Raw genomic sequence first — 106,186 nt, 5'->3', positions numbered from 1 at the left:
CCTATCCGAGCCTAACCCTAGCAATCCCTCCCCGTGATTCATACCGGAACCCGTTATTCCATATCTTTAATATCCTGTAAGCACTAAGTATAACAGCTGGCGTGTCCTGAATAATTTAGGATATGCAGTTATTTTGCTTCATAACGAATTCGAAGCCTTATTGACAGTCCGTCAATTGTGACCGTATTCGTCTTCGCGAAATAATCAAATCAATTTGAGTCCTTTGAAATTTTTTATGATCATTCCACTGATTGATCAATATTTTTTTCTCATTCGATTCATTAGTAAATATAGCATGTAATTTTTTTTCCCTTCATCGTATTTAATATTCATATGTAAAACAGATTAATTTTTAATCTATGTCTTCATTACGTTATCTTCTAAAGTTATTTTTACATTTTCGATAAAAAGCTTAGTAAATATTTTTTATAATTTGTGGATGGGCCTTTAGAATGTTTATTGAAGTCGAAGATTGCAGACAAAGGACAATGCAACATAAATATCATATCTTGATATTTTATATACGCTTTAACTGACTTTGTTCTTTTTTATATTTCAAGAAATTTCAACTAAATAATTTTTGCCTTTCTACTTTATATGGGTCAGACAATGTCTTTAAAATTTAAGTACCAATGCTTAAGTTAATTGTTACCAGTTATAAAGTCCAAAATTATAATACGATATTACTTTTTTCTGTGGACGCTATAGGTACGTCAAATGTTGGAATTAACCGAATATATATCTATTGTATAGGGTTTTCCATTAAGGGCGCTTGATCTTTGAAATGCAAAAAAAAAATACATGTAGGAAAGATATTTGCGAAATTTTTTTTTTATTTGGAAGGTCTATCGACCCCATTATGTATGGAATATGACATCATTCAAATGACCGCCACGGCTTCGGTTGGTGGCGCGCACACGAAAGGTCCAATTTTCGATGACTCTGGCGCACAAATCGGGCTGTATTTGATCGATGGCGTGGCGTATGTTGACTTTGAGGGCATCGGTGGTTTGCGGCTTGTTGGCATAGACCTGCGACTTAAGAAAACCCCACAAGAAAAAGTCCAGCGGGGTCAAATCGCACGATCTCGGTGGCCAGTTCACGTCGCCTCCGCGCGAGATGACCATGTCCAGAAATTGCTCGTGCAGAACTTCCATCGTAGCGTGTGCTGTGTGGCACGTAGCGCCGTCCTGTTGAAACCACATGTTGTCCAGATCCATATTCTCGATTTCAGGCCAAAAGAAGTTGGTTATCATCGACCGGTATCGCTCACCATTGACGGTGACGGCCACACCATTATCGTTTTCGAAAAAATACGGACCAATCACGCCTCCGGCCCAAAATCCGCACCAAACAGTCACTTTCTGCGGGTGCATTGCCACTTGGTGAACCTCGTGTGGATTGGTCTCGTCCCAAATACGGCAATTTTGCTTGTTGACATAGCCATTCATCCAAAAATGCGCCTCGTCGCTGAAGATGATTTTTTTGCCAAAATCGGCGTCAACTTCCAACTGCTCTAATGCCCAGTCAGCGAACACACGGCGCTGTCTATGGTCATTAACCTTGAGCTCTTGGGTCAGCTGGATCTTGTACGGGTGCAGGCTCAAGTCACAACGCAAAATTCGCCAAGTTGTCGTCTGCGAAAGGCCGAGTTCCTGTGCGCGACGCGGAATTGACTGCCGCGGGTTTTCGAGGACACTGTCGCGCACAGCGGCGATATTCTCGGCAGATCTCGCGTTACGTTGACGCACGGGAACCGGCTGATTGTTAACTGACCCGGTTGACTCGAATTTGTCCACCAATCGACGGATAGTCGACTCGGCAGGACGATCATCGCGACCGTAAAACGGGCGAAGTGCGCGGAACGTTGCTCGAACTGAAGACCCATTTTCATAAAACAATTTTATGATTTGCACGTGCTGCTCGACACTGTAACCTGCCATGGTGGTTTGGGAGGACGGAATGAATATAACACACTGCATTTGACAGCTGTCACTCAAACAACATGGCCGCAATCAGCTGTCAAAGTTCAAGCGTCCCTATTGGAAAACCCCATAGTTCCAGTTTGCAGTATTTTCGAATCAGAATTTCAGTATACCAATATTTTTATTACTTGCATGTTTGTTATTCCGATATAACTACTAATTTGTGTTTAAGCAGGAATGTGTCTGGGAAGGAAAGCTATGGAACAATCGAGAATTTTTTTAATTTCTTATCTTTAATCGTCGTATATGTAGAAAATAATTTTCTGTACATTAGCTACTAGACAGTTTTAATACAAATATAAGAATGTTTTAAAAGCACAGATATGTTTAACAGTACGTTGATTAACTAGATTGTACAGGCTGCTCCTGTGACATTTTCATAGTTTTTATTAAGACTCACTTATATATTTTTTTAATGAAATTAAAAAAAAAGTTAACAAACGATAACAAGTGTATATATAAATATATATTTGTTATCATTTGTTCAATATGCCAGTATATAAAATAAGCAGCTAATAAAGAGAAAAATGGGTGTTTTCTAAGACATTGTACCTCGTATTCATTATTCATATTCGATTATTTCTATAGACGTGACAGGTGACGCGAATGTTATTCTATTTTTCGACTTATATTTCTTAGAAAGATCCGTCGTGAGTTGACGAAGACAAAACATTAGCAGACATCCTTTGTCTTCAATAGTGATCCGAAATGTCGGATGACAGTTGTGACAAAAATAAAATGCTTTTTCTTATATCGGAAACTATCTAAAATTTTGTATAATATTGTAAAGTTGCAAATTCTAGGAGCGTAATGAAATTTATGTTACAGAAAATTCTAAATAATCGACGAATAACATCTTACAAGTGACAGTAATAATGAACAAATTTACCTTTATATCTAAGTGAACGGCGACAGATAAATTTAGAAATAGTGTTTTAAACACGACATGCTATAAAATTATTCTCTAAGCAAAATCGTTTGCAAGGTATAAATATATTTTTGCGAATGAGTTAGTCAATAAATAAAATGGAATAAAATAAATATAATAATAACATGCCGAGTAAATCTACGATAGTTTAGCAATGATTTTAAATTAAGGCTGTAGTTTAGAGTATTCTGAAGCGTTTCTAGGCCACTTCGATTATGAGATATGAAGACCTGACATTATCAGAACGGTCATTTTTATCGTTATTTGCAGTAGATATCCTAATATGAATCAGCTTTTATCTCTCTCCTAAATGCATGCTAATGTTTAAATTATACAGAAAAATGTAGCTCAAATACATTTCCTTGAGTATTTTGTTGTGTTGAATAATGGTATGTTAAAAATGTTATCGCTCTATGAGCGAACGATTTTGAAAGGCTCTATCTGCAGGGGAAGTAAGCTCCGTATTTTGACATTTATTAACTAATGCTCGTGTACAATATTACCATAATAAGGTCATAAGAATTACATCGCTACGTTTCTCAGTAGAAAATCACTGCCAAGAGATGTATAATTCAAAATTTAGAATTTTCACTATGGAGTGTGATGGCGAATTGACAGGAACACAAATCATTTTCAGTGTGGGAAGTGATAAAAACAGAATTTAAGTAAAAAAAAGATTGTATGATTTCTGTTAGTTTAAGTATTTTCTCGCTTAATACTTACCTATATGCGAATGTCACTCTTTAACTTTCTGAGCAAATTATCTCTCTCTTATAAATGAATAAACTAGTTGATATATTTATAGTTAAGTTTTGAGTAATATTAGTTTTTACTCATCTCAGACTTACATGAATAAATATTAAAGACGCTCGGTTTTTTAATATATAGGACAAATATTATCAACCCCTTATTATTTGAAACTAGCTGTTAAACCCCGACTACGTCTGCGTAAAATACAAAAACAATTAAAAAAAAGTCTCCCGCTAGATAACGCTTAATCTCGGGATCGCGAGAAAAAATAACGTAAGTTACTCCTTATTACATCATCTATCTGCCAATAAAAGTCCTTTCAAAACCGATGCAGCCATTGTAGAGATTAGCCGGAACAAACAGAAAGACAGAGTGACAAAAATTGCAACAAAATCTATTTTGGTGTATGTACCGTATATGTACTCATATGCAGGCAGTAAAGAACGGTTATTGCAATATCACAAACAGACACGCCATTTGTATTATATGTATATAAAGCGATGTAATGAGCTCTCAATTTCATTATTCGTAAATAAATATATATATATATATATATATATATATAAATATTGAATTTTACACAATTTTATAATTTATTTTGATGAAAAGGATAAAAAAAATTATATGCATACAAACAATATTAAGGGCGGAGATAAAATATTTATGATTGGCAAAGATCTTATTGCCGCGAGTGAACATGCCAAAAGTCTATATACAGAACGCATGACAGCATCCCATTGCGGAACTAATAAAAAATATCTGTGTGCTCTGTGTCTATTTCTGTAACTCTACCTGACTAATATAAAGTTATTATTACCTCCTATCTCTGCTGTAATGCAGATACTCCAAGAAACCTATAATCCTTAATTATTTAATTCTATTTTTCACGTTAAAAACTATATTTATAGAGAAGCTCACTAATAGTTTGGATTCAAACGACTTGGTTCAATAATTTTTTTTATTTTACCGCTAACTACAGGGGCTGTTTCAAAGGGTAAAAGTTTGGGAATCCCTGGACTTCGTTTGAGTTTTTATAAGACATTTTTTTAAATTTATTTTAATCAAATCTACCTGGCTAACTATTCTTTAAAATATACAAGTGATTAAGTTATTGGAAGCTGTTTGATAATAAGTCGGTATATAAAATCTATGTAAGTTATCAATAAACGGGTTCTATTAGCGGACTTAACAAATACCAAACAATCTATCGGAAAATTTGCTAAACATATTTTTTAATGATTATTTGCCATAAGGAATTAGAATATACAAGAATATGTATGTGCTTCGTGAGTGAAGTTTACACACAAGTTGTGATTATGTAATTTCCGTATAGACATTGTTTTAAACATAATCCTTTTCCATGAGCGTATGTTTTTTCTTTTTGGTAGTTTTTGATAATAAATCCTGTATTTTTTCTGTTCAAAGTGCATGTTTTATGAAAACGTGATTTTTTTTACTTGGATATTTCTGGTAAAGACTGTTCCGAGGTAAAACTGATTCATTAATAAGGTGTTATATTAGAATTTTTCTTTCAGAAAAATGTTGTAGAGTAGCCCCAAAACAAGCCAATTATATAGCTCGTAACACTAATATATGTACAAGGCCATTTTATTTGATCGATGTAGCCGGTAAAGTCTATTTTCATAGGTACTGGAATAGTTTGCTTAAATATAAACATAATTTTTATATATGGTAATGCTTCTAAGCTGCCAGTCCCCTCCGACGCGACGCTGTCAATTTTCCAAGCTAATAGGGATAACAGCTACAGTCACGTCTAAACTTAAAAATGTTATGTAGAGAAACAACACATATATATATATAACAACACACATAAGTGTTATTAAGTTAGAAAAATACTTATCTTTTTTTATATGTTCTTTAGACGAGGATTATTCCTTTAGATACTATGTTGTGTCTTAGTTACGTGTCTATCGGTAACATCAAGATACACATACATGAGTAATACACGTGAAAAGGTTTATTTTTCATTTTCTATAAATATTATTATTAATAAATACATATTTTTTATAATAAGATGGTTAAGTTATTGCCTCATTTGCTTATGATCCGCCATTATATATATGTATATATATATATATATATATATATATATGTATATATGTATATGTATATATATATGACATTCCATAGATAGAAATGCATCTAATATTATACACACTCACGACATATATTACAATGAAAGCTAAATCAAAATCGTTAGAACAAAAAAGAGAAATTTTCCAGGTGTTATATTATATTATATATATATGTATATAATTGCACATTATCCTAATTACTAATGATGTTTATATAAACAAAACTAAGTTATCGGTGCACGACATCATCATGAAGACGTGTGAATTGGACTGTGAGAGAATTAATGATAAAAACCATTACATGCTGAATGGATCGCCTGATTGCTCTATTAGAGTCTCGTACGCTTTATAATATATATTTATATTATATATTGTTTCATATTCTTACCGAGTTGTAAGTTTATATCAGTTATCAATGTGTGCGTGTTCTTTGTCCGTTTGTGCAGTATTTTTTGTTAAGGAGTTTATTTTAAGAAAATAATATACAATTAGTTAAATCAAAGATATTTAGTTAATGCCCTCTTAAAATTATTATAAAATTTAAAAGTACATATATTCATTATTCTATGTATGTGTGTATATGTGTATATATATATGTTGAATGCTTACGAATTCTGTGTTATTGGGTTATCTGTTTGAATAATGCCAGCTCGTGACGCACGTCGTTTTAGATTTATAATACGGTCCAAGCTTACTATCAAACCAATGAATCTTGATTACTAGAAGCACTGCTTTCATTGAACTTTACATATATCTGGTTTGTTATTTAGTTTATGTAATAAAGTCTGTAAGCAGTTAACAGTCTATAAAGATATGAAATCGCTCATAAGAGGATATCGTGGTAACGATTTTTGCTTTTGTTTTCTTGAATCTTAGAATCTAGTAGAGATTTATGTTTGTTATATATATATATATACTGTTTTTCTCCATAACATAAATCTATTTATGATGGTCGTGACATTATATGTAAATCGATTTGAATCATAAGTTTTCTATTCCATAGAGTTTGTGACACGAATAAGCTCCGACATTACAATGTATTATACAAATTTAGTCGAGGAATCTATTTTGTATTTTTATTTATACGGAATTTATATCAAATTATTTTTCATCGTTTTATGGAATAATAATAACGAGTAGGTATATTCTTATTTTTACTTTATAAGTTCCGATTTGTTATTTGAACTGCTTGATATTTTTGGTGTCAACGATACCTACCTTCCCGAGAAATATCATTTGAGATATAGCAGATAATGTTTATTTTCAATTTCTGTCATGAAAAACGAGGTCATTTATTTGGTACATCACTCAGTGTGATAAGATTATAATTCTATTTAGAATAAAAACATATTATTTTTTTTAGATATATTAAAGCTTATTGTTCTTTCTCTATTTTTTTATTATACAGACAGAATATACTTGTATGATCTAAGTTGTGTTCCACATTAACCTTTTTAATTCCCCACCATAAATGTCGCCCGACTGGTAGGTAATGCCTTGACATTTGCTATTATAAAGATTAATATTTATATCCTATTAAAAATTAACTTATATTTTATTAATCATTCATCAATAATATTTAATATAATCTCAAATTTTAGGTCATACGTAATTTAATTATATTGAACGCTTCGAAAGTCATGCTTCACGATAACTCTTCGAGGGTAAAATATCTGAAACCGGTTGCCATTTGTTAGACAAGGAAAAAATACAACTATATGGCATACAAAAGTAAATAGAGTTAGTTTAAATTTTTTATCAAAGTCACGTTAAGTTTCAAACTATTAATTTCTTACGAAATCTTAATTCTTGTTTTAATAAGTTAAAACACGTGACAATTACGACTTCATTCAGTTTTAGTCTCGTATTTATGTTATATATACATTATGTTATATGTATTTATCTTATATATATAATTATCTTGGTTGAATTAATAGAGGTATAGATTTTTTCAATATAAGTGTATTGAGTGTCAGTTCATACTTATTATTGTATTATAATCCTAAAGAACATAATATATATTTTTATTATATTGTTACATTGAGTATCAGGTTTCCCTATTCAATAGGGATTACTTTACTAAGCCATATTGCCGTCGAGATCGGATATACTGAAGTAGATTGGGGCTGAAAGACTGTTTTTTTAAGCGATGTGTTGTTATAATGTATCCGTCAATTTGAATACTTAGAAGTTATATTTTTTTTGTAGTAAATTTAAATTAAAATCATTTTATTTATATGATTTTATTTAACTTTTATGTTGCTAATGTTATATAAATTATATGGGGTCTATAGACAGTCACAATCAAAATGGTCTCGGAAAACATCTAAAATATACAAGTTTGTAATTGAACTTAAGTATCTACATAACACTGTGGTCTCAAAGAGATCATTCGACTTTTATAAAATATATGAGGAAATAACTTTAAGATTTATTGTATATGACTTTACTGAAAGAATTTTTCTAGACACTGTTGGAATAATAATTTTATTACTCTATGTAAACTAAATAGACAATTAACGTAGATGTTCGTTACATTTATCGCTGTCGTAAATTTTCCTCCCGACGCCTGCGAGTAAAAGCGTGCAACCTAGATGCATCTAATAAAATTGATAACGACTACAGAGGCGCAGCTCTCAATCATGCATATCGTAATATCTTGGGAGAGGGATTGTTTTTGATTAAACTGTTTATTTATGAAGATATCCTTGGAAAGTATCCGATGAATAAGTCAGTCTTCGCGTTCGCTGATATAAATAAATTAAATCTGCAAGTTATGAATATTAAGGATATTATTGGATTTTTACCAAAGCAATAAAATTCAATGAAATACCTTGTAACCGTTATTGGTATTTAGGAACGGAATAATCCAGATGTGACCTTAATTGAAATTGCAGATGATAATTGATAATAGTTAGTACTTATAGTACTTCAAGTCTCTCTTGCATGGAAATATTGTTAAATTTGCGAATCAAATGCTATAAATTTTCAATTATTTCTAAATGTCATACTTAGTTAAGGAAAATTAATATATTTTTAGGTTGAAAAAATTTTCATTTCAATGGATCGACTAACGACACATCAGTTTTATTTCGACAGTAAACATATATATATTTAGAACAAAGAATGTAAAGAAAAAGTATGTATTATTAAGCATTAACTCGGTTCATTTTAACGGCTCTGAAATTGCAAACTTATTAACTGGAACAAAAGGAAGTAAACCATTTCTTAAGTGTAACGCGTCTAATGACACGCGTAACAATAGTTCCCATACTTCACGGGATGAACTGCCAACAATGGAACAAAGCGCACACGCAATGCGATAACTCAAACAGCATTGTTTAAATCCGCGATTCATCGAAAGGTTCCCATATTGCACACGCGTGATGTCACATATATCTTATTTCACACGTGTAGATTGTAATACATTAAATGTATCGTTTCGTAATTGTTTTACAAAACTTATAGATTTAACGGTGATGACCATCTCATGTACTCCTGTCTAACTCTGTATTAAAAGCCACCGTTCTCGAATTCCAGATACCAATCGAGCCTTCAACACTTAACTCCGTTGTTAGCCTGTACTCATCACTGCCAATTATTCCGCCCTACGCGCTTAATGTCGCCATGCTAGACAAGATATTATCTAGATGTAAGAACGCTCAAACATACGGAGAGGCTGGTAACTGTCTTACGTGACAAATAACATTGGTGGCCGACATGAGCCAGTCAGCCGACGAGGCCCGGGCGGCCAGGATACAGAGGTACAAGGAGGAGAGAAGAAAGCAACTTACCGCTAGAACAGCTACACTTTTCTCCGCCAATGTCACCGAAAGGTTAGTACTTAGCGTTGATTGAATAAGCAGAAATTTTTTCAAGGATTCAAAAACATATATTTCCTTTTATTTCAGGCGTCCGAAAAGAGAAGCTGCTGGCCGATCACCGTTAGAAGATACAGCCACAAATCTGAAGTCTTCCTCTGAATTAAACATAAATATAGCCACAACATCAGTTCCTATAAGAACGACGCGAACGTCTCGTTTAAGAGCGGCCGCGGCTAACAACTCCGATACTTGTCAATCTCCGAAGAGATCGAATAGAAGGAGTTCTTCTGAACTATCACTTTTAGAAGACGACAAGACCAAAACGTCTAAAAATGCCAAAATTTTAGATAGAGATAAAACACGAATTAACTACAGAAGGCAGATAAACGAGAAGGAAAATTTTAAAAGCTCGTCGACCACGTGTTTTCCAGAAAGAGATAATGGTGCTATTAGATCGAAACTTAAACATTCCACTAACAAAAATATAATAGAAAAAGACAAAAATATTAGTTTAGCGAAAAGTCCTAGAGAGAGAAACGTCGATGGAACGGGAATGAAAACTATGACTGACGATTCTAAACTAGATAATAAGGACGACGGTAACGTTGACGTTGATGAAATTTTGAATGACATCCTCGCTGATGACAAAGAGAAGGACAGATACCAATATTTATATAATGACATAACCGTTGATAGTAATATTAAAGTTAATGTTAGCGTTAGTGACGAAGCCTCGTCTGAGAGTGAGCTCAAATATAGTCACAAGAACTCTTGCATTCCTGTTAAAGATAAATTAGTTGATAATGATAGTGTCAAATTAGTTGGTGTGCCAAATGTGAAGTCTGATGTGGGCTTGTTGGGTGCTGTGTGCGTTCGGAAAGTTGAGAGATTCAGTGAACTGCTGAGTAATCTGTGTTCACCTTGTGAGGCTGACATATTGTTTGAGGATGTTCTGGTCGAGAATGGCATCAATGGAAATAGTGGCTCGGTAAGTGGAATATTGATAACATATAAATGTTGCTCGTTTCGTATTTTAGTATTCCATATATATTTGTTATTATTTATTAGTAGTTTGGTGATTTTGCTAGGATATTATTTTAATTTAGATCTTTTTGTTGATATTGTATTAATTTATTTTGATAATTTTTAAATACGTATATAATTCACTAATTCCTTAAAAAGCGTTATGAGTGTTTTAAGAATTCTTGCAGATATATATTTTTTCCTAGAATAATTTAAATTTTCAGAAGTCTTGACTTACGTATTTGAAATATATATATATTGTTTATTCATTAGTTCTTCCAACGCCTTCAAGAATATTATTTACCAAATAAAATATCTCTCTGCATTTTTGCTATTTGAAAAGCCTTTGGATTATCATAAAAATAATGATCACTTATTGTTAATGTCGGTGAAAGGAGGGTTTTTATGAAAACCATGTCTCATAAACACCACGAATCATCTGTATAGGCTCTCTACGTATGACTTACTAGAACTTAAAGCTGAATGTGTTTATTTAAGAGGCAAATATTTTGTAAGTGCTGCTTAAAACAAATTTTAATGAAATATAAAAAAAAAAGTATCTCAATTACTACAAGAATGTACGTTTCACATGTCCCTCGTGCACATTTTCATAGCATCACCAAAAATAAATTGAGATCAACAAATTCACCTGCAAAATATTTATACACTTGATCCACAATTCGAAGGTCTACGTGAATAAAAAATAACTAGTTCTTATACTGAATTATAGTACGCATGATGCTGATAAACTTGAGTGTTCTGTGGCCATACCAAATAAGGTTTTCACGTGCTGCCTTCACCTCTTGCCTAGATATGAGACAACTAGATACCTTTACGTTTTTCATTATATAGTTATAATGGTCTCAGATATATAATTTTTTTCTATATCTCTTTCGTTTACGATTGACGCGACTAACATACTGTTCGTTGTAATTAATCGGGAAGGAATTTCTTAATGATTTTTATGAATTACGGCTTTATTTTTGTAACAAATGATTGAGGTCTTCTCTCGTCGTTTATTGAATAATAGCATCGAGCTTATGAGATGTATCCAGGTCAATTGACGACCGATATGGCTGTCATGAAATTGCATGTAAATTATTGAAGAATCATTTAAGTTCTGCATATGGTGTGGACCGGTGTAGCTTACGACTCGCTCGTAAACCAATTAAGACCGCGTCTAGTTTTTCAATACGCCATTAAAGGCTCTTCAAATTTACCATGAATGTTGAAGAATATTTCAGGGAAGTGCTCTTTAAGATCATATAAAATGATTTATTTTTTTGTCTATTCTTTTTCTTACTTTATAAAGAGTTTTCCCATTAGATTTAATTCTATCCTCAATAAAATGTCATTGAATTTAACTTCATGCCGGAACCGTTGGGTGTTTGAAGAGATGTCATAACATTTTGGCCATCAATAATCCTGATGTTCCGTGTCAACATTCTTGTTGTAATGCTGTTACGTTCAAATACAGCTTCTTTTTTGTGGAGATACGAAACATAATAAATACATTTTTTGTAAACGATTTACAATTAATTGCAAATATTTCATTATCTAACATAGATTTAGTCCTCCTTTATATTAATTTTTATTATGAACAAAATTTCCAACATTTTTTAATAAAGGGACTAAATGCGAGTTAGGTTAGAGATGAAAGATTCGTTTGAGATAGAATTAATCTTGATAGAATTTTTTTGTGTATATAATTAGTTATATATTTTCTTTAGTCATTAAATAAATGATGAGTGATGCATGACGTCACAGTATTTTTTTTTTAATTTATAAAATATTAATTTAAATTATTAAGGAAAATGAACATTAAAAATTAAAGAATTTTACGTAGTTTTTTTATAAATTTATGTATTTTCTTTATAAGAATATAACATTTGTATTTTTATTTGGTTAAAACCACTTGCGTGGAAACAATTTCGTTGTGTATTATATAATTTATAATAACTTATAAGATAATATTCTCAACTTTTTAAATTACAACAATATACTATATTTACTAAATATAGTGTAAAAATATATATACATATATATCTATTGTTATCGTGAGATTGAGTTAGTAAAAGCTTACTCCATAGCTAAAATTAATAATATATATTTATTATAAGTAAAATATTATAGACATGCTAACAATCTGTGATTTTAATGCGTAAAAATTTATTTTATTTCTTTAGTTATGATATTACAATATTGTAGTAAAATATTTTCTATTGTAGTAAAACTACTACAATAGATGTTGATATAGGAATGTTAAAATAACATTGAATTCTTTTGATATTACGAACGTTGAAAGTCGTGGATGGAAAGTGTAGTATATTATATTATAGCAATCAAATAATTGATTAAATTTAATAATTCAATATAAAAATATGGAAATGTATAAAATATTGAAAAGATTTAATCATAGTGTAGGCGAGGGTAGATGTCAATTATTTACTGATAGTTTACAAATGCTATTAGTCATTTTGTCTTCCTTAACTATAGCAGTTTTTAATTATTTTGCATTTATCAGTCCGTATGTTTGAGTGTTTTTAAAATACTTTTGTTCAGAGAACATTTTAAAGCTCTCCATACATTCTCACGAATAAAATATCACTATGCAGATGAACGTTTCATAAAATAATTACGTACAATTAATTATAATTCCACAAGATCTCGTTTTTATTGTCAATACTTATAATGAAAAGAATGTACAGTCTGTTAGAACACTCCAACTTTGGAAGAGATATATTTGTATACATAAGAGATAAGAGATATTTGGAAACAATTAAACTCCGAAGGAAATGTTTAAATATAGCCCAAATTAGTTGGTATATGTTGAGCAAATTAAATTGTCTGTTTCATAAATTATCAATAATCATTTGTACACAATATTTTTTATCGACAACTCCTTTCTTTCAACTTTGGTTCGTTAATTGTATTGTAGTAGCGGTGACATGTCGCTGACCTCGTACGAGAAACATCTATCTCCTTTTCGGTAACGATCGACCTACTTTTATTATTATGTATTGGAAGTATTATCGATACGTTTCATTGTATTCTGCGAGAGACGATATATATATATATATATATTATTATTAATTTTTTTCCTACATCTTTTATTGCTCGAGCCATTAAAGTCGGTGAACGCGTTATCGTGTTTGTAATTACTAATTACATTTTTACACGATGTACGTTGTACAATTATAATTTATGATATTTCTTTGTAAATGTACGACTATATAATTTTTATAAAGTAAGTACAAAAAGATATAAGTTATTTATTTTATGTAAACTTTGTTGTTCATTAACTTCTGTTATGTTCCGTGTTTTATATTTGGTGTACATTTAGGCCTATTCTAAAAAGTATATTGTAGGCTAAGTATTTCATTGATATAAATATGTATATATATATTATCTAACTTCAAATTAACCATATTGATGCTATGTTCACATAATAATAAATTTTAAATTTGATTAACATTACAATTTATATATACTGAATTATAATATAAAACTATAGTTCTGAAGACGTACAATATATTTAATATTAATAATATATAAATTAAAACATAATATACTATATTATGTTAAAAATATCAGTTCGACGACTGTAGTGTGGGCTCGCAGCAAGTTAAGTGAAAGACAACTCACCAGTTGCAATCGAAGCGCACGCGACGCGCATGTGCTGTTGAAACATTGTATCATTTATTTGACGGTTTTAACTTATTTACTTATTATTCCTTACATATATATATATATATTAGACATATCACATACACTAATGTGTCATATTATAAATCGATGTGAGAGTGTTGTATCGATTTTAAATTTGTATTTATCGTATATCGATTGATGCTTTCTAAATTCATTTTTATTAATGTGCAAAAATTTTTTTTTATATATTATGTTGCGAGTTTTGTATGATAGTGTATTAATGTTATATTTTTCATAAGTGAAAACGTTTCTGCATAACGAAGTCGGTACTTCCGTTTGTGTGTCACGTCATGCTTAGTTTTATAAGTGATTTATTGCTTTTACTTTATTATTATGTTTCATATGTTTGATGTATTTTGTATTGATGTCAGTTGACACTGAATAGTCCAATTATACGGCTATGGTTGGGTCGAAGATATGTGGGGGTAACCTCATTTGTTCTCACCATATATGGAGAACCGTTCATAGTTTATGGTGCCCTGGTAGATGGGGGTCGAGGAAGGATATCTATTGAAGCTATTATATATATGTGAATATTACTTCAAGTTATATATTCACATAATGTTTAGAGAATTTTATAGAATACAATTTTGTTTATTTATTATTTTGACCAGAAATTTTGTCTCTTATACCAAAATTTTTATAGGATTAATTTCGTTTAGACACCTGTCAAGGTATTTTTGAGATAATTATTTGACTGAATGCTTGTCTGTTTATATAAAACTAAACAATTAAATAGCCTTAGATAATATTCTTAATAGCGGCATTGTTTTGTTACCGACTTCAACAGAAGTGGTATTGAGTTGGGCTCTAAACATTTATAAAGTAGTTGTCAATCAATACTTATTAGAGTTATGTACTATAATGTTTGATATAAAATCAGTAATTTTTTATATGCATCTTTTGAGATGAAAATAATTTTTTTTTTATTAACTCGATCGTATATTTAAACTGTATTATCTATCAAAGTAACTTCTATTACTTTAAAATCTTTATTAATTTTAATTATTATGTATTTATAACAATTATTTTTCTTAGGTTTTTGATGTTTATTTGTTTTATTATTTCATGTCTAGTCGGACATTCTATGCGAAGGACGCTAGGTGCTTACGAAATGTTACTAGATACAGTCTTAGAATTTGATCCGAGGCTTGAATAGCATTTATGGATATCTTGAACCTTGTCTTACTATTTGTCGTGACGTCATTAGAACGTCTTTGTCATATTGTGTTTATAAAGTAAGGAACGATTGATTTGAATATTTTCGTCATCGTTATTTAATCTCAAATCCTGATTTGGGTTTCGTGTTACGCATCTCAAATCAAATTTCAATTTGTTGGTTATTTAAATTTCTTCAATCTCATTCTTCCATTTTATATCGCGAATGATATAAAAAACCAATCCTGTCGTCCGTATGATCTCGATCCTCGTGAAATTCAGCTCAGTAACCGAATCGACGAAGTGGGCTCTTGAATTTTATGTGAATCATAAATTTCATGAGACGATAATAATTGTGAGCGAACATAATGAGAATATATTTCAAGGAGAGCAAAGTTAAAACGGTAGGTTTGAATTATAACTAGAAGGTATATGTAAACTTATATTGTTCTGTTTTATAAATATTTTTTTAAGTATATTTTATAGAATAAAAATGTTATCCTCATTGGAATTAACAAAATGAAAACGCTTGGGTGTTAGTGACAAATGTAGAAAAGTCGTAATTTTTAACAATTTGTACACTGCGTACATTATTATGTATGTCTGTTTGTGTAACCGTAATCATTATTTCAGCGTGTCAAGGCGCCGGAATGCACGCCGCCCTGCCGTCGCTTGCAGCCCTCCCCGCGAGTCACCAGCACTCCGAAGAGGGCTCCCAACAACGATGCAGACGGTAAGTAACAATACAAACATACAAGCGAACACAAACAACGAAAAACTTCTCAGTATTCCATGGATTCACCGTGCGGGTGCCTGGTGCTATATGACTACACACACACACACACACACACACATATATATATATATATATATATATATATATATATATATATATATATATATATAAAGTTCTGTTTGTTACACTATTGATAACTGAAGAAGGGCTGTTAGGATATGATTGAAAATTGGTAGTGAGATAGCTTAGAACCAGGAGACATAGGATATTTAATTCTGTTCGATCGAACAAGAAAAAAAACCTAATAAATTCCAATATCTGGTCAGTTATATATATGACTAATACTGAAATTAACGCAGACAAAACTAGTTTATATTAAAATACGAATAGCAATTAATAAACTGTAAAATTCATGAGCTGGGAACGAGCCTGTGACCCTTAGAGTAGCTGATTTATTTGCACGATATCCTAATTGTTCCGAGCAAGTAACATATTCCGAGGGTGGGAGATTCGAATCCTATTCATGTCAAAAAAAAAATTCACTGGATATTTTCTATTATTAAATTTTTAAGTATAATTATATTAACTTGTATTATCTAAACAAGGCGAGAAAAATCACCCTTTATTTCAAATACTTAATGTAAATATTAATCAATACGAAATATTTTTATATTTCAAATAATGTAATAAATATAGTAAATAATAGAATACATAAATAGAGCTTTAGCTGATTGCGAATATGTTTGACTGAATTGTTTTGACTTTATGTCGCCGTCAGTAAGTTAAGTTAATACATTAAACAATAAACATGTACGGAAATATTGACTTTATTTAACAACGTGTAAGGTTAATGTATGCAACTAGTGTTGGAACGAAGATTTATTTAATAATTAATGTTACGAGTAATTGAAATTATATTATGACGTTGTTAAAATAAAATATATTTAGGTAGTTTTGTTTTTTAATTATTATTATTTCGTAATAAACTTTACTTGAATGCACTAGAAATGTTCCGGCCAGAAATATTTTTACCATATATGTGATAAAAATTATAAATACTTGCCATATATTAATATTACTTAACGTATATTCTAAAATTATAAATTATAAAAAAAATAAAAGTTAATTGCTTTTTATTTTGAACGTTACCAATGATATTTTGACATATGAAAATTCAAAAATCGAATTTAACGCCAATTTTAAATGAAGACCTCTTTTGTTTTTATGGTGCTATTTTTATCAGTTGCATGTTGAAAACTAATATTTTCGAAACATATACATTTTAAAATGGAACTTGCTCTAAGTGCTTAAATTATTAAAACAAGCCGCTAGTCTAGAAAGACAGAAAGTGCAGTAAAATATGAAAGTCTCTGTAGTTAGTCTCAGGTGCAACTATGTAAGCTAACTAGGTATATAATGTTCTAGTAACTTTACCCGTTCTGTTGACATTACGTCAATTGTTAGTTATTGAACGTCCATCATAGTAGTATATATTAGCTGATTAATTTCTACTGGTTTAAAAATTACGATTCAGTTACGATTCAATTGTTAACCGTCAAAAAAGGTTACGTCATTTTAATTTAAGTAAAATTAACGTTCGAATTTATCTGACGTTATCCATGCAACAGATCTACCTTTACCATTTGTTTTGCCGTTTTGTTTAAGGTAAGCGAATACTAAATAGCTTTTTTTTTCGTAAACCAATACATCTTATACTAACAAACTCTCTCGAAATAGTTTTCTAATAGCGGCTGTAAACAATCACGTTTAAAGTAAACACTATTAGAGTAAAAATTAATTACAATAGCACTCAAGCTTCAATACAGCTAAAAAATATTATAAAACACAATAGACTAGCGAAAATATTGTTATGAGTCACCTCCAGAAATTAAATAGGCACAATACAATAAGCCATTTAAATTTCGTAAAAGTAAAAAAAATATTGTTAAAACTGTTACCTAATAGGATTAAAACTAAAATAAGTCGTCTTTATTCAACATAACATACAGAACCGTAATGAAATTTGCATTTCGAATTGTTCAGAATTAGAATTTCGAACTATTTAAAATTCGAATTTCGAATAACATTGAATTTAATACCGTTTTTAATTCATCAAATGAAATATTCGGGTAGCTCGCTTTAATAACATTAGATACATTTTCATTTATTATTCTAGTCGGATAACACGGTTCGTGTTAGAGCATTTCAATCCTAGATTCATTTAACGGCTGCAGTTTTTCTAGGTTTTATTTTTGCTAACACTGTGAACTTAATAAAAAAAAATGCTGATAACATCAAAACTATGAACCGGGATTAATTAAATTAATGTTGTTAATGAATGTATTTTCAGACACGTCTGTATGAATGTTTGTTACACGTTTATATGAAACTTTGGTCTTGGTTAAAATTATATATGGGAATTCGATAACGGTACATTTATACGTATTCAGTACGTTTGTATGTAGTGTAATGCTAAAAACCTTTGAGTAATAGTCAGTCAGGGTAATGTATTGCATGCTTTATCTCATTTAAAACTATCTTTCCGCCCACGTGTCAGTCGCCAGCTGTTAGACCAGTACTGCTGTATTCAGATAAATAATAAACGAATTTTGTTATAAAATTCCAATAGAAGTAATATGGAAAAAAAAATATCGACACGACCAGGAATCGATTCTGTAATTTTTGGATTATATGGTTAGGATTTTTTTTTATATTATTTTTATCACTTATGTGCAGTGTATTGAAAAAATAATTATAAGAATTATATTACGAACAAAATCAATCTCGAGTGTGTAGTAGCTGTCAAGGTTTTTCAGAGAAAAAAAAATATATATTTTAATTAAAATATTCAATTATAAATTTAATTAAAATAAGATATTAAATATTGTAATAATATATTTTTTAATCTTTTAATAATAATAGTCATGGGAAAAAATAGTAAAGGTGTTTATTATGCGACTGCGACTGACATCAAGCATAACAACTTATTTTACGAAACACGTGCCTAACAATTTTTTTTAAATATTGAAATAGAAAAACTTAGTGAAAAATAGTTGTATTCATATATTTTTTTATATTTGATAAGTTATATTTGTATCAATACCCGGTGTAGCCCATGAATATTTAGATTTCCCTCGGGCTTACCGTTCAGAACTCGGTAAAGTTGGTGCACGGCCTGAATACGTGATGAAAAGTATCGATGCTCTCCTGAAAATTGCCAGTAACGGAATGCTATATATAAAACCTTTATTTAAACGCTTTTGGAAGGTGAAATTATAATTGGTATTTAAGTAGGCAATAATTTACTTGAAATCTTGAAACTATGTGTTATATATATATATATATATGTGCATGTATGTCGTCCAAGCTTCAAGCAGTCCTTTAACACATATAAGACATTAAATAAATTAACTGTGACGTCATTATGCCATTCATGTATTAATTTGATACCCCTTTATGCAGCTGTAGTACGTATATGAACCTTCTCAGGGTGGCGTATATCAATATGTACATGTGTGTGTCTAAAACATTGTAGTGTGTGTAATTTAGAGGTTTTAGGGTTCCATATCCCTAAAGGATATAATGTAAAAAGACCAGTTATATTATTATAAGATAAGATTAGATTGACTGTTTAAAATAAGAACTATATATCAGACCAGACAAAATAATCTACAGTTCATAGATACTGTTAAAATTTATCATCGTTCTTAAAAATCAACGCGAAAAATGTACATTACGACACACGAGGGAATCGAACCAATTGTAGGGTAGTTTACATTGACCTTGTATCATGAAATATGTCAAATAATGCTCTTTTTAAAATGTAGGTGAAGAAATCGGATTGGTGTACATTTGATATAACAGTATAATAAAGATATAGTCAATGAAAGTGAATTTGATTAATACCGCACTAATTAAGATATGAAATATTTCTTTATTTAATATTAAATTAAATGTTTTCTGTATTATAAATTACTACGGAACCTTTTGTGAATGAGTCCGAATCGTCTTCTATAATCGTTTTTATTTAATAATAATAGTTTATTGCCTTTACGAAAATTTACTATATGTCAAACGTATATATTTTTGAAAGTTGAAAAACATATCTTGTACAATACTGTTAATTATTTAATAAAAAATGTATACTGCAATGGAAACCTCAACAGAAACGTTCCTAACAGCTTTTGTAGAATAATTGGGTCATAAAGTACCCACCCATGTTTTATATACGCAAGTTTTAAATTTAATTTTATGATGTATATAAATTTAAACTGATATTTTACGATATTTTTTATTTTTATCTTAACTAACTGAACCGGTTAAATAACATTAAGCTTAACTGTCCTAAATAACAATGTTTTCAACCTAGTTTTGAGATTATAAATCTCAAATATCAATTTAAACTAAATAATGAATTGTGGATTTTTATATACAAATATATAAATTTCTAAGTCAAAGAATAAATATAAAATATTTCTTTTATTTTTTGTCAGATTCTAAGGTTTTGTTGTCATTTTACATAAAAAGTCTTCATTTAATCAATTAATACCCATGTTTAAGTTAACTATGAATAAATAATGACTAAGTAATGCATGAAAATTACGACATTCCTTAGAAAGAATTACTTAAACATCTTCGATTTTTTTGTTTACGACGGTTCGTTTTTATCTTTGACATTTCTCAGATTAAAAATTAATCAGATAATTATAATGAAAATAAAAGATCTGTACAATATTTGAACACATTTTGAGAATATAAAGCTAGTAGCTACCCATTTGTATAATGAGATCTAAGATTTTCGCGAGTATTCATTTAAATGAAACTAGTATTATTCGGATTTACTACGCGGATTTTATTATTTAAAAACTACATAATCTCGACGTTTCGGTTACTTTGCAGCAACCGTGATCACGGGCAGACGAGGTGTGAATGTCTGTCAGTTGTCACTAAACTACCCATTTGTAGTTTAGTATTGAATATAGTTTTTGTTTACTATCTCTATATATAAATAAAGTATTCAATGCATGCTTATTAAAAACCGAAATGTAATATTATCGAGCCCACGTGTGACTTCAACTAGTTTTCCAACTGTCAGCAGTGGACAGTATATTAAAAATTCTTTCCGTTGTGAACAAGTTCACATTTTTCTATGTTGAAACTACAGGCTGGTTACAATAGTTTGTTCTTAGTAAAACAAAAGTACTTATAAATCATTAATGTAAGAGTGAAATTCCGTGTTTCAGTTAATTTTATAGTAGGTAAGTTTCTTAGCATTCAACTTTTACCGACCTAACCAGTTCGACTTGATCAATATTACATATTATATATATATAAATGTACCGTTGAAATTATGTCTTTAAGATAACTGAACTCATGGCAACACTTAATTTATTTTTAATGTCAAACTTTTTTATTAGAATTTTTTCTTAATCACAAAAATAGGAAATACATAAAAAAAAACTTTTTGTTTTAATAATTCAATTTACATACATTTATTTTTAAAATATTTGAAAAGTTTATTTATAATTTTATTTATGGTTGAATTTTGTTGTTTAATATTTTTTATATATTTTTTTTTCTATCAGTAATTGTAATCAGTTTATCTTTCTTTTATATGTTATGTTATTTCGCCCCCTGGGAGGCGGTTTTATTTTAGTTATCATTCAAGTTTATTTCTCCGACACATGTTACCATCGACTGCGCTGGATCAGGTCAGTCTACTATTCGGGTTCGTTGTGCGCGCTTATAACGCTACAAATAAATCACGATCGCCGAAAATTATACCACAGATTAAAAAACTGATCAAATATAGTAAGAATATTTTAATTTCCGATTTTAACAATATATTTAATACGCGGTAGTGATAAAAAAAAAAACAAGTGTTTCGTTTTGTTTGAAATCGTAAAACAACCAAAAGTGTTTCTATGTAATACGTTTTTAAAACGTCAATATTCTTTTTCATGTCACTTTTTTTTAATGTTTTTTATAAAGCGGGTAATTGACTTTTCATACATCCAACTCCCGCGCGTGTGCCAAGCTGCGCATATCTTTAGTGTCAGCTGATGACATCGACCCGTCTACCCACAATATATAAGGAAACAAAGAACTATATAATTTTTAATATACCATTTTTCATCCCATTTAAATGCGGAATAGATTATTGTTTTGAAAGCATAGCAAAACATATATAGAAATGGATGTGTTGTTTGTACAAGACGGACCGATTGTGATATCTTGGATTGTTTTCTTGGTGTTGATATGCCGCTGTTACTATCAAATTGGTGAGTTATTTAAATTTGGAATAGGAATTGTTTAAATTTTAAATTTAAATTTGGAAGGCGTTTAAATTTCTTTAATATCTGTTTATGTTTCTGCGAGGAGACAGAATGTTTTATTTTTGATTCAAATTTGGAACTACTTTCTGTTTTGAAATTCGAATTGTGTAATTTATGATTTGTTTGAAATAGAAAGCCCTCGAGGGCATTATAAACAGTTGCGAACGTTTCATTTCTAAATAATATGTACATTTCAAATGTCTATTTAAAAATATGAACGGACGCCGTCATTATGCATTTTACGATTCAATTAAAGAGCACCACTTATTTTTACATTGCATTATTTAAATGAATGTTTAATGTGCAGCATGTATAAAAACGATTAAAATTAAATTATACTCTATTTGTTTGTTAATTAAGATGATAATACAGTGGTCCGTGTATTCATAGTAAACCAAGCGCGTCTTATTGAATATCGACAAATCTGTCGATATGTCACCCGGAATTGTATATTCAGCGCATGTTGGTTGTAAACCTGTATTGTTCTGATTTGATAATAAAAAAAACTATTAAGTACGTAATTAATACTAATAAAAAAAACTGAGTTACAATGTAGGACTATTTCAAGGATGTTGTTTATCTCCAATAATATTAGATTGTAATTCATGTTTTAGTTGACATACTAATAAGCAACGAGAAAAAATGGAGGTATCGGTTCAAGTTGAATAAAAATTACACAGAATCTGTCTTAGCCTCGCAGACGATGAGACATATTTTAATTTCGCGAATTTTAAAGCACGTTGTGATAGCAGGGCTCACAGTTCCTTAGGAAATCAACATCTCCAAAGACCATGCCATCAAGATCAACAAGTATTACGAGCTCACTAACGAATTCACTAAGAATAGGTTCGTTGTAAATTTGTACGCGGTAGAAGTGGGAGCGAGAGGTATAACAGCCAAATCTCTCTACAACCTACTAAAAGACTTGGGCTTGTAAAGAGTTAACATCAGTTCATTCTTGGAACGTGCGTCGAAGGCAGCCCTAGCAGGTTCGTTTCAAATTTGGTTAGGTAAAGAGAGGAGCTTGGAAGGTGGAGGTGAGCGTATAACGCACGTTAGATAGGGGCTCCTTAAACCTACACCTTGGTCGTAAGTACCATGCACTGTTGAAGCTCCTCTCCCTGCAACGCGATGGACCCGGCGCCCGCACGTTGAATCCATGGAATGCTGAGCGGTTTCGTCTCTCTGTTGTTTGCTATGGGAATTGGGAATGAAAATTTTGTTTCAAGTCTAATTATATTCATACTAGATTTAAAAAAAATAATCGAAAAAACCATGAATATTGATCAATAAAATTGAATATTTTAAGCAAATATTCAATTTATTTATGGAAAAATGTGTTACTTAATAGAAAATTCTCTCCCAACAGAATATTTGTAGACGTTATTTAAAAGCTTCGTTTCATTATTTTTGTTTATTTAGTTTTTCTAACCTCCATAATAATAATAGAACATTTAATATATTATACTTATAATTTAATTTCTTTATAAATTGGAGAAGGTCCAATCGTAAATGAGGTCAACTTAGAAGTGGCTAGTAAGTTTAATTTCTACCTCTTCCGTGAAGCAAACCGTAAGTATAAGCTCCCGCTTTCATTGAAGTTGTTCTTTAATATAAAGGGTTATGTGCCATGTGAATTTTTAACTTAATGATGTTTTAGTTATGATATATATTAAACTTGTATGTTTCATACTCGCCTTAATTAAAGAACCTACTTTGTTAGCGATATATAGATTTTATTATTATGTTAGTTGATCACTCAATTTATAGAAAATAGATTAAAATTAACTATGTATATTTTCATATAATGTATGAAAGTGTGAATTTCATTGCATAATCAAGTAATAATATAACTTTAAGCAGTACAATTACAAAAGTTTTAATCTAAGTTCAGGAAATGTTAGCGGAAATAATTATATTTCTGTGTATAAATCTAACATATAACCAACCAACACTCCATCCAGTCTTCCATATATCATCCAACTACCAACCACACCATAATCAAACCATCCATCAACCAACTTGAAAATATTTCTTATACAAACTTTTGCTCAATAAAATTTTATAACCTGTTTCATGTATATTTAATGGAATGTATCTTTAAAGTTATCAAAAACTTCAAAATTCATCTAGCGTGTGCCAATCTAGCTGTTTTTTTTTTAATATTTTATAATGTTTATGTATTGTTGTACATCGGATATGCACAGCTATTGTTTATGTTACATAAACTGGGTCGCCGCTGTCCGTACGGGCTATGAACATTAAAACGGGACGGTAAAACTACTGACGCTCTAAATATCGGTTAATGTCGCATGAATCTAAAAGTAATGTCATTTCTATAAATATAAAATACTAGCGTTGCACGCAGCGTCGTCGACCTACAACTTAACAATTAAGTATTAAAATGAATGTTGCTTAAGTTACTTGTTCTTGTATCAGTTATTTCATATTTCTTAAGAAAGTCCTGTTGAAAAGGTTCGGCGGTTTCAGAAATTAGTCGGAACAAACAGACAGACAAAAAATAGTTCTTTTGATATGCGTATCGTTTATACACATGTGCATATGCACTCAGTAAAAGGCGGTTATTTTAGAATGAGAAACAGCAACTTTAATTTTTGTGTATGGATCGATTAGTGCCGTATTTCTTGTTTCGGCGTTGTGTAAACAATGTGTGCGAGATTTATTTCACCGATGAAAATATTTGATTACAATTCGTGAAATCGAGTCCCGTACCAAAAAAAACCGCACGCATATGAACATTCTTTGAACGCTTGGAACCGGTGTATTTTGTATGTGATTCAGTAGTGCCTAGAGCTCGTCTTCATTTAGGTGACCTGGTTTCCAAGTTCCAACTGTCCGTGGCTGTTGGAATTGCTTTGTCATTTTAATCCTGGAGATTCAGTTTCATTGTGAGTAATGGGATACTTTTGTTTATAATTACCGTTATTTACTTTACTGGTGTTTACAAGAAAGCTTTATTGACTCATACACTTACTGTGCCCTTATTACTAGTTTGTATCGTACGACGATTTATGTTAGTAGATGTACGTGTGGTAAGATTTCCGATTGTAGTTTAGTTTTTAATTTTAATTTAAAATTATATTTCTGTGTAATATTCTTTCAAACAATAATAGAAAAGCTATTCAGATATCAAATGCTTTATTTCAGTACTTGAATAGAAATAAATTTTTAATGTGAATCGATCGAGAATATTTTCATTCGCTTCGTAGCTTTACTTAAATATTCTTTGTATTTTATATCTGTTACCTTATAATTATATTAATATTAGAATCGAACTTCATTATTAATCTGGATAGTCTTAAATGTTAATTACATTTCGTGAATTCTATTCTATTCTTTAAGTTATTTTGGTCTCGTTATTAAAGATTTCATCGTATAAATTTTTAAACGTAAATGTCTAACTCGTCTAAAAACTTTGTTGCCCATTAATCCATAATCCACTTAGTAATAAAGACTAATTTAATTATCGGTACCCAAAAAGGGTTCAGTCATACAAATGTATCAAAATGTGTTTCATTCATGTAACATAATATTCGATGATGTTGTTATTTTTATTTTGTTTCAAACTGTTATATAAGGATATAAATATGTTTCAGAATCGGGTCATTGTTCTCTATATTGACGTAAAATATAAAACCAGTCGTCTGTTTTCAAATAGAACGGATATATATGTGTATCACGGACAAGAGTTTAGACGTGATGTTAAAACTAACGAGATAGAACTATTGATAGACATTTAATTTCATTAAATTGACCTATTAAAATTAATGTTTTATAATAATTTGTTATTTAATAGGATTATTTTATTTTTGTATGAAAAATATGCATATATTTGTTCATATATGTTGATTATTCAATTCCTAAAATGAAGTCTTAAAAATCAATAAATAGCAAGGTATGCGAGTTGAATCAAAAATTATTTTAGTGTATGCGATTTTTGTATGTATTATTTTTTTGAATAATCAGGAATAATGAAAGGACTGTCGTAATGATTAAAATCTACAATTTCATGATCACATAAAATTGACGTAAAAATATTTATTTGTATGTAATGATGGTTTCACAAAGAACAGAAAATTCTATGTCGTCGCTAGACGGTATACGAATCGATACGAGAGATTTATCTTTTACGAAACATGCTCTGCTCCCAGACGTCGCTTATGTATTTTATTATTATAGCTACTTTTCAGAATAGATACAAAAGTTTCATTCATTAAAACGTACAAACCGGAGTGAAAACACTATGATGTTTGAAAAATTCATTTCTACATAAATGTTCCTCTTAGAAGTAAAGTGACTTTGTCTAGTCGCTATTATCGTTAAAAGTTAACAGCATTTTCAATTCAAAATTTTATCTTATATGATAACTATATAAAAGGTTTCTGAACTCGATCTTGTAATTAATTATTTGCAAAAATAGTTAAAAGAAGCCGGTTAATCGAACTGTCAATTAACGTTTAAATTTTGACTTTGGAGAAATTATAAATAAAACTTAATTATACAGGTTTATTTAATCATTTTTAATGTAAAATTGATTTAAAATTTCATTATAAAATAAATAAATTTCGCCACAAACAATATGAGTCATCCTGCCCTTAATAACGTTGTACAGGGAAAGTGACGCTGATTCTATGGTATTATTTCCTCCGTGACGTCATTTCCATGGCCTTCGCATAAGTACGATGACCCCTGGATGCCGTTACCAATGTAAACCTAATTTGTAGGTGATTCATTAATACTCGATTGTATACAATACATGTTAAACACACGTCATAAAAAATCATATTAACAAATACTGTGACTTAAATTTCTGATAATGATTTTGCTTCATATCATTGTGAATGATATTTTTTTGTCATACCTCTAGACTGACAGCAAATATTAATATTAAATAAGTAATATATAAAAATACATTAATTTATTTCTTTTAACAAACCAATCCATCAGCGAGTCAGACATCAATCACTATGTAATATTCTGATAGCATTTTATATTGAGCGTATTTTTTTTGCATACATTTTCGTTACAAAGGCCGCTAGGCAAAAAGTCACTAACTATTCGAAACTAGCCTCCGACGGCGGCTTTGTTTCGCGCAATTTAACATTAAATCGTTGTTTAAATTTTCTTGGTTAATCTTGACTTGACTATATATTTTTTATTATTCATATTTCACATTTGTACATAAGTGTTGTGTACATAGCTTTATTAATATTGCAGAACATTATTCTATAAATATAAAGCTAGTTTGAAACAATATCAAAATATGACGAAGGGAATTTTTTCTCAGCTATAAATTATTATACTTCACTCGAGTCAGTTGTATTCGTTCGAAGGGTTCCGAGTCAACAGACTGAAACTACTTTGACCGTTAAACTGTTATTAATTGAAATTTACTTACTTAGAATTTGTTTCATAACTCTGATTTGTTAAGATCTTTACTTATAGTTTTCTTGTATACAGTCTCAATATGTTCTGATTTAGATGAATACTTTCTTTGAACCGATCAGGTTTGTATATTTCAATCTTAACTTAGGTAACAAAATGTTTGGATTCGCGAAATTCTTTAATGAAAATATATTTTTCATAATATGCGAAATGTTAATGTCTCGATTATACAGTATGTAAATAGAATAAACTCGGACACACTCTAACTATGGAGGTTTCATAATCCGATTTTGATTGGTAAATTATTTTTAACCGGTTCTATTTTTGAAATAATAATAAATAGAGTTGTTTGCATCGATGCTATCAGTTAGCAGAATCTAAATAGCAAACACCTTGTTTAGTAAATAACAGCTCTGAGTTGGATTGAAGTATTGTCCTTGTCGGTATTGGAGAACCCCATCCGCCTCGGGGACTTGTTTATGCATTTAATTACTGGAATTAATTATATGAACAGTCAATAGTTTGATTGGATTAAATTATAACTTAAACCCCTGTAAAGTCACGTGGTGCATTTTTAGGTAAAAAGTTGGTATTATCATAGTTCGTGTTGTGTGTCTAATAATACAACCTGAGAAATCAGTGTTACGTCCCTGAAAACATATTTTTGTTTTAGATTATCTTATAAGTATGTAAAAATTTTGATTAGTATAAATATTATTTTTTCATGATTAAGACATTTTAATATGATCATTAAAATTAATGCGATCTTCATTTCATCTTCGAGTCTTATCTGCTTATAATAATGTGTGTGTTATCAAGTAGACAGAAATATATATAAGTTATATTAAGGAAAATCTTAAAGAAACAGATATTAGTTATATACAATAGAAACTAAACTTCTTAAGAAAAATACATTATAGCAATCTGCCAAGTATGTTTTTCGTACATGTAATTGTTATTGAGAATTCTTAGAACTCGTCCTACTGATAATATAAATACAGAAGTTTGTGTATTTGTGGGTGTTTGTTTCTTCATAACCCGAAAACTAGTTAACAGGTTTATGAAGTGTTTTAGGCAACTGTAACAACAACTGTTCGTCTTAAAATATCAAATTGGTGGAAATTATCCACAATAAATATTTCGAAAAGGCGAACGAAACTGCGGGGAAAATATATGAGGACTTACCATTTTTCAGAGTAATAGGACATCCTTGCGCTTACGTGCTTTATTGCCAGTAATAAAATGTATGAGGAAATGCGACCTTTATGTGGTCGACTTACTGTTGTAGCTTTACTTATTTCCTGGCTTAATTAAAACTTAACACTATTATATATTACATCTGTGCAGAAAATATAGATTTATTGTAATTTTGATAAAATTTTGTTCGTATTATTAGTATCACTTAGCTTTAGGTCAGATATTTGTTGTTATTTTTTAGAGGTTTTAGTTAATATTTTCACGCTTTTCCATCAATATGACGTTTGGAAGGCGACTGTAAGACGGTTTGATTCTACTTTTCGTACAGAACTCTAAATAAGCTATAAGTTAATTAAATTTAAAGAGTAACTTTCAATATAAGATAAATCATCCAAGAAATATACTGCGATATTTCTTTTACAAATAAAATTTTATTGTATTTGTTACGTAGAAAATTAAAGTTAAGATATTATTTCTGATTCGATTAATCGAAATGACGTTAATTTTTATTTCAAAAGAGTATAAATACTTTACATTTAGTAAACATTGTGAGTATGTAAACATTTGGAAGTGAAATAAGAAATTAAACATTATATTAGTTATTCATATATCACGTGTCATAATATATAATCCACAAGTGATTTGGCAATACCAAAGACGATGGCTCGTTTAATATTTAATTTGTATATTAATGTCACCTCATTTACTCTCGCTTCGAGATGAGGTTTAAGAAACTGATTTATACACGCCTACATCTCATCTGCCGCGAGGTTATTAGCCAAGGTAATGAAGGATCGGATAGAAATAATATCGATTTATATTTACAATAACTATATGATGAAAGTTTTAATGAAATTCTTTAAAGAAAATGGCAAAGTAAATCAGACACTGTTTTATTAACCTCGGTCTCGTAAATTTGATAATAGGAGAAATAATTTTAATTACTAAAATTTTGTTATTCCAATGTAAAGAGTTGGTCTGCTAAGCAATTTTGTCTCGGTCACTTTATGCATGGCTGATCACTGTGTCAATAAACGACTGTCGCTGAGCCACATTGAATTTTAAAATGTATTAAGATTATAATTATTGTATTTTTTTTTTGACAAAAATGTTTCATAGATATAATAGATATAACTATAGTTTTGGTCATATTTTGCAACCCTCTCAGTAAATAAGCTGTGCTATGTGAAATAAGTAGCATATTCTTGTTTGAAACTTTTTTAAATAGCTTAATTATATTTTCTTATTTTAGTATTATCTAGAACATATTCATAATTTTTAATGGAAAAAAACTAAAAATAAGTAACCATTCAAACTATCAATCCTCGATACAGCATATACAGCAGGACGATGTTAGGTATTTACTTCTCGCAATCTCCAAAGGGAACGTCAATACATATTTTATATATTGTAAATATTTTCTGTACACTTGATATCGAGTAAGGATGTTGTGATAAAAATGTTGTTACATTCCCACCTATAAAATAAACTCGACCGTTAAATTTTAATGACCCCTCGATGGATTCAAGTAGGTATGGACGCTATTATCTAAATTTGATGGTGCTGTAACATAAAACTACAAGCTTCTTCCTTTAACGGTTACTCTCAAGACGAGCAAATAATGTTTCAATTTTCTCCTGTTTGAACAACCATATTGTCTCCGGCACTAGCTAGGTTCTGTCTATTAAAATGAATTTGAAGTCGAAGTTTTATCACCATCGATACGTTTTTTTATCGATACACTTTGTCTGATACGTTTATCAAATGATCTTAAAGGTTCTAGCCTCTAGGTTTATAGTAAGAAGATCACAGATATAATGAGATCTAAGACTTTCGCGAGTTTTATTCATTCAAATGAAACTAATATATTTCGGATATACTACGCGCATTTTATTATTTTAAAACTGCATAATCCCGACGTTTCGGTTACTTTTCAGCAATCGTGATCACGGGCAGACATAACAGATATGGCAAAAATGTATTCAATCTTTCGACATTTAGTTTTCAATGTGACATTTTAAATTTGTACAGATTGTTATCGCAGACGGTAACAATATAGGTATGTACCTTTTTTAGGATCTATGCCAAAATGTACGGCCAAAGCAATTCCTTTATAAAGTATAATATTAGTATATTAAACCCTTTATAAGTACTCGGGGTATAATTTAAATTAAATCTTCTCTAAAGCTCTGACGATTAAGGCTTTAACGAGATTTTGTTTCACTGTTACAGTTATTTTATTTTAATTCAATATAATTCTGTTTAACTGATTTATGCATTATTCGCTTCTCTAGATAGATATAGATATAGATTATTATAATCTTATTTGGATTCTTTGTAAGTCGAAACGTATTGCAAATGCGAAGTAACGGCGGAAGTTGTTGATTTGTAAATTATAAGTATATGAAAAATATATCGTATTTCTTATTATTTATTTATAATGAGTATTCAAATTAATTTTTTTCAATTTGTTATCAGAAGTAAATTAAAAGTAGCTAAGTATATGAAAATAGAAACGAATGATACGTCCGATTCAATGCAACCAATTTACTAGTATGTATATAGTTTGAAAATGCTTTTCATTGAAGTAATTATTTGATATAATCTCTAACGAAACCGGCTGTAATTCAAATATAACTTCTTTCCCCAGCATAGAAATCTATATATAATTGCATATTTTTTGTACATTATGTGCAAGTAAATCGAAATACAAAGAGTACGCAGAATCTTTCCAAAACAGAAAAATAACAAAAATAACTTTATAACAAGTGATGATAGGTAGATCACCGATAAGTTTGTGTGTGTTTTTTATATGTATCAGATAAGTTGCGATACTTCATCTTTAAACAGCGTTATTCATTGTGTTGCTGAAATACCAAATAAGCCAGCGTCGTCGTCAGTCGTCAGTCTAACGGGCACTGCCGTCGGGGACGCACGTCATTACTCCGGCTATACTTTACGAACCTTTAATTATATCGGGAATACAAGACTTTTTTTAACCAGAACAGTTAGTGTTTCGTAGTGTTCGGAACTCGTTCAGTGTTAGTGTCTATATATCGTAAGTGTCATGTTTATATATGTATGAAGCAAGGTTTGTTTACACTCGAATCAGCTGTGATCCTTCCGGGGTGGATGTTTGACCGATTCGTGTCTGCTTTTGTTATGAACACATAAAACGAAGAAATACACTCCTTTGTTTAATAATAATTTTATATCATACCGATGTATATATTAAACTAAATCCTATACATTGCTGGCCACTTGTGGTAGGAGAATTGATTGCTGTTCATCAAACAGTTAATCATCGCGTAGATAGTGTATAAAATGTTTAATGTTGTTATAAGTACGGTTAATGACGTCGGCGACGGTGAAGCGTTTTTTGCACAGGTGTCTCTGATGATTACGTGTTTTTACATATAAAATTGTTTATATTTTATGTGTATAAAGCTTGGAGTCATGATCACTAGACTTGAATGTACACGAAGCAAAAATAATTGACGTATGAGACGTAAGATTTTGCTTAAAACTTGAAAGCATCAAAAATAATAGATATTCTTAAAACTAGAAACAGATTTATACAAATATTAAGATAAATGAATAATATTGTTACACAGTGCTAAGAATATTTTGTAAAAAGCTAAATGCTTTTTATAATAAAAATTTTATCGTATCAATTTATGCTATAACGCAGAATGAAAGTTACCTTAGATGTCTCTTGGTTGACGAGATTACGTGAAACAATTAGACGGACTAGCAGAATGATGTCCCAGAATCCTATGCTTTACATATGCTTGTATATAATAAGACATACCAAACATACATTTCAATTATATACATATGTATTATATTAATAGACTCGATGTATGTATATAATACGCGTGATAACTATTGTTTAACCGCACTAAGTGATGTTTATCATGTTCGCTATGCCGATGTCATAAAGATTTTACCTTTAATCTACATCGCCATAAAATATAATTGCTATATATTTTTTTATCACACGTACGTATTTATAATGTATCGGAGAGTAAATATATATAAAAAGAAAGTAATTTTATGCTGGAATGGTTTTTATAAAATAAAAAACAAAAAAAATTCTCTTTGTTATGTTATAGCTGTCTTTCTGTATAAGTTTTATGTTAATAGTGCATAAATTATTTTTAATATATTCTCTTTTATTTTTATAATCTCTTTATATTGATACAGATGTAACGTATTCAGTATAACATGACTTAATTATATGTTAAACTAACCGTGATATATATAGTATATAAATAGTCCACATCTTCCGTTTATCTTGATACCGAAATACGTTCTATCCGATAGCACAGACGGAAGGACATTTTTTTTATTGATTAGATACGGTCACATTTACAACCGCTAGTTTTTCTAGTATGTATTTCTTTAGAATTGTCACACCCGTTGCTCTCCGATCTTTTCAATACATTGTGTATGAGAAAAGACATGATTATATAATATAGCATTTAGGAGTTATAATCGAGTCTGATTTATGAAGTCTTAATAATGTCTGTGAATTTATTATATATTTGTTCCTTTGTGTGAATGTACAAGCCGGTCCTGTAAGTCATAAATAATATTGCACTCGTGTATATACTACGTGAGTTTTAACTCAGTACTCTGCCGTCTCCTAACTTATACATTCAAACGCTGCGTCAATACCGTCGGAATTTTTAAGAGTTTCATGAAATTAATTCCTATTCCGCTGATGGTTGTTCACTATGGCTCTGATTTTAAAATGTTTTTGATTTTTAGTTTTTATAAAAATTTGTAATGGCATCGTTATTGAAAATTTCGTTTTATATATTCATAACCATCGTCTGTATTTGTTTATTTTTTGTTTTAAAAAAACGTTTTTTTTATGTATTTTGAATGTCTCAATACTCTGTTTAATGTTACATAACAATAGTGCTCCTGAAGTTTCTTTGGCTTCAGCCTCTCCTTTCTATAAAACGATTCAATAATAAAGTATAAGATGAAAATTTTCCGTTCTTTGTTGTAAAGTTCAACTTCTCCGTTCAGTTGTATATTTTGTATGTGACGCGCTTTGTAGTTTGTGAACGATATTCTTGAAATGAGGTTGTCCTAACGTTATGTTTTGTTTTTGTAGTTTCGCCTTAGAATTGCTACTCATGTTATGAATTTAATATTTTAATAAATTACATAACGCAAAAAATATATTAAATGTGTGCTTTTTGAATTTGTCAAAATATATTGTGGAAAAATATTATTTGCTGTAGCCTACATTTCCGTTAAACACGTTGTTATTAATTAAATGAGAAAATAAATTTCATTCGCATCATAAATATATGAAAATGAAAAACCGTGTGTGTGAATAATGATTTGAAAGGACGAAACATTGTTATTGAAGTAACGACAATAATAATACTCTATCCAATAAGGAATGAGTCGAAGTCGTCGGGAGGTTAATTAAATAGCTATCGATTTAAAACATTGTTAAAATAATATGGCAAAGTAAGTTAAGTAAAGTGTAAGTAAAATTCTTTTGCCTCGATAGTTTTAAAAGTTTGTAAAAAAATTAACCTCGTTAAAGCGTATCAATGTCTCTTTAGTCATAGATACAAACAACACTAATCGATGATATCTCTTAAAATCTGTTCAGAGCACACATTTTTTAATCTGTTCTCACATTCACTAACATATATCTGTATCAAAACCAAAATATAACGCATAAATCGTTTGAAAATACCGAAATAAGATGTGTTGGAATGTCATCCTAAAGTGATATATATATTTTTATAACAAAATACATTTGTCCGTCGGGTCGCGATATACGTGTTCCAGATGTAACTTTTATTTAACTTAACAAGATTAATTAAAATACTTATTGAACATTTTTCTTTAGATGGAATTTTTAATTTACTTACTGTAACATGTTATTACATTCTTATAACAGTTATTTAATATTATTTTGATGTGTAATTTATAAGAGATATTATATTATTAAAACTACGAAGAAAATTGAACAAAGATTCTATGTACAACTATAAGATGGTACATATAATGTGCGTTTGTTCGTTTTTTCTTTCAGTTTATTTTAGGAATTGTTTATTAGTGGAAATATTACTTCCTATAGTTGGAAAAAATCTAGTTCATATTTCGTAATGAGATCTAAGACATCTCGTCTGCTCGCGATCACGGTTGCTGAAAAGTAACCGAAACGTCAGGATTATGTAGTTTTAAAATAATAAAATTAGCGTAGTATATCCGAAATACATTAGTTTCATTTATAATTAAATAGTTCATATTTAATTTGATACATAATTTTTAATAATGATTTATTTTTATATATTATGACTAAATGAAGGCATTCTAATTTTGTATCACGACTTTATTAGTAATTAGCAAAATTTTTGCCTAATATATTAAGTGCTTTGTCGTATTAAAATATTAAATGTTCATGTACTACAATTCTTTACGCTTTGTATACGTTATTATATAAAGTGTTATTTCTATATACCATCCTTTGTTTTTAGTGTTTTAATTTAATCATTATTACAATACAAATGTCGTTACTTCATTTGTATCGTTATATATTGTCATTGCATGTTAAATATATTTTGAACGTTTAAATATTATTGATAAATTTTATTGCATCACAGTTGGACATTCAGATAACCAGCTGAGATATAATGAGATATGATTGTAATTTTTACCACATCTTTTATTCACTTCATAGCATATAACAGACTACTTGACGATACTTTGTGTACTGCATCGTCGTTTGTGTAAACATATTTCATCCTGTCTTGACCGCTTATAAACAGGATTCCTAACTATAAACTAACATATTAATGTTAGGAGCTATTTACATAATGCAATTACAGTAACTGAATTCCTAGAAAGTTGAACATTCGTAGAAATACTTGTGGGGAAGCTATCGCTTTGTTCGGTTTAGGGAATAGGGTAAACTAATATAACTGCAACTTGGTAATGCATGCCTTTTGTTACGAGGAAATATCTTCTACTATAGTTTATTTTTATTGTAATATACACTTTATTGTTTTCAAAGTAAGGTATATATTTAATTGTGATTAACTACTCGTACCATGTCGAAACTGAATCATACTTGTTTAGTCTCCACAGGTTTTATAAGAATTTTTACCACTTTTATAGACGTAGTCATTATATTTATTCACTGACCGAGTTGCTGGAGTGCGCTTCTGTAGCGACCTTACGATTTAAATCAATGTTGCGTTATTGATATTTCAATTAAACGGACAAAAAATATATAATATTCTTTTTATATTCAAAGGAAGATAAGAAGTAGTAATGCATACCAAAAGAGTTATAAAGTTATCACTGCTACAACAAGAATGTCGTTAGCTTCCTTATTCCAATTCTTAGTTTTCTAGTCCCAAACTTGTATAGTTTGTTTGTAACAAATATCTTTTTGGGATATATTTTATAAAGTTCGTAAATAGAGAACTTGTGGCAAGGACACTAATCCGTTGTGAGTAGACTATAGTTTGTTTTATATTATATATTTGAATGCAAAATATTGAATGAGAATAACATTGGTGTTGTCAAAACTTAACATTTTTATTGCTTGAACTGTTATCTAATATTTCTATAAATACTTAATATTTTTTTAATTTAAGTTCAAACATATAATATGTTAATATAAATTCATTGACACGAGCAAGTTAAATTCGGAATATAAGATTGATCCTTATAGTAATATGATTATTTTTTAGTTAGAACTTTTACTTTTTATATCACAATAGTAGTTACTTTCGTCACTAAACCTTTATATTATATAATATTGATCAAGTGGTAGCGTCAATAAGCATTGCTTGCTGATATTGACATATGAACCGTCTCGGAGAATGGTTATGGCTTGAACTTTGAAGTTATAATACATGACTAGAAGTAAGTAATATATATACATATATAATTAACGTAATTGTACATTCGTTTCTTATACATTAAACAGTGAACACGTCGCCAGTGTTATCACCAACCATTTCAGTCTGAATACGTTTCCATTACGTCTCATTGCTAAAATAAATACACAATTAAGTTACGAGTGTATAACATTATATATGTGACAGAATCGTCTATTGTTTGATTATATGTAACTTTACGGCCGTATAATATTTATTATTACAGACACATGGTAAAAGTTAATTTTATCAAGTGAATATATTTTGATGGCGAATTTCGGGCAAAATTTTACGTTTAATCGAGAGATATAAAACGAATATAAACTACTAAATCATTGTATTAGCATTATTAGTGCATGTGTGTGTTACTTATAAATAAATATACAAACGAACGTACAAAGACTTAGATATAACATTAGCAGGATGCCTTTAGTAAAAGATACCTAGAAGATTACGTTAATTAATATGAACGTCTGTGTTTAATAGTGTAAGTGCACTTAGTACCGATGCAGCGCTTACCAATAGTTTGCATTGTCAGACTGCACACGTACATAATGATATTAATGTAGGTTATTTAGTGAGAAACGGGAAATGCTTCGTATGTAGAGTGATCATACCAACCTATAGTAAGCACACTGTTGTTTTTTTTTTCTATATGAAGTCTGAGAAGATATTTCTCCATTCGTTATATATGTATGTACACACAAAGAGTTAGAAAAAAACATCTAAGATGGTTTAATAAACTTTACCCTTAAGCCACAAACAAAAGATCCACCGTACCATATCATATCATATCGTCCTTTCATAATCTAGGACCGTTTTTAAATATTCATAACAATATTATGTCACATACTTTAGAAAGCACTTGAAAGGTCTGGTATTTAAATGAAAAATACGAACTTTTTATTAACGGTAACGAGTAACTGGTTGCCTTTGATAAAATATAAACAGAATATATATATTAAACTTATAAGAGATTTCACGTTAGCGACGTTATTAAATAATGTTTAAGTTGGCTTCATTAAGGTTGCGATACGTTAATTAACGAAAGTTTTGTTGATGACTGTACTAGCGTCACTATATACAAATACTTCTGTAATATATATTATATTAAAAGTAATATTTAATATTTAGAATAATATACCCTGTTATGGTCATTTACCACTTTCTTTCTATCCAAATTTATAAGAAGTGTTTTTAATACGTCAGCTTTATGTGCTCGTCTAAAGTCTTATAGGATTCATCTCACTCAAGGTGATTGAACCATAACTTCCCCAGGATCCATGGATTGTCGTTGACCCTTTGGTTTCATTGAACCCGAATTTATTTTCCCAAATTCATGGTTTAAACACCTCCGTATTTTATGTATTTTAATCCAGTAAAAACGTCCGATTTAGTTGGCCTGAGATATTATTTAATTTTTTGATTGCTTGAAATTTAAAATATTTTTTAATTATGATACATTACATTATAATTCTAAAATATAAACTCAAAAGCTATTGTTGCTGTAATTTTTAGACCCAAACGTGAGATAATGTATTACAATTTTATGAATCGTTTCGTTTTATAAGAGTTTTTTGTTTTGGAACTTTTTCCGTTTTCAAAGATAATTTCCTAACTCCAAGGATACGAACGAGTTGGTGCATTTTAATACAAAATTTGCGTATAATCAAGTTATTATGTCTTCTATTGGATTCATTAAATGAAACCGTAAGATGGCGCATAGCTTTAACCGAAAACAAGATTGTTCGGGGACTGTAACTTTCCATTAATTATTATTGATCGTGTTAAAAGAAGCGCCAATGAGACTGCTTCGTAATATTTCTCGGTTTTTTTTTCCAAATGTATTGTAAATAATTTACAGATTTAATGCTACTTTCTAATTATAACCTCTTATTTACAGCGCCTGATTGCTTCGCAATTGATTTAACCGATCCGATTACTAGGTCAAACACGATATCTTGTAACAAAGAAATGAGTTGATAAAAAAATCGAATTCAATTGTAAGCTTTATTTATAAACTTCTTTGTAATCATCCATTTTTTATTTTGTTCAATTGAAATCTATTGAGTAGTATTTATTTAAATATAGTTATTTATGTATGTTAAATACATAAGACATATCCAATGAATCATACATTATATGTGTTTTAATGAATGTACAAAGTTTGAACTATGTTCTTTTTTCTGTTAACGTCATTGAGATGAAATCAGACTGTGTTGATCTAAGAAATTTATTTTTGAATGTGATCTCAATATTTTTAATCTATCTGTGTTAATATTTTTTATAAAAAAAATATAAGATATGAATGTAATATTAATTATTATGTACCAAAACAGCTAGTTTTTCGTTTTACTAACATTTCTTTACGTTTCAATGCAGTTGATAGTTTTATTTACATTTTGTTCATATGAAAATAGTTCTGGTATGTGTTAACTAAGTAAAAGCATATTTGTTATATTCTTAGATTTCTAATCTTTGTTTTACAAGTTAAGGCAATGAAACTGTAACATAAACTGTCTCAATTATTGTATTACACATGCATAAACCGAATATGTAATGCAGGTGAATGCTTAGTACGGGAACAGCTGTCGTCGCAGTTAGTCATAAAATGTCCCCGTTTTATGAGCCTTAAATTTCATTTTTATAACTTCAAACTTCGTCTCATCCATTCTTGCGACACAAGTTTAATAGATAAATTTTAAGGCCATGTAAAAGTTTTGCACAGATTTTTCAAATATAATTTTTTCTATAAATTTATAAGGATCTTACGAGTTAAGATCATTATTAAATTGTGGCCGTGACATTTTCAATTTGATCAAAATCCTTTGATAAATAATGTTATGTTAGTAGATATACGTCTTTAGTTTATTTCATTGTAAAATACAAAAAAAAAATAGTTTTATGTAAGAAGTAAATATTCTTGTAGTTTTACTTATATTGAAATAATATCTCCAAGCGTTTCTAGATATACGTTTAAATTTAAAATCCATTAGCTTATTTCTCTTGTCCAGATTGTGTTCTCATCTATCATAGCGACCTAAATACGTTGATCGAAATTCTACCAGCGTAGTTAATTCACATGAGCCTAAAAGGAGTCATAAATATTTGTATTACATGCAAATTTTTCATCTATAGTAATCGACGTAAGACATTTTTGGTATTATCAATTTTGATATTAAGATAAATAATAAAAACACGGCACGAAAGGTACCAAGTACCGATAATATTAACGCTCTAAAGAATGATTCTTAATTAAACAAAGCGATGTCGTAACAATGAATGTAATGTGAAATGTAACAATTGACCTCTACTGAATATCAATAAAGCCTAGTCATTATATTAACACCTGCTCGAGGTTAATAAGAAATGTAAAACATACGATGACAAGTTCATAATTAATTGCGCCAGAATACCTATATGTTTGCAATCTTTGCCAGCTTCCTGTTTCTTACACGTTTGCTTGTTTTAAGATAACACAGCCCAGCTTAGAGTTGAAATGCATTAACGATTATTTATTCATTGTAACCTGACTATATTCTGAAATTTATCTCGTCTGCAACTAACATTTGCAAGTGTAATTCTGACTTAATGATAGCGGTCGGAATGCCAAGATTATTAGGATCGGGTTTCTCACTAATGGGGCGTCATAAGATAAAAAGTGTTTTCATATAGATTACGTAGTGTTGATTAATTATAATTAAAAAGTTTTATTTATATGTATTGAAAAATATTAAAAACACTAATAAAGTAAATGTCTAGATATTACGGTATGATGAATTTGACTCATTTCTATTCCTTTCTATTCCTATAAATTCTTGGTTATCTTAGGGTAAATAAAGTTGATTGAATAGTCAGTCTAATCAGCTAGTGTAAATTGGTAAAAAAAGGTAATTTTTATGGTTAAGGTCTGTTATCGCTCGTGCTCTGTGGTTAGTAGCCACTCAGACCACAACCTTCAATGTTTCCGCGTGATTGAAGATCATATTGCCAATGTCTGATTCTGTAGCCGGCTATCACTGTTGGGGGTTATTGGCTATTTTATCATATCTATTTTGATTTATTATACTTTCATGACCATTCAAATATCACGTAAACTTATTTTTAGGCGAGCCTAAAAATAGTATCTGAATATTTGCTATAAGTTTCAATATGTAGTCGAACAACGATTAAGTTAGTATATCCTGGTGAGCAAATTTTCGAAAATTCCTTTAAGATTATATAATATTCCGTGCGTTCGATGAGTTCGTTCAACAATAGCATCGGTCATCATATATCTTGAAACAGCACGATCGAAACTTGTGCAGCAGTCAGTGAACTCGTGTAGAACAATGGCCATGTAAAGTGTATACTTACAATTTCCTCTTCCTCTGTGTATCTTATATTATGGATTTATTTTTTAACAGCCTTTTTATTTTTGCAGGTACTATTACGAAGACAAGAAACCGTCGTTCCCTTGAATCATCTCTTCCTAAAGTCGAAACTCCGTTGCAGTCTTCCAAGGTGTCTCCCAAAGTTAATGCTTCCATACAATTTGGCTTTAAATCAAATTTGACTAAACCTAATCCAGTCAAAAGTACTGAAAAACGAAGAAGTTCTGAAAGTAGCGCTAAACCCAGTTGTATACCGTTATCCAAAAAGACCCCTGACAAAGTAAAACGTAATTCAAACTCACCTTCTAAATCGGAATCTCCGAAAGATACATCAAAAAGTGATAGTACAAGAATTAAACTGGAATCCTCTAGGGGAAGAAGTGTACGCAAAAGCCCTGATAAATCGAAGATAGCTCTTCCTCAAGAAAATTTTCGTAGCGATAAGAAACATCGAGCTCAAAAAGATAATGAAAGTCTTAACGAAAAATATCATAATTTTAAGAAAAGACTGACTAGTTTAGATAATTCTTCAAATGACGGTGCTGATACTAAGAATACAACTAGCAAAATTATTGTAAATGAACATTTGGTAACAAATCCTGACGTGGACCATAATTCGACGACAACAAATATGACTACCCTCCATGAACCAATAAGACCGCATGCAAGCTCTCGACTTTCTCAAGAAATGGATAGCTTAGCTGCTTTGACCAAACAAACTTTAGATAGAGTAAACAAATTAACAAATAACTTAAGTAATAGTAAATTACCTGTTTTAGATAGTACGGAAGAAAATAAATACAATCATACTTACAACTACGGTCTCATTAACGATGAACCCCAGACAAATAGGGGAGTGGCAGAGAGATTAAGAGATATAGATACGGCAGCTCAGAGATTGATTGATTTCGAAAAACAAAGTGCTGTGTTTTCTGATCTCAACAACGATTGCTCTAGTCAAAACCGTCGTCTTGATAACTCCTCGTTGTCTCAACACACGCCAGTGTCTATTTTGAAAAGAAAATCTATCCATGAGGAATGTAATATCACCAATCCCTCAAGCCAAGCCATTGCTTCCCCGCCTGTTACCTTCTCTCCAAGTGTTGTTGAACCACGAAATTGTCGTTCGGAGAATAGGCAGCGTCAAGGAATACTAAAGAAAAGACGTAGCTTAGATGAATCTCAAGTTGCTAGACGTAGGTCCTGTAGTCCAGAAGTATCATTTGCTGATGACGGATCACCTGATACGTGCAAACCAATTTTAAAAAATCGGAGATCATCCTTGGAAGACGTAGTACGAAATCGTTCTCCAGACGGACAAATACAAGGGATATTAAAAAGGAAAATGAGCAAGGAAGAGGAACATTTAGCTGATGATGTATCACATGGTTCACCTGAGCCTCATGGTATTTTAAAACGGAAATCTAATTCAAGTTCAAGTAGTAGTACAACCTCATCTCACGTGTCCATTGCCCAAGCGGTGTTATTGGCGGCTGCCGGTGGTGCTGAATTGGTTGATGAGGATAAAGATACGGTACGACCCATACTTAAAAAGAAAAGTTTCTCTGAAGAACGCCCCTCCCCGGATATACTTACTTCAGACACCCCAAAACCTATTTTGAAAAAAAAATTGACTGAGCACGATGATCATGACTTCGAACGTCCCAAGAAACCAATTCTAAAGTCGTCAAAAAAGATATCTGGTGATGACGGACATACTTCTAGTTTCGATTTGAGCGAAGACGACAGAAGTTCTCGTAGGCCTTCACTACTTAGGTCTCGGACGTCTGATCACTCGGGTTCAGAATGCGAAACGGCTGTTAAGCCAATTTTAAAGCAGAGATGCTCTAGTCTCACTAGGGAACGCAGCCAATCGCCCCGCCCACGTTTGTCATTCTGTGCAGACAACGATGTGAATATTAGTGCTTCAAATTTTAGTAGCGATGTGAACGACTTGTTAGCGGCTGGACCGCGGCGAATTGTGAATATCGGTACTGATCCTGAAGAAAATTACCCTAGTGCAGTAATACGGCGAAGAAACCAGAGACCTAAAACGAATATTCGTTCTATCAGCTTGGTGTGTGACGTCAATGATGAATTACTTTCTATTTTAAATAATCGTCGCCTGAAAGTGGAAGAGCAGTGTAACAACGGACAAAATAATATATTAGGAAGAGAGAAATTAAATGAAGGCAACGATCCTAAAACTTTTCCGTCGATCGCTTCGAGAATAAAGACGATGGAAGAGGCACTTACTAAGGATAATATACCGCAAGAACAAGCTTCAATGAAACAAAGAAATCGAGACAAGGAGCGTTTCAAAACGCAACCTATACAATCGATGAAATGAGATCAGTCGCATCCAGGTGCGTTATATTTTCATTTAAATAATGCATGTATAATATTAAATAAATGTAGAGTCTGTAACTTGAAAAGAATGTAAAGCATGTAATCAATTTTATGCATTTTAAAAACGGGCAATGGTTGAAAAGAAATTATTTGTTCCAATATTTCCGCGTCTCTAAATATTGGTTTTCATGTTCAAACTTAGACGATCGTACACAAGCACAACGACAACGATGTGTCGATAGTAATTGAAACTGGAGCAAATTTTGGCCAGTTGCCATTATTTTGATGACCAAACGCGTGGTGCGGGCGCGTATCAAATGTTTTGATGTTGTCGGTAAACTTTATTATTGGTTTGTGTTTTTATGAATTAAAAACAACACATGAAGCTGCACTATTTATATTACGGTAGGGAAATCAAATGTCTGTAAGCGTTTAATAGAAATAATGCGGCATTTTTATTATACCAGACGTAAGGGGATTTTAACTTATTTATAGTTGTTGTTTAAATAAAGTAATTATATTGTTGTATACGCACAAATCATGACCAATTTTTTCCCCTCCCATATAATTCACAAGTGCACTTTGATTAAAAAAAATATTTAGAGGACGTAGTTTCTTATCTTACAAATGTTTGGTAGTATCGACAAACAATGTGTGCTAATTTTACGTACCTTACTGACATCATCCTGCATCAGTTTTTTCTTTGAATCATTCGCAGTCGTGATAGCATAAGATTTAAATCTAGACAATATTCAACATTGCAGTTATATTTTGTTAAAAAAATATCAAAATGTATCGTTTTCTTAAAGAATGGCCTACATTTAATTGGTAAGTAATCAGAATATATTATATTGCATTTGGTCCATTGTAAATCTTTTCATAAAATTTTATTAACGCCCTTAAACTGGAAATAAGATAAGCCTTTATATGGTCGAAAAATATTTAATCAGCCGACTTTTATTCACACATCATTTATCAGATATAAATGTATAGTTTTGTACACCATCTTAAACGGGCGATCTATCTTCTTATCGTATTTTTATTGTTGTCTCATGCATTTAATTGGTCTCAGCTAATTTAAGACTATGTTCTATTTTGTTTTATATGTCTGCAATTGCATTTATCTCGTCAGTGATTAACTTCGGTCCTAATAGTTACTGGTACTGTAAATGCTTGGTCGAGACGGCAAGTTGATGACGGAAATAAGCGCTCCAGTCGTTACTGGGTCAACACTATTTCTAGCTCTGTTGTGCTTCACAGCACGCATCCAGAGTTTTATGACCACAACATCTGAAGCGGAACGTTCTAGCAACCCTTAATGCAGTCTTTGTAATGCAATGTTTTGGCTGACGGCTTATTTTAGATCCAGTTCGTATGTTGTTATATTCATACAATATGCAATATTCATATAACTTATCTATTAGCAACGCCTCATTTAAAGACGGTTATTAATTGATAACGTTTTGTTTCCGCCCCGTTCTTCTATAATATATCTATGGCCTGTCTTTTATCCCAGCCGTGTTTAGGGAAAGAAATCTGCATGATTTGAATGGTTTACTGATATTTTTTATAGAAACAATATTTTATTCAGCGTTTCAATAACTCGCTCTATATTTAGAACTCATAACCAACAGTGTCAATCTCCCTTATCCATGAACAAGGCTGTTCGTCCAGATCACTCAAGCTATAACTCATCGTAATGTACTAGGACGTACTAAAACACCCACCATCTCTTTCTTACCAACGAATATGTTTCACATTATCGCATTTCTTTTCTCATTTCGCAGTTTGGAGCCGGGCCAAGCGAATTTCCAAGCGTTCGGCATTGCGGGCTGTAGTTTTCCGACCCATTCCGTCGGGACTGGTGCGTCTCTCTCATCCAGGGGTCTCCTTTCAGAGGAGCCCGAAAGAGATCCTTACACAGAATTTGAATCAACTTCTTACGATTCTAGTCTGTCGAACGCTAAGTTACCAGTCACAGAGGACTACGGTGAAGCAACTTTCTTAGATTTGGAGAAGTTTAGTGCTAATGGTGAAATAAAACAGTCTACTCTGGATGAAATAGAGCAAGAAGTAAACAAAGTGCGTGTAGCTCTGGATGAGGATTGTCGCGCCTTGGACGAGGACGATAGTAACCAAGCCGAGGCTGACAATTGGAGTTTAAACGTTTCTTGTGATAGCGGCGTTTACAATCGCGCGTCTTCCCGCGACTCCGGGCCGCATTCTGGTGAGTATTATATTAAGCTTTCTGTTATACAGGATTAGCGGTATTATCAGTCAGTTTCAATAGTCATTAAATTTATTTTTAACGAGCTAATTGTTTCACGCGTTCGTCATGAACAAGTTATGACTCGTTAATGTACGTACAAATCAAATATATTTCTTCGTCATGGATGAAACATATGTAAGAATCGGTACAGTGTGCCTGCATATAACTGGATGTTTGTTTATGTTATTTAATATAATTAGATTTCAGAGCAACATACGTACTGGACGGTTTTTAAAATAAAGTTATGTTCAACCTTGTCAAAGTGTTTCTGTCCTTATATTTAGGTCAATGTGATATGTATAATATTTACTGTTAAAATTTATTCAAAAAAATGTGAACAATTATTCTTTAATTGAAATGTCTTTCTTTAGTCTCATATGACGGTCGTTATTATTTATTTTAGTACTTCAGTTATACTTATCGTTAAATTTCGTGCACGCCATAGCGTATTTAATGTATGGCTATTTTTGTTCCAGCTCGCGACTAATAACGAATTATCGATTTTCAGGCGAGGAGTTGGGCTTAATTGAGAGCCAAGAAATTAGTGAAAACCACGCCACCAACAGCACCAACGACTGGTCTTCGACATCTATGGAAGAAGGTCTATTCAAAATGGAACGCATACGAAAATCAACTGAAAACGAAGCGCTTCAAACTCCTGAAGATAATGGGAGTGATGACGAAAACAATGATCATTCTCATTTCGCACTCGGCTTAGTGAAAAGCAACAGTGTCGTTGCTCGAGCAAGCATGTGGCAACAGTTACAACAGCAAGCTAAAGGTCAGTTTTGTAATTTTCTGAAGCAATACAAATATAAAAAGTGGTTAGTATCGGTCACTAGAAACTTGATCGTTTATCTAAAGGAGTATATTGTCTCAATTTCAGGTACGCCAAAGCCGCTTCTTCGTCACAGTCGCTCCAAAGTGAAGGAGGGTCCTTCGATGACGGAGAGCTTTAAAGCCCAGGAAATTAACACCGTTCCGCAAGAAACCCCACTTGCCCCATCTAAAAGCACAGCAAATGTCTTAGACAGAGATGAAGATGGTAAGATTTCCATATAAACTATAGCATCAAACATAGAAAAATCGGTAAAAGTAATTGTTACCAAAATGTTCGTTAATTTTATTTTGTGGCCACGTGTAAATGGCATGTACATTGCATTACTTAAGGATCGCTTTCATTTGATTGTACGCTTTTGTTACATTTTTTTGCATGTCATCGTGTATGTCTTATCACTGCACAATGTAATTTACGCACTATCACGGTGGCAGCTAAGTTAGATGAGGATGATCCGGCGAAGATGTCGCTGGCTGACAAAATGAAAATGTTCAACACCAAATTGACACACAAGCCGCCGGTAGCCGGTCTGAGGCCGAAGGAAGATAGAGTGCCGAGAGCATCTAGACTCAGAACCATGCCGGTACTAGCGAGTCAGGTCCAAGAAGCTATGGAACAAAATGAAAGACTAACAAAGTCTCTAACCCACGAGGATGTCCCGAGGAATAATGACTTCCAACTGAAGATGGAACTTTTCCGATCGGCGAGTGCAAAAAACACGTCATTAGAGTATCTCATGAGGCAGAACTCGAAGTTTAGAAGCTTAGGTCTGATATTGTTCTATTTTGTTTGGTGTTTTTTTATTGTTTTCATTTCCGCTTGACGTCTCGCTTTATTTTTGGGTTAAGCACTAATTTTATATAAGTAGTAGTAAGTTGGCGTTTTACAAGCTTGTCGTTCACAGCACTGGATTTATTACTAACATTTTAACAGGTAAGCATGAGTTCTATTTAGATATTAAACATTGTTATGAGTCACAGGGAATTTGTTTATGACGCATGTACTAACGTCCATGAATAAGTAAACATAACAAAATTAATTTTTATACATTCAACCAGATTTTGTCTTTAGATAGAGCTTGATTCAATTGACTTTTATGAGAATTATAATTGAAAACCAAGCATTAATAACGTGGTAATGAAAATGGAAGTTGTTAATATCTTTATAAGTGTTCATGTGGTAGTTCTGATCATATAAATTGTAAGTATTTACTACAAATATACGCGTTTTTACCTTTAAATAATGATGAAAATAGGTTGCATGTAAAATGTACGTCACTGGAATCTTATATGCTATAACAATGTCTTTACAATGATAATTAATAGAATCGTAATATCTGTTTCGCCAGAACAAGTGTTAATTTTGGCGTCGGGTCAAACTGATAATGGATTGTTATTTATAAGTTAATGAAACGTTTTATTTACATTTTAGTATATTAATATGCTGAAGGTCTTAATTTGCATTTAATATCGCCCTACTTCTGAGTATAATGTTAATGTCGAATGAGTTAAAACCAGCTTACTGAAACCGTATGATGTAATTGTTTAGTTGTGTGTATTTCGCTTGATTAATACAGTAAAAACCTTGGCAGAAAAATTTTGATATTGTGTTGTTTGGATAACACAAATATTAGTATTTCTACGAGTGTTTTTGATTTGAATGCTCTTATATCTATATATGAAATTTATAGTATTTTAATTCATCAGACCTCGATGACGACTCGCCATTGGAGCGAGCTCAAAGAATGATAACACCAGAAGTGAGAGGTATACTGAAGTCGGGATCTACGGTTGTACCTTCGAAGCCGAAAATTTTGGCGAAAGGAGAAAGTTCTGAGGTATTTATGAATTTGTTATTTTCCTTATGAAGTTCCCGCTCATAAAATTATCTTAATTTGTCATGAATGTTATTTTTTTATTTTCAGGGTCTCAAGGACGAGGGAATAGACAGTTCCTCGGACGAAGAATCCGCATCAGCATCCAGTGTTTCATCTTCAGAGAAAAGCTGCTCATCATCAGGTAGTTCAGATGAGATGCCAGGACCGAAGAGGAGGTTCCAGCGAAAGAACAACAAGCTGAAGTCGTCGCGAACTGACTCAGATCTCACGAAACTCCAAGATCCATATCCTCGTAAGATCCAACTGCCGTGCGCCAGTGAATTAAAAGAACGTATAGCGCAAGCGAAAAACCCTGATGTCAAAATACCATTGCTGGGGAAGCTCGGCAAGAAACCATCAGAAGAAGCCAGCGGAGAGGACGATAAGCTGAGATACAAAAGATTCGTCAAGAAACTCGACGAGCCTCTGCAACTGGGGAAGTTGAGGCGGCCGATGGAAAAAACGTCGTCGCTGGAAGAAAAACCGCCCGTGCTGAAGATAACGGCATTAAATCAAGCTGCCAAAAACAAATTCTTTGGTGTCGAAGACAAGAAAGAAAAGAGCATCGATGAATTGACGGCTGTGGTCAGAAAATATATTCCGGTACGGATTCTAGAATATTCTATATCATATAGATATTAATATTTACCTAAAAGGATCATATTTATTTAACTGTCATTAAATAATTCTAATATTTTGAATTCCTCTCACTATTTTAATATACCATTCTTAGTTGTTTAATTAAAAATATTTTTGTTGTTCTCAGGTAAATTCAGTGTCACGTCACAGTATAGAGGGCGGTTCGGGTAGTGACGGGGAGAGCAGCGGCGGGCGGGAGGTGCGACACATCAACACTAGAAGACAAAGGTACTTTATATCATACCTATACTATACACGGGAGTTATTACACCTAAACTATAACTGAAGGGATTTTAATGAAGTTATAATGATACACTTAGTTTAAACATCAGAATAACTTAACGGCTATCCTGTATGTTTAGAGTCATGTGACACTAGATAGATGTCGCTGTTAGTTGATTCAGATATATTTTTTTTATTAAATGTTTTTTTTTCACCCAAAATCTATTTAATTTTTATTTAGTATGTCGATGCTGACGAACCTGTTGGCAAATACTAATACGTAATATATTTATAAAGAGTATAATTATAATATACACGCCATCTAGCGTATACCGTTCACTATGAAGAAACTAACTTGGAGATAGTTAACGCGTTATGTATGTGCTATCAAATAAATATTATTTAATAACTAATATATTTAATGAGGATTTTTATTATATATATACATACATACATACATACAGTTGTTATTTCCAAAGTTTTGTATATTAATATAAATTTCGGATATTATAATAATTTGTTGTGATTTAATTATTTCATAAATGAGGTATAAAATTTTAATTTAAAATATTAATTTTGTTACACTTTAACTTTTTTTTATTTTTATGTTGATTATATGATATTATATAAATTTATATAAAATCATTGTTCATTTATACTGATGTTGCTAGAGAATAACTTAATTCCCCACAGGCAACTCGTGGCATCAATACGGTACATGATGCGATATTTTCTATTGCATTTTTGTATGTTTACTTTCTTAAGAATTTAATATTTTCTGTTTTAAACTAATTCACATTTTATTATGAGCCTCATTTATAAATAAATTTTTCTTTCACATCTAATGTACTGCTATTGTTAATATTCTATTAATTCACTTTAAACGTAATATAACCTTGAAATTGAGCTTATTTCTCTTTCGACCTTAGTAATAATTTTCCTGTAATGACAATTTGATATTACACATACATATAATGTTTGTATTGAAATGTTGAATTTATTATGAACAATTATGGTATATATATATATATATAGGACATATAGTCCCTCGCCGCGTCTGTCTGTCTGTCTGTCTGTTCGCGATAAACGGAAAAATTACTACACCGATTATAATCAAATAGTTATCACCGCTCGATAGCGTGATTCTCGAGGAAGGTTTTAGTATATAATTTGTTAAGTTTTTGTATTTACTTGTGTGTACATTAACGATGTCGGGAAAACATGAGCCGTCTGAGAGCTTTTGACGAAAAGTGTAACAAAATAACATATGGTGGCATTGTGTATCTTATATAGGTCTACTGAAAAGTCCGGGTGGCATATGTCTATACCTTAAGGATAACATACTATACCCATTTACAACTTAAAAATTTGCATTTCTAAAGCGTTTATTGGAAAGCTATTTACATAACTACGGGACTAAGTCTTATCAGAATAAATTATTTCGTTTTCAAACCTACATCAGTGTCTGTAAATGACTTTTTAAATCATTCAAATCGGGCGTACCATTTGAAAGTTATCATAACATAAGATTAATTTATATTTTTGTAGAGCCCGTGCGAAGCCGGGGCTGGTACCTAGTGTACAGTATATATATATTAGTATTGAGATTAGTATCAACCGATATGTCCATTGTGGAACAAATATCTCAAATAACAATAGAAAATAAATTTACGTTTCGGTAAAAAATTTATATGTTTGGTACAGAAAAAAACTATAATACCTCATTCACCTTTAATAATTCCCAAAATTAAATAGCCGGGGCTGGTACCTAGTATAAACTGAAACTCAGTGACGCGTTGTATTAAAGTTTTCACTTGTTTATCGAGATTCGTTTTGTTTATTTTGTTGTCGACCCTAATGAAGCAAGCAATGAAAGGGTTATTTGCTCAGCGACATCAAAGTGAAAACGTTGAGAATTTGTATTTGCGGTTTCTCTAATACCGTCCTTAAATGCGGTTAGATATTTTATAAACATTAAGTTTTATTTAGACCGATTTCGTGAACCTCGCTTATCAAGTCAGCTATGCGAGCAGCTGTTTAGACTGGTGCGAATTATTTTTATTTATAGCAAACCTTTGTAGGCAACTTTAGAAATTGTATACACATGTAACTCAATCCTTTAGAAGCTCACATCATATCTGAGCTAGAATTTAATACTCAAGCTACACATTAATGTTAAAATAGAGAATTAGTATACTTAATACATAGTTAATTGATTTATATATTAATTACGGGTACATTTAGTTCTTGCGAGTTACAATATTTGTAATATTTATGTGACCGGTGTGATGGAAATCGCGTTGGTATTGCGGGGGTCTAGACCTTGGGGTGTGTTGTATTATATTGAAAGTGATAAGAAAATTTGGGTTACTGAATAAGACATCAATTTAATTATGCTAATTTTAAACAGAATTAAAACAGTTTTAACTCGCCTTTAACATATAGTTTATAATAACGAGAAAAAGAGTAAGAATATTAAATTAAAGTTATAAAATTCAAAATTATAAAAATGTCATCATAAAAATAGACCTTATTATAACGGGATTAAATATTAGAATACTATATCATTTTAAAGTTATGATCACGAAACGATGTTAATACACGATGTTTATTTAATTCTTTTTTTTTATTGTTAATAAGAAGCAACACATAACGTTGTAAATTTAACATTATATAACATTGAAAATACTTTAATTATGATGAGCTTTTAGGCGTTTCAATAGAAAATATGCGAGTCTGTGAAAATCGATACATGAATTATTCGAACATTAATCGTTAATATGTTATCTTTCTCATGTGTTACGTGCGACATAGAAAACGACAGTTACACCTCACACATCCACACAACGAAGTATATACGATTGTATTAAATCTGAATACATTGTGATTTTATTACAAACTATACCTAACGTTTTAGAGTTAGCACACTTGAAACGCTCCGTATGTAGTGTGATGGAAAACTCATAGTAATACCAACATACTGATGGAATAATAACTTTATTTTTTTTTATTTTTTTTCATCCGGGTATTGTATGTTATATGTAGAAACAATAATAATTTATTTTTTGTTTCTATTATATAGCACATAATACAAAATTTAAGATGCACGTATAATACTTATAAGTAAGTAATGTTGTTTAAATTAATATTTTAGTAAATATTATATCATTCGTAACACGCTCAAAGTACATCATCAACATTAAATTAGAAATTCCAATTAAATACGACACGGTTGAGAAGATATAAGAGGGGTTTTACACTGGGAGATTTTGCAAGTTAATAAGTGTACAGCTTTAGGTCAAGTACGAGGTAACGAAAAATATGTATAATTTATGACCATTATATATATGTATGAGTGTTTCACTTTTATACGTATATTTAAGTAATTTAATAGTAAATAAACAAATTATGAATATATAACTATGAGTTGATAAATATAACTAAATAAAACTAATGTTTTTCGTATTATACTACGCGGATTTTATTATTTTGAAACACTACATACTCCCGACGTTTCGGTTACTTTGCAGCAAACGTAGCGTATGTAGATTTTTAAAATAATAAATTACGTGTAGTATAATTCGAAAAATATTAGTTTTATATAAATGAATACTCGCGAAAATCTTGAAATCTCAAATATAACTATCAAGGCTTCAGGATACTAGGTTTCGTTTCCTTAGAGACCAAATAGTATTGATAGAAACAATATCGAAGTTTTTCGGTTTGAAAGAAACCTTCGTAATTTTTATATGAAATTAATTTTGAATAATCTTAAACACAAATACTCACATTGATATAAGTAAAAGTTAACACAGTTATCGGACAGCGTAACATAAGTAAGTGCTTAAAAACACAGTCAAAACGAACAAAATATTAATAACCTATTGATTTAAATGAAACAGTTATAAAAAGTAATGTCCATATAATTCTATTGTTATCTTAACGGAATGTTAGATGTCGTAAAATAAACAAACATCATATACATTTATTTTATCATCTAGATTAATCGCCTAAACCATCTTCTATATTTCGTCCAGGTTGCAACGAGCCATTTAGTTCGGCCTTTAAAGGGGGATATTTAGGATTCCTACGTGAACGTTCCAACAAGACAAAGGCTCTACGAATGTTGCAATGAAAATTTCGTTCCACACTAAAAACATGTTCATAATTTTCATCGCAATTCGTCGTAATATTATAACACAGTTATCGTGTTTTTTTTTAATTCCGCTATGTCCCAACGTTATTAGCAATAGTCAAAACCTACATATTTGAGTCACACGCGAACAATATCGTAATTACGTTACACAATACAAAACATCGACTGGCCCACAAACCCAGCTTTCGTTGTATGTAATCGCGGCCGCTATCGTCTCGTTTTTGATATCACTGCATCATAAATCACGATAACGCTAATTATAAAATGCTTTCATATAACATGCACGAAAAGCTAAACGAATAGTTTATACTTATTCAGGGCGAAGTTGCTTTATATAAATATTTTTGTATATAAGTTTCATATATGAGCGATACAAAGAGTCTCGAAGACATTGTAATAATTTTAAGTTGTATAAAGTGATTATAATGTGTATTAAATTATCACTTCATTGAATGTAAGGTTATATGATCCGATGTAAACACAAAGTTGAGGTCAGAAGATGTCGTGCGGTTAACAAGCAAGAGGTTATTGTCATTAGCGCTGCTGGCGATATTTAGATTAACAGACGTCTGATTGGACCGGATTTGTCATATAACTTTTTCCCTACTTATCATATATTAAGTAAATTGCTCTCTTAAGAAGATTAATTCTGTTATATTGACCGCAATTACGTCGTTGTCGTTTTTTTTTTTTTATAAAAATGACTTTGACTGACGGTGTGTATGCTTGTTAGACCAACAAGGAAAAGCTACTAAATTGATTTGCATTTTTTTTATTAACATATCTTAACATATAGACTACTTTTTAATCTGGAAGTCTTAAAATTAAGGAACTTCATAGTATAGAAAATTCAGTTTTAACGAAATCAACTTAGCAATAATAATATTTTTTTCTTCTCCTACATTGTAAATAATCCTTCGCGTGCGGTATTGTCTCTTTTTTTTTAACATCAAGACGTTTTTCTATACACATTTCCGATCGTATAATTGAATCCAATATTTCCGACATGTCCATATTCGTACAGGAAGCAATTATATTAACTTATATAAGACTAGACTGAGATGCAAGTCAAGTGCGTCTATTTCCGTATCCACCACCTTGAGAGTAACCCTACGTATCAGTGATTTTATATCTAAGTAATAGAAATTTACAAAGTTGATTGTATCGTTAAAATTCTATTGAAACATTTTTACTATAAAACTAACGGTAAGGATATTGTAAGATGTATAAAAATTTGTATCAACAATCCGACAATACTTAGGTATTTTTGATTCCTGAAGTTGTTAAAGACGGTTTTGACTAACTAAGATCGCAAACAATTTTTATATCTACTTATAATAATTTTTTACATTTATGTCTATAAGTTATATATGTCTATAATATGTACATAGCTTCAATAACATTTGATTGGATTCTTTCTCACCATTTAAGTGTTATTCCCATACCAATGCACGACTGTAGAAATGTAGATATTTTTTTCCATGGAATGATTTTTCCTATATATTAGTTAGTGGTGAATTAAATTATCATTTGTGTAAACAACCGGCTTTGTATTCATTGCTAGACGTTGCCTGCGACTTTGACTTGATCGTCAACAAAAACAGTAGGAGGTAGTAATAAGATATTTTCTTGCGGTTTAAGGAATATTACTTAATTGAGATATCTTTGAATACATCTTCAATTGCATTTATTTTATCGCATTAAGTTTTTCTAGACGTGTCAATTAAATAAATAATGCATAGACAAAGAATAAATTCTAAGATTTTTATTTTTTTACTTTTATCGACGTAATGAAGCGTTACATTTAAATTTTTATTCGAACATATCATTTTAAACTATACAGACGTTAAGACGTATATCAAATTTATAGGCGTGTCATAATCATATTATATATGTATCGTAATATTTTCACTTCCTCGGTTAATATAATCGATTCGACCCTGAGGTCATAAACACCGAACTGAATAAACCTCACCAGTCTAGACCGAGTCTAGACAGGACCATCTGAAATTTTAGACAATAGTACATATTGTGAATCAAATTGAAATATAAAATCGCACATACAATTCATAAAGTTTCGTACTTTTCATTGAATTTTTAACAAACTTGTAATTTGGTTTAATGCAATATTTTCGCTACCAGATCTAGATCTAGACTGCATGCATATTTATGTTTGAATGCATCTTAGACTGTCTTAAATTATTTGGCTTCCTGGTATTCGCGGAAGATACAATTGCGTCACGACACAGCGAGTGGTTCTGTAAATTATATCTTACGCCTATTACATTAAATATCATCTCATAAAGAACTTTCGGTTTCGAACCGCCTCACGGAGCTCTGGTTCCGTTAATACGCAATCTGTTATGACTTACAATTTGTATGTAGGTTAATGTATCTGAGATTGGCCACTGATGGAACAACTACCGCGCCTCTGATACGCATCCGACTGTTAATTCATTAATGCGTTAGTGATTTATTATTCATATTCATTAACGTTCGGTATTTTTTTTTCTTGTTCCAAAAGTTGTAATCTAATAGCCAGTCGTAAATATTGGGACATAGAGTTCTGTTTTTTTTTTATTGTCATGTAACCGATATAAAACCTGATTGGTCGCATTTCTCGTTTCCGTAACCCCAACTTGTTTTGGAATTGTCTTAGACTGTTGTGTTTTATGTTTTTTTTTTTCTATATTATCGGAGCTAGAAATATTTAAATCATTTTCATATTTATGGGAATATTTTGATGAAAGGATGAATATAATTTATACAAATTAATTTTGAGATTTAAAAGCGGTGGGAAGCATTTATATTCTTAAAAATATTAATATATTTGACACGAACAAATGCTACACGTTACAGACATCTTCATATTTAAAAAAAATTACAATCGCACGTGCTCTAAATAGATCGTCAGAGAGATATTGTGAGGTCTTACAATGAATGAAATATCGTGCAGATGCTTATCACACACACTAAGGGATGCGGCGTCCCAAACTTTGTATCGCCAGTGTAGAATAAAATACTAATAAAAACTTATCGATATTCAAAGGTAACTAGTCCCAGCCATGTGTTATTGCATAGCTATTGATCGAGATCCATCTCGCATCCTGTGTATTGGTGCCATTGTAACTAGATCAACTTTAATACGGACGCACTCATCACGGAGGTCATCATTGTTTATTTATACTCCACATATAACGTTATTGTAAAACTTATTATAAAATAGAGCTTTTGTCTCTATGAATGTACCATTGTATGTGAGATCTTGAGCTCTACGCGTGTGTTCTTCAACGTGGATTGTTTGATCAAGTGTTTTGTTTTTAAACGTTTCTATTATATTTGTTTGTTTATATAAACCTTACGTGTATAATCGTTTTTTGTTTTTGTGCTGTCAAATAATGTGTTCGGTATGGTCAAGGTCGTTACCATTTCATAGACATTCAGAATAACATGTAATATGATATCAATTTTTAAATAATAATATTATATTCGAATGCTTTAAGAAATACTATTTGTTTGTATACGTGTTCAGTGTAGTAGGACCTCGTGTAGTATGTGCCGTTAAGACGCGGGGAGCTCCAATGACGTTTGTGGCCAAGCCGGTAGTCCTCAGTCGGCTGGCGCAGCCATTCAGTCGCGAGCGGCACATTAGGCCGCACAGACCGCTTCACGCACAGCACAGCTGATTTACGTACATTATAATAAAAAACACACACAAAATACACATCAAACTGTATTCATGTGATGTATGAGATGAGATGTGAATCAGGGTACAGAGCGATCGATACAGCGGCACGCGCTTTGCTATTATTTCGGTGCAATTCATAGATTATTAATTGTTGGTGTAGTTTTAGTACTATGACTGTTGTTTTATCTTACTAGTGAAGTGTTACAATGGATTACCTCATCTGATCCTATGCTCCGGTACTAGGTTGTGTTAATTGAATCCCTGTGAGTATATTTACAAATTATAAATATTTTTATAGCGTCAATATTTACGCGTTCTTTATTACGTGCGTGTGCTGTTTATTTTATTTGTTATGCATTATGTTATTTGGAACATATATTTTTTATCTAGTAACAATTTTTGTCTAGTGACTCTGAGGATCAATCTTTCGTTCGCTATTATCTGTGTGAGAAAGTACTGTCGTGCCAACCCCGGCTGCGAATTCGAGGGGTGCGTACCCTTAAAAGCAGCAGAACAACTAATTTCAACTCTGTTGTGTCCCCTTAAACTATATAACTTTATAGATATTTACGTGAACACCTCAACAGTTTGAGATATTTATGATAATTGTTTTGTAATGTAAGTTCAAAGCATATTAATTGATAACTATAGTGATTTTGTAGTCTTATCTAATAAAGCACGCGACGTTTTCCGTCGCCCCATTATTTACTTTCACTATTGACATGTATTAGGAACAAGAATTGCACACATATCAGTATGCAACTTTCTACCCTTTATAGTTACTAGCAATTAACTATATAAATGCAATATAATCTGAACTTTTTCGAATTAATCCATTATTTATTAATGTTTTAGTGATGTATGTAAAAACATTTCTAAATAGGTATTCAGTGCATACATGACGGATCCGTAGTTGTTTAAAGGCGGTCAGATACCTTTGATTCGTTTAAATTTCACCTTCTTCTATATTCCAAGAGGACATTATCCTACTCAGTGAAAGTCCTTGTGTTGCTATTATACTCTCCATCATTCTCGATCATAAAAAAAAATATTAAATAAGACCTCTTTTTCCTTAACCCTTTTTGTTAATTTACATTTCAAATATTAAACACGAAAAAGTTGCTTGTCCTTAACATCAAACGAAGTTTTATCTTGCGACTAGAATTAAAATAATTGTATTAATTTTTTTTTATTGCCCGATTAAAATAAAGTAATTGAATAGTCCTTATATTAAAATGTATTCATATTTTGAGAAATCGTTTTCTTAATACAGGAAAATGTTTTTGCTGATGGATGGAAAGTAAGCTTAATTGATTTTTAATTCAGATATAGTAACACCGTGATAAATCTATTATACGGAAAGAATCGCAACACCTACTGGCAATGGTCGTGATAATTTAAGAAATACTAGCGAGCGTGCGAAGCACATCACACCAAAGTTTCACCGATTCGGATAAATGATGATACGGGAAAAACAACCTTACATATATGGCAACTAGCAACTAATTAGAGAAGTACACAGACAACGTAGTTTCAAAGTAAATAAAACACCATTTTCATATTGAATTCTCGTCTCGTGGTTTTTTGACCGTGTCACAAGCCCTTACCACAATCGTACACCATAAAGCGTGACTTTGATATTCTTCATCATTCTCTACTTCTCAGTGAAAATCAACCTTATAATTAACCAACAAAGCTCAATTTCAGTTGCTCAATATAACAGGTTATTGTTTGCATAATGAACATCAACATTGCTAATTAAATATCTCATGTCCTATTTAGTAATTGCTTATACAATGGCATTTGTTGTGAATTACACGTAATATTCAATGAAACTAATAATAAAGGAATGTAATAAATATAATTCCTAAAAATAATCAGGTAATTGCGAAGTGCCGTTAGTGTCTGTGGTTTTTTTAAAGTAAATTACGCGACGTAAATTTATTTTGTGGTTCATTTGAATCGTTGGTCACGTTCAACATTAGTTGTTTCATCTCTCGAATCATCGCCCTTAACCTTGATCTAAAGTATTTTCTCCCAACATTTTATATAATGATGGTTCGTTTGGAAACAAAATTAATTTTCTACCAAAAATAAGATGCCACATTCTTCACATCTAGGGAACATCTACGACGCTTAGACTTGTTTAACTAAATTTAACTTGGAGCAATTAAGACAACTTCGGCTTCCGGTTTAAGATATGGTTTGTCGATTGACGTTACTTATATTGTTGGCTATTTTTAATTTCGTTCTATAAATAAATATGTATGTACGTTGTCTGGTCCAACGTTTAACTGGTTATTTCATGAGTTTACGGTATCAAATACAGCCCCTTTTGAAATATATGCCGTTAACAATGGTACTTGGATCAATAATAGCTATTACTAGTTTATTATTATAAATTTATTTTAAGAAATCTTAATATATTTGCCCATTCATAAATAAGATAAATTATTTTTACAAAGATAATGAAAAAGTATCACTTAAATATTTATATGAAGTACGTTCAGTTAACTGATAACCAAATGCCGGCTACGTTAAACGCGGAGACCACGCCTCTCGTTCCGCACATGCGCCCGAAATATAACCCCCAACTCTCCTACCGCACTGCGAACAATACCGAAATACTGTGTGTTCACATACAGATCACTCGTTACCTACGGATGCAATTCACAAATGCGTTTTTCGACTTTACTTATTACTACTTTAAAATTTTATAAAGAATATTCACATAATTTTTTTATTAAAATTACTATTCTATGTCATTTTTATCTTTTATATGATACATATATATATTGTTTATGATATGTTCATCATAATATTAGTATGTGCTGGATCACGTATGTCATAGTGGCGACTGGCTTCGGTCAGTCACGTAGAGCTCAATATACTCGCTTTTATAACATATAATATAACGTGAATATATAGTTGTATATAACTATAACATTGACAATTACAATGAATGTAATGTTTATAAATCTATTCATTGCTATGATATGTTTAACACCGCAATTTTAATATTAGTTCTATAATGATTTAGTAAAAATATTTTGTCCGGTCTGTTTTGAAACTGGACCACATTTGAGTTACAACTATTAGAAACACTTCTTTTGATTCGTTACTGTTTTAAGCTCGCAGTTAGTACATTCGAGGTACGTTAAATGTACAAATGTAATGGGTTTTAGGGAAACATACCTTGCTTAAATAGATTTTTGATAAAAAAAAATTTACGTACAGGTACAAGTTCGTAGAACGCGTTATATTACTAAAAAGTAACTAAGAAGTTAATCCTTTTATCCTAGAAGGTTTTATCTAATATTCTTAACATTAATATTGCAAATATTACCTTTCAAATACTACATACATAATAAAGTTATTTTGTAATTTTTATTCCCTATATTATGTATTAATACACTAATATACTGTCCCAAAATATATATAAACAGATATATAATATAGTATACTACCTATATTATGTAATGTAATGTATTTTTAAAGACCACTCGTCCATTATTCATATTATTTGAGGTATAAATTATGATGATCGTTCTACGTAAAGCTGTTATTATGCAAGCGTGCTATTATCACTTGACATAAATTCGTAATCATTTATTTGCCTTTACCAAATATATAATCATTTACATTTCAGTAAAACATAATGACTAGGAAAATATCAGTCTCCTAAGAAAGTTTATATGTAATAAAATCTCGATTCCTGATAAATCTAACATAATTAATTATATTGTAACCTCTTCCACGGCTATTGTAACATAAATATTATTAGCTATCTTTGTACTAGTGACTAACTGAGACAGTTTTAGTTAGTAAAGGTTAAGATCATTTTTTTTTGCTGTACAAAAAACGTTTAGTTCACCCAAGCGTGCCGACTCCGTGGGAATATCACTCAGGTTGCAATACAGTTAGCTCTTCATTGTTTTTATTTGTAATACTCTACGGGAATGTTGCGATTATACCTTCCTTATGTAAACAGATATTTGGTAATGTGAACGTAATTAGCGTAGTATATCGTAATGCTACTCGACCCATATTCACCATTATATACTATATATTATGTGATTGTTATTATTTGTCTGGTCGCTTTCTCGTCCTCAAACATTGGTTTAGTTATTTTAAAGCAGTGATTTTTATTATTGGCACATTTATTATCTTTCGGATCAAATTTCTTTAATGTTTAAATGTTATTTTCGAGTTAATATGTTCCGTTTTGTGGTTGGGTATACATATATATATATATGTATACAGTTAATTTAGAAAATAATTCCGTCGTGTTTGTAAACAAGAGTTCTAAATCTGAAACGCCTAGCTAGTTTATCGCTGCGTTCAAGTACGAAAGCGACGTTCACCAACCGTAATGAGCAGTCGTACTTGAGATAGGTAAGCGGTATTTGTGGGCGGTGGATGTCCTCTAATAGATAATTGAGAATTAGATGTGCTGGTAGAAGAATACAATCGATTAAATTTGTAGTTAAACAGAAAATTGTTTTATAATTTGTTGTTTGTGAATAAACGTGAAGAGATACTTGTTTTTGCAAAGAATTTTTGCAATACGAGTTTCTTAATGCTCATTGCAACAACTCCGTTTCGCTTCCTTAAAATTCTTATTAAAATAGACACAATTACGGCAACATAGCGGGTTTTCAAAGACCAGTTAGTGTCAGTTGCTTAATTAGGTAAAATAGAACATTTACAGACCAAATATGGAATTTTATCCATATACTGAAGATTTTTTTTTTTTCTAAAAATATCTCGTGTCGTAATTATATTTTTATGGTATGTTTTAAAACAATGTATTGTGCTGTAAGTTTTTTAGTAAATTTTCCATTACAGGTCTGCCTACATACAAAAATTAAAAATTTGTTATTTAATTTTATTTACTTCATTTAGTTATACATTTTATTTGAAAATTAACTGAATCACTACTGACAATGTAGTTACCACCTCATTCACTTCTAACGCGAACTATTGAACTCTTACTAAGCAACATTGTTTAATGATGACTGCTTATTATTCCAGTAATCTTAATAACCTTGTAAGTTTTAGTTTGTAATATCTTACGTGATATAAATAAAACCATTAATCACATAATAAAATATAATACAGGTGGAATTTCAATTCATCTTGTCTAAAGGTTTATTGGAAAATGATAAAATGAGTAGCTCACGTAGAGAGCAATCACCAGTGTTATTATTTTACGAGATTAAGTACTTGTTTGAGGAAAAGGCTCGTCTAACATATATCAGCGCAATAATTCATGTCACAACATACATAACAATGTTATATGTAATATGAGGCCTATCTTATATATAGAGATCAGATTTATATATTCAATTGGTACACTAAAATTATAAATGTATTTACAAAATTAATCCTAAATTCCTACGTTATATATATTTTTTCACCTGCTTATGTATGTACGTATGTTATATAGAATGTCGCTATCTGAATTGTGTCGTTTGATGTTGCAAGTCCCTGCGACCGTTTACCTTTCTAAGCCAGCTTGATGTAGTTGGATTTCTTTGATCCATATTAGCGACAGTGGATTTAAAGTATGCAATAATTCAATTGCCTTCAACATGACTTAAAAGGTCATTGATATATTTTATTTATAAAAAATAATATGTTTTATTTTGTACTTATTCTAAAGTATAAGTAAATTTTCTTTATTAAAATGAAGCACTTTTAAAAGCATTAATTGTTCAGTTACAGTATGTATTAATTTGTTTTCCCAACATATATCAAGATGTGTCACACTCAGCAGGTCGACTTTCGATTTATCTGATATTTATATTATTTTACATTGTCTATGAAATCATCAGTGTGTTATTAGATATTACTAATGTTGATTTGAATTTTAATTCTTTATTTAATTTACATATTATTTTTTCTTATTTAAATTCAATACTTTGTTATAATCGTGTTCGTATAAACTAGAAGATGATTCAAACAAAGTCTTTGTTTCTTATTTGGTTTAAGGTCTCATTAGTGCCTTATGCACTTGACTAAAATCCGCCTAATATCGAAGTACAAAGGTATGACGTAAGTATATTGTTACGATTCATTAGTTACCTGTGACCTTTTAACTTGAAAGTTTACGAGTATTTCAAGGTGATTTGCAAACTTTAATACCGCAGGTGATGTATTTAAAGACGTTTTCAAACAATACGATAATACTTTAGTTTGTATATTCAAATGTATGAATGTGAAATTTATTTATGTCTAATACATAGTTACTTTAAGCCAATATAGAAAAATCTTGATGGTAAAATGTTTTGCTAGTTAGTTAGTAATTGAGTTACAAAAATTTGTTAAAATGAAAATGATCTGTGCAGCATTTACTTATTCCGTAATTCATTATATATATCTTTAACAAAGAACGTTTCTGGAAACGATTCTAAAAGGTTATTTTATAACGACTTAAATCTCTATTTGAGACAACGTCTGAGAGCGTCAGACGTTTAAAGTTTTTAAATCTTTTTAGAAATTCTTTCTTCCGTAGTTCTTTCATCAAATTTATAAGTTTTTTTCTAAGAAGTGACTATAACTGTAAGACTTATACAATAGAGTATTGCCATTTCAATCAATGTGATTTATATTCAGTTAAATTATTCTATATACCTCTGAGTTATTTAATATTCTAATATTAAAGGTAAATTCGTTTATAACTCAATGGAGTCGTCAGCGAATACGTGTTGGAGTACATATATCTATGAAATGTTTTTCATATCTAGGTCACCTTTTTGTATGTGAATGGGGCGAGTGCATTAAAAACCATTCACTTTAACTAAAATGATGAAAAAATAATTACATTCGAACGCGACACTATCAGGAATATTTTAATGAATCGAATCCTTTACCATTAAAACAAAAATATATATACTTTTAAGATATCTGAATTTATTTAGAGCCTATTAAAACTGTATTAAATCTGCCTTACTGTTAAAGTAAATTTCCCGTTAGCCTTTTAGTGCATCGAATGTTATTTAGTGTTATCAGCGTCTTGTTCAGTTACGTACCAAGTAATTGATTACAGACTTAACTATATATTCTTTGAACGTTTGATTTTCTTAAGCTTTCACACAGAATCTTTCGTTTGAGATATAATATATATAGATTTAATTTCCGCTATTCTAATGTGTGAATATTATACGTTTTAATTGGCATTTCGATAAACGGCATGGGATTTCTCTTCCTTTCGTCGTATCTCCTTGTAGTTTGCCTATCTATAGTAACTATGGACGTCGTTCGCGACCCTAGTTACATATTCAATTTTATTAATTATGAAAGCTTTTAATTAATTCTCTAATTAAAATTATTTTTTCTTATACGTAATTGATTCGTTTGATTATTATTTTTCTTTGTGTTATTAAAAAAATGAATGCATTTCGAGTTCATTCTATCTCGTTCAAAGTTTCGGTTTAAATGGTATTTTAATGGAATTACTCGTCAGCTAATTATTATGTTATAAACAGTTGATTTGTTTGTAATTGATATTAACGAGACATGCATACTTTCTTGCACTTTTAAGGCTTCTCCAAGAAGCCGTTCCAGAAAATGCCAGATGGTTATCTTATACACAATATTTTAGAACATGTAAAAATGCATGTAATTAAAAATTTTATTCGTCTCACACTATTGATGTTGACAAAATCTATATAGAATTTTATACAATAAATCAATGAACATATTTAAGAACAGATAGCAACATTCTAATGTTCCCGCTTTCCAGATCTCTAAGAAATGTCGTATAAAATTATAGATATGATTCTAATAACTTCTGCGTTATCTGTTATTGACTGCTGGTAATGAATAAGAAGAAGAATTTGTAAGAGAATACCCTCATAAGATTGCATTACAGTCTAATCAGCCTCTTTTTGATTGTTTTTTTATCGTCCGTTGAAAATTTTTGCTGCAAATTGAATTGCTTTCACGACAATTAAACCGGGCTCTGGGACCGGTTTTGAATTGGGTTAATGAGTCACTTGGCTCTGATTACAGCTGATGAGAAGGTGTCCGAAGGCCTTACATGACTTGTTTTAGATCCTATACTTATTTAGTTGAGCAATACGTACCCTGCTACATGATATTTTTGAAATAGTCATTTTGTTTGTTAAAACAATATCTTTAACATGAAATCTTTTTGTTACAGGTACGTATTATACCATAAATATAACATATAATAATGTCGGGTGGTAAGTATTAAGTGCAAAAAATATTTGCTTAAATATTTCATAGTTTTGGTTGTCAACTTAGCCCTAACCGGATGGTATTTCGTCTCAGTCCGAAGAGCTTAGTGAATCGGAGTAATAGTTTGTTTACTAAAGGTCAAAGACCCATTACGCCATAACATTACCATACAAGTTTATGTTAATGCTGGCTCGTTTTGCTATTTCCATGAAATGTTTTGTATATTTTTGATAATTGTATCATCTATATATAAACCTTTGAGACTACTGTCATAAAAAAATTACATCGTTAACGTAAAGGAGAGCAAGTTTGAAATTAAAAAACACTTACTCAAAAGGTTCTTTTGAAAGCTTTGTGTAGGCTTCATATTTTACTAAAAAGTCAAGGTTAGACGTATAAAAGGTTTATACTCCGTGCACCCAAACAACAATACGTTATATAATAGTCCGAACGTTACAAAGACGAGTTGTAAATAATGAGGTTTATTTGAAAAGGAATTTCACAAAAGGAATATAAAGTTTAAAACAAAAAAAAAAAACAAAAACAAGCTTTAGCAAGTAATATTATATATAGTTCATAAAAATAAATATCAATCATAGGATTGTTTTATATTCCCGGTTCGTATAAACACAGTAATTTGTCATTGCTGTAACTGGTCCCATCATCACATCCTCTTAGAGGTGGCCTTCTCGGTTTCTTTATGCATTTTGTAGTAACAAGCAATTACGTCGCTCCATAGACGTGGGATGTTAATTAACTGTTATATTCAGGTTTATCTCTTTTTGCACGGATGAAGAAATTAAATGATTCAGCTGAAGTTCAATTCAAAATGTATGTTTTAATATTACTTATAGTTATATCATATACAAGATATATATTAAATTAATATATATGGGTTTTGATAAAATATGAGTACTGTCCTACTTGACATAGCTGCTTTGGGATATTAAAATCTCAAAATTTTGTATGAATATATTTGAAATAAAGTACTTGAGGACTGATAAAGTGTACTTTTGGAATGTTACTTGTTAAAATCATTGTATATATTGATACCAGTACAAATATTTTCAGAAACTGTAATTGCCTCCAGCATTTACCAGTACATGATTATTCTCTGTAAATGTAATTATTGTTTAATTAAATTATAATAATAATGGTTTGTGATATTATCTTATTTGTAGTAACATAAAACTTTTAATGTCTCAATTTTAGAGGAAAAGACAGGTAGGATTATTATAGCATATTAATATGTATGTTGTATACAGTATATAATTTAAAAGTATCAGTGGTAAACTCAAGGCTTTTAATATAAATAACTATAAAAATTATATAATACTCTACATTGTATATAACTAACCGCAAAATTGCAACAGCGAGATGTGCATCCGTCCGTCCACTTCCGGTCTGGCGGAAAATCAACTTTACTGGCGGTTATGGTTTTGCGTTTATCTATAAATATATAACCTTTCCATAAATGTACATGAAGTCGTGATGTATCCCATGACGCGTGAATTAATGGAGATGTATTAATTATATGAAATACTTCATCTAAAGTAAATTATTTATTCAACATGATATGTAATCGGTGACATTTTTATATAGACACTATAGCTTTTTAACACTCTTCTGCTCTAAACCAAATCGTAAACTATGATGACGTATAAAGTGTTTTAAATTATGAGTATATAAAGGGTAACAGAGGTGAAATGACATTTTCTTTTTTTGTAATTTTCCATGAAATAATACGCTATGATAAATCTATATTCCATACTTTTCTGAACGAGCCGTCTCTACCCAATTAGCAGAAGGTAGTAAACTTGTTATGTTTTGGTCTCTTAAGAATTTTGTTACGATGATCCCTTCATTTATCACGTGTAAGTATTTCATGATCAGCTACAAGCTTTATATATAAAAGTTAACGACGGCACTCGTGAGATCGTTTAGATATTAAACGTTAAAAATTGTTAACCTAGACTCTAGAGTATGAAACTGTGGGCAAAACTGAATACAACTTGTTCTTCTCGTAATATGAAGGTCGACTTTGTAACCGGATTGACCGGATCAAATTATCCCAAAAAGAAATTAATATACCAATATTCATGAAAATGATTTTTTTTTATAAGTCTATATTAAAATGCCATCAATACACCTTTTAAAGTAGCCGAAATTTCTTTCGATATATTTTATTACACCTTTATTGTTTATATGTGATTTATCAAACTTAATGACAGGTTAATATTTTTTTTTTAATATAATTTCAATATTTTGACTTTGTTTCTCTATTACTTTGTCTTTCATTAACTTCTAAGTTCATTGAAGTTTCATGACAGCATACGCCTGTCAGTTATTAGAGGGCAATGCATCTTTTATATCATTGCTATTTTATTTATAAATTATGAGAACACTTTTATAAAACTCTGTCGTTCATTATATCGTTTTTTAAGTAAACATTTTACTATGGAACGTCGCATATATCTTTGCTGCAGTCTTCTTAATTTTTCTAGCAGGTTTAAAAAGAATTCATGTCTCATCTCGCAAGCATAAAGAACGTCAGCATGAAGAGGTTTTTAAAGAGTCTAGACTGGGGTGGGGGAGGCTTGGGTAGGAGGAGGGGGTAGTAAATTCTCGCTGACTTCACTGTTTAGCTCTTATTATTGTCCTTAGTGTTTTCTTTTCATTTTTTCCTACATTTTGCAAGCTCAGTGGATGTATAGTTTTGTTTATTTCTGTGAAAATTAAGGCTCTTTTTTCCAACTATAAGTTACTTTGCATATTTAGGTTGCTTTATTTTTTTATGATACTGCTTATAATAGATTGGTTTTTGGACATGACGTTTTTCACATCTGACTTAGCGGAAGCCTTATTTCATGTTATATGAGAAACAACCGAACATATAGATTTGTTAAAAGGGGAGCGAATTATTGACGGTGTAATTGTCTTGGGAAATCCTGAAACATGACGCATTATGGGGAATATTCTCTCAACCTCGCGGAAACAACGAAATGCATGTTTGATTTCTTCATAGCTACAGCAGTACTTCATAGCTATATCATCTGGGTTTCAAATGAAAAGAAAGTTTCAAATTGTATAGGTACTAAATAACAACCTAGCAGACGTGTAATATTGTGTTTGCTCAGTGGCATGTAAATGTAACACAATACAATTCTCATATAGGCACGAGTTCCACTTCCATTTCCTGTCGGACATGACTACCTGCAGAAAGCTATTGAATCAAGTAATGAAAATACCACAGTATTGATTTGATATTTTACAGTAACTATTCGAACTTTTTTTAGATTAATATGTAGATATATTCAGCTTCTTTATATAACTTGTATATGGTTTGTAATAAATTTGAAAGTGACGAGTGACAGAAGCATAAAATAAAATAAGGGTATCATTAAATCTATGTCGAACGCTCCAACCATTCGATATGGTAATGCGCGTATTTACATTTAACTTTCAAATGTACTGCTATATGTCTCGCCATCCACAAGGCTTTCAGGAGCTACGGATCTTTCTATATAAGGTACTAATAAGCATCTCCGTGGTATGGATTTATTAAATGTTTTAACCATCCGTGAGTAAACGAAAATTGTAGATTTTTTTTCTTTCATACATACTATGCCTTAACTTTTTTCCTCCCAATACTCTACAACTATTCATTAATTATTCATCGTTATGTTCGTCTTGATGATTTTCTTATATCATAAATGTATGCTTTATAAGATTTAGGTACTGAAATATTTCATGCAAAAAGTACTCGGATAATTTTTACTATGATGTACCTTATATCTTTAGTTTAGAATTTCTAGTTAAATTGACGAATGTTGTCGAGGAAGAACTTTGTATAATACAATTGTTAACAGAGTAGCAGCGTTAAAGACTGAATGTTGTTTTAGTATCGCAGACAGTTTTATCCTTTTACAGGAAACGTGAGGACGGAGAACATGAAGCCTATCAGTGTTATTGTGATGTCTTCCCCCTTGTCGTGTCGAGTGAGAGATTGTATACATTCCTTTGTTAGAGTTAGTCTCCTATATGAGAAAAGTGTATACGTATATATGTAGCGATCTATGAAGAGTTGTTTTTGTATCAGGTGTAAATCTTTTTGTTTAACGTATTCCATGCTTTAAATAAATAATGTTTAATAATTTAAGTCCTATATATTTTGGACATTTTTTCATATTCAAACTTGAATAGTTCAAAATCTTTCAACGATTTCTTTCACGAGAATGAATAAAAATTTAGAGTCACCTAGGTCTTGAATTATTTTCTTTTATTTTTTATTGTTTTACAAAACCATTATTTATTTTGAAATCTATTTATTATTTAGAATAAAACATCTATCTAAAGTCCTTTGAAAGTTTTCATAACTTGATTTCGTCTCTGATAAAAGAAATTTTCAAATAGCATCGTTTTCATTTAGTCGTACGATACGGCTAATGCGTTTAAATTGCCGATAAAATGTTGACTCGCATACACATACATGTATCGTGAGAGCTAACATCACAAACGTAGTTTTATTAAAACGATATCATATCAGTTAACATCGTCTATAAATTATGACAAAGTTAATTTGACCAGTGACGTGTGTTATGTGTGTAGTGCATTGGAAACTTTTTAAATTTGTTAATTTTTTTTTTTGTAATGACATTATTTAAATATTACATTTAAAAAAATGTGAATTTGTTTGCAGTGTAAAATCATGGGTCGTTTTAAATTTTTAATGTGACTTTTGCAACACGAAATCTGCGGCAACAGATGTTCGAATGTCATGTTTTAAGTTGACCAACATCTAGTCTAAATTAAAATCTGTATTTCAAACAGTAGGTACATTCTCTTTACACGTTTAAGGCGAATAATTTTTGTGTCAACGAACGTTTTAAATGCAGTACACACTTGAATCTCGGTATGGGAATTCTGAAATAAAACAGTTAGATTAACGATAACAAATTACTAACTTAGTGTTTGAATCGTAATAACTTTCAATATTAATGCCTGTAATATTTCAACTAACTATATTTGACTTCATGATTCGTAATGAAAAAAATCTTTGCTATCGAAGAAAAATTGTCCTTACGGATACTTGTATAGAGTTTAAATTACAATGATTTTTATTTCTTATCAGTATCGTCTTGATAAGTAGAATCTGTTTAGCGAATGTTTATTATTGTCCTTAGAGTTAATCTTTTTTTGGATATCTCCTGATAATATGCATATAATTTATTTCGTAAATTTATTCAACGTTTGTGCATATGTACTTTTATATGGAATTCGTTTTATTCGAAATACAGATGTTCCATAACAAAGTTTTGTGATACGTCATCCCTGACACTACTTAAAATCATCATCATACGGCATGCCAAAAAGATGATTTGCTTAATTTTCTTTAAAAGTACACCCCCTAGAAGAAGTCGGTTCGGTCAATAACTATAACTAATCCATAACATGAAAATAAACACATAATATTAAGCAACACTAAAGCAATGTAACTTTCTGTATCCTTAGTAAAAAAAAACTATCGTGTGAATAAAAATCGATTGTGAGCAGAATTTTCATTACTCGTAAATCACTGTTTGTGTTGTTGGCGACGAGGATTCACTCGTGAAAACGTCTAAGCCACCATTTGAATATGAAAACGAACACTATAGACGTAAACCAAACAAACTATTCATTCCAAGTTTCGTGACCACGCAAATTATTCATCGAAAATCCGTTTGCAGAAATGTCTATGGTTTCGCCAGAAATCGTCCGCATGTCCTAAAACGCAGCAGCACCGGCTCGTATTTCAAAGCCCTCGGTTCGTGCACACCATAAAATACGAATAATCGGGTTACATAGCCCTATTCCCATTATTGCTATCAGTTAAGATGCAGTGATAATACAATTAGCTCGGTAAAGTTTCACTCTGAATTAAATCGGCCTAAAAAGATAAGGTCACGGTTTTTCTGTTGTTCCATATATCCTTATTTATAAATTATAAAAATATAATTTTCTCTTATACTATATTCTAATTTATTTTTTAAGGAAGAAAAATAAGGAATCATGCTAGAGAGCGCCTTTGCCTAAATTTATTAAGTTTCAATCTCTTACCCAGTTTAAGCTCGGACAGGAATAACGTAATTTATGTGTCACACATACGCAAGCTATATACATATGTGTGCCTGTTGGATGTATGTGTGTCCGTGACGGAAAATCCACAGGAAACAGGCAGGTTATTGATAGCCCGTACATACTGTGCAGATATTTCAAAATAAATCAATGAACCACTCCCTTCATATGCGTTACGTTTGTTTTACACGAGTATATTTAGTTGTTGATGTTATTTACAACACTTTTATACAGTCAGATGACGATAATTTCGGAACATTTAATGAAAATATATTAAGTGTTTGTTTCTTTGTTATTCGGTTCTACATTGATGGTAGATGAACCATAAATAGATACAAATCTAAGATATTTACGTTTTTCTTACTAATTGGTTGGCATCCTCGCCACTAGATGTCGCCACGCCGGGTCAGACTGCCTAGTGCCAGCTCCTAATGAACGTCGTAAGCATCCTTTTGTTTTGCCTACAATGCAGTCTGAGGACACATCTTACTACTTAAAATGTAACAGCGTTGTAGTTCCCAATTGGTTGAATATTCAGTTTTTTGGTCATTCAAGTCATTTGGTTTTTGAAAGCTGTTTCCATATTAGTATTGGGCTGTACCTTAAGAGAAAGTTCTATTCCATTAAATCCTATCTAGCTTTGTATATAAATTCAATTACATATTATAATTCAGTCCTGAGAAAGTAATATACATTACACATCTCATTTAACTTGTGTTTTGATAATTACAATTATAAATTAAGTTGATATTAAATGTTAAGGGAGTTTTAGATGATATCTAACAAAATCTATGAATTTTTTTTATAACTCCACTTGTATCATAAATACATTTACATCTATTAATATTGCATATTAACAACATATCTACAAATTGATCATTTTAATTCATATAAATATAACTTGTAATAAATATTTTTTTTTTTTTGGAATTCGTAAAAGTACGGAAATTATTAATTTGACTCTATGTGACATGAATGCGTCTATTACTTAGGCTACAGATAAATATAATTGTTATATTTTACACAGGAGAAATCTTAGAACTCTCATTAAGGATGCAGAAGATCTAACCTCTTTACTTAACGTAACAGTTGACTTTATCGGCTATTTTCTCAATTAATTGCATTTACAGTGTCATAAACGGAGAAGGCGATAAAAGATTTCAATCAACTTCCTATATCTCTCGCCGACGATACTTACTATAGAAACTCGAAACGAACACACGTTTGATATAAATTTGAATTTTAGGCATAAAATATCATAGAAGGTTTCATTAAAGATAGATTGAGTTATGTATATTTAAATTTCTCTTATATTCGCGTATACAAACGTAAGTAGCAGTAATTAAAAAAAACTATTACATCTAATTTTCGCAGCATCTATTTAATTTTAACATATTATGTATATATGTATTACTATTTGTAAAAACTCTGAGTATTTTCATCATCTGGTACACGAAAAACGTTTTTAGAAATAAACATACATTCATTTCACGTTGTATACGTAAAACATTCATATAATCATTATGATGAAAGCCCTAGTAATACAGTACAGTACCCCTAACACAGGTTTCAATTTCATTCATAAATCTTTTCACGTGATAATATTAACCGATATTTTCAAAGGAAAACTGGATATTCTCTATGTGTAATGTGATAATTCAGTGGAATAAATACGCGTGGTAGGGGTACCGGTTGGAGGCTTTGCCCCCAGTCTCGTCAGGGCGAGCTTGTGCAGCATAATGACGTTACTAGTTATTACTCAAGTTTATTATAAAAACGAAATGACATCCTTCATTAGCAAAAGTAAAATTATATGACATAGAGATGAAATTTATTACAAAACATGCATACTTATAGTCTTGATATTTACACCAATTCATAGTTTGTAGCCGAAAAAAAGGTTACCATCTATTAAAAAAACAAGACATATAGTCATTAGTCAGTCATAACAGCGAAATTTATTAATTCTCTGTATAAAATCTGTTTAATATAAAAAAAATCTAAAGTCTCATTTTGATATATAAAGTTAATAAATAGATATTCTTATATATACTTTGATTTTGTTCTTAAAAAGTGATCTTTTATAACAATTCCTAATATTACCTCAAAATATACATACAATGTTTATATAAACAATGTGTTGTTGTCTAACGGGATTTCTTTAATTACAAGATTTATAATATTAATGTGTTAATTGATTGTAATAATATGAATTAAATTAACGATCTCGTAAAGAGATATGAAAATATATATCGTAAGAGATATTTTATGTTATCATTAAAATTAATAGTATATTAACATTGACTTGAAAGTTTGATTTATAAAAATAAGTCGATTGTTTTGTTTAAAATATCAATTACGATATATAATGGCTTGACTATGAAGCTCCTGCATTCTTTCATTTTTTATAGCTGTAGGTTCTACAATCTTAATATCCGATTAAATTATATGTAGATCTTTAAAAGATTTCACAGTATTTCTGTATATCTAGCAGCTAACTTCGTTCATATAGTGAGCTTTCGTAAATAGATCGAATCGTAAATACTTTAATAACTAGCTATAGAATATTAAACGTGGCCTGTACATGGCTTGTCATTATTTAATATTATCTATTCAGTCATTTGAAACATTTCCATTGTCGTCGAGAATCGATTTTTATATAGGTATTTATTCTCTTTCATCTATATCATATGTTATTTGTATATAAAATATGAATATATAAAATTTTATATTTAAAATACATCTCTTGAATGTTTTAAATCATTCTGAAATGATACTTATACTTGATGTGAACAAGTGTGTTTGTCCATCATTAGCGATGTAAACAACGGCATTATAGCATCGTTCAGGGTTGCCCCGGGGTGCCGGAGCCCGTGACGTCATAGGAACAATGTATACAAACTCATCGATCGCATTCAGTAACAGTTTGAACGCGACCGTTGTCATACGTCAAAACGGAACTTTTATAGAGAGACATTTACATATAATTTGTTAGTTTTATGGATTTTTTGTTATTGTTTTATATAATAGTATTGTAAGTGAACAAAAAAATGTTATCCGTACGACCGGTCGAAGATAGGCTCTACAGCTTCAAGAGCCTTAAAGAGAGGTTCGAAACATCAAGGTAAAGTTTATAAGGAGACTTCTATAATAAATTATTTTTGTTTATATGTATCAAACAGTATTCAATATTCAACTGTTGTATAGACCTGTTACTGTGTAATACTATACGTAGTATCTAACCGTGACTTCCTCCCAGTTCGTACAATATATGATGTTTCAAACCGCCCTATTTTTTTATCTCTTCCTAATGTTTTAAGTGATTAATAAAAATTGTCCATCGTCAGGTTCGCTGGCGGAGTACAACGTAGCGCCACACATGCAGACATGCCTAACCGAGGGGGCACCATCGCTGAGAGGTACGTAGATATACTTATATAAAGTAATTGTATTTCAAATGTTTTGATTGGGCTATAAGCTTTTAAAACACTTCAAATGCACGAATAATGGCTCTTTAGAATTTTAATATCTACCGATTTGATCAGTGTTTTTCAAAAATCAAGGATTAATATCAAGATAACAACCGCTGTCCTAAAATTTTATTGCTCCTTAATATTAACATCACCCATCACCTTAATAAGGGACTATAAGAAATAAAAAATATACGATCTCATACATTACAAATCAACTAACTTGTCATATTTTCTTAAATGGCTCACATAATATCGGTTAACTATTTATATGCTGTTGGAATTTGATCATAAGTAATAGTGATAACATGTAAAGTAATTATATAATTTTTGTACTCGGACCTTAAAAATATTAAATTTTATAATATTTTTCTAGTTTATTTTTTATACGAATAGAAAATCTGAAGGGATATGTGAAGGAAAAAAAATATTATTAAGTCATTATAAAATATATAACGTGTAGACTCTGCTAAACAAACAAACTATTAGTATCGTAACCTATATAACATGTTTAATTAATTAATTAATGTTTTGTATAAATAACGTTGTTACCGCAGGTTAAGGAAATATTCGTGTTGTGTTATACTCCTTTGTTCTTTGAATATTGAATCAAACAAACTTTTATTTATCAACTAACAATTATAATTCTTGTTAAAATATTATAGAAAATATTTTTTGTATCAAAAAGAAGTTTTTTAAACGAAAATAATCGCGAAAAACGTAATCATCAAATTGGCAGTCATGAGCAGACGAGAATAATTAATTTAAATCTGTATTTCCTTTAGGGCGGACTGCACTTGAGAGGCGATAATAGGGTCGTTGACACTATGGAGTCTATTCGATTGTGACACATCTTAATGTGTTTCTGATAGCCCCCATATGGCTTTCTATGCAACTCTTCTGAACATTACAAAAACGTCTTATCGATCCTCGTTCTTATTGAATTCTTAGAAAGATCGTTTAAAATTCCTTATCATATTTGGTCTTTTGCTTTATTAGTGTGATTACCTATATTTTTTGTTTTATGACCAAATTCTATGTAATTCCCTTTCATGAAACAAGTGCATTGATAAAATAGATTACGGACAATCGACTTTGACGTCCGGGTTGAATTCTTTTATGTTAAGTATTCACTGATATAAGCCGCTTCTGACCATTATGTATACATTTGCACCAAATCGTGTCTTTGTTTACAGATTATAGGATAAATATTTATTGTTCGCTAGCATAAAACTTAGTTCGTATTTCATGTGGCATAAGATTGAAAATCCTTAACCGTGTTGTTGCTTAAATAACTGGTCAAATATTGTAGCAATTAGTAGGCAGTGTATATAATGTAATCTATGTTATCTGTCAATCGTCTTGAGTGGTGATAATCAATATTAGTTGTGTCCAGTGCGTATTATCCTCAATACTGAAAACAAATAAAATTTACGATTTCTTCTTATATTTAAAGCTAGACTGTGCTTTATGGGTTATTTGCAACATCTTAAACATATTTCAGAGTATTTAAACTAAGTATAAAGCTAACGGTTTTTGGAAATGCATAACTCAAAGTTGGGGTAAGCTTTACGTATACATACATGTATGGTGTACCTAAAAAAGGTTTCAAATTAGATTTAAGTTCATAAAATATATAAAACAAAAACAGGGGGATAAGTTGAATCACTTAGCGACTCAGTTGCGCATTTTATTCTTAATCATGCGACGTGAAAATATCAAAGTTATCTTCGTATAGTTTAAGTTTTTTTAAAAAGGATTTTACTTTAGTTTCTGCTTTTCTAATAACCATCAGTAACTGACACTTTGTATTTCATAAAAATATATAATGTTTACTTAATGCGTGTATATATTGCTGTGGGGATGTTTTGTATCGGGATCAGAAACATCTATTTTATTTATTTTCATTTTTAATAATATATGTCTGTGAATCGTAATATTTTTAAAACTCTCACATATATCAGTATTATGACAGCGAGGAGTATATTTATTTATCGTTACGTTTGTTTTATATCAGTCAAGTATTAAATAGATATAAAGAAGCCGGAAACGTCAATATTTACTCCGAAACAAAAATATATAATTTTGAAACGTAGATGATTATATTAAATGATCTCAAAAATACAGCTGATCTCATTAAATACATTGAAAAGTATCCGAGTACCTGTCGCTTTTGTGTGAAAAGTGCTTTATAAATTGTACGTTTACGTGTAGATATGTATTTTTACCTTTTTTATTGTTATTTTATTAAAAATTATATAGTTTTTTAGTATACATGTAATAAGTAACAAAGCATCCATACATTTTTAGTACGTATTGTTGGAGTGGATTCTCTTTCTTTATAAATTATAAAAAAAAGTATTTCTCTCCTTCACGATAGCGAGAGTCTATTTATCACCACCAGCAATTTTAATTCCTACTATGTATGTTACTATATCATTTCAAGAAAAATCCTTTTCCATTGATCACGGTTAGATGATTTCGTTTGAAAGAAGTCTCTTTCTTAATAAATATATTCGTTACTTATATTAAAAAAAAAGCATAAAACTCGACTTTAAAAGTATAATAAATATAAAACAGAACTCTTACCACAAGTTTGCATGTCATACTACATACGAAAATTTGCTAGTTTCTCATCCATAAACCTTTATAGTTATACCATCATATGCGAAGTTTTTATAAATTAAAAGCTAAATAAATCTCCTAGTTTAACGATGAAAACTTATGGTTATTAAGCGGATATCGATATTATTATTGTAATACAAGTATTATTACTCGGTAGTATTATTAATAGTGATGTTATGTTTATAGATTGGCAGCTCTACAGGCGGCTGGGGCGAACGACTGGCGCTCCAGAGTTTGTCGATTGAGCCCCGAGCGAGACGACTCCAAGGCGATAGAACGCGTCAAGAACAAGATTAACGTATGTATTCATATAATACATATTTATTTTAACTACTTACTTGTACTTTGATCGTTCGGATAAAACAGTAAAAACACTCGTACTAAAATCATACTACTCATACAAGCTAGTCAGTCATCCTGAGTTCGGTCGACGACTCAGATCTTAAACTAAAATATATATTATATAAAGAAAGGTAATCTTTGTTATTTCGATACATGAGTTATAACTGTGGTTAAATAGAATACTTTTATGTAATATTCTTGTGAAAATTGAACGAATATTTATGACTAATAATTTAATGCAATCAATGTAACTGGATAAGAATATAGAAATGTACTAAAAAAATTTCTTCACACTTGTATGACTTACAAATAAGCCTGGCTTTTTTAACAATTAAAAACCTTAATAAGACATGCCCATTACAGTGACTGATAAATAAAACGAACGCACAATATCCACATATGAATGTCTTTACGCTTATTATAAGTTTGCATTCAAACTACATACGAAGATTTTGTCCGTTTCTCATGCAATAACCTACGTCATATAACATAATACTATAATATGCGGAGATTTGTTACTCACGAACTGTTAACGCTGCGTAAGGAGTGTGTGACGATGATAACTTGTAATAAGGAAACAGAATTGCATACAATACGGACTATCCATTATAGTTTTCAATGAGACAATGACAACAGCACAGTCCTATATGAATCGAGATATAATTGATATATTACTAATATACGATAAACATAGTTATTTACTTCCACTTATAATACTTGTATAATAATCATTACCTCCAACGCGGTTCGGTTACTGAATAAAATGTGTATATGGGAATTATGTTACGTGTTTATTAATATAATAATTACGTATACGGACGTGACGTGTATCCTGTCGTTGAACACGGAAATTCTGTTATGGTTATTAAATATTACTTATGTCATCAAAGTATAGGATAAAATAGTGTAGTACATATTATATATTTAGATTATCTTTTTTGATTAATTTGTATCCATGTAGGATTGTTATTCGTTTTCACTTAATCTGATAGCATTTTGAATATAAAGTTAATATAGAAATGAATAACGCTGTATAATAAATGTATATTGGGCAGAAGAAATTCTGATTTCATTAAGAGATATCACTTCGTGACACGAGAAGAGCGACCTTCATATTATGAACATCGATTTAATGTTTATAACACAATATTAAGTAGTTATTTTTTGTAACGTACATTTCAAATGTTTAATCCTATTAGGAAAAAAATATATTTTGTTCGAGCTGCAGCTTCAGGCTTGATATTTAATTTTCAGCGTTAATTCCAGTAATGTATTACAAAATGGCTGATACATAAATGTTGCCATTACAAAATTACAATTGTTCAGTGTTATAATTTATTATAATCAGACATAAGAATAATTCTAAGGATTGTAGTATATCATTATTAGTACCGCACGAGTGGCGCCACTTGTAACAATATTCAACTATAAAATAATAAAAAGTTTGTATATCAGGTTTATTGATAAATGGGTTCAAATTAGTTGGGAAGAGCAAGGTTTTACGTAAAGACTGTCAACACTAACGTTGTCATCACACAAACATATCGTGCCAATTTCAATTTTATGACAATGGACGAGGGCACAGTATTCAATTAGATGAGATAAGGCGCCGTGCCTATTTTCGGGTGAACATTAGCCTCAATAAACCCTTTTTGTGACAGCTGTTATCCGTCAACCCAAAATGACATTGACGTCCACATTGAAACTTGAAGTATGTCAGAAATAATCATAGATAATTAATTAATTAAATTTGCTTTCAGTCTGTTTATCATGTTCAATATTTGGTAAATTTGATAATGTTGGAGATTATTTATTAAAGAGATATGTATTTGAAGTAGCAGAAATATATTCTTTGTAGTAATTTACGGGCATTTAATGAAAAAAGTTGAGTTCCCAATAAACATAAGAACTGTCCTAAATAAACAAGGCTGCACTTAATTTCCTTTCTTAAACATACAGTCACCAAGGCGAGAGAAACTATCGCTTTATAGCTTAGTTTTATTATTTCATATGGTACCTATAGTGTACATTATTAGCAGTGCCGAATATTAAATAATCAAAAATTTATTAATATCTGACCCCCATTAAGGACAAACGTCGCCTAAACATAAAATGTCAATCTATAAATGCCATCGTAACCTTTGAGGACTTTATCCGTAGTGATAATGTCACCATCAATTTATTGTCAGTCTGTGAATAGACAAAAAATAATTTGTTGTTTATTAAAGTGGCGTTTTAATAATATCTAAATTTCTTTTGTACAAATTAACTATGTATTACTTTCTTTCAACTTACTGATTATTATTAGATTATAATAAAACGCATTAAGAAAAATACTTGTTTTCGAAATTCTATTCATTATAGCGCCATCTATTAAAAGTTTTAAGTACGAATACCTAGTTTACAGCCTATCTTGTAGCGCCATCTGTTATTGGGATATAGTGTGATTATATGAAAGGAATTGACTATTTCGTCACGAGAGGGCATTAAATAGTAAATGTTATAATTTTACTAATATTTTAAAAAAATCGATGTTGCTATTTGCATATTAATAACTAATGTGTGATTTCCATTGTCGATTATTCATTTTGTTTAAAAGAAAATATTTTTGTCTACTTTGTATTAGTTTATACTTCATATAATATACACATTAGAAACACAATATCTTTGATAAGAATGGCAAAGTTTAGCAAATATTCATAAATTTTCTTCCACGAAAAATATTTATTCATCAAAGTAATTTTTATGCAAAACACAATATAGGTAGGGCTTAATAATATAATTTAGCGGTTATATTGCCTAGGTTGGTTAAAATTTTATGCTCTGTTAAGTAAAACTTTGTAGTTTGAGATTATTAACGATGCAAAATACGAAATTATTTTGAGTGTAAGTATTAAGGAAATTGTTACCTAGATATTTTTAATGATTTTCATAATTTCACACATAGTTCGTCCTTAAATAAAACTGAATTACAATTGTCAACTTGCATATATTTGAATATTGCATCTCGTGGTTTTAATAACTGCAAATTAATATAAAGGTCGGGTTGAAATTTTTTTATTTCATAAATTTTTTATTTCATAAACAGTGTTTTACTTCACCAGTAAACTTAACATGTGTCCATTTACGTATGGTATACGGAGGTCAATATTAAGAGTCGCTTCGATTGATCCGAGGTCTTCAGTTGTTCTAATAAAATCATATCAAATATTTTATAGTTTGACTAAAGTCGCCCAATTTTTATCACATGGTAATATAATCGTAACATTTTAGTTATTCTGATAACGTCTCTACATTTGTATGTGACAATTAATTGAATCATTGTTCTTTTATTTTACACTAATTGAGACTTGTAGTAATTGATATATGTGTATATATATATATATATATATATCCCTTATCTCGGAAGGTTATTTATAATGTATCATAAAAAAAGCTCTACTTTATCATTAAACCAGAGTAAAATGTTAAAAATTCCATTCAAAATAGGGTTTGAAAATAAAGGATGTAATGATAGGTATGTCATATATTATTTTATTATAACTTTAGTTATTAAGAAAACTGATTTAATTTACTAATTTCTAATTATATAAATTATAATTTATAAATACTTTATTTTATTTCAATTTAAAATATAATTATAATAATGTATAAAGTGAAAATGATATTCACTAAACTACAAACCCTGTTTGTATGACTCGGAACAAGTCAGCGTCACGAACGCAACTGGTTTTTCAACTTGCTAAGGCGCTCGAGTATTTTGCATGTTTTTTTTTTTTGTCATATAATGTATACAAACAGCATAGCCTGGTCAATACATTACGTTTAGATTTCATAGTATGTTAAGGCACTGGTTATTCAACATTCCTTTGTTATTGGTTATAGTGTTCCAATCCATTATAGATTTGTATGTAAAGTTACTATTATTTTAAATAATATACATAGGTTTCTGTGTAGCTATTGTGTTAACATAGCTTAAAATAAACTAGTTGCATTATGACAATGAAATTAAATTAGGTTTTTCGGATATAAATACTTGTGTCTATCATTTTATTATCATTATTTAAATTGTATATATTTTAAATATAAATAAAAATTATTAAATCGCGTTTTCATGTCTTTCAATCACAGATTCATTTTTGATGTGAAATATTAAAAGCTTTGATATATATATTTTTTTGTTATGGCAATGTCTATGCGAAACATCGCTTCGTGTCATTTTACATACATTATGGGAACGCGTGACGACTCGGACTTCCGTATCCTGTTGCACTTGTACCTACTACAAAATATAAATTGGACTTAAAAAAAAAATTAAATTTAATATGTACTGGAAATGTATAAAAGATTTTAGTTAAATTACACGTTATATGTTTAGAATCGGTAGTTATGTATGTCAGTGTTTATGCGCGTGAAAACTAATTATAAATTTTGGCCAACGGTGTGCCACAGACATACATACTACATAGCTATGTCAGAAATATGTACAGTTTAGATTTCGACACTTCATTTGGAGTAGATTTAATACGAATCGATTGTATTATTTATTTTTTATTCAAAACATATTAAAATGTTTACTTAAATTAATTTTTTTTATGCACCGTACATTCATTGGTAATGTAAATAATGTTTTATTTTTGATGTAGTATAATCCAAAACAGGTGAATTGAATTTTATTATTTTTTTAACGTGACAATGAAAATTATTACGAATTCGTGTTTCTTTAAACGTTGATGTCTTCACAATTTTTTATATGTTACATCGTTTTAAGTTACGAAGTTGATACTGAAAGTTTTCATTACGAATAAAATAAAATAAAACTTTTTATAATATACAGATTTTACTTGCATATAAATTATTAAAAAAAAATATTATTATATAGAAAAAAGACATTTACACAACAACAATAGCTGCTGTACTCTCCGATCAAATGTCTTATTTTATTTTAAATCTATAATAGTAACATAATAATTTAAGGAAGATCTGAATATCGTATATTTTAAGTTTGTAGTCAATTGCCATCAGCCGAAATCAAATTAGTATTTGTTCCACGATGTAACCAAATGTTGGTAGTCATTTAAAACCATATGTGGATGTCGTTCTGGAGGCGACTTGCCTCCGCGCAGACTGCCCGGCACCCAGTCGTTATAATGGCCGCTTCGGATGTGCGCGCGCGCACTTTATAACCAAAAAGTTTTGCTTTCACCATATAATATATTTTTAATCTAAATTGAACAGTGCGAAGTTATTAAATCTACGAATTTCGTACGGTGAAATTTAAACGGTTTAATAAAATTAGCGCTTTCGAATTTTTAATAGTACTGCCGTTTATATTGTCTTAGTTTGTATAGGTGTGATTCGTTTGTGTTGTTCTGTTCTTTTGTGCGGTTTAGTCGTTTCACGGATCCTTATCAACGTTATCGGCCATCTCGATTGTTATCACGTCGTAATGTATATTTAGGGGGATTCTTCGTACGTGTCAGAGTTTTAATAACATTCTTTATAGCACGCCGTTATCATTTTATGTTTTCTATTCCATCCTTATATTGTACATCGCGGCATACATTCCCATTTTCATAAATGTGTCAACATTGCAATTTATATACGCTGCTTTATATGTCTTGTCAATCAATATTTTTATATTCTACATATCCAAACCATGTGTTATTATTGGTATTAATTTAAATAAATTCTTTAAGCGTTTTATTTGTAAAGCTCTTGATCGATTTGTCATTGAATTAGTTTCTTTGATGATTTTGAAGAACGTGTGTGTGTTTTTATATTAACTTGTTGTGTGGTGATTAAAAGGATGTGTTAAAATATCTTTAATATAGTTTGTATTTTATTTCTAACCGACCGTGGTTTTGATTAGCATCTAATTGAATGTATTTCCTTTTGGCTCCAACGAGTTAGGTACGGACAACTTTTCATATATGGTTCTACGTTATTATCCTAATTGTATTACACCGAAACACTTCAACGTTTTTAATAATGTTTCGAGGTTCATCTTTAATGTCAGTTGTTTAAAAATAATTCTGATGAATTTTTCGCAAGTGTATATTATGTAAACATTGCATCAGTTTAACCATAAACAATATGTCTAAGTATTAAAGTACAGGAAATTCTTTATCAACTCGATATTTCCGCAGCGTTGATTTCCCAAATTAAAAATCATTTTCAAACATTTTAACAGATAGTTTTATGTGTTGATTCGAACACACTATGTATATACTCCAACGGTTGTAGGGTCAGTACTCGTTTGCTGGGTGCGGTTGTATCTGAACCAGTCAAGGTCACTGAGTCTATCACCTGGTAGCGCACCCATAATATTGACAAAACATAGCATCTCATATGATGAATCATAGTAAAGCTGTAGTATCATGTTTACATTGATTCTAGGATATACGAGTACTTCTGAGTCACATTCTCTCGTGCCAGATAATTGTAAATGTTCGTTCAGTTTGCATTCGTCAACCTCGAAATGCGCTCGTTTTGTTTCTCTTATCAAACTTGCAGTCGTTTCAGTTGCTTTTATCAAATAAACGTGCGCGACCAATGTTTTATTCACACAACCATAATGTATTGAACCTTGCTTGAGTGCGAACATTAATATTATTTATCTTTAATAGTGCAATGTGCATATAAAGTTATTCTAGTCAGTGATGTGATCTGACTACATTAAAATGTTTTACGGTGTTATTATTGCGTTTGGCGCGTTTATATACGTCGTGTGGAAGTATTTCTTTGCCAAAAGCTTGGGTACAAATTTGTCACCTGACGGCGGTTTTACTAAAGAAACTATTAAAGAAGAAGTTTTGCAACAACGAAGTATAATTTGTCATGAAGAAGTTATCAGTTCTCAATGTCACGATGAAGCTGATCGTGTGTTCGACCCAGAGACAGATATTTCCGACAATATCAAAAACTTGCTTGTGAATTCCAACAAAGGCGACTTTGAGAGAGATATTCTCGGAGAAAACAAGAACGAGAATAAAGGACAAAATGTAGAAACGAAGTCAAAAGATCCTGGAAGCGAAATCCAGACGTTTGATGTACCTACAACTATAAACGAAATTGAAAATGTTGACAATGAATCATTAACACCAAGCATAATACTGAGGCAGCGAAACTTAAACAAAACAAATGCCAAATTAATGAAAAGGAACAGCCCTCCCAAAGAACGATTCGCAGAATATTTAGAAAAAACTGTTCTGAACGATGACAAATTGCAATCTATTATACAAAATTTGGCTCTCAACGAATGTCCCGCGAAACCCGAGAAGGTTGAAGTAGAACCTCAAATAAAGGAAAACAGTCCGTTTAGTGAACGAACAATGAGATTACAAAATACAATAGACGATATAGCTGATCGAATAAAACATTTGGGTGAAAAATTTACAGATAATAATGAATCTAATATAGATCAAAATACGAACGAACACAATGCAGAATGCGAACAAAAAGTATCAGATAATAGTGAACATAGGAAACCGCTTTTACTTAGACGTCTGAAAACACAGTCGGCACTGCCATCCGGCCTGAACTTCGGCTCAGTGATTGGTGAATTGAAGAATAAAACTAGGAATGGGAACGGGTTGAAGCCGGTCTTTAAGAAATTTGATAACGACGCTATTGAAAATCAGGCATGTTTATATAATAAATATTATATACAATAAGCTAATAAACTGCCTTTTAAATCCCCTCTAGTCTGTATGGGAAGCATCATGATAAAAGCAGTGGTTTCTACGTTACCACGTTTATTATCTTATCTTATATTTATATGTTAGAGGTCGTAACTACTAAAAGTATTATAATTCTCATTCGTCACGAAAGCTTGCCTAACGCAAACTAAGGCTCGATTCATAAACATATCAACATAGACAGTCACAATACATTCATATTTACTCAAAAACAGCAAAACTAATTTTATTTAACTCTACAGTTATGTTGTTCATGTATCGGAATAAGTGAGGTTTTGACCTAAATGTTATATTTGGTTATGCTAATTTTCGATGCACTGGCAAAGTTGTTGAAATCAGCTGATAAAATTGTTTTGTTTTATTTACTTGTTAATGTTTAAGGCACGTTCTAATTAATTGATAATTGCACAGGAGTCTTTAAACGCAGCTGTAGACGAAAAGAAGAAGGTTCAAATAGACGAAAACGAATTGGGAAATAACATCTTAGCTGATAGGAGGAACAAACTGGAGACAGCCGCTCAGGTAAATTAAATGATTACATATAAATAATATAACGTATAGTTTAGATAATTTAATAAATAATAAAAGTATATCCGACATGAAAATAATACTCGTAGTTATTACGTCGGAAGTTACCGTACAGTCGGGCTAAAACCGCATAGTATGACAAATACATATTTATTCTTAGTAATTTGTTAGACATTTCATGATTTGCTTTGTACGTACGATTATTTAAATTATTCTTTTTGCGATACAACTTCGTTAATTAATAAAATAAATATGAGTGTTTCTTTCTATATTTTATTACGATAGAAATGGAGGTTTATTTCAAATTATATTTTGAACAAAGGATAAATACCAAGGTGTTTCTGTGTTGCATTGTTTTATAGCTAATTGCTCGGACCTATATCCGTGAACGATTTCCTTCTTTCGAAATCCTTTCGTTATGTAGGTCAATATTATTACCAACTCTTCATGTACCTCTCTTTGACTTTTTCTATATATTAACAGACTTATAGCGCCCCAACAGTATGACGTGTCAGAATCGTATTGTTTCGTTAATAACAATTTAAGTTGTATATATAATTAAATGTTAGAAAGTGAGAAATCCGTAGAGACTATTGTAATTATGTCTGTGAGATGCTTTAATGAAATTGTGGCGTCGGTATTTTAACTCTGTTATGAGTAATTTGGAACTTCTACCACAATGAGTCATTGACCACATACTGATATAATGTAATTCGTAGAATTTGTTGAATTTCAACATTAAATATTATATCCTAAGTCTTTGATAATTAGGTTATAATTCAGATGACGTGACTTAGGATTAAAATATAGCCAGACAGAATTGTTGATTGCAATTCATAGTGTATGCAACTTTGTGTTGTTTTATCAATGACCTAAATAAAGATTTCCTAAATAATGCTTGTTGTACTTAAAAAATATTAATATAGAATGATAGGCTAAGGCTGAGACAAATTTTTGCTTTGCTATTATTTTTATATCGTGAAAAGAATAAGAACTGACTCAAGTACGACGTCGCGCAGTGACAAACCTTCTTTCAGTACAAATTATATGAAATTATCAAACAAAAAATTCTCAATAACTAAATTTTAATTATATGAGCGTTGATAAATGTCTGTCTCCAGGGATGGCGGAAGCGTGTTCCCCAGAACGATGCGTCGCTGTTCACAGTCGCTGGTCGCTTGGAGCGTGACAAAGTGAACACGACCACGCCACCACTGACGCCACCGCCCGTCACCACTCCGCCTGTGTCCTCACCCGCTATCGCACCAGCCATACCAGCACCCAATAGGTTCAGGTAAGGACAAAAAATTACCTCATTATATCATTCACATTTGAAAACAATCTTAAATTTAATATTCTATGTTTTAAATATAAATTTATACAAGGTTTCTTATTTTTAAATTGTCCATTGGTATTACGCGCTAGCGTAGTTTAAGAGGCAGAATAAAATATAAGTTAAACGTATTAAAACGACTTACTAAGGTTAACTGCGATTTAAATTACTTTGATATATTTTTTTTAGTTTTAAACAATAATAGTATTGCTATGAAGGAAAAATTTCATTTGTCTTTGTTCTTGTAATTGTACTATATAAATATAAAGTTACGGTTTCAGTTCAAGATAATCCCGATTTAATTGAGATTTTTTTGTAACTTGTAGGTCGACAATATAACTTTGGTGTACTAGTTTCACAAATATTTTTCATGTATATATAAAAATATTTATAAATATAAAAAAAATACGTAGCTTTAAATTCTAGTTATTTCAAAAGAAAAAAGAAATCAGTACCTTAATTAATATTATATATTATGTAGTACAATCAGTGGACTGATAATAAATCGTACATTTTCGTTACCAAATTCGGATACAGGAATCTGTTAATTCGCGACCTCGCTTACAGTAATTAGTATTATGTATTTTATAGCGAATACAGGTACATTGATATAAATTTTCAATAAATATGTCACAGTTAAGTAAGTAAGTAAGTTTATATATTCAGTATCCTTCAACACATGCCGATGAATTAATTCGTATTATCAATATAATTTAACGTCAAGGCGAATCGGTACGCGAATGGACATCCGCTGGCAATGAGGACTCGCACAGCTATAAGGAAAACTGTATTACGCAGAACTCACAGTTCTGTAGAAAAAAAAAACAAAATTAATTAATCTATTTGTTTGATAATAATTAATAAACATGTAATTATATTATATAACTGTGTAAACAGTATGTGCATAGCAATATTTACATGCTTAGTACGAGTTAAGACACGAAGAGGTTTTTTGAATCGTAAACCTTGAAACTTCGGTTTTTAGGTTAAACGTTGTAAACTAGTATTATGTACACGTAAGTCTGGACATAACCAATAACCTACTGGACATTTTACTCTATATAACCAAATAAAGTGTTACAAGTGGCGATGGCTGCCGTGCATTGGGACCTTACATGGAGGTAGACCTTCGACAACGAGTTGCATAGACTTACTGCCATTACACGAACGTGTTTCCGCGAATCGCATTGTTAATAATGCAATCGTTATTGGATGAAAAATAAATCAAAACATTAACAATTATCTATTTGTAATAGGAACAATAAAATTATCCAAAAATACTATCACTTGTCATAATTTCATGTATATATATATATATTATTCCAATGTCAACAGATCTCGTAAAGCTCCAACGTCCCCTACCAATGGTTTCGCATCAGGTCCGCTCCGATCGGCGTCGTGTGCCGTGATGAGCGCCGCTGAAAAACCAAAGGAAATACCAAAAATTGATAGAGAATCGTTCAAACGAAGTCACTCTGTCAGCGAGAGTATCAGTCGAGTCGATGAAAGTGAGTTTTCGTTATTGTGTATTCACAAATGTTATATTATTACAACAGCTTAAAGGAAAACGCCGCAGGACAGGCTAAAGACGTTATAAATACAAGACAAAAGCATTACAGTAATGCAGCGATGAATCACTTTGTTTGTGTGCGGAAGAGGTTTTAAGGTCTTACGAGAAACGATCGGAAAAATAACTTTATTACTTACCTTTCTTTCTTTGTTTCGTGGCTCTTTATTACTTAAACTTTGTCTTTAAATTATTTCCTGATATTTAAGATATAAGTTAACTTTTGTTCTCCGATAAGTTTATATATATATACGAAATAATTGAAATATAATTAATAATCAAGTTGATATATGTTCCGCTCGTTATTACAGACGAGGAATCAATAGGCTTGGAGAAGAAGGGTTGTTCCGTGATAGTGCCGCGAGCTGATGATGAAACCTTCCAGGCGTTCTTCGCGCCCGCTCTGCAACAACAAGACAAAACCTCGGCTGTTGATGTCGACATTGATCTAGATGCCATTGATAGCGCCTCCAGACAAATGTAAGATATATATACAAATCCTATGCTTTTCTATTGAGCTCTTCCTAAAGTTGTTATGATATTCCTATATGATGTTATTTATTCATTTGGTGCCTAAAATCATTTTTTTTATATTAATTTGACGCAATACATTTAAACGACATGAAAGTTCCTTTAGTTCTGTCGCAGGTTATTTTTAGATGCAAAGCAAAACTTCTAACTAATAAGAATTTGAAAATTTTATTCCATTCCATCAAACTGCAGCTAGGTCATATTATTTTCATAATTTCTTCATATCCTTACAGACATTTTGAACATTTGACATTGAAAAATCATTTATAATACTCATTCGTTAACATGACATACGTCACATGTTGCGTGTTGCAGTTTGTCTAACGAATGGGCGAGACGAGCCAAACGTGAACGTCGCCACTTGTCCCGCAACCCGCTACGAGCTCTGGCCGCTAGGACCGACCTCAGACAGGAATATATCGCGCAACCACCGGCAACCAACAACAAACAAGCGACCAAGGAGAAAGGTACGCTTATACGAATCGAAAAAACTTATATATTGACATCGAAACAGATGTCAGATGTTAGGTCACAGGATTATTTTTAGACATCATAAAGTCACATTTTTACGAGCAACAGGACATTAAGCCCCGGTACGAATATGATTACCGACGTCATCTCTACATCCAAAAATAATAACTCATACGTTTAATATTTTCTTCATATAAAAAAGTCTGTATTATATAATGTTTACTGACAACCTTATATGGTGTAAACAATAAGCGAGTTTTGTAAATTTACAGTGACAGCTAACTGCGGGCTGGCCGCCGAAGCGTTGGCAGCGCTCGCTACTAAAGAAGATTTCTCAAACGTGGCGCTGCGGAGTGCTTCAGCCAATAATATACCGAGCCAAGGGACGAAATCTCTCATGCTGATGCACGTTAAAGGGAGGAGACGGCTCCAGGTAACTACCCGAATAAACATATGTAGTATGCGGTTTGAAATTCATTAAGGACGCTCATAACATGCGCGAAGATTATACGTGAAAAGGTGCAGACTATGTGTGGAGATGACGATTGAATTAATACAAAATACCTAAAAGTTATTACTTTACATCATCTATTGATGCTAAGGTTCAAAATACAGTAATAAAATATGATACATGTCACTAAGAACAGTCTAATGGCATTTAAAATAATAGAATATATATATATATGACGTCATAATAAGTACAAGATTTGATGTGATTTGCTGACTGCTAAAGCCATTAAATTCATTTCAATGATAAGTTCAAAATGCTCTAATTTTAAAAATATTATCCCAGTACTTTATTAGTATCAAGATCATGTTTGTTGTAGAAAAACGAATATAATATATTTTTTCACCGTTGAGCACTATTTTCTTTTCTTTCAGACGCGTCTTGTTGAACCCGTTCATACAAACGTGAACCGAGGCGATTGCTTCGTACTCGTCACCAGCGACCAGTTGTTCCTCTATATTGGACTCTACGCTAACGTCATTGAAAGGTTTTTCCTTTAATAAGTTTATTACTACCAGTTATTGATCTAGAATCTAGATGGATTCTAGTACATATAATGACAAAAAAATATATACATTATACAGCATTATTTGTTTTGGTTGGTGTTATATTAGAAAAAAGGGACAAATATGTATAATCATTATTTATTATTTGGTTGCAAAAATATTTTTTATTCACAACACTATTTCTTTATACATATAAGGTAAATAATAATCTCGCGTTAATTACGTTTCACAGAAATCGCAGCACAGACATCGCACAACACATATACAATACAAAGGATCTGGGATGCAAAAACGCGACGGGAGTTATAAAGATAGACGAACAAACAAAGAACTACTCAAACAAACATTGGAACCAGTTCTGGTCGCTCCTCGGCGTCACAGATGGTATTGAGGAGTACAGGCCCGCTGAAACTGGTTCGCCGGACGAAGACGAAATATACGAGTCGTGTGTCATACAGACGAACATGTGCTACGAAGTCATAGACGATGAACTGGTACCGATCAAGGAATACTGGGGACAAGTACCGAAAATAGCCATGCTGCACCAGTCAAAAGTCATAGTGTTCGACTTCGGCTCGGAAATGTACATATGGTACGGCAAGAATGTCCCGCTGGAGAGTAGGAGGCGGGCCGCCCAGCTAGCGCAGGAGTTGTTCGATGAAGGTTACAATTACGAGGAGTGCCACATAAATCCAATAAACGCGGCCGCTTCTCAAGGACTCAGGAATGATACGCCGTCGAACGCCAAATCCGATAAAATTCGGCCGGAATGGACGATTTTGTCGAAAGTCACACAGCACATGGAAACCATATTGTTCAAAGAGAAATTCCTCGACTGGCCGGACTACAGTCGGGTTATAAAAGTTAAAACTCAAGAGAATAAATCGAACAGTGTTGAAATAAACCCGTGCGACGCCGAGGAGATGTGGTCCAATGAGTACCAAGACCCGGATCTCATACTGGAAGGCTCCCACATCGGCCGCGGGACACATTACTACGACAAGGACACGATGCGGCATTACGACATTAAAACCAAATCGGTTTGCAAATGGGTCATACAGGAATATGACTACCAGGAGGTGAAGAACGAGTCGGAAGTCGGGGAGTTCTTCTCGGGGGATAGCTATATCATAAGATGGGAATACCAGATAACAGTTACGGGACGGGAGTTGAATGGGAAACCGTCAAAGCACAATTTAACTGGCAGGGAAAGATGTGCTTACTTCTGTTGGCAAGGCAAAGACGCATCCTCTAATGAAAAAGGTGCAGCCGCTTTGTTGACGGTTGAACTAGACAGAGAGAAAGGTCCCCAAATAAGAGTGGCCCAGGGCAATGAACCGCCGGCATTCTTGAACCTGTTCCAAGGAAACTTAGTCATCCATCAAGGCAAGAAGGGGACAGATAAGAGCCGCTTCCGGTTATACGGAACGCGAGGAAATGTTTTAAACGAGGCGTATTTGTTGCAAGTTCCGTGTTCTGTCAGGCAACTCCGCAGTCGCGGTTCCCTCATATTAGTCGACACTGAAAAATCCTGCGTATACATATGGCACGGCTCCCGGAGCATGAAGCACACACAGCACATAGCCATCGAGTTAGCCAATAAGCTGGTTGCCCAAAAATGTCACATATTTAGCAGCTCCGACATAAAAGTGAGTTCAGTCAAGGAGGGAGAGGAGAGTAAGGAATTCCTTGATAGTTTAGGAGTCACCAGCAAACAATACTACAATTCAGTTCTAAGTGGGAGAGATGTCGGTTCGGATGTGACTCCTAGACTATTCCATTTCACGGATTTGGGAGGTCAGTTCGAAGCGCACGAGGTGCTGTCACCGCTTCGGCACGAGACACTAGTGACACCCTTCCCTTTTGAACAAAAGGAGCTGTATTCCGCTTCTCAACCTGGTGAGTTATAACATATCACCATCAAAACGACACGCGAATATTTACATATTCAAAAAAACCTGCAAAATTTTACTTTTAATCAGAAAGTTATATTGTTTGAGATGCTGAGCCGAATTTTTTTATTATGTATATATTACGCTTTAATCAAAATAACTTATGACTTTTCTTAAAATAAATAGTCTCGTCACTTCAGTATTACTGTTTTAGATGTCTCGTCTATAAAGTACCAAAAAGATATGATTACAGAGGTTCACATCTATCCTGTTTCTTTGACACATTGAAATCTATGAGGACTTAGAAAGACTAATTTATATTAATGAATGCTATGTGTACTGACAGCCCTGTTCCTGATGGACGACGGTGTTTGCGTGTGGCTGTGGCAGGGCTGGTGGCCGAGAGGGGAGGACGGGGAGTTCGAGCCCGAACGGAACACAGGTTAGAGATCTATTATATGCATTTACCAACATCGACCGAGGCTCTCATAGAGAAGATATATCTTTGTTGTCTGCCCACACAGCAGTGGCATTAAATGTATACAAAAACGGTCCTCAATTAGAAGAGGAAGGTTTCATTCTGATTACTCAGCCTCTGCATCAGATAGATGAGACGATAATGGATCTTTCACGCAGAAAAACTCTTAATATAAGTTATGAAAACCAAGGAGATCTAAGACTTTCGCGAGCATTCATTTTAATAAAACTAGTATTTCCGCATTACTATGCGTTTTTTTTACAATTTTAATCTACATACTCCATTTCACTTCGTCTGTCCGTGATCACGGCTGCTGCAAAGAAACCGAAACGTCGGGAGTGTGTAGTTTAAAATAATAATAAAAAATCATCATCATCATCATCAACAACCTGTCGGAGCCCACCGCTGAGCAAAGGCCTTTTTTCACATGGAGAAGGTTAGAGCATTAATCACCGCGCTTGCTCAAGACGGGTTGGCGATTTCAATCTTATAATTTGAAATTATAAGACCAGGTTTCCTCACGATGTTTCCGTTCACCGTCCGTCAGCGGTGTCTAAATACCCTTAGAAAATACATATTACTCGGAAAAGATCACATTGGTACTTGCCAGGTTTCGAACCCGCGCCCTCACGCCCGTGATAGGCGGGCCTTTAACCTCCAGGCCAGCACGACTTATAAAACGCGTAGTGATCCGAAAATATTGGTCTTATGTATACAAATCGATCCTACAGGTGTGGGAGCGTTCGCCGCTCGCTGGCAGGCGATGCGGGTGGCGGCTCTACGTACCGCTGAGCAGTACTGGCGCGTGTCGCGCGAGGGTAGGCCCGACGTGCGAGTGGTGGCCGCGGGCCTCGAACCTAAGGCCTTCATGGACCTGTTCGACACGTGGACGGATCACGACGAGGCCGCGGATGCCAATATTGCTGTTAGTTTTACATCTTTGCACTGATTTTAATTATTAATGTAATTCAAAAAAATGTTTTGGTCTTTACAACGTAAGCACATCATAGATTTTCATAAACATTACAAGTTTCGATTCAAATGAGAAGGTTTCAGTGTATAATTATAATGTCTTTGTTAAGTTTTTGGAAATAGATAATGAAGCTGTTCATATTTTTTCAAGGTTTTAAAAAAAAATATTCTTGTATATAGTATTATAAATAATTTTACTGTACGGTGTCGGTTGGTTAATGTAGAAATATTGGTGTCGGTACTCATAAAGTTCTTTCGCACAAAATGTACAAACGCACGTTCCTCAGCACGGGTACAAGGCTGGTGAGTGCGTGTCGGGGACGGTGGAGTTGTCGCGTCTGTCTAGTTGTGACGCAGTGTTGCCGCTCGCAGCACTCCAGAGACGGCCGCTGCCCGACCACGTGGACCCCCACCACCTCGAGAGACACCTGTCCTCGCCCGACTTCCTGGTATGTACTTCTGTGTATAGTGTACATTGTACGTCCTCCAACCACGTTGACTCCCCCAAGCTCTAAAGAAGAATTCTGACCCTACTTCCTGGTATGTACTTCTCGGACTCGCACCAGCTTTAGAAGACTCATCCTTGTACAGTATTACGGCAGGCCACTCCAATCCATACAATTACCTTCATTAATGGTATATGTATTTTGTTAACGTAGAAAAGTTTGTAACAAAATACAATTACTGAAATGTAAATAATTAATCTATAAATATAAAGACTTGTATTCTTTTCACAGGAGGCTTTTGGAATGACCAAAGAAGAATTTTCAGTGTTACCCGCTTGGAAACAGACCAACATGAAGAAGGACGTGGGATTGTTCTGAAGACTCGGCGATCAAGTCACGACGTGAGGGCAGCGCGGACCGCTCACCGGCGGCCGCGGATCGCGGACGGGCCTCTGATCTCTGGAGTAGAATTTTTGTATAACCGCAGCTATTTCGTACTTTTCTACCGAACAATGTCAAGGGATTTGAAATATAACTAATGTTAAGCACGCTTCGAGTTTATAGCAATGAAACAATCTTTTGTACTAACGGAATGTAAAATTCACGTGATATTTCCTTGTAACCGCCGTAGAGTAGGCATGTAGGAGCGATAGGATTTGAAATTTGGAATTGTATAGAGTTGTTATTTGTCGCATCCATGGCATGTTATATCATACTAATTGTATATAGCACTTTAGTATTTTTATTTATAATTTTAACAATTCTGGATGTACTTTTGTCTCATTTTAAAGCACTTTTTATTTCCTATGTTATGTGTAATGTAGGCATTTTAGATACATTTTATCGATATTGCATGGATATGACAAAAATCAACGCAAAAAAACATAAGTGATATTTTTTATATATTTTGCTACTAGGTGCGCCGCGCAATACAATCGGTGCATTGTTGCAAAATTCTAGTGTTAAAGTATCTGGTCATCGTATATTTGTAAATCGCTAGATAACGGATACTGTTTACGCTTTAAGGTAGGCTTTATATAGTCTGTGGCGTTCGGACAACTCTTGTGATATCTGTCAAGTCGTTCGGAGGTCGTTGTGACGTCACAGCCGTCAACATCACATATCTATCTACTCATTAGCTACTTTTAACGGCCGCCTGTGGACCACGTGTGAACAAATTGTTGTCTTCTATGACGTATACAGTTTTCTATCGCCTCTATTTTACTAAAGTAAATTAAGTGAAATGTTTGTCGACTGACGTGTTCATATTCTGTGGTTGATCTTCATTTTGTTGTATTATCTGTAATTTAAACATACTTTTGTGTAATACATACGATACATTATTTTATCTGTGTTGCCGATGCAAATTGATTACTGTTTTTTTTTTTTAATTTCTATATTTTTATTTAACTAATATTGGCTTCGCGATTAATTTATTAAACTGTTGCTATGTTGTCTACAACTTAAGATGTTTATTTTTGTATTACGTTAGCTTATGTATTTTCGTCTAACAATTTTTTTATGTATGTCTCGTGAGCGGGCGTCATATTATTAATATCGCGGAACATATTTACTGCCAATGAGTAGAAAATAATCTTGTAACTATGGAGTGATACTTTATTTCTCGTACTTAGTGAACATGAGTAACATATTTTATGCATTTACGACCGATCGCCGGCGGGCCTACCGCGACATAAACGTATCTCTCAAATCCAATGTTTAATGTTTGCTTTGGTTGTGTTACTTATACTATAATATTATTGTATTGAGATTTATTTTGTATATTAATGATGTAATAAATTGCTAAAATTTTAATAATATTTTCATTTATGTATTGAACCGTTAATAAAAATAATAATGGGAGTCTACAAAAAATTCTACAATATTAAGAAATGTATTCTTGTAGAAAAAAAGGATTTTCTATCTGTCGGTGTGTAAGGTTATCCACATTTCAATAGAAATTAATATCGAAATATGTGAATACTTTTAATTTTTATTTTATTCGCCATATATTAAAATAAAATTTTATGTGAAAGCATAGAAACTCCTTGCTCTATTTCCGGTACTTAAGGTGAATAAGGTATTATAGTTTTTATCTGTAAAAAATATATAATTTTTACCGACACGAAAATTTATTTTCTATTGTTATATGAGATATTTGTTCCACAATTGATATATCGGTTGATACTAATCTAAATACTAATATATATATATATATATATATATATATATACTGTACACTAGCTACCAGCCCCGGCTTCGCACGGGCTCTACAAAAATATAAATTAAACTTATGTTATGATAACTTTCAAATGGTACGCCCGATTTGAATGATTTAAAAATTAATTTACAGACACTGATGTAGGCTTAAAAAGGAAGTAATTTTTTTTATATATAAAACCTAGTACCGTATTTATGTAAATAGCTTTCCAATAAACGCTATAGGAATGCAAATTTTTAAAAGTTGTAAATGGGTATAGTATGTTATCCTTAATGTATAGACATATGCCACCCGGACTTTTCTGTAGACCTATATAAGATACACAATGCCTCGATATATTATTTTGTTATATCTCAAAGACTTAACACAGCGTTTTTGTTGAAACCTCTCAGACGGCGCATGTTTTCCCGACATCTTAAACAAATATCGTTAATGTACACACAAATCAATACAAAAACTTACCAAATTATATACTAAAACCTTCCTCGAGAATTAACCTATCGAGTGGTGAAAACCGCTTGAAAATTGGCGCAGTAGTGTAGAGACACTATAAACAGAGGTTTATTGCGAACAGACAGACAGATAGACGCGGCGGGGTACTTTATTTTATAATATATATAGATATACATATGTATACAGTCACTTCGTGTGAGTAGTTTATTTGTTTTATAATTGCTTAATTAACTTGATATTTGTTAGGGGCGAAATCTAAGTCCATCATAAAATAAAATGAGAATATCAATATAAAGTGCACCTAAGGCCCAGATCTGAAATTTCAAATAAAATGGCACAAATCACATGATAAGTAATAAATATATTCAATATCCACGTTAATATTTACAAAATTGCACAAAGTGAGTTAAATAATCGACTTATGTTAAGGTTACAGACTACGTCACCACCTACTGCTGCCTACATTTCAAAGTTACACTCCAAAATGGATATGTTTTTGAAATTTCTTCACCTTCCTAAGCTTGTCCATCGAGCCAGCTTTTGAAAATTTTTCCCCATCTGAAATCTTCTGGAGCTTCAATTGGGTTTTCTACTTCTTGTTCCCCATCTACACCACCTTCAACATCCCACTCATCATCTATAATGACTTCATCTATCCAAACGTTATCCTCCAAACTTCCATCACCACTCTGTTCAAGTTTTCTTTTGATAAACTTCACAACAGAATCCTTTTCAATATCTGAACCGGAACCCTCATCTTGGCCATGGTCGTGGTCATGGTCGTGATCATGGCCATGGTCGTGGTCATGGTCGTGATCATGGCCATGGTCGTGGTCATGGTCGTGATCATGGCCATGGTCGTGTTCATGGTCGTGATCATGGCCGTGGTCGTGGTCGTGGTCATGGCCGTGGTCGTGGTCGTGGTCGTGGCCGTGGTCATGGCCATGGTCGTGGTCGTGGTCGTGGCCGTGGTCATGGTCGTGGCCGTGGTCATGATCGTGGTCGTGCTCGTGGCTGTGATCATGATTGTCGTCGTGTTCGTGGTCGTGATCGTGGTCGTGGGCATGGTCATGGCCATGGCCGTGGTCGTGGTCGTGATCGTGATCGTGATTGTGTTCATGATCATGATCATGGTCGTGGTCGTGACCGTGACCGTGGTCGTGGCCGTGGTCATGGCTGTGATCATGATTGTCGTCGTGTTCGTGGTCGTGATCGTGGTTGTGGGCATGATCGTGGTCGTGGGCATGGTCATGTCCATGGCCGTGGTCGTGATCGTGATTGTGTTCATGGTCGTGATCGTGGTCGTGGTCATGTTGGTGGTCGTGGTTGTGGCCGTGGTCATGATCATGATTATGTTCAGCTTCTTCAGAGTCTTTCTCCTCTCCTTCTTGTTCTTCTTGTCTATGAACGTTTCGTCCTAATCTTTTTATTTCCTCTCCATCTTCTGAGCCTCCTTCGTTTTCTTCGCCTACTTGTTCTTCTTCTTCTTCTTGTTCTTGCTCAGGAATTTCCTCTTCGGGGAGTTGATCCTCAGGATCAGACTCTTCTGGATTTTGTTGATCTGCATCCTCTTCAGGCACTGCCTCCTCGTCTACTTCGGGTTGCTCAGCTTCTTCCTCTGGCTCTGGTTCTTCGGCCTCTGGCTCTTGTTCTGGTTTCTCTTCTTCTTGTTCTTGCTCCGGTTCTTCAACTTCTTGGTCTGGTTCAGATTCCTCTGGTTTTTGATCTTCTTCAGGCTCCTCTATTTCTGGCTCAGACTCTCCATTTTCTGGTTCTTCTTCAGGTTCAGGTTCCGGCTCTTGTTCTTCTTCAGGTTCTGGTTTCGGTTCTGGTTCTTCTTCAGGTTCAGGTTCCGGCTCTTGTTCTTCTTCAGGTTCTGGTTTCGGTTCTTGTTCTTCTTCAGGTTCTGGTTCCGGTTCTTGTTCTTCTTCAGGTTCTGGTTCCGGTTCTTGTTCTTCTTCAGGCTCAGGTTCAGGTTCCGGTTCTTGTTCTTCTTCAGGTTCAGGTTCCGGTTCTTGTTCTTCTTCAGGCTCAGGTTCTGTTTCCGGCTCTGATTCATCTGCGCGACAGCTCCTTGGAATTGGCGATCGGTCACAAACCTGAAATACAATTGATTTTAAAATGTCGATAATCGTAACAATTTATGTTAAACTTATCCTTCAAACATTTTTTTCTTATTTACCTGTATCTCTTCATTAAACCACGTCTCTTCGGGGCATTGCATTAGATATGAACGTCCAGCATAGCACTGATAATACAACTGGCAGCTATCAACATTGGCGATACGTAAGAAGTTGTCTTGGCCTAAGCAGAGAGTCTCCGGATTTTGTCTCAAATTAATTGAGAAGGCGGAAGCGCCAGCCAACGCCAAAAAAAGGCACGAAAGCCTCATGGCAGCTGAAAAAAATATTTTAATAATTACTCTAATAAAAATTCTTTTACATGTAATTTTTATTTAAACAAAAAAAGGTATTACATAATAAAAATTACGTAACATTTAAAAACACTGTCAAATGGAATCTAACGAGTATCTTTTTTTTTGTTCATAATATAAAAGATATTTAAGATATTTTTATTGTTTTAATCATTTTTGTTAAATCTCCCTTCATTACGCTATACCAGAAAAAGAATTTTCAAATGTTCTAAGAAATTAATTTATTATTCCACTCTAACGAATCGTATAGTAAATGAACTAATAAAACCAAAGTGAATATTTTTTTCGCACAAAAATAAAAATATATAAAAAAGGTATGTTTCACTTACTGTTCATTTCGACCGCTACTTTGCCTGTAACCTTCTATGATCGGGAGTAGAGTAATGTGTCTTGGGTTAGAACATCTATTTTATCTCAAATGTTATATCTCAGACAACGAAGATAATGTCAGAAACAGATGCGGCATATTGATGATATTGTCGCTCAACGTCTTATCTGTGAATGAACTACACTTCATAAAGCTAAGGATATTGTTGCCTTTTTTATTTGCGTCAAATTGGTCGCAACATATTTTTTTATTAGTTTTCCAATATGTACATTGGAATGGGATACAAAATTCATTAGGCAAAATTTTACGACGATACTAAGACGGGACATAACCACTATATAATGTTATCAAGCCTTTTTGGACGTATTTACCTAAAAATATGAAATAATTATCGTACTAAATATTCATTTTATCAACATTATTACAAAATGTAGATAAATAAGTTTAATAAATACATATATAAAATAATCTTGTAACTATAAACTAAAGGCTAAGCTGGAGGGATTTGTTTAGAAGTGATTATTTTTAATACCAACGTGTTTTTGTATCCGAATATATTATATACATGTCATATTTTTATAAATTTATCTGAAAAATTCTTTTGAATTTTGTAGAAAATATAAATAATGGAGTTTTTCATAGTTTTTGCAATAAATACAAAAACAACTGTGCCGATTTCAAAAATTGTTTTACCGTTTTAAAACTACTTTCGACTAGTGTAATATAGACTTTATTTATTCTGTACAAGAAAAAAAAATGCTTTAAAAAATCAGGAAGAAAACAGGAAAAATATAAATATAAACAAGTAAAAAATAGAAAAAAAACTTTTTGTACACCCGGAGCGGTAAGCTTGTTTATTATAATTTTTTAGACCAAATAAAAAACATTTATTGCATATAATGTTTTAATATCAGAAAAATACAATTATAAATTAAAGATCTCTTTAAAATAATTTATAATATATATAATTTATAGTAAAATAATTTATAGTAATTTTACTCTGAAGAACAAGGAAAGTAATAAATATTACAGTTACTATATTAATGACCTAATATTCTCAATAAACTTGGTAAGGCCGTCCATACTTGGTCCAACTGATCATTATAACGCGCCCTTATGTGTGGCAACCATTGGCGTGCTTTTCTGCATTGCCGGTGTTTTCTCCGTTTTGACCTTGAAAATTCAAAATAAATACTTCTGTCAAAGCTAAACCAGTTCGCATATTTCAATGCTTAACACACACATAACAACTATGCATCATTCGCTAATTGTATGCATTAATAACAAGGTATAAAGAATTCAAGGCTGTATATTTTTTTTATATAAATGTAATTAGTTATAAATATTTTATAATTGTTATACCAACCGTTGGATTCCACAATGACTTATTATTACATACAGACATGTATATATATATATATATACTACACTATATATACACTTTTATGAATATTATCTTTTTATTACTAATTTTAAAGAAGTCTTAATCATTCTATTATTTATAGTGTATATATTACGTACATACATAGTGTATATATTTTTTTAGTTTTAATAAATAAATCTAGTTTACTTATTATTAACTGACGATATCTTTAGAGAATAAATAAGGCTTTCATGAATATATTACTACTTAAGACATTTTTATCATTACCTGCATTTTGACACGTAAAGACCGAAATTTGAGAATATGTTTTGTAAAAAAATATAGTTTACGTAAATTTAAAAGTATTTTTTAAATGTAACTTCCCTTGTAACTGATTATATAATAATAAATTCAGTATTTTAATGGATAAAGAAAAGGGATATTAAAATTTTATATTGTAATAAAATTTTAAACATTCGAACCAACACAATCTACTGTAAAATACGGTAATAATTAATTAAGAAATTTGTTCTGTAGAGATTATTCAGTTTTGATTTATTTTTTCTGTGAAACTGGTTATTGTGCTAACAGTGAAGGAATGCACAACTTAAATAAAATTAAAACAATAGGTGCTCTCTCTGTATTTATATAGAGCTCAACCAAATTAGCTGCCCTTGAAATTATTGTTTATTAGAACAATAAATAACAATAAAATAAAATATAAAAAATACTGAATTACTTAAAAGAATTGTATTCAAAAAAATTATCGAAATCCAATCTCTTCTACAGTGCTGCTATTGGACTTAATTTTATTATATTAAATAAAGTACAATATTATTCAATTAAAATAATGTCAGTTTTTATGTGGAAGACATTACAACAAATAGAAGTTCGTTTACTTTCTGTCAGTAAGTCCTTGTTGATGACAAACCTTCAAACTATCGTTCGAGGAGACGATAGACCTTAATCACGTAATTCTTTTGAGCAAAGCCGACAAGTCAACGGTAACTTGCAACAGGAAATTGTTTAAGTATGGATATAAAATGTACTTAAAGGTTTCTAAGAGTTAGACTTAAGGAATCTAATATAATGATAAGATAATAATGAAGTATCTTTAAAACCTTTTTATTATTAGATCGTATGATACGGAAGAGAGACTATATAATCAACATAACGTTGATCACTATTTCTATATTTCGAGTCCTGCAGTGACACGAGTACGTACGATTTCCTTAAAGTACCTGTAGGATGCATTTAGATATAGCGGCCTCGGTCTAGATTGTAACAGGGTAATATTCTCTTAAAATATATGATGTATTTTAACCCTATCCTAGTGAAGCTCCCTTCTAATGTGGAGAATATATTTTTTTTTTATTCCTTTTCATCGCAAATTATGCGGAGCAATTTTTAACACCTTTGAAGTTAAGTTTTTTTTTTAATTTAAACTCTTTTGGAACACAATTCAAACTATCGAAACAATTATTTTCTAGATATAAAATCTCCCTTGAATTGACTCTCCAAAAGTATTTAAGTTTGATTTTCGTTGACTGGATATGTTTTTAATAATATTTTACATAGATACTTAATTTAAGTAATTGTCCTTTTTGGAGGAACCTAAAATTTAATTTCTTTTAATAGTTCCCGAATTGATGTTTGTTAATTAAATTTTTTAGAAGACTTGAACTACGAGCCTTGTAAAATAAATAGATACAAAATAAAAAAGTAGCTTAAGATCTAAATGTTTAAATGATTTTGACACACCTACAAAATGTTTCACTGCTAAGGTCTCCTAAAAGTATTAAAAAAAAACTATTCACAATATAGAAAAACAAAAGTTATGCAATCAACTTAAAAAATAAACACATTTTACGTACATTATAAGAGAGTACTTTTTTATGAGTCACTTCATGTAATATTTTGAAGATGATAAATTTGATATGAAACTAAAATTCTTGGAATATCATAAGGTACATATTTCGTGAAGTTCTCAACAAGTTCTTAACCCTAACGTTACCTAAGTCATCAACAACAATGAGCAGGACATCTAACTTCTACCAACTTACTTGAACTTATTGAAGTTGTTTGAACATTAAAGTTGACAGGAAATGAATTTAATAAAAGTTAATATAGATTTACGAGCCCGATGATTTTTTCATTACTATTTTATTAACATTTTGTGTTAGAGTAATTATTTAACTTGTTTAATGTAATCTATGAAATGAATGAATGAGTCAGTACGTGTCTATAATAATTAATTTCAATAAAGAACATTCTAGAAAAAGTAACATTTTATAATATAAAACTGTTTAATTTCGCGTAAGGTTAGTGCAAATCAACAAAACGCGTCTCAGTTACAAAATTAAAACCCCGTTTTTAATGTTTTAACTAAGCTTCTAAAGTAAAAGAAAGATAAGATGCGCCAAATATATATAATCTTTAGGTTAGTTTCATATTATCCTATACATTATTTATTCAACAAATAATTACCGGTAAAGAAAGGAGGAAACAAAGTCTGAAAACTGTCCAAATAAAAAGCCTTCTTATCGCCTCGTAATATCCACCAGACTTCATATTATCATAAAAGTATAACTTGGAAATGAAGGACTTAAAATATGAATTAACTTTAAACGCTATTCGCTTTAACAAGCTTACAGTATGTGCGGATAAGCCATCGTTAAATTCATTTTATAAGTATAAATATAAAATAAAACAATTAATCTCTAGTCTCTACTTAATCAAAAACAATTTTTATTTTATTTAATGAAATATTTTATATTAAAATTTGCGTAATCAAAAAAAAAAAATTGTAAAGGACATTTGCATCCCTTATCACAAGTCCCGTTTGTTACAACAAAGATAAAGTTTTAATTATACAAAGGCTTAATTAATTTATGTCTTTACGTTTTGACTGTGGTTTTAATTGAGTTCTACTTCTTGATTCCATGGCATCGCCTGTCCATTACAAGCACTAGTTTACAATTGTTTTTAAGTAAAAGCCTACCTCACCGAATATGAAACCGTAGATACGTTAATGCTTATAAAGTTGAAAATAGTGATACATTACATAAAAATACGTCTATTACGAGTGATTATAACTACAGATTATTAAAGGAAAAGTGTAAAAATATATATACTTATAATGAAAAAACGATTGGCCAAGTATTAGCTACAAACTGTTTATGTAAATGTTATCTCAAATCTTATGGAATAAGGCAATAATGTAGACTTTTTATAGAGAATTCTAGTCAATTTATTAAAGCTATCAAACGATGGATCTAGACATGAAGCCTGTCTCGTGTGGTCCCATTTCAATGCAAATCGTGAAGAAATCAGTGTCGAATGCGTATTTAGATTTTTTTTTTCAGCTTTTAACTTAATAAGATTTTCACTTTTTTTTTCATTTCTCTAATGTATCTGTCTTACTTTATCATATCATTATCATAAAGTATTTTTTTTATTTGTCTTTCTAAAAATGTATATCTTCTTAATTTACTATGTAGCATGAAAGTAGAAATTGTTAAAATTTGCCACAACAAAGGCTATGAATTAGACGGACCAAGAATTTTATCATTTTTAAAACAAGTCCCACAAAGAACCACAAGACCAAGAAAATTTTATTATCAACAAAAATCTATCAAAGAATTTATCCGAATATAACAAAAATTAATTATGGTAATGAAAAACGCTTCGTTTTAACATGACAGATCACTGTTTGTAAGAACAAGCGCAAAACATTCTGCTAACAGACGATATTGGCAGGTTTGATCAATACACTTAGGCCTGTCTTACTTACGACAATGGAAATAAGGTAAGACCAAGATATGGAAATATGGTCCACACATATAAATAAAGAATTACTATTTATTTCCTGAGCTATAAATGCGTTAATACGTACAATGAAACAAGCGCACCTCTAAGATTTAATAAAGCCATTTTAATTGACTATTCTTTATAAGTACGTATAAAAGTACCTAATAAACGTTGTAGCGCACTCCCGTCTAATGAGGATATATCGCTTTTTGTTTGTTATTCTGTTCACTTGAAGTTAATCGTCTACTTTGTGCGAGTGCATCAGGGAAAAAAAATAAATCTCATTCCATACTTCACAATTATTCGAAATTATATATTGAACAGTAGTTTTTCTTAAAATGTAATGCAAACTTATTATTTTGGTTCAAATAATTATTTTGCAACATATTTTTTTTCGAAAATTATCAA

The 106,186-nt window shown here is 31.4% G+C and overlaps 2 protein-coding genes across 3 annotated transcripts; one reads left to right on the top strand and one right to left on the bottom strand.

The window, feature by feature from the left end:
- Positions 1-43,650: 43,650 nt before the first annotated feature.
- On the top strand, positions 43,651-96,987 carry LOC116772746 (supervillin). 2 transcript variants are annotated; one of them, XM_032665021.2, is made up of 22 exons: positions 43,651-43,810; positions 45,581-46,020; positions 46,571-46,843; positions 46,949-47,107; positions 47,335-47,667; positions 48,607-48,737; positions 48,825-49,379; positions 49,543-49,643; positions 75,148-75,219; positions 78,082-78,193; positions 86,349-86,459; positions 87,587-87,759; positions 89,134-89,306; positions 89,677-89,845; positions 90,212-90,363; positions 90,640-90,800; positions 91,250-91,362; positions 91,614-93,280; positions 93,620-93,715; positions 94,483-94,676; positions 95,011-95,172; positions 95,461-96,987. In XM_032665021.2, the coding sequence occupies exons 1-22, from the start codon at positions 43,791-43,793 to the stop codon at positions 95,545-95,547; spliced, it is 5,454 nt and encodes a 1,817-aa protein (XP_032520912.2). In that variant the 5' UTR covers positions 43,651-43,790; the 3' UTR covers positions 95,548-96,987. The 2 variants fall into 2 exon arrangements, with proteins under 2 accessions (XP_032520912.2, XP_061378373.1); XM_061522389.1 differs by lacking the exon at positions 47,335-47,667.
- Positions 96,988-98,184: 1,197 nt separating this feature from the next.
- Positions 98,185-100,749, bottom strand: LOC116772593 (sarcoplasmic reticulum histidine-rich calcium-binding protein-like). Its single transcript, XM_032664824.2, has 3 exons — positions 100,607-100,749; positions 100,026-100,240; positions 98,185-99,942 (listed from the first exon to the last, which is right to left on the bottom strand). Exons 1-3 carry the CDS (start codon positions 100,611-100,613, stop codon positions 98,359-98,361), a joined length of 1,806 nt encoding a protein of 601 aa, XP_032520715.2. The 5' UTR covers positions 100,614-100,749; the 3' UTR covers positions 98,185-98,358.
- Positions 100,750-106,186: the final 5,437 nt, after the last annotated feature.

The sequence above is a fragment of the Danaus plexippus genome, chromosome 12 (assembly GCF_018135715.1).
Source record: "Danaus plexippus chromosome 12, MEX_DaPlex, whole genome shotgun sequence".
Classification (NCBI taxonomy): Eukaryota; Metazoa; Arthropoda; class Insecta; order Lepidoptera; family Nymphalidae; genus Danaus; species Danaus plexippus.
This window is presented reverse-complemented; position numbering and strand designations above follow the sequence as displayed.

Bases quoted from the DNA above. Each gene is read 5' to 3' on its own strand.
- LOC116772746 (XM_032665021.2), top strand. From the start codon at position 43,791: ATGAGATCAGTCGCATCCAG. The intron at 47,668-48,606 runs GTCTGATATTGT...TTAATTCATCAG, and splicing joins CTCGAAGTTTAGAAGCTTAG to ACCTCGATGACGACTCGCCA. The intron at 78,194-86,348 runs GTATGTATTCAT...ATAATTGCACAG, and splicing joins GCGTCAAGAACAAGATTAAC to GAGTCTTTAAACGCAGCTGT.
- LOC116772593 (XM_032664824.2), bottom strand. The intron at 99,943-100,025 runs GTAAATAAGAAA...ATTGTATTTCAG, and splicing joins GGTTTAATGAAGAGATACAG to GTTTGTGACCGATCGCCAAT.